The following is a 141279-nucleotide window of genomic DNA, read 5'->3' on the forward strand; positions in this document are numbered from 1 at the left end:
CTTCAGAAATATGAACATATAAAAATTAAAAAAAGTGAAGCCTTATAGTAATTATTTATGTGATTGACTGTTTCTACCCATTTTAGGCTGAAGTGCTTACTTCGGTGGGGACCAGTAACGGTTAACTTGCGTCGAATTATTGCCATCAAACGCGACAATTTTTGGGGCCTAAAGGATCACGTGCTAGACGAGTTCAGTAAGCTGGCTCCACTTCCGTTTTTTTCCTGCATCTTGATCAGGAGTAGACTGTCAAGATCTGGAGTAGACGGTCTGCAATTGGTATAAACAACTACCAGTGGCCCAGACTAGACAGCGTTTGACGTAAATTCACCACTGATCATTGATCTCAAGTTTCAGTTTATTTTTTTTTCAAAATGTAGATTTCTTTGACTTTCCTTTTTTTTAAAAAAAAAAAAATGGAGGGGCTCAAATCAACTAGTGTCAATTACGTCTAAATTCTCAACGTTTTGTGCAATACTTTTTTTCCCCCCTTTGAGGAGGGTTTTTGTGCAATACCTGGTGTAGTGGTAACATGTTCTGATCCGTCTTTAGTGACTTAATCTACCTACGCAGCTCGCAAATCATGTGGTACACAGTTGTAAGTCTGTTTGGATTGCTATTTTTTGTCAAAAAAATTGCGTCATTTTTCGTAATCATATTTTTTTATTATATTTTTCTCTCACGTACATCAAATAGTTACAATAATTTTTTTATGAAAAATGACGAAAAATGCAATCCAAACGGCCAGTACGAGCCCGATGCAAAGAATTATACTATTATTCTTCTTCGTTTCTATTTTTATGTAGAAATCAATAGCTGTCCCTACAATTTAGATGTTTGAAAGGCACGTAAAGGTCTATTCATACTTAATAGAGAATTTTTGAAAGCTGCTCAAAGGTTTTGCTTACTATCACCTAACACCTTTTCGATTTCAGAGCTCTCTCTTGCCTCTCGTGTCACTTTTAGTGAGACGAGATGTTTTATAATTAAATGCAGTGAATTGATAATATTAACCCTGGTCAAAAGCTCTAATTGATTAACTAAAAATACATCCCAAACAAAAATTTTATGGGGGAAAAAATGAATAATGAATAACTCCATTTGGAAAAAAATTGCATTTTGAATAGCTAAAATAAAACTTGTCTACATTCCACTCTCCAAATTTAGATTGTCGCCTTCTTGTTGCAACCATAATAAACGATTCTTTATAGTGAATGATTTGTTGCATTATAAAAGTATCCTCCAAGGTTAGAACGTGCAATGTTTACAAGAATATCTTCTTCCAATTTTATTTTAACTTTTCTCTTTTGCTATTGAATTTGTGTTTTTTTATTATTGTCTTGCTGCTTTTATGTGGTTCAAAATTGGAATACTAATCGTTGCAGCAATAATTATAGAACTATTGAACTGCTGCAATTTTGATTTTAAATTGGGCTTATACCCTTTCTTGTTTCAGCTTATGCCTTTGATCTTATTTTGGTTTTCATTATTGGTATGATACTTGCGTCAAGGACAACATAAGTGTGTTACTAAAACTAAAATATTATCTCTCCTCCATCATGCATTTTTAATGCTAATTTAACCCAAAGGAAGGGTAAGAGACCATTTTTAAAACTAAAGGGAGGCTAGGTGGTATTAAACCAAACCTTAGGGGAAATTATCCCTATTTGATATCACGCTACTAATTCTTTTTAATTTTGGACTACTAATAAAATATAGGAAGTTGTCTCAACTCAGAATCTATTTTACGTTAATATTAAAAGCATTGGTAGAATTTAGTAATGACAAGTACTTTTAATTTTAAAGCTCGCACTAGTATATTTTAAAATGGCAAATTACCTCAAATTTCCATATTAGTAACTTCCCTTTATATTTTATTTGGTGTCATATTGACTTTCGTTACATGTCAAATCTAAAATAAATAAATGAGTAAATCTTATATACACTTGCAGTGCATACACTATCACCGTTTGATTTGTGATATGTGTGTAAGATGTGAATTTCAAATTCAAATTTTGTATAGTTGTCACTCATCAAACGTTGACAGTGTAGGAAAGATTAATTCTAAATGAGTAAATCTTAATACGCTTAGAGTTTAAAAAGGATCTCCATGAATATCTTATAAAGTATGGGTTAATGAAATTATAATATATTGGCACTGAAAGACTAAGCTTAATTTTAAAAATGTTTACAAGTTATTACAGGTTCAAAATGGTAGAGAGAAATTTGAAAAATGAAAAAAAGTGAAAAATTGAGATATTGAAAAACAAACTATACAATCCCGAGACAATCCAAAAAGATATCGGGTTCAACACAATCATCTACAATGATGCTGTGGTTGGATAGAGTATTATTTGAAATAATCACTCTAATATATTTTTATAATATAATATATATATAATAAAAAATAAATTATAAAAATATGTTTATGACACAAAGAAAACATCACGCGAGATAATTCAGCCATTCAAACACACAAAGGTGAGAACAAATGTACTATCAAAATGTTTCATCTTTTTCTTTGTTATCGTTTGGAAAGAAAAAAAAATGTTTCATCTTTTCCGCATCTGGCACATGATGTGACGAGCCATTTGGTGACAAATTCCTTTGTAATTGGTCCAAACTACCCTTCAATATACTGATACGGTACTCCTTTTTTTTTTTTCCCCCTCAAAAAATACAGTCGACAAATGATACACCGGGAGGCAGGGCAGCTTCATCAACATAAGTAGATAACGTCCCAAGTGAATTCAGCCAAAAGTTTCGTCGTCCTCTCACGTGCCCGGCATGTGGATTGGAAGCATCATGTTGTTCGCGCATCGCGCGTTAGCTCCCCATCTGGCCTCACCTACCAGTGTCCCATGTGCCGGTACTTCTTTCTTTCTATTCTTCTGCTGCATTTGCTCTCTTTCCGCTACCTTTTCTCTCTCCATTTTTTTTTGGGCAATGTTGCTCTGTCGCTTACCCAGATGTAGCCTCCACTTCCATCTTGTCTATTTACTTTAGGGTTTACATACACAGAGCAGCAAATACCTCTCCGCCGCTTTCCTCACCAAAAAATTATACTACCAAAATCTTCAGTAGCGGTGAGCTTCCTTGCTCTTAGCTTCCTTTTTTTTTTTTGGTCAATTTGCAGCTTCCTTATTTTTTACAGTTTGCAGCTTTCTCTATATTCTTTTTTTGGGCAATGTTGCTCTGTCGCTTAGCTAGATGCTCTAAACCCTGGTACAAAAGCTTGTTGAGGTATCTGGTGATGCATTGTCTTCTTACAACGCAAGGAGTATTGAGCCTTTGTCTCTCGCGCGCTCTGGTTGCAGCGGTCCAAATCATGTGCCGTCCGTTTGGTTCTCCTCCCCCTTCAGTGTAAGTTTTTTTTTCCCCCTTTGTAATGCAGCTCCCGTTTTCCTCTTTTCTTCTGAGTTGAGTCTGTTTTGCTGTCCAGAGAGGTGCAATCTTGGTCTTTTCCTCTGTACGTTTTAGGCTAGAGTTGATATGTTTCGTCCTTTATTTCGCTTGGCCAAACTAGGACCTTTCTTGCCTTCTCTAGATCATCTGTTTTGCTCTCCGGAGAGGTGCAATCTTGCTCTTTTCCTCTGTACGTTTTCTAAGTTGTCATGTTTCTTTATATTTCTTTTCTTTCTACTTCTACCGTATGTTGTTCTCCGATCTCTTCCCCTTCTTCTTGCCTCTAGGGTGTTTCTTAAATTTCCGCCACCGCCCCTCTCTCTCTTCCCTTTCTCCCTCGCCTCTCTCTCTTCCTTTCCCTCGTTCCTTCTTCAGTCCACCACTGCTGCTATTGGTTAAGACGGAACAACTTGCTCTGGTAATTCCATAATTTTTCTTTCCTTTTTTTTGAACTATTTTATCTTAGATGCTCTGAATGGATTCCAATTCTCCTCTAGACCAGAAAGATTGAAGAGGTTTGTCTTTGTTTTCTTTTTATTATCCAGCCATATTTCTTTCTTTTCTTCCATTCTTCTCATTTAGTTTTTTTTCACAGGGAGCTGCCCTTTTTTTTTTCCCTTTTTTTAATCATTCTTTGGAATACTTGGTAGCATATTATTTGCGGAATCTTCTTCATCTGTTATGATGTTAAAGTTTTCTTCATCTGTCCTTCTATTAGTAAATAAAGCATATTTTCTTCATCAATTTGATCCTATGTTGTTTTAAATCCTATAAGCAGATATAATGATCTCACTTTGTTTTGTGTTTCATTTTGAAGGGAATCGAAATGCTTTCACTTGGCTCATTCAAGACTGAAGCTATTCTTTTGGTAAGTGAAGGAAGCTTAGTAACTTAAATAAACTTATTTGTATAAATGCAATAAGATAAATTGAAAGGTGACGACTAAGACTGTGTATGCCAAAAAATTTATTATTGTGTATCAATGTTTTGTCAATATGCTTTGATAGATACAAATGGACACACATGTATTTATGCATTTTTATCAGTATTCCCGCTCTAATTGATGCATCTTCTAGATTGCACTATCCTACCATTTGTTTACTATGATGTAATATACATGTTTTAAATTTGCAGGCTAGACTTTTTGTATATGACATTTTCTGGGTCTTTTTTACCCAAGTAATGATTAGTGTTGTTAAATCTTTTGATGCTCCTATCGAGGTAAGTGTGTCATATTGCGTTCTGTATATCTTTAACAGAAATTCTTGTACTTGGATTCTGTCTATCATAGTTTGCAACTAAGTGTAATAATATATACTTTCTACAGTTTTTGTTCCCAACGGCTGACTCTGCAGGTCTGTTTTCAATGCTAGCTCTTGGGTATACAGTAATTCTTGGTATGGCTTTTATTCTAATTGCTCTAATAGTTGTTGTCAGTTTGTCATCCTCATTTTGGCTGCTATGTTGAGAGTCCATGGCTAAGTTTTTGAATTTGATGTTCAATTGTTTTTCTTCCTCGGCTGCTTATAAGGGAACACATGTATCCGGTGATGAGATTCATCATTTTTAATCCAACCCTCTCTACAGCATTGCATTTTTTACTATTTGGAATAATTGTGTAGCTTTTCGTTTTCATCTCTAAGCTTCTTATTTGGTTGGTGATCCCTTGTGATGTGTGCATGGTTCTAAATTGTATGAAGAAATACTCGGAAGCGTGCTAAGTAAAATCTGCATCTGTAATTTATATATCTCAGGGATTTTTGTGGCATTGGCATCGCACTTTAAAGTTTCTTAGGGTGAGCAGAACCAATATTTCAAGAGTGCTTTTGTAGGATACTCTGTTGGTTTGATCCTGACAATAATTATCATGAACTGGTTTCAAGCTGCACAGGTAGGTGTTTTATGCATGTCCTTACCTTTGAAAGTAGATAGATACATTTGAGAAGTGTAAATTTGTTCCAGTGAGGGTCCATACTTCTCATTTTGTTGATCATTTTTAATGGTTATTTATTTAGGGCTGCACTCTTGTATATTGTACTGGCTGTCATTGAATTTTTGGCTGTGCACGTCTTTTGGAAAGGAGAAGTGAAACCAGTAAGTCTTTTGTGATCATGAATTTATTTTATAATTGTTGTTAAATGCTGAACTTCTGTCTTTCCTGGTGTATTATAGTGAAATGACTTTATGCATGTCTTTGGGAGATACTTTTAAATGGCCGGATAGCTGCCTGGCTCATAGCCATTTGATTTTAAACTTTTGCAACTAAGACAATGAAAATAAAACTAGAGATAGCAACCAGCAATACAAAATCAACGAAGGTATTATTGTTTAATATTTTGGATTATGAATTTTTTTCATAAGTTCTTTTCTGAAGGTTCGAGTTTTGCTTGCATATTTCTTATGTATGATTGAATGACATTCTGTAGATGGAAAGGGCTACCAATAGAATGTTTACTTTTTGGACTGAAATTTTTTATGAATTCTTCCCTGAAGGTGCGAGTTTTGCTTGGCATGTGCATGAGTAAACCACATTCTATAGATGGACTGGGTTACCGATTGAACCTTTTAATTATGACAACCTTAAACAAGAAGAAAATTATATTTAGAAGTTTTTAAGTTCCATAATCTGTCATGCTACATTTTAGTTCAATCACGTTACTGGTTCTGAGTACCTTGATCTTGTACATAAGTTTAATTTTATTGCTTACATGATAAATTGTCATAAAAGTGAAGTATGGAGTAGCCCAACAGTATGCAAATTTTAGTTTGATCATCAAGCACTGGTTCTAAATACCTTCAGCTTTAATTTTGCACTTTTATTCTAGAACTAAAAGTAGTTTTTTTTTAAATTTTGCACTTTAATCCTTCTGCTTTGGTTGCTTTTTTTCTGTAATTAGTGCGTTTTGGTAAGCTTGAGGAACCGATCCTTCTGCCTAATCTTGATATTTACCCTTTTACCTCTTTTCCAACATTTGGTTGATGGCCATGCCTCTATAATTGAGTCATTGGTTTCCTTTTTTTGTCCTTTTTTTTTTATAGAGTAGTCATTTTGTCTCTGAACTGATATTGTGACAAACTAACTCGTCTTTTGGTTGACTGATTTGTAATAGATATGATAGGAGTTGTTTTATATATTTTACCAGTGAGAAAGGCGCTTTTAGATGGTGTTTCTGTTGTTGCTAGAGATGACGTTGTTAATCAAAGGTGATTCCCGGTGCTTGGATCTTGCCGTGTTGCTTTTGTTGGCTCCTACATTTTTTGAGATTGCTGACTCCTTGTTGTTTATGTTTGTTGCTATAGTAAGAAGCCTGTGCTTCTGACATTGTTCCGTGATTTTTGAGACTGAAGTGGGATGGACCAAAGTAGATGCTAGGGGGTCTATTGAGTCCAATCCAGTTATTATTCGTATTAGACTCAGAGTGAATCCCTGATAATTGTGAGATCTGTTTCTATGTATATTCATGGTTCCTTGGTTAATTTGTGTTAGGCTATTGTGTTAGTGGTCACTATGCTATCATTTTTTTCTTGGTACTTTTCCCTTCTGGGCTTTAAATCACGGATTGTTTGCTAAGTCATAGCAAGCTAGAATGTTATATTGATCTTTTGAAAGGTGACATTTTTTGTAGGCATTCTGATGGAAGGTGAACCTCATTTCCTTTTTCAACTGATATCTTTGAATTTTTTTTCCCTCGTCCCAGGAAAAATGTTTTTTTTTTTGGGTAGAAGGAGGTGCCAACATGTTCTTGCTTAATATTGCATTAAGTGGTGCGATCCATGTTTGAATTTGCGTATGCCAAATTGTGAATTCAATGGTTTGTTGATAAGCACTAATTCATTATCTCCAAGGAAAAAACGTCAAGAATATGGATAGAATTTGAAACTTTTATTCAGACAATGCTTAAGAATGCGCAGTCTAAAAATATAGACATGGCCTAGGATTGCTTCGAGGCCCCTGAGCTTCCCCATTATGTTTTTGTTTTCTTTCTTTATTTGCTAATCAATTTAATAAAGCCAATTTCACCAATTAAACAATTTAAGACAGGTTCAACTAGCTACCCTAACAATCAAAAGAATAATTTTCTCTAGGAAAAAATAGAAATGACCTTAAAATTAGCTAAGCAGCAAAGGCTGCATGTTACATGTCTTCCAAAAGACATCCGGTAAAATTTATTGTCCAAAAAACATAAAGTAATCAGTAATCATTCATCCAATCACTCCAAAAATTTGGTATTCTCCAACTTCTAGCTACTTTACAGTCATGCTCAAATTTGTAGCACTCCAACACCTTTATTGTAAAGACCAAAATACTGAAAATAGAAGGAAATTGAAAAAAAAAAAAAAGAAAAAGGACAGAAGGGCTGGTTGTCAAATACATGCAAAATAAATATGGTCATAAATATATAGGCATGTTGTTCATATATTATTTCCAGCTATTAATCTTGAGCTGTAAATGAATAGGCATTTTTCCCAATTATTAATCATGAACTGGGCATATAAGCTTTTATTTCTACCGCGCGGGGCGCGGTTTATACCTCCTAGTACTAATCAAGATGCGATGTCAAAATGACCCCACAAACAGGAAGGTACGTATGCTATAATTCAGATGAAATTATAGGATATGGTGATCCTCTCAAATTGTGAATGGGCAAAGGTAGCATATGCTCTGGAATACCTCGCAATTATTCCGGATTGCCGCCAGAACCCCCCACCCCGAAAGAGAATATCCATCGGAAAGAATCCCCCGGTCCCCATGGAGGCCCCCCATACTCTCTCTCCATCTCTACTACGCTTCACACACTACACGCACTATTAATCATGCTCAAAACCAATCCTACACACCAACCCCCAAAAATTCTTTCTTCCTTCCAAGTCATCACCAGCACAATACATTACGCTATTACAGCCCGCCCCCCCCTCTTTTTGCCGTATATTTATTTATATTCTTATTCTTCTAATCAAAATCATGTCCCCTTCTTCTCTCTCTATAAGTTCCCCTCTCTCTCCTCGTCGCTTCTCAACTCCTGCTTCCTCCTCTTCTTCTACTTTGTCATCGTCCTACTTGTTTTCTTCCTGCTCTTTACCTTCTACCTCAGCATCAACGTACCCACCTAAAAATTTTGTTAAAGTTTCTTGCTTTTCTACCTCAAGAGCACAACCCGTTGTGCTACTTTGCATAAAGACGCAATCTTTGCAGTGTACTACTAAAGCCCACAAGAAAGGCGCAGCTGCTGCAAGGCTAAAAAGGGCTAGGCAGAGGAAGCCCTTTTTTGCAGCTAACAGCAACATGACCATTACAGAGTACATGGAGGAAGAGGAGGAGAGTCCCCCTCCCTTGCTCGAATCTGAGATGAATTCAAGGCCCAGGCGAATTGCGCTTTTTATTGAGCCCTCTCCCTTTTCGTGAGTCTCTTGCAATTCTTGGAGCATCAATTTCTTTCACATTAGGGAAATGTTGCTGTGTTGTTCTTTGTTGACTTTGAGTTGTGCTAGTAGTATCAACTAAAGATTCCTTTAAACAAAATTTTTTTTTGATAGTACGTTGACTTCGATTGCGAGATTAAGGTATGCAGCTGCTAGTGCTTCATTTGATGCTTTTGCGGAGAATGGTGTTTAGTTTGGCCATATGGAGAGAGTGTCTAAATGCCGGTTGTTATGACGTATTTAATTCGACTTTTCACAAGGCTATGGCAAATTTCTATGGCTTTATTAAGTTCCATGTCTGTGGAGTGATCTAGGTCGTACGTATACTTATGCATAGTTGTTTAGGAGCTGAAGCTTGATTGATGAAAATGAAGAAGGAATCAGACACAAATGAGCTGCTCACTCCGTTTTGTCGTTTATGGCATATGGCATGCTACTCATTTACTGCCAGCTATTACTAATATGGACTCGTTCTAGATTCTTGATCCGTTCAATAATGTCATGACTAGTTGATGACTTGATGGCTTAGGTTAACTGCCATAATTTTGGGTTATTTCTTGTACCTCATTGTTATCTAGGACTATTGATTTTAGCATTTCTGTGCTGACATTGCATTTCACTTGCTTTGGGAGCTGCCTTGAGAAAACTTCTATGCATATCAATTGGTTCATACTGCAATGTGCTAGACACTAATTGTTCCATTAATTGTGCAAATTAGGCATAACAATTTGTCCTTGACATACAGCCATCCTACTCGGCATTTCCTAGTTATTTGGCTGTTCTGCCTTGAATCCTTTTTTGGAAGCTAACTCATATGTGAATTCCATTCGATGCATTCATTACCAAAATACTGCCTTCACCTTAAGTTTTAATTTATTTTTCCTTCTACATGTGCTGAGAGCATATTGAACATACAGTTCTTGATGTGCTATGGGGAACTAGCCTGCTTCACTATTTTGGAACTCCCTATATCTCCCACATTCTTCCAATGTTTCTTGCTGATCAAGAAGTTTCAGCTCCTGATAGTTGAACGCTTGCTAGATTCATTAAAATCTCATAGTTACAATCAACTTAAGATGAAAAAAGGGATCAGTATTGTTTCATAATGACTAAAAGTCACTCCACAGACTTGACTGCTTGAAGATGTGAATTGCAGTTTATGCTAATTATTATACAAATATGGGTAATAATGCACATTCTCATGGAGTCTGATTGAGTTCTTGGCATGACAATGATCATCTTAAGTTTGGTAAAATTCCTTTGAAGTTTTTATTCTGCTCTGTTAGTGCACGAAGCATATCACAAAGTTAGACTCCACACTGTGTATGTGTCCATCTATGCATAAAAGTTGTTAGTATACTGCTAATGGATGGGGCTTCTGTATCTCTAGCTTTTTAGCTTATGAAGCTATGAAATGACAATCTTCTTGTTGTTGTATATGCAGTTATGTTTCTGGCTATAAAAACCGGTTCCAGAATTTCATCAAATATCTACGAGAATTGGGAGATGAGGTATGTTCTTAACATTTTTCTGATGCTTGGTATTTCTGTGCAACTTTGCCTTTTCATATATAGAAGCCCGCATATGATCTCAGAGCAGGCCGTATAACTTGACCAGTCAAGCTCAGTTGGAGTAGGACCTAGGTGTCAGCTGTTAAATTAATTGCTCATATAATCTGGGTATAATACTCACTAGAAATGGGGTTCCTCTAATCCATAACTCTGCCGTAATTCCCATTTGGCTCTTTGCACACAACATTATGTATAAAATAGAGATATTGGCAAAGTTTCTGTAGAAGTTTTGATGTGCAGAGTTCATAATGTACTGAAATGACTCAACACATGATGCAGGTGATGGTTGTGACAACGCATGAAGGAGTACCCCAGGAATTTTATGGAGCAAAATTGATTGGATCAAGGAGGTAGTCATTACTAGTTTCACGTGTTTTGGTTTTAGTGAGTGATGCAATTATATCGATATTGAAGCACTTCGCTTTACTAGTAGTTCAATGGCTTTTCTTCCCTAGAAATTGTCATTTGTTGATGGTGATTAATTCTTTTTTCAGCTTTCCATGTCCCTGGTACAAAAAGGTGCCCCTTTCACTTGCTCTGAGCCCTAGAATTATCTCAGAAGTTGCCAGGTTTAAGCCAGACATTATACATGCATCATCTCCTGGTGTCATGGTAATTTTCTTTTTCTTAATTTGCTACGCTGGATATTGCTGCTTGACTTTTGTCCGATATCTACCATCTAGCTTGTTCAGATACCTGACATTTCTTTTCTTATGATAGGTATTTGGTGCTCTTGCTATAGCAAAACTACTATGCGTGCCCATAGTGATGTCTTACCACACTCATGTTCCGGTGTAAGTTGCATCTGGGTCATTTTTATAAATTTGATTGCCAGAGTAGGTGTTGGGCTGAGATGGGAATAACATTGATAAGTTATAGCATTACAGGCATACATGCACACGTACACGGGTAGAGAGCAAAACTTTCTTTTTCTTTTCTTTTTTTTTTTTTTGTTGGGAGAAGGGGGCTGGGGCGCGGGGAGAATCTACAACAAATTGCAGGTTCTTTTTTGTCAATCTACTGCGCTTCCAAGTTTGGTGCGTTGGGCTGAATAAAATGTTGTTTGCAGGTACATACCAAGATACACCTTTAGTTGGCTGGTAAAACCTATGTGGTTGATAATAAGTATGTCGCCTTTCTTTCTTGCTATATTTAATGAATTATACACTTTTAATAATTGTAAAATCTGAACATCTCCTCTACAATTCTGTTCCTTGATTCAGAATTTCTTCATAGAGCTGCTGATCTTACTTTGGTACCATCTGCTGCAATTGGAAAGGATCTTGAAGCTGCTCAGGTGACAGCAGGTAAAGTTTCACATGTTCAGATTGGCTGATGGTTCTTTATGCAGATATGTTCACCCTATTCCATTTTCTCCTGAAACATTATTTACTTTGTATTTTGTTATGAATATTGATACTACTACCACTCTACTTAACTGGAGTGCCCAGTTGCTAATACGAGTATAAAGGCTCATCCTCTTCTTTATTTACTATATTTCAAATGGAAATTCACGTATTTTCTAATTTTCAGCAAATAGAATTCGTCTGTGGACTAAGGGTGTGGATTCGGAGAGCTTTCATCCCCGGTACCATTCTGATGAGATGCGATTAAAACTAAGGTAAACTTAGTTTGATGGTAATGACTAGTGGTGATTTTCAACTTAGTATTAATTACTATATTTTCATGAATCAGTGGTGGAGAACCTCAGAAACCATTGATAATTCATGTTGGCCGACTTGGATATGAGAAGAGCTTGGATTTCCTAAAAAGGTACTCCACTTGTACTCCATGAAGCTTCAGGTGATTGCGTCTTCTGGGAAAGATGATGACTTTCCCTCTTTTTCTTCCCCCCACCCCTCCCCAAACAAAGGAAGTGATCTGTCTTGGTACCCTTTGATACCTTGGGCAGGGAAAGTAACTCAATATGTATATCTTTAGTGACTGCCCAAAATTGTAAAGGGGAAGACTAAACTAAACAAGGCCCTGAAAAATTGCTTGGTTGCATAACAAAAATGGGGCTCATCATTTTCTTTTGTTTTTTCTGATTGTTAACTTTTCCTTGCATCTTCCAAGTTCACCTACTATATCCTGGTTTCGTGCATCGTGCTTTGTGCATCTGTATCATGCACCAAGATCAAAAAGTTCGAGATTACTGAGTACCTATTCACTCTTTTGTAATTATTAGCTTTTTCAAAACCTAGATTATGTGCTCAAATTTTGGCATTTGAAATAAACACGTTGGAAACAGGATCATGGACAAGCTTCCAGAAGCACGAATAGCTTTTATTGGAGACGGGCCATACAGGTGAGTTACTATGATCTTTGGTGGCTGCTTGATCTCCCAAAAATGTTATGGGTGCATCTTCCGTGAACAAAATGTTGTTGTCACATTTGACTCAAGAGTCAATAAGTGATGTCTGCTGCTTGTCTGCCAGAACATATGGGATCTGATTATAGGCAGATAATTGCTATATCTTTGTCCTATGTCCCACTTTACCTTGTGGAAATTTGTAGGTCTTGGTGGTTCAGGAGATAGAAGGACTCCGATTGGGAGCCATTGCAGTAATGTTTGTTAAAAAGTTCACGTTTGATATGTCACACTTGTAAATTCTGAAATTTCTGTTTGAAATGTTGCTTGTAAATATCGAGACATGCTTAATTCTTTAACCTGCCCACTACATAAAAATAAAGAGTTAATAAATGGCTGTCTTAACAGTTCTTGCTCTTGTGCTCGCCATACATATATATGAACACTTAAAACTTTATACTGAACTTTATATGAACACCTGAAGTATGGAAGTTAGGAATGGTAAAATGCTTTCTTTTCGTTTATTTTCTACCAGAGAGGAGCTAGAGAACATGTTCAGAGGCATGCCTGCTGTATTCATGGGAATGTTGCATGGTGAGGAGCTTTCTCAGGCATATGCTAGCGGAGATGTTTTTATTATGCCTTCAGAATCAGAGACACTTGGGCTTGTTGTTTTGGAGGCAATGTCATCAGGACTTCCTGTGGTGGCTGCTCGTGCGGGAGGAATTCCAGACATAATTCCTGAGGATCAGCAGGGTAAAATTGGGTATCTATTTAATCCTGGAGATGTCGATGATTGTTTGAGCAAGCTGAAGCCCCTGTTACATGATCTCGAATTGAGAGAAACTATTGGAAATGCTGCAAGACTAGAGATGGAGAAGTTTGATTGGAGGGCTGCAACTCGAAAGATACGCAATGAGCAGTACAATGCTGCAATTTGGTTTTGGAGGAAGAAGAGAGCACAGTTACTAAGGCCATTTCAATGGTTATTTAAGCGTATTTTTCAAGCACCAGAGGTTGACTACAGGTGATCCGCATGATTCGTGAAGTTCAGACACAAAGATGTTCTTGAAAAAGGTATTATTTGGTGTAATCGAAAAGACATTGGGGATAAATGCGTGACGACTAATTGCGGCTGTGTATTGAGTTGTACAATATTGGCTGGAAAATTTGGTCAATTCTGCTGTCATTGATTAAATATGATATGATTTTAAGTAGATGTAAGCTCAGTGTGATGAACGTAGGAAGACAGAATTTTTAATGCGTGCTAGCAATTTTAATTTCCTTGGAAGATAATAAGTGTTTAATGTGGGAGCAGCATTTCTCAATTTAGTTTGTGATGAAAAGAAAGGTGAAACAAAAGTATATTGCCCCGTGACTTGTGAGAGATCGTTCAGGCTTATAATAGTCTATCTCATCAGCAGCCTCGTCTTCTGAATCGGGTCCAACCATTACCAGACCGATTAATTTCCAGGTGTCCTCCGTCCATCTTCTTCGCTAATTGTGCTACCTAGTTGATATAAGATGGTGGGCACCCGCCCTTCCAGGTGTCCTCCAATGTCAGCGTGTTTAAGAAATATATATACAGTCATAACATCTAAACTGCGCTAAATTTGGTATTCATAGAGAACAAACCCTAAACAGGAAGATTACCCATGTTTTAGAGTTGATTCTAAAACAATGGAATGTTGACTTGAAATTCTCCGCCAGCCCTCCAGAAAACCGAGAGACTGTGGCAAAGATGAAGGACACTTGAGAGCTTGTAGAGAGAGAGATAATAAATACTGTAGGAAGCAGCATGATGTACCAAGACTCCATAACAAAAATGTACCGAGACCGAACAGGACGAGGATGAGATAAAAGCACAGTCGTAGCAACTTAATCATCAGCAAAATATAGGCTAATAGTATAATTGTATTTACATGGCTAGCTCAATTGCAGATTTCTTTCTTGGCGATCCTTAACTTGTTTGGACCGTGGAGATTTATCACACCCATTTGCAGATGTTATATCTATATTGCAGTGCAGTACGTCTTTTTCAAGATCCTTTCTTCGGTATATATATATATATATATATATATTTTTTTTTTCAAACACAAAAAAAAAAAAAAAAATCTTTTATTTGTTCTCTCCTTCTCGACTGAGGTTTGTTTTTTTTTGTTTTCCTTTTTGGAGAAGGAAATTTGGCTGCAATCCTGCGTCCGTTAAAATTTTGTCCAATAATCATGATGCAGGTGGACCTCTGGAGGAGTACAGTACACTCGAATTGAGTCGGTCAGGATTCAGGATACATATTGCATAAATTCCACATCCTTCTCAAGTGCAGCCATAGTCTCTGGTGCCAAAACAACTTCCAGATCGACGCTCCCATTTCCTTCGCGCCCTGGGAATGCCGAGATCTTGCCGTCAAATTTATTGGCCCTACCGCTTCGCACTGCAATGGGTCGTCCCCACCCAAAGTCATTATCGTACATTGGAAACCTTGGGGAGCTTCCCATGGTGATCATCGCGCCGTCAAAGTTCCCCAGCGGAAACAGCCTTGGATTACTCTCCCATTCCTCGACGCCCCGCCGCACCGTGGCATCGTCGTGCGCCAACACATTCCGATGCAGCCGATCCGCACCCCAGGATAGGTCGTTGCCCAGCAGCTCCTCCACGCAAGCCACGGTTGGGATGCTCTGGATCAAGTTACCAAAGTAGAGCGGGTCCACCCGCGGCTCCAGCCGGTGTCTGCAGTTCACCGCCATCCTGAATGTCGTCCTTCTGTTCCCATCCAAATTCCTCGCACGTGTCACGGATCTCCACAGCTGCGCGCACAGGGACTGAAAAGACGAGATCTCATCGGTCGCGGGCTTCAAAGACTTGCGCGTTACCTTTCCGTTAGTTCTGCCGCCTTTTTCCCCGTCACCCGCCACCCAACTCCCCATTTTGCAAGTCTTGTTGGTTCGCAATTTCAGCTGCAAAACTGCCTCTCTGCTGAAATGGAATATCTTTTCCCGCGAAGGCTCGTCACCGGAAAATGTCGCCGAAGGCCCGCCTGCCGGGAGCTGGAGAACCGCCGGGGAGGTGAACACGGTTTCGCGGCAGAAGTTGGGGGACTTGGAGATCCTTTTGGCCCCCCTACAGGCCTCAGCGAAGGTGTTGAAGAAGTTCCAGAAGGAGGTCCCGTCCACGACGGCGTGGTTCATGGTGCAACCAATGAAAAGGCCGCCGTTGAGCTCGGTGACCTGCACAGCCAGGAGAGGTTTGTGGTGACCGGCGTAGCTGAGAGTGTGGTCGAACTGGAAGAACTTTCGGAAACAAGGCGGGATGTCATGAAGATGAAGTTGATCAGAAGGGACGAGGGTGGGGAGGGAGAGGTGCAAGGCTTTTGCATGGACGAAGTCGACGCCGGCATCGTTGCATAGGATGTGGACGTGACCGTGAGGGTCGGTATGAAGGCGGCCGGCGAGGGGAGGGAAGTGGGAGAGAGCTTTGGAGAGGGAGAGCTTGAGCAGAGAGAGAAGAGAGGCGGCGTCAAGGGGAGGCTGGGATAGTAAAACGCCCTTTTGGATATATTGGCAAGACAGCATGGGAAGGTCAGAGACGGAGAGCTTTAAAGACGGGAATAGGGCTGATTTGGATTCCGGGTAGACTGTGCATTTGGAAACTACATGAACTGCAGTTGTTGGCATCTTATCTCGCCCTTTTTTCCAGTGATTATGTTCTTCCCGGGAATGGAATCCCAAGTAGTAGTGAGCAGCGACTAGCGAGTGAGTGATGAGAATTTTTGAGTAGAAGCGCAGGATGGAACATTTTGGGACTTGAGAGGGGATTATATATAGAGAGAGAGAGAGTTTGTGTACGGGTGCGGAAGGGTTCATGCAATTTGGCAGTTAAGAAGAAGATAGACGGGTTGGTTAGTCGACGCAAGTTGTCTGTACCTATCTTCCTTCACTTTCTTTGTTGGGACATCATCATTTGTGATGGTATTATTTTGTCATCCGATTATTAGCAGAAAAGAAAAAGGAGGACCAAGCTGCGGGCAGGCCACTGTGTGGTGGTTGCGGGGTATTTTCTTTATTTCGCGCTCGCAATTTTGTCATGGGACTCGAGTTTAATGCGCTTTCTTGAATTGCCATGTGACTTGCTCGCCGGTACAAATGTCCGTCTATTTGATGGTAAGGGGATAAAGTAGATCTAGCCGTGTACCTGATGTGTCTGTTCGTAGATGTTTCCGTGTTCCCTGCTGGCAGTTTCAGTTTAATCATTGATCAGCTTCGATAGAATTTCTACTCGCATCCAGTCCCTTCTCCCACCCCTAAAATAGGCTAGTTTAGGTTATAGAAATTCTATCGTGTCGATGGGAAGAAAAAAAAAAAAAAGCCAATTTTTCAAAAAAAAAAAATATTTTCTGTAAACAGATTTTTCAATCACTTTTTTTTTTTATTTTACATATATCAAATTACTACAATATATTTTTTAAAAAATAAAAACTCTAAAAACTAGCGATCCGAACGAGACCTTGATTATCTCTAGCTTGATGAACAACAATATAGCACTCAAGTTCTTTATCCCTTTCTCGATCATCAACAGCATATTTATATGGGTTTTCCAATTTGGTGATGACACTTGTTAGTATGCTTAATTGAAATCTATTTACAATTTATGTTCACACATGGATAATTATTCACTTCTCATTGTATTTATACACTTACTCGATTAATTTTTTTTTTAAATATTAACACTTGAATCATATTTGTTCTTGATGATATGATTAAGAAAAAAACAAATGTTTGTGCTTACATATATGAATGATAATACTGTGTATAAAAATGATGTACTTACTAGTTTGTTGGTATGATTGATAAGACCAATTACATGTGCATTTCAAGAATTAGTTAAATCAACCGGAGAAGGTGTACTCTCTTTATGTTTCGATGTATGTTCATGTTTAGATTAAACTAGCATTGTAACCCGTGCATATATGCACGGATTTACGTCTAATATAATAATAATAGTAAATAAATTATTTATATTAGTTAAATGAAAAAAGGTTTAAAAAAATCAAAAGAATTATATTTTAGTATCTAATTTATATTGTATTTATGTACCTTATTTAAAACCTTAAAGTATATTAAAAAATATAAATAAAGATTACAAAAATACCTAAAGAAATACTAAAAGCACACCCAATACAATATTATTACCCCTATTTTCCACGCTCTCTCTTTTTGCGTCATTTTCTCTCAACATTTTCCTATTCTTCATTATCCGCATCTTCACCTTCATAACCCAAGCTTCCCATATCCATTTAACTTTTCTCCCTTCCACAAACTCTACCTTCTCTTCATCTTACTCTGCTTCTATGCAATTATGCGATTTCTTATTTTATTTCGCAACTTATTTACCTACTATTCTACTACTCTTTTCATCCATTTATAGTTATAGATAGTGAACAAATTTTCAACTTGTTCTTGAACAAATAAGTATGGGTGTGCAATTTTATTACTTTCAAGTGGACAATCCAATTAAACCCATTTTCTCTCAACATTTTCCCCATTTTTTATAGTAGGTAAGTAAGTTGCGAAATTGGATAAGAAATCACATAATTGCATAGAAACAGGGTAAGGTAAAGAAAAGGTAGAGTTTGTGGGAGGGAGAAGAGTTGAATGGACAATCCAATTAAACCCATATTTTTGCGCCATTTTCTCTCAACATTTTCCTATTCTTCATTATCCCTATCTTCACCCTCATAACCTAAGCTTCCTGCGTCCGTTCAACTCTTCTCCCTCCCACAAAATCTATCTTCTCTTCACCTTACCCTGTTTCTATGCGATTATGCGATTTCTTATCCAATTTCGCAACTTATTTACCTACTATTCTACTACTCTTTTAACCCATTTATAGTTATAAATAGTGACCAAAATTTCAACTTGTTCTTCAACAAATGAATACGGGTGTGCAATTTTATTAGTTTCAAGTGGACAATACAATTAAACCGATTAACTAGTAGCTATTAAATGGATAGATTGGGACTACCTATTTAGAACTAATTAAATTAGACATAGATTCAAATTCATTAGTAAGTAAATTTAAATTACTACCAATACAATAATTATATTCTACTTTTTGCAAAGCCATATTTAACGTTCTTTTCCTATTCTTTAAAGTTTTTTTTTTAATTTTTGTTAAATTTCATCATACTTCCTCCATACTTTCCATCAAAGTTTTAATTAACTAATTAAGTGCTAATTGATTTCTTGCTTTCACACCCAAATTATTTTGAAATTCTTGTAAAATATGAAATTTGAAACTCACCACCATTGATTCTTCTGTGTAACTTTTTTTAGTTAAAAATATATTTATTAATATAATGTGTTTTTATTTTTATTGATTACAATCATATCTTATTTTGTTGCTCAAAGAATATGGGAGAAAAAATAAATAAAACTTGCTGCGGATGTAAATGGGTAAAATAACCAAATTCATGTAAAACTATATCTATTTAATTCACATAAATCACTCGTTTTGATAGTTTCATCCCAATTCACAGCTACAGATCCCTTGATTTTACCCTTTTCAACCATATATTCTTATCTTTATACCCCTTTTACTATTTAGGATTCGTTATCTCACTTTTACCCTTCCCAACTCTATATTCCTATATTTCTATTCCTTTTATTATTTAGGATTTGTTGTCTCACTTTTCAAGTGTGCTTCTTTTTTCAAATAAAAAGTTAGAATTATGGTCGTAACGGAAAAATAATTGAGTATAATTTTGGTAAAATACTAGTAATATTTTTTGTGATGACCACCCAAAATAATTGTTTAAACAAATATTTTTAAAATTTTTGATAAAAAGTCCAAAAAAAATATCTAAATACCCCATTATTACTTTAAAATTCATAGAAAAATTTTATTTTATGTGCATTTTTTGATATACGTGTTATATGAAAAATTATCCAAATGAAGTTTTGGGCATGTAAAAAATTATCTAGATAACGTTGTATGTCGGAATGTTTATTTCATTGGTTGGAATAATTGTTTAATAGGATAAGTTATTTGATTTAGTTGCAATAGGTTAAATGGTTAAAAAATGATTATAGTTGGATATATCATTTGAATGCGTAAACAAATCTATGTATATACCTAGAAAGAAAATGATAAAAATGTCACTATGTAAATGATTAAAAAATAGAAATCATCACATTATTTGTCAAATTTGACAAATCAATATTTATTAATCAAGGAGTAAAATGGGATAAAGTGATAAAGTTGCAATGGAGTGAATGATTTTAATATGGGGCTAATCAATTTTTTTAAATTTATTTTCTTTAATTATGACAGGAAAAAAGGGGTTAAAGTCTGAAAACAAACTATAAAAGATTTATTAAGCACTCATTTGACATGGAAAAATTTTAAATTTTAAATTTGAATTGACATAAAATTAACTGTAAATCACTATCATTTTCGCATGCTGAGATCAATTCTCAGGTAAATATTAGCAGGGCTTCTAAATACTTTAGAATTAATTTTTCATCCATTGACGGTGTATACACTGTCAGTGTTAGATGAACGAAAATTATGCAAAATTTAAAATTTAATTTTTGCACATGTATTATGAATCCAATGATAATTATATATACACTTTCAGTGTATATAAGAGTTAACTCGACACTTTATCCACAAAAGTCGGAGCAATACTTTCTAACGAAAGAAGAGAAAACCACAGTTTCTGGTTGAAGGACAAACTGGCCGCTGCATTTGAGATCAACAGTTAACATGTGTTAAGCTAAAACGTTTTGGTGTTCGATGATACGTTGGTGGACGTTCTTGTGCCCGTGAAAAAGGGCAAAAAAAAAAAAAAAAAAAGAAGAAATGTCCCAGAAAGTGGAAACTAGACCGTGTGATTTCTTTCGGCTTTCTACCGCAACGCTGAATATAAGCAAGCGCCTTCAACGCCTGTGTTTTCACTCCTTGGTGTGCCCACGTGTATTCTTGCAATTAATTGTCCATATCCAGAAAAAGTCGCGTCATGGTTTACTATTCTTACAAAAGGGCCTGCTCCAGTGGCTACTCTTATATCAGAATCAGAATCGCTTTTAGGGGAGTTCAACTTTTTATGAAAATATATTAATCATTATCTCTAAATGATATGACATTGATGAATTTACGCATATATTTTTAAATTCAAAATATTTATTTGATAAATATGTATTAAGATTTTAAAAAATTACTTTTTTAAATATTAAATTAGAAAACATAGAGTGTGTTTGGATAGAGTATTATTTGAAATAATTACTATAACACTTTTTGTGATGTGATGTATATGAGATAAAAAAGTAATTAAAAATATAAAAAGGCGGATTGAAAATGTGTTTATGATGCAAACGAATTATTAGTTGAGATAATTTAATAATCCAAATATAGTTACCTTTTTTTTCAAATAATATTTCTCTTGTATCATAAACATATTTTTCAACCCATATATTTATGTTTTCAACTACATTTTCATTTTACATATATCACATTACAAAAAGAGCATGCTAAATTATTTCACATAATATTTCGCTTGTATCATAAATACATTTCTCAACTCATCTTTTTATATTTTTAATTATTTTTTTATTTCATATACATCACATCATAAAAAATATTAAAATAATTATTTTAATTAATATTCTATCCAGACACTCCAGAATTCATTCTTATTTTGAAATATCAATAAAATGAAAGAGAGTGAGGCGCATGTATCCATCCCAGTTGGACCCGGTCAAAAATTTGCAAACAGTGATATTTTGATTTCTGTCTTTAAAAGACAAACCGTATAACCCATATTTTAGATGAACCGTCCATATATACACACATATTTTCATTGCAAACCAGACGAAATTACGAAGAAATAGCTTCTAATTAAACTCTTCGAAAGAAAGTACTAGTGCTAGTCTCACTTCGTGAGCCGCAACTGAAAGAGACGGCACATACATCGACGGAGTTTTATGAAACACGTGAGAGTTTATTTTATTATTATTATTATTTTTACCCGGGAAAGTTAGTTAGTGGAGTGCAAGTCCACGTCAAAGTGAAGTTTCCACAAACACCTGCCGCTCCTTCGAAGAAGGAGAAGATGGGGGGCAGAGACTGCTTAGAGATTAGACACGAGCCAAAAAAGAATCACCGACGGCCGGAACTGGTGATTGATTAGACAAGCAACAAAATCAACCAGACCTGTCAACTAAGATGTCCTGGATCGATTGGGGAGCCAATGTCACCGGTCATCTGCTGAAGATAAACAATTCAATAGGATCACGCACCCGAGCGTCCGCAGTCATTTCCAGAAAATATGAAAACCTTCAGAGCCAATAAATGTAGGATTTTTGTGCCGGCTTCAGTGATCAGCGATGAGATGATGCGGAAGCCAACATTTTGTCCACGTTCATGAACCTGAACAGCCGGAGGATGGTAGGGTTCGGTTCGACGTCATAAATTTGTTTACGTCGCCGGGTGCTGGCCACTCCCAACAATCCACCCCTGAGTCTCCGCCTAATTCGTGCGTGGATGCCCCCCACCTTGTCTACTTGTTATGTATAAAATTTGCCGATCAAGAATTCTGGGAGTCGTAGATTATAGACACTTTGAGGAGTTGTGCTAATTTCAAGGAGACGAGCATTTAAATATCTAGATACTCCAAGTTAATATTCGTTAAGGAAAAAAAAAAAAAAAAAAAAAAGAGAGTTAGAGCTTGTTTTGTTCCTGCAATTAGACCTTAGGAAACTGGAAAGATAAAATGCCAGATTAGTTTTGGACTTCCTCTTATCTTGGCTTACCTTCAAAAGATCTTGCGAGACTGGTCTTGACAACATTTTTCGCATCAATCGTTGGCGGAATAAGAAATTAATGCGTTCAGATATTAATGCCATGACCAGTTTTAATGTTTTTGGTGTTACGTTAGGTATTCGGTAGATGTGTCAAAATTGGTGATTCAGATGGGTCATAACCACCAGATAATAGTAGGTATAATTAGATCATTCAATTTATTTCCATTTAAATAAATAGGTATAAATGAATCCCCATTTATTTAGATGGATATCTGTATATTTAATTATCCATTTATGAGTCACTTAAAATTCTATTTTTTTTTATTTTTTTGCATGTTGTTTGACAAGAAATAATGGTATTTTGTTGTTATTACATTAGTAATAAATTAAAATTTATTTGTTTAACATTCACTAAAAATTGTATTTAAATATATAGTTATTTTTAAATGAGTAGAAATAGATGAATCGAGTCAATCCACTACCCATCAATTAAATGAGTTTAATTGAATATCTATTTAAATCTATTTCAAATTAATGGACGTGCTTGAATATATCAATATAATTAGGTTGTGATTGACACATCTATAGGGGTGGGCACGAGTCGGGTATCCTGCCCGAACGGCAAATGACTGACCCGATCCTAAGATATCGGATCACTATCTTTTTGACCATAATCCGCTCCGATTGTTCTTGGGTACCCGATCTTTGGATACCCGAAAAATAGGGGTGGGCCATAGGATACCCGTCCCTATGACCCGTCCCTATTTAAAGAATGCAAAATTTTATATGGATTCCTTTTCTCTAACATCTGTTGAGAATTTGATTTCTTCTCCTTGAAAAGAATTCCACTTCAATTTTCCAGAAAGCCAACTCAAGCAAATATGGGCATGCTAGTTTAATGAACTACAGGGATTATTCTCAGGTCTTTCAAGTAGATTTTCCATCACAATTAGGAGAACTGGTGCCCTTGCAACCAGAATCAAAAACCACTTCGTAATAACATTGACAGAAAAAGTAGTACCAATAAGCCTATATTGTATTTGGTTCAATTCCTTTGTTACCAGAGTAGTGTACATATAAGAAAGCAGAACTAAACTGAAAAAGCCTAGCTTCAAGATTCGCAAGTGAAATAATCATGTTTGAGTGGTGAAAGAAGGTGGAGGATCCAATAAGTTGATAATGACAAAGCGTCCTGCTGTGTGAATACATACAGAATCACAACAAAATACCTATTCATTATTCACAGTGTTCATGATCTAACATCCTAATACAAACCCAGCCAATCCTCAGTGGTACGTGCTAGTACTTCTGTCACCAGAGGCATCCCATTGAGCAATATTTAGACTGTCAAGCTTCAAAAGTGTCTGATCCAATCTTGAAGAAGTGGCAAAAGTGCACTTATAGGTGGAACCCAGGAACCTTACATGTCTTATATCCTTCCTTCCTTACAGTGGAAGAGATGAATACACTAATAACCACCTGTAACATTTAAAAAATTGCAGTAATCACAGAATGACGAATGAGCAACTCCGTGGGTGAATTTAATAGGGAAAAGTCTTTATTTTTCTGATACTTGCAATGGAGGATATAAAATTCAAAGATCTCTAGTTTCAAGTTTCTATTCATGAAACTACACAGGGATGCCCTTAAGACTTTTATCAAACATATCGCCGGAATGTCACTAGCCAAACAGATCCGGCTGTAGTTTCCCAAAAGACAGATCACCTCTAGGCTCTAAGCCTTTCTAAACCATAGAATCTAAACATAGGCAGCTTAGATCACATTTTAACTCAATCAGAACATGTCAATTCAGGCAAAAATCAGGGGACATACCTTAGCCCAAGATCCTTTAATAATCCTATGGAAGAAAGTTGTCGCAGAGTGTCGGCTGAAGGTTGAAGAGATGGAGAAGGAGAAGGAGAAGGAGAAAGTCAACTGAGGCACGAGGCTGAGGGAGCGTCTGTCGGCTGAACTATTTAGGTTAAAGTTAATAATAACTTAAAATATTATATAATTGCTCCTATATTTTTAATATTTATATATTATACCTCCGAATCTGGTACTTGCGGGTTTTTGTTTTTACGATCCGTATCTGTATCCGAATATTTAGGGTACCCGATCCTATCTGATCCGCTGATAGAAATCGGATTGAATATCCTATTTTTTGGTTCGGGTCGAGTCGATTTTTTGGGTTTTCGGATTTTTTTTGCCCCCCTACACATCTAATATTTGGCACACTTTGGCCGCTCTGATATCTGGCGCCAAATTATGGGCAAAACAAATATTTACTTTCAGTACATATTAGATAAGGCGGCTACTAGTAGTATTTTGATTTTAGTGACATTTTGTTTTCGTGAGATTGAGATTAGGGCAAAAGAGGCGGACGGCTCCATCTCATCAGATTGTTGTTGTATTTTCTTCCATCTAATTATCATTTTTGGCAAGGATACAGGTTCAACCGAATCTGAAAACTATCCCGATCAACTAACCGTCTAGCTTCAGCTGCCGGAGACGTGCATCTGATCAGCAACTTTCGTCCTGCATCTTTATCCAATGCATACGTGGTTGCGTCTGTACTAACAAACCTTCTGCCCGTTTCAGAGTATCTAATCAAAACGACACAAAATAAATTATTTAATCAATTGGCATATAGCGTACTTATTGCTCGCCAAGTTAGAAAGCACATTCTGATAAATTTCTGTTCAAATTATTCTTTAAGCAAAACGACGCAAACATGCATAGTTTCATGGTTGCCAACAGCCTCTTTTAAGTCTTGGGAAGGTGTTCAGCTGTTGTCATTTAATTGTCGCTGCCACCTTTGAGTGGCTTCCTTCGATGGAATTTTCCGTCGATTCCCCCTCCTTTTAGACTAAATTAGAATAGGTTTTACAATTGTTATTGTTGCGATAAAAAAAAAAATAGTTTCATGGTTGGCCAAAAGCAATAGAAACAGAAGCATTCAACTGATTTCATGTCTCAGGAGCTGTATCTGCAACTCTAAGGGTTAGCTTGAATTGCTATTTTCATTAGTTTTTGTTAAAAAAAATGTGTTATAGAGATTTGATACATATGAGAGATAAAAAGATAATTAAAAATTATATTCACGAAAAAAATAATTGTTTTTGGGGTAAAAAATCACAATCCAAACAATTGCAGACGCATCGTTAGGTGAGTTGGGCACGTGCACGAAAGGCGAAATGTGGTCCAGTGTAATTACAAGTGTGGAATTCGAACTTCTAATGTCATATGGACCTGCTACTTTTTTCTTTTCCGTGAAACGATCGCAAGTGTTATCAAATTTGGCCGGACGAAAATCCACCCAAAAGGATGAGATGAGTCAGTGGGTTGCCTGTTCAATCAAACGCTCACGTTCATTAATTTTTGTTTAGTGACCACTGACCAGAAAAAGAAGGCATTAAGTTCATTCACCTTTTAATGTTTTCATTGTTTGATACCAATCGAGACTTAACATCAACTGGGCAACACACGTACAAGGAGTTTGTAGGACTGTTATAAAGATTACTGAATTTTATGGGGTGAAATATTAGTAAAAGTTTGGGGAAAAATTGAAAATAAGATAAATACAGCAAACTGTCATTATGCCATGATTAGAACACGACCACGACCACAACCACAACCACGGCGTCGGCGTCCAGTAGGATTGGAATTGACAATCATTGAAGCCGCAAAATCCGCATTGAACACGTACAGATGTACCGGACCAAAATTGATGAATCCTGAAGGGAGTGGTATCATGTATGTGAGCAGTCAGTCACACATGATTGATAACGGTCCCTACTCTTCACCCATTCCAGTTGCATGCACCAAAGATCGGAGTCAGATTCAACACAGGTCTGCACTTTTACTGTTCTGGCTTTGCATGCCCTAATTCCACGCTGTTTTTTTTTTTTTTTTGGAATATTGAGGTCTGTACTTGTGTATTTTTTTTTCCAAAATCTAAGGAGAGGAGCGGATGAGGAATGGTGGGAGGTAACCGTTGGCCTGTACTGTTTCCAATTTAAGGAGGACTAAAATGCCAGCCAGAAGTAACAGTCTACTACTACAAGGCCATTGTTTCATTGGGGCAAAGCAGCCTGGCTTTTCTCATAGTTTTGCTACTTTGCAATGGCTATGATTGTGAAAAGAAAACAAAAATGAAAATGCAGGGCTGGGGCCTTCAGATTCAATAAAAACAAATCCAACTCGCCAATCGGACAACTTCCGAATCCGGATAACCCAAAAAGTAAACAGTCATCAAGATCCCGTCCTGTTCTAGTTGGCTGCAGACATCGGCAGTTGTCAATGTCACCCCACTCTAAAATGAGCATGGGGGCACCGATTGTTTGGATAAGGCGTCTTTCTCCTGTGCTTTATTCAATTTCTGTGGCTGCAGAAACCGACTCGGTCAATCCAGCTGGCTGCTGTTAGGAGGTCAAACAATTAAAGGGTTGCGGGCAAAATTTGAGCAAGCATGAGAATGAGCAGGGCTGAGTATGATTTTGATACAAATATTGATTGAAGGGGGCATGATCAAATTTTACTAAGAAACTAATTGAAAAGTTATTTTTTTCTATTGGATTTTGAGAATGTTGGAGAGTGGGCGGCCCCCCGGTTAACGGCATTTCTTGATTTGCCGCTCACTGATTAAGGTCATGCTTGGATTGCTTGTTTTCGTCGGAAAATATTGTCGTTTTTCGTGATCACATTTCCCTATCACCTTTTTCCCTCACATATATCAAATCGCTACAGTAAGGCCTTGTTTGGATTGCGGTTTTCCGTCGAAAAATTGTGTTGTTTTCCGTGATCACATTTCCCTATTACCTTTTTCCCTCACATACATCAAATCGCTACAGTAATTTTTTCATGAAAAATGACGGAAAATGCAATCCAAACGGCCTCTAATTTTTCCATGAAAAATGACGGAAAATGCAATCCAAACACAACCTAAAATTTTCTATCTAAATAAAAGAAATCTTCTTTGATGCATCTCAAGGCTATATAGGTAGGCATAAATATTATAAACACACGTACCAAAGCATGACTCTGGTTACCTCCAGAAAAAGACCTTTAATTTGTCCTCCGTTTCAAGCGATAGTAGTGTTTCTTTCTTTATTATTTGAAAAGTTCTTTTACCTCACATACAATGTATCAGGAGTTGCAGACAAAAACGACTAACAGCATAAATTCATCTCTAGTTCTTGACTCCTTTTCCGCCATACTGTATCATTAATTGTCAAGACACTATTCAGTTTATATCATTCTAAAAGTGGAATCAAGGTCCTATGCATAAATGATAAATGTTGTCGTGGTCATAACGGTTATTATTTTTTTTTTTTTGTGGGTTTGTCGGGTCGAATGGGTCGTGCTTTTGTCTTTTCGACCCAACAAAGCAGACAAAGTTTACCAACTTATCAACCTCATTAACTTAATAATGAACTTAATTATGATGCGTGATTTATGACTAAACTGCTTGTTTGACTTGAAATATCATTCTTAATTATTGCTGACACTCGTTCCAAAAACTCGACCACACTTTCACCTTTCGCTTTCTTTCTTTAGGTGAATTTTACTCTTTTTTTTTTTTTTTTTTCTGGTTGATTTTTGTGATGATGCTGGGGAGAGTGGACGGAGGACAAGGGCACTCAGAAATCCGCCAGGATGCTTTGGGCAAGAGAGTTCCCAAGTTAAATTTTGACACAAAAATGGGCCAGCCCTGGTCCAATATTTTGAGCCCATATAACTTGAGCTCTTCAGCAGTACAATCCCTTCAAATCTTCGCCCTTCTCTTGAGGGAAAGTTTAGAACAGATGCGTAAAATCACTTTTCAAAATTTGGATGCATGTCAACTTATACCGATATAAACTACATATGATATGAGATGATAAGCGGTCGTGGCTTCAGCAGATTGCTCGTAAACAAAAGAACGTGCATACTGTATTACTTGACGAGTAAATCTCATACTGACACTGACAGTATATACACTATCACCGCTTGATTCATGATATGTATGTAAAAGTTGAATTTAAAATTCAAATTTTATATAATTATCATTTATCCAATAGCGACGGTTTGCAATAATACGCCTCTGGTTTAGAGGTGAGTTTTTCTTCCTCTAGCCATCCTTAGTTTTTTTTTTTTTTTTTTTTTAAGGGAAAGCCATCATTAGTTCGGTTCGATTCTTTTCAAGTTAAGAGTAAGAATACCCTGTTTAAATGTGGCCGATTAACCCTATTTAATAGTGTAACTCTGTTTCATCTTCTGGTCAATGTCCTATTTTATAGCTTGCTTGGTAATTCTACTGGTCTCAGTCTATATTGATTATACAACACTAAACAATTAGTGATTACGGCAGGTATTGTTTAGTTTGGTGCAGCTGTTGTATTTCTCTGAAATTTTGATTTTTTTAACAACATTTTTCTTTGTTTAATGTTTATAAATTAAGTTATTTTTGTACATTGAATCGGCATGGAGGAATAACGCATATGATCAAAATCCCAATCATACTTGTTTGTGATCCAAAATAACAGTCAAAAATTGTCTTCTTACTGCCTAACCTTCAAAAACAGCCACTTCTTTTTTTTTTTTTTTTTTTTTGTTTATGCTATTACTAAATACTAATTGAGAGTGGCTTAAGGTCAAAAGTGACATTACAGTGAAGCAGAATACCTTCATTCTTTACGAAGCTAATAAATAATCGTTTGAACTCCCAATCTTGCAGTATTATAGCATATACTTTGAAAGGACTTCCTCGTTGGCGCACTTAAAAAATACGTTTAATCTATTTCGTGAATATACACAATTATAATAATTAGTATTCTCTTTGTATTTAAACATATTTTTTTTCAAATTAACTAAACTTTTTTTTCTAAAAAATTGATACTGAAATCCTTCTTACCTGCTCAAAACATCTCCCACTTCGAAGTCTTCTTCGTACCTTTTCCTTAGAATGTGTCAAAATTGTGTCTGTCTGTCCTCGTGCATCTGTGGGCCGAGAAAGAGGCATAATGGAGAAGTCCAAAAAGTGCTCTTTCCCTTGTCTGTAATCCTTATTTGCAATGATGCATGCGATACGTCGTACGTTAGAAGCTCTGCTGATGTATTGTTTTCATGGGATACCATCATTTCGAAGCAAGGTATCAGAATCTTGTTAAAAGAAAAAGAAAGAAGAAAGAAAGAAGGAAATGAGGTAAGGGAATTTGGATCACAGAAATATTTGGGCTGTGAGGCTCAGGATTTGGTCGTAATATGCTTCGCAGTGCGTATATCAATTTATTTAGAATAAAGTGCCAAAGTGCTTTTCCAAAGCAACAAGTTGCTGAAACTGCATCTTTAGTTTAGAGAGGAAAGAGCGGGCAGTTGTGTCCTTTGCTGAAAAGGTTTGTAGGAGCGGTCACATTGTTTGTTGATGCAAGCAGGGCTCAATTCTTCGGCTAGTTTCCTTGGCTTTGGCTAGTGCCTGGAATTGTCAAGTGCAAGTTGCTTTAGGCGGGCACTAGATTTTTGTTTTTTTTGCGACATTACCATCAGAAACAGCGGACTTTAATAGCGAAAAAACCATGCATGCAAACCAATAATTGCTGTAGTAAAGCACAAATCATGAAGCTTTTTGGCGATTGAAAGTTCTTGGAAACCGACTCTCAATTCATAAACTGCATAGCTCAACGTTGTGCAAGGCATGGTAGTGGTGGTTGGCTGGAAGCTAAAAATAAAAGAACATGGGTAGGCTAGGGACTCAAAGGACATCGAACACGTTTCGTTTACTGCCAGATTATCACAAAACGCTTCCTCTTTCCTTCTGATTATTCAGAATAGTATTATTTAGGGTTCGTTTGGTTCCCCATAGAATTGGGGTTTAGAATTGGAATTGGGGTCCCAATTCCAATTCTTCAGTTTGGACACCGGCAATGCCAGAGAATTAGAATTCAATTTGAATTCTACGAGCCATCAATTCCACAAATTCAATTCTTTGGTAAGACCTAAGAATTACAATTCCAATTCCATAATTTCACCTCCTATTCGGGTTAGTACGCGGATCGTAATGGGTAAAAAATTAAAATCGGGTCAACTATGTGAGCAGCCCTCTCTCGCGATCTAATTAGTCACTTTTCCTCAACCGCAAGTGCTTCTTCTGTGCGTCATCCCCTTCACCGCCACCCTAACATTTTGTCTCTTCCACCACCGTCTCCGGCATCGCTCTGCCACGCATCTACCCATCACTTCAGCAATCGCAAGACTGCTCCAAACTGGGTTCTTCAGTCCGGAAGGTAACAACTAAAAGCTCTCCTTTGCCTTCGATTTTTAACTTTGCAGCATTGAATATTGAATTCTGAATTTCTTTGACTCTAACGGCTATGCCCCTTTCGTGCTCTGATGGCCAGTGATTTGATGTCTCTCAGATCGTACCAGTGAATCGGCCCTCTCACCTTACTTCAGTACTTACTACCTGCTTTGGTAATTTGGATGGGGTGGAAGTCCCTGGGATGGCATTTTTGTTTTTGATGGCCTTGCATGATTTCAATGGCTCGAGTCTTGCCTTGATGTTTGCCTCTGCCATTCATAAAGTTTAGTTTATTAGTGCATGGTTTCGGTGGTAAGTTTGCCCTTCGCTAGGTTTTTCATAACTTACTTGGATGCACAGAGTGTAAGAGGAGGAGTAGATTAGTATTTTATCTTACTTGGAAGAAAAAGAAGAAGGAAATTGGTCCAGAAACTGATCAAATCACTTTTATGCTGCCTGCAACAAAAGTATTTTCTAACATTTAGACTAGACTGTTTTATGATTTCATTCTGTAAGGGAGGCCTACCTCATCGAAAATTTTGTTGAAAACTTCTTATGTTACATGGTCACATATATAAACTTAAAAACTTACATCGAACCAAATGCTTTGGGTCCAAAATGGAAGATAGGAAGAAGGTGTGGAAAATACAAAAAATCAGATTCAGTTTACCATGTACTTTTAGGAATTGGCATTAGGTTACTGAAATTTTGTCATTACTCCCTCAACCATTTAAACATTAAAGGAAAGAAATTGGAACCGGAGGCTCCACAATGTTGTCAAATTTGGTGCCCAATTTGACAAAGCCGGTACATCTACATGTTGGTAAACAGAGGAAGGATCATGGATGGTTTGGACTCAGAATTCTATATTGATACTCGTCCAAGCATGAGTGATGCTGAGGACGCATAGATTACTGTTATCGTTTATTGTACATGTTAGATAATGTAGTGAATTTGGAGAACCTTGGCTTCCAGTCAATAGATAAGTCCTGTGTATGTACGTTGTCGCAGTTATTCAACTAGAGTTTGATATATAGATGTATGCTAAAATAGTTTTACCAGCAATTACCAAGGTCTTTTATATTTTAACTGGTGCTTGAGACTTCTTTGAAGTTGTTAATTCACATATGCATGAAGGTCATTAAGTAAAAATTTGATTTTTGCCTGCAGCTTGGATGTTTGGCATGCTTTGAGCACTTAAATCCACTTTCTACTGACTTATCCTTTGTCTTCTGCATTTTGAGTGATTTAGTAATCTCTCTTTCTGTCAATGTTCACTTGAGCTCTTTGATATATATGGTCTCTTTTTGGGGGAAAATGAACGACATCATACTACTGCTTGAATGGATATGGAATTCAAAATACAGGGGTCATTACTGACTTCCAGTTTGATTGGTGACAGAAATTGGAACCGGAGGCTCCACAATGTAGTCTTGTTTCTAGAAAGAAAGCTTTGTCGGGACTTTTCTGTTTCTTTCTTTTGTTGCAGTGTGCTGGATAGATTTCTAAAATTGAATTGGATAGATTTCAATTGTTGAAGGGATTTGACTTACTTATGAATGACAGGACAAAGTATGACACTTTTTCTGGTCTCGGAGATGACTTAAAAAAGGATTGGCTATTGATGCACATTGGTAATTGATTTTTTTTTTGGGTAATCTCCAGTTGAAGTTGTTTTTGTAGAAGAAGTTGAGCTGATTGCTGGAAGCCCAAGTAGAGCAAGTAAAAGTTGTTACTACTCCATCGTGTATCCATGACTTTTTAAATTCTGATGAGTTCTTTTGTCATTTTCTTGTCATTTATTTTTAAGAAAATGAAGAACATATGGAACAAATAGGAAAAGTTCTTGATTGATTTTCGCCATCCTGCTTAGTTGAATTCATAAACTCTGCTAAGAATGTCTGAGATCTTTATTTGTGAGTCAGTCCTGTGCCTTTGGAAGAATAAACCTACTTGTGTGAGACGTAGCTTGCTGTTGAGATGCTGAAATTTGTTTGCATTATCCATGGTATTCACCAATATCTGATGTTCTTCATATCTAGGTACTTAAGGTATTGACTTATGGACCAGCATTCTAAGTGCTGGATGTGTCATACCATGGAGCTTGCTGTAGGGTCTTTAGTTGGGGAGCAGAGCTGTATGCTTTGGGGTCTTCCTTTTTTGTTGCTTCTGGAAAGTAATTGAGATTGTTTCCTTTGTCTGTCAAGTAAACTGAATTTATTTGTTGAGAATGTTAATTAAATTGTTTTACAAACGTACTATTTGAGTTAATTAGTGACTAATTCAATGTCCAATATTCTACCATGTTTTAAGAAATATGCTAGTGTCATTGGGGATTTACTTTTAAGGGGGTGAGGTCCAATTTTGGTTGGATGCCAATATCTATACCATCTGGAAATGTTCACCAAAGAAATTGATATGAGAGTGGGAAAAAATAAATTATTAAAGGCACAAATTGGTTCTTTCTTTTAAATCTTTAGTAAAAATTAGCTAAATGTAAGAAAAAAAGAAATTATTATATAAAAAAGAAAAAAAAAGAAAAATTTTATGTAAGCAAATGTTTCATGAAAACAATTCTAATTCCTAATGAATTCTTCTCTCATACAAACAAAGAATTTGGAATTTCAAATAAATTCCGTATCAATTCTATACATTTCCCAAACGAAAGAATTGAAATGATTTGGAATTTCAATTCATAGAATTCCAATTCTATAGAATTTCAATTCTAATTCAATTCTAATTCTGTAGAACCAAACGTAGCCTTAATCACTTTCTGATGAATTCATAGCTCCAAATTCACTCCCCGAAAGGGGAGTTTCTGGGCCAAATGCACATCAGGACGTCTTGGTAACATAATACTTGCTAACTTTTGCAAAGCAAGAATCTTTAGTTAGCATTTAGATTATCTTTTGAGTGAGAATTTATATATATATATTAATACCATGTAAAAAAAAAAAAAAAGGGAATCATTGCCATGGACGGTGGTGTTGCTATAGAATTGGATTCATGGCCAGAATTATCGTAAACATTTGCCAAAATATATATATAAATATATATAGGGGTATAAAAAGTTGTGTATTGTTCACAGTACACTCATGTGGATTTGCAGTTTCTTATTTTAACAATTGACTTGAGTTGAATCTTCTGCTTGGCTCTTAATCTTTTTTTGCTTTCTTTTTTGAAAAAGAGAGAATCATCGCCAGCAAGACAACACTAAAAATGAGATGAGGATGGAAAGCATTAGATGTTTGTCTTTGTCGGGTCGGTGACCGGGGAAAATGGTCAGATCAGAAGTGTTTCTCAGACTTGATTCTATTCTTATAAGTATGGGCATGGATGCTTAAGTCCGCTCTTGCCTCGTCATAACAACAGCAGGAGAAGCAGTTGGGTTCTCTTCATGGATGGATGGATAGGCACTGAGGCCAGAGATTTGATTAGCGTTCCCCGTTCCCAACCCAACCAGGCCCTTGTACTGTTTCCTAAATAATTGTATGCATTTTATTGATTTCTTCCTGTTTAGACGACAAACGTGGAGTTTGACGCGCAAATGGACCTTTCACTTTCACACATAAGTGGTAAGATAAGACCAAGACCGGCTAGATTTAGTTCATTTTATTGGGGTGCTGATGAATTGTTTGTGGATAACAAATGTTGTTCCACAGACAACTACCAGAAGTTGGCAGAGAAAATCTAGTTTGAGTTCCGAATGTCATCCTAGATTGAAAAATCATATGGTCAAGTTTTAATTGAAGTACTCCAATTCCAACAGCTTCTAAAGCCTTGAATCATGTGGTGGAAGGTTCATCAACTAGATGACATTCGGTCAGGTCAACGTTGTTTGGAATTGGAACGTGTACACCTGCTAATTAAAAAAGCGCAGCACAGCAACGCCCTTTTTTTCCATGCCGCAGTCTTAGCTATGTATGCGAACGTCCGGAGAGGGAGGACGAAGCCAGAAAGTAGGGAGGAACTTCCCTTCAAGCTACGACCCTTTTAAATGACCTAATTAAAAACCCAGTGTGGCCTCTGATTATCTCTGTCTGCTACACAAACTACCGTCCATGCACGCTATTTACATCCTTTTTGACAAACAAAACCTTGTAAAATAGGCTTCCATTCTGCATCGACTCAATGATGTATTGCGGCACTTAGCTTTGGAAAAATGAATTGTCATCTCCAAACTGGAATCCATGCAAAGCAATGCCATGGGTGTTACGATCACTAGGCCTTTGTCCATATGAAATTATCTGATGAGGTGTTGATGTTGTGCTGCTGTTTGAAAGGTGGAATGCCATGGTTGCTCCTTGATTTGGTGGGTTATAGTCGTAAAATGCTTTGGAGATACCATTCATATCGGAATTGGCTGATGGCTGAAGAACTGGGGACGATTCATCTGTCGATGGAGGTCCGTCATCATCAGGGGAGGGAGACTTCTTTTCAGCAAGATTTACGGTTGTGATATCATGAATGCTTGATCTCCTTTTATCTTTTCCCCCAGAAAGCTGCCTGATAAAGTACTTCTGGGCATGACTGGCGACCTGAGTCGGGGTCCTAGTGGTCACGAAGTTGCGAGATATATTTCGCCAGTCACCTTTACCATATTTCTTGAGACCCAAAAGAAATTGCCTGACGGTTCAAAATCAATAGATTAATTCGTGTATTACTATTAGCCAGGAGGAGGGGAAGAAAGAATATCTAAAATCAACAACTTGAGGTTTTGAAAACAATCTTAAACAAAATTTCGGCACGAAGAGACGGACTGGCGGTCATGGTTTTCCAAATCTTGTAGCTAGTTGACTCCTATACTTCGACGAGTTATGTTTGATGATCCGGTTTCAAAATCAAATCCATTTCAATTAAGCGCTACAAAGAAGCTATAAGCCATAGAATCTGGGCATGTTTAAGCTGCAGTTTGAAAATAAAGACTGGGAGACGAGGCTATATGGCGTTGGAGCTAAATCACCTGTGTTCTTCCTCTGTCCAGGGCACACCTTTCTTTCTTTCATGATCAGAAGAGCGATTGGATGAGTTTCGCTTTCCCCCTGGGCCGTAGAATTGCTTCAGGCCGTCATAGTCGTGATCGTTTACCCACTCTAACGTGAAAGAGTCACCTGTGTACCCAGGAATGGGTATTAAACCAGCCTCAATGTCACCAACATCGTCAACCAATTCTCTGTATTGTTTGATCACGTCACTCACGGTCTTACCCGGGATCATAGTGGCCACATTGAACCATCTATCCGGGGTATCCTTGTCAAATAAAGCCAGCGCATTCTCAAACCTCTTGTTCTCTTCTGGTGTCCATTTTGCTCCTTTGCTTTCCTCAAACAACCAACTGGAGTTCCCGAGATAGGGCGAGGGAGAGAGAATTTCCATCCCTCGGTTCATCAGAGCTAAAAAAAAAAAAGAAAAAGATTTTGGCGACAAAAAGGCTGGAAGAGAGAATCGATGGAAAATTTAGCCGAGGAAAGAATTCCTCGGGAGAACCCAGAGAGGAAATGCGGAGGAAGTAGTGGTTTCTGGTTCTAGGGCCAGATGAGCATTTAATCAACAGGCATTATGTGAAAAGAATCTGAATACCTTTTGGACACGGTTATACGAGGTGAGGGAATCTTGAAAAGGGCACTCAATTCTCCAAAGCCCAAGGAGAATTCAATATGCTTTGGAAAAAGTAGGTGTTAGTAGTAAATTGTCAATGGCAAACATCAGGGCACTTTATGAGATCCTAAAGGCAAGAAAGATAGGGCACCCCTCCATAAAACCCCATTTTCAACGTTAGTCCTAAGACTTCCAACACTTGAGAACAGAAAGGGAGAGCGTTTAAGCTCCAAGAACAGAATCAGAGAATAGGCAAAAGAGTAAGCTATCCAAAGAAACCAAAAAGTCGAAAAAACATCCTATGAGTTCATTCATAGAGCTGCAATTTGGATGCTTAGATAAGAAAGGCATAATGGAGGAAAAGAGATGCTAGTTCTATACCTATACTTGAAAAGAAGCAAGGAGATCCCAATTCCCAAAAGACTTGGAGCAGTAAAAAGTGAAAAAGGGTTTCTTCTCCCTTTATATTTTTCTTTCTGGGTAGAAGGTTTCCTTCTCCCTCGAGTTGTATGTCGTAGAAGGACAGGAACCAAGAAAAACTAGCACTCTGCTAGCTAGCTACGAAAGTTCCACAAGGTGCTCAAGGGATGGGAAGTGAAAGCAAAAGCAATTGGGAGGGAAGGGCGAGGGAGCGCAGAGATCCAGCAGCTTGTAATTGTACTTTTTTTTTTTTGACGAAATTCTGCGACCAAAAGTAGTGATCCACAGCTGACAAGTGATACCAGATCACCTATGCTAGTATTAAGGAAATCAGGCGGTGGGAGACGCAGGGAGATGGAGGTCGTCGAGGTGTGATTGGCTGAATTGGTTGGGACTGCTGCCCAACCCAAAAAGAATGCAAAATTGTTCTCATCAACTAAAATCTCAATTTAGAAAAGGTAAGAGAAAGAGAGAGAAGGTGAAGAGGAGCAAAGAAGCAAGCTGGCTAATCAAAAGCCCGAAGAGACAATTCTGTCATTTGCTGAAATGGATGCAGCATAATAGCGAATTTCATTGTGATTGAAAGGCTGAAAAAAAATAGAAGAAAAAATATACTTACTTAATGAGAAAGTTGGAAGTGGCTTGGGAATGGCGGTGGTGTAATTGTAGGTATTCTTATCCCCTTTTTTGTACGGTTGAAGCTCCTGATCTGCCCTATGTTTAGCTTATTCATCTCTTCCTGTGTAGCCATAAGATTAAAAACGATTCAAGGAAAGCTTTGTGAAAATGATCGAGTAAGTGCTGGGCGGTTTCCTTCCAATTTCTTACTACAAAATTGGGGCGTTGCTATTGCCAGAGCACTTCCTGTAATGTCACAGAAAATTTGCTGCTTGGGACGGAATTACCCGCGAGGTCAAAGTTCTATCGAGTGTGTTTGGATCGTAAGTTATTCGCCCAAATATATTTGCTTACATCACTATTATAATAATTAATATATTTTTTTATCTTTTCTATTATTTTTTTATCTCACATACATCACATCACAAAAAGTGTTACAGTAAAAATATCTCAAAAAACTTATAATCCAAACACACTATTGGGTCTCACTCGTACCTTTCATTTCATCGGATTAAACTAGGGATGGTAGCAGGGACGTACACTTATGGCTGATGGTTGGAATAAAGTGCAAAATGCAAGAAAAAATAACGTTAGATCTTTCATATATCAAACGAACGTTACTAAAAAGTCTATTAAAAAAAACAAATACAACACTCAAAAGGAGAGCTATACATGAAATGAGATGAAATATGACTTATCTCAAAGGGAAAAAAATAAAAGAAATGAAATAGGAATGTTAGCTTCTCCCGGGTTTTTTTTTTTTTTTGGAATTACGATGGATCTGTCTCCAAATTATTTGGAGACAGAGGATGATGGGCTCTCCAAATTACGTAAATTCGATATTAGCGTTAGTCAAGAGGATTGGGTATGCATAAATAAGTACGATCGCAAACTCGCCCAAACTTCTAAATGTGCAACGCCCGAAGACAATAAGAATATAGCACAATCAACAAAACAGTCACTATGGTGGGATCCAATGTACTTGCTGCGCGTACCAAATAAAGCTTAGATGATAAAGTAGGAGTAATATATAGATATACTAATTCAACCACGAGATTAGCTCAGTGGCCACCAAGGAAGTAGGGTTCAAATTCCATCTGTAATGAAAAAAATTTAACAATGGTCCGAAAAGCATCTCTTTGGTTTAGTAAAGTCTGTGTGTACCTGCTAAATCCTAATACAAATTTTTCTAGACTCCCTCTCTCCTGTAATTTATGATAGAATAGATTATACAATTGTTATCGTTTTCGAAAAAAATATATATATAAATACACTAATTCAATACTCTAGAATGCAGTGAAACTGTAGCTTTGTATTATTATTGTTCTGCAGTAGTCTCTATGGTCTGCTCATCTGCCATCTTAAATTTTCTAATGACTGATACGTATTTGAAAATGAAATCATGTTACTTTCAATCCAGTTGTTGAAACTTGTTACGCTACTAACCGGTACCACAATTAAAGGAAATTGACAAAACAATAATAATAATAATAACTTAAGCCTTTGTGTTTACTTTTACCAACGCTACTTATTTTTTCAACAATCGAAATTACTGAAACAAATATAACAAAGTTAAATAAACACTCGAAGGTAATTGAAATTCTGATGCAAAATACAATCTAAGGTAAAATCTACTGACTAATGCCATCCAGTCAATTGGGATTTGACCGTCCCTGCACGGTTCATGGTCCAGATTGGACCTCAAAAAAATGTGCGGCTCAGATAACAAGTGGTAACTCGATTTCCGCGCCAAATGTGGGGCCCACCACTATCTGTTGTGAAAATACAACCTGTGGAAAAAAAATTACACGATGAACAAAAGAAGTTACGCGCTGTTGATGAAGAGGAAATTTGTCAGGGACGGTCCCTGCCCCAAGTCCAGTCAATTGATACGAATACTACTCCTGACCTCTAAGCTGGAGCAACTTCTGCAAAAAATCTGAAACATTGACCCAGTGGCGTTGTTTGGGACTGAAAGTGAGGAGCAGCAGCATACTACTATAGTAAGTATAAGAGCTCGGCCAGAATTTCCAAAAACGGAAAGATTCCTACTACTACCGCGTTTCCAAAAAAAAGGCATGTGGTTAGGTGATGAGGTCATGCGGGCCCCCGCTTGGTTCGTACAGCTTGGCGTTTTCATTAATTAATTTATTGCTCACCTCCCACGGCTTCTACCACGCTTATGGCCTACCTACTAAGGAGTGGTTGCCTAGTCTTTAGGGCATTTACAGAGTGTAACCACGTAGTATTTCACTCTTTTTTATTATATTTTTAATTATAATGAATTACATTTTACACATTATAATAGTATGGATTCACAATCAAATTAAATATTTATTTTAATAATGCACAATTCGTATCTTGTAAATAAATAAATAATTTTTTAAAAATAATTTCATTATTTTTTAAAAAATAAATTATTATCTTTCATTAAATTTTTTTACTTTTTGGATTTTTTATTTTCTAAAAAATAATATTATTAATTTCTGAGTTTAAACAATATATCTTTATCTATCTCTCAAAAAATAATATATTGTTATTTTCTAAAAAATAATTATGTAATTATTAAACAACAATGTAATACCTCAAATGTGAGAATATCATAATAATTCATACTTAATTAATAATTCTTTATGTAATTAATTGAACTCCATAACATAATATTACATAATTTCAAAAAATAAAATACAAATAATAACATAATGAATACTAGTTTTCATTGTTATTGCCTCCGAAGTCCGAACCGTTCCCAAATATGCTCGACCTAGTCCGATCGAAGTTGATTTGGGTAATTTGGAAAATTTTGGTGGTTTTTGTGCAGAAGATGAATTTTATATATTTAGAGTATTCAACATATTTCTAAAACTACTAAAATGTTCATCCATAATCACAAAAATATTAAAATTTTAGAAAATTGTGCAAAGAGGTTGAGGAAAATGAGGGAGAGAGTAAGAGAAATAATATAATAAGATAGTAAAATATGAAAAAAAGGAGTGTCTTGTGTGTTTATATAAAAGGAACCAAAAAATGACCATTGAAAAAAAAATTGAATGTTAACTTGCTCTATGAAAATTTAGCTGTTGTTTATATTTAACAAATTTATCCGTTGCAAAAAAATAACTCACTATTTCCTCTTTTTTAATAGCATTTACACCCATCATTTTAATGATGCGTGTAATGCTCGTTCCACAGCAACAATGGATAGCCGTGTAATAAGTCTGTGTTATACTTCCTATAACATGCTACTGGAGTTGCTCTCATAGGAAATGTGAGATGTCACTATACTATTACGTACCGTCACAAAGGTTGAAGAACTTGATGGTATCAATTTCAACTCTCCAATCGAAATCCAACTTTTGATTAGCTTCTCCTTTTTTCGGTTTTTTTTGTGCGGGTGAAAAATGTTCCAAATGCGTGAACGATTTAGAACGGGTCATAATCGAATAATTAGTATAATTGGATCAATTCAATTAAATGGATATAAATGGGCACCCATTTATGCTATTTTAATAAATGGATATGGATATACCCAATTACCTATTTATTCACTTAAAATTCTACTTATTTTTTTATTTTTTAAATATTGTTTGACAAGAAATAATGATATTTTATTGTTATTAGATTGATAAGAAATTCAAATTTATTTGCTTAATACTCAATAAAAATTGAGTTTAAATGTATAGTTATTTGTAAGTAGGTATAAATGGGCGAGTCGAATAAACCCACCACTCATCAATTAAGCCAAAAATATTCGGGAAAGACTTGTACGTTAATATTAAAATGCAGTGAAGTGGTAAATTTAAACTTAGGAAGGTTCAAACCTCTTAATAAAAGTTGCATTTTTCTTGTAAAAAAAAAAAGGTGCTAAATTTAAACTAAGGAAATGCTTAAATGTGAACAATGATAAATACTATGTACGCATGCATTGGAAAAGGTATTCAATATATATTTACATGATGAATATGGGGGGCCGGCTCTCGCACTTCGCAAACATTTTGATGGAATTTGATGCCAAGAGGATTTGCAAGAGAGTGAATTCTACAATGCGTTCTTTCCGCAAATATCCCGTGTTCTCTGTAATTATATTCCGTTCTCTCTCGTGGTCAACTTAGCAAATAGACGCAATTTGTGCCGGAAATCTGCTTGGGCTCTTATGATACACTGAATTAAACCACACCTAAACCCAGACAAGTGTTTTGGACTCCGGACCCCATACATCAAACCACCCTGGGCCAAGGCCTGGAGGCCCTGGACCCAGAACTCCATCTCAAGTCACACAGAAAAAGAAGAGCGTTTTTTTTTTTTTTTTTTTTTTGTTGGCAGAAAGCGAAAAACCGTGGGTTTTCAAGTGAAAGCGTGACTGAAATAAATAGTATATATACCCTTCCAACAAACAAGCGAGGGTTAATTTTACTTTGCATGCTTTAACTACACTCGAATTTTAGTTTAGTTTTCAAACTTTTTTAAAACATGACGATTTAGTTCTTAAAGTATGCGATTTCTCATACTTTATTTCTTAAAATATAAAATCTATTCCACTTTGATTCCTAATGTATAATATTTATTTCACTCTAGTTCTTCAAGTACGTATAAAACTTATCTTACTTAGGTATAAAATTGTCTTTCATCAATAATTTTACTTTAGTGAAATAAAGTTTATATTTTAAGAACTAGAGCGCTGTATATCAAAATTTAGAGATTAGAGTAGAAATCCCAATATATTTGAGGGATACGAAGCCAAATTAATCCAACAAAACAAACAAAAGAAAAAACCTTAAAAGACTTGCGTCTCTAGTTTGATTCTCAATCCCTCTCATTTCTCCTTTCCTTTATATGGTCGGCAGTTCCCATTAGAGAAGGGAGAGAGATATAACCCCATTCAATCAATGTTATGAATCAAGACACGAATATATTTTGCCCCTTTCAATCATTAATATGAATCAAGACAATAATAAATTGGTTGTTGATTGGCTTCTTCTTTTTTTTTTTTTATTATTATTATTAGTAGTATTTCCGGTTAAAGAATAGTTAATGCACCGTGGGAATAATCATTGCTGTGAAAAATAAAATAAAATCATTGCTATGATTTGTATGGATTAAATTTAAAAAGCACTTGGATACAATCCCTTTAGCATAATTACCAAAATCTCTTGAGCAAAAAATTCCTCTACTCAAAAGACATGTACACCCAGGGGATCTCGAAAGAAAATCTGGAATTAATTAACTCATCTTGCGCCGCCTCTTGTGTTCTTCTTATTCATGTTCTGACTTGGTCTTCGCGATGTACTGATATCTCAGCATTTAGGAAGATCACTGGGAGGTGGTAGAAGAGACTCGTTAGTTCCCTTGCCATTGTCAACCAGGAATGCCATTTTCAGCCCCCATGTCGTGTGCACCTCTAGGTGGCAATGCATAAACCAGACGCCTGAGAATACAACACAATTAAACCAATATTTCAATACAAAATAAAACGATGATGTAAATTAAAAAAAAATATATATATATATCTAGAAGACTAATAAATAAATACATAGATGGTGGTTCAACATTACCTGGATTGTCTGCTCGGAATCGAATAGCCACCCATCCACCAGTTGGTACTCCGATGGTGTTCCTCTCGACGGGGTCAACGAGATTAAATTTCTTGGGATCTGTCTTGGGATCGAAATTCCCTAGACCCCTGCCAACAGCAAAAAAGTTGAAGCCGTGGAGATGGATTGGATGGTTCTCAGGGGCAACGATTCCAGTGTCCTGCAAAACCACCTGGACCGTGGCATTGTAAGGCAGTCTGTAAACCTTTGTTCCATTCTTAGTCTGTAGGTTTGCTGGAGGCGTTCCCGTATAATTGAAGGGACTGGGCGGATTCCCTGGAAAGTCGGTGGTAAAGACTCCATTTATATTGAAAAAATGCGCCTGGAGGAGCGCTACGGTTGGCATCACGAAGGTGACGTTGTTTACGCTGGCCACCACCCGGCTACCGTTGGCGGCTTTGCAAGTAGGACACGGGTTAATCCCCAAACTCACCACGAAGAAAAGGGAGTGATCCACGGTCTGCGGAACCTGGGCAGGGTATTTTTCGGAATTAAGGCTTCGGAGGGAATTAGTGAATTTGTTAGCGACCGGGGTAGCATTCAGTGCTGGTGCGGTGGTAAAGGTGGTAGGGGAACTGGAAAGTGTTCCTGAATAATGTAAGGTGGCTGTGGCTGAGGTGTTGTCGACGGCGATGGTAGAGTCCATGAAGGTAGAGGCAGAAACCATGTATTTGCCGGCGGACTGGTCAGCTGTTACGATGACGTTGGTAGTTTGGCCAGGGGCGACTAGGATGGTGTCGGTTTTGAAGGGTTTTACGTAGGTGGCATCGACTTCTACCACTGTCAATGTGTGTCCTGCGATCTTGAAGAAGAGTTCCTCATTGAGTGCAGCATTGATAACTCGGAGCAAGTAGCTCTTCCCTGGTTCCACGCTCAACGTGAACCCACCTTGGTCTGATGAACAGTTTGCGACAGCTCCAGGATGACCGTTGATGGTATGAGCGTCAGAGACATTGGGAGCCATCCCTGATTTTAGTGCCTCGTTGATCACTGCTTCGGTGTCTGATTTCCACCATTCACCTGCAGTAGTTTCGAAGTTTAACTGGTGAGTTCCACCATCCCTGATTTTAGTGCAACCGGACTGCATGCTTAGAATTCAGTGTGCATTACATATACTGAATATAACGTAGGGTACCGTATTAGAGGAGGGTTTTTAGAGTTCTTCTCCTCAGACTGAGGATAGTCAGGGGTGAAGTAAAAACAAAAAAACGAAAAACGAAAAAACGAAAAGAAAAAAAATGGTGATAACTGACATAGCTCTCTCACCTAATACGACAACGTTTTCGTGATGGGGCTTGGGAAATGGATACAACACACCACGCTTAGGCAAAATGACCACAGCACCGTGTACGGTGGCCCTCAGCCATAAGATATGAGCGTGCCAAAGTAGGGTACCCCTTTGGCCTGTGATTGTGAAGTTGTATACGTAGCTTTGCCCTGGCTGGATTGGGCATTGTGTAATGTATGCAGGTCCATCTGCCCATCCTGTCCGAAGCTGCCTGACACCGTGCCTGCCATGTTTTTCCAACAAATATACGACATCCCAAAACATTTACCACTATAATATATACATTACTGATCCAACTAAAACAAGATTCTTGATTTAATTACCAGTGGATTGATACGTTATACTTGACATGGTTGACGACCCTGACGAGAACAGTGTCATCTTCCCGGGCATATAAAGTTGGTCCTGGGAACTTTCCATTCACGGTGACAATGGGCTTACTTGAACACAAGCGGGTGAAGTTCTTCAGCACCACCTGCTCACAGAAGTAATCCCAACCAAATTACAGCAAAGGCCTACGCTGGAGAGACTACTAAATACCCAATTTTCACCACCGTACGCTCTCACTACCAAATACTATCGTTTTTCTGAAAATTCGTTACCAGAAGGGGGAAAAAAAAGGGTCATCATTCCCTCCACCCCGGCGGGATTTATTTCAAAAATTCAAATACAAGTTCGATAACTAATGCTGAAGTACATTTCCCAATTTGATTTCTTCAGTCTAAAATTCATGTCTATAATATGCATTTAAAGAAAAAAAAAACTACATTTTTGCATGGGCATGCAGCAATAAGTATGATCTACATCAAATTGAAGTACTGGTTTAGTGTGTGTGTGTGTGTGGGCATTTTAAAAGAAAAATGTTGTCTTACATCGAATTTGTAGTGGCGAACTCTGCAGTGGACAAGTGCAGGAAATAAGAAAAGTGCCAGGATCAAAATTTGAACCCAGGAGGAGGAGTAGCCACCCATCTACGTCTTCTTTGCTGTCTTGTCTCTGTGTAACTTCAGTGGTTTTTAGCGTCGTTGCGGTTGCGCTCGGGCTGTCAGCCATGACTGGCTAACCAACCTTATATAGGTGATTAAGGGCATTGCCTCATTGCCTGCTGCCCAGTCCTCTATCTTCAGTAGGTGAATGGATGGATCATTCGTGGATCCTTGAAATACAAGCTTTTCTTCAGAAAACTAACGTTTGCCTATCGTTTCTTGCATATTACATAAAGTATTTTTATCTACTGCACCAATTCCATTTCATAAATTAATCGTACTGCCATCCTTTCACCCACCCTTATTCATCTAATGACTTGGACATATGAACCATTCAACTCAATTGCTTTAGCTTGCTCTAAATCTTGTGGATATATTTGTTCCCCTCTCTTTTTATTTTATTTTTTTTGCTTTTCGTGGTTGTTATTTCATGCAAATCACAAATTAAACACACACCATTCTTTTCTTTTCTTTTTTTAACATATAAACTCTTCTACCCTACGATTAGTTCTACTTTGACGAAGCATCCTGAAATTCACTTTTCAAAAGATTTCTATTTTTCTTTTGGGCTCTGGTTTTGTTTTTTTTTTTTGGGGGGGGGGGGGTTGGGGGAGCTAAAACGTCCCTAGTAAACCAGTCACTAATTTTGATTTTTGACTAGTTTAATATGTTTCTTCAAATTGCATTAAGCTAGGGTGACCAGCAAAACAATCCAGAAATCAGCTGGTGATCTGGTCCGAGGGACCATCTCAATTGGTTGGTGAAACATTGCCAAAGTCTAAAAGTGCTTGCTTACGCATTCATGGTAATAGAGATTCAAATGTTAGTCCGCAAATAGTCCCCTTTCATTTCTAGAATCCAATTCGTCACTTCATTCAGGTTGGTTTTAGTCCCCTGTTTTTTTTGCATGACTTCGCAATTACATTTTCAAAAGTGCTCCTACTTCGGCCCTTTTTCAAAACGGTTTCGACACCCAACACCCCGAGACAACCCTATAATAAAAATAGTAAAAAAGAAAAATGGGGACGATTAAATTGAACTACAGAATGTCTCTTCCAGAAGTCCGGAAAATATATAAATTGCCAGTCCGTCCCCTTCACAAAACCAGAATCCCTGCACCATTTCTCTTTTATCTTAATTTTTCCCTCGAACTTTTAGAAAGATTGTGCTTGCCAGCTTGTTAATGCGTGATTGTCTATATGAACTATTTATTTATTTATAGTTTAAGAAGGAAATGAGAAAGACAGATGTGGAAGGGTGAACTCAAGATGATGGAAATTTAACACCTTCATTTAAACGAGATACAAATCCTGCAGATGCTCTGTTGTGAAATTATGTTGATACCATACATTATGTTGCAGATAACCCTAGTTGAAATCATCAGGTGAGAATTCGTTAATGCTTCTATATATCTTGATCGGCTTTAAATATCCCCATCCTCGACGGATGAAACCAGCAATAATGCTTAATGATTAAATTTGGCATCCTATGCTTTGAGGGGGGAAAAATCAATATTAAAAACTAAACTTGTTAATAACGTGCTAGTAATTTTTATTTGGGAATTCCAAGTACGTATGATACGATTATTGACAGCTTGGGAGATGAAAGCAAAAAGGGGGAATGGTAGCATACCCTTCCTAAGCAACACCTAGATTTAGTTGCTACATGGTTGTCAAATTCCTTTCAGGTATACATCAGTCAGTTTCTTGTAGCTCCCACCGCCATGAGGACATCATATGTACATAGTTTGAACGCTAAGGCTAAGCCAACTAGCATCAGATTACTTGGTTAACTCACTCACTCATTGTCTCATCAGCCCATTTTATCTACCTCCTTCCCAGTTGATTGATGGATCCTTGAACACAATGATGATTGGTACTTGTACTAAATCCTAAAATATTTATTTGTGGTTGAGTTTTAGCGTTTGAAACTGATTCTTACTGTTTTGGCATGAGCTGGTGGCGGACTTTATCGTCCCTTCTTAGTGGTGATGCCATCATTACCATGTTTTAGTTTCCACAGTTTAATTAAGGTGGCAGATTGACTCTCTCTTATTGCGGAGATGTGCCGAACAAAGCCACGAACCTAATCAAGGGGACGTCGGATAAACCAGTAAAATGCTAAAAATGCTTGGTTTTTTGTTTCTCACTTCGAAATTATTACTTGATTTTGAGTTGTTTCTTTCTTTTATCCCTTCCCACCCCCATTGAAATTACTCGTTTTTGGTTGTTTCTTTTTTTTTTTTTCAACCCTCCTATCCCTTTTCATCCCCATCTTGAATTGTTTTCTTTTTTTTAGCCCTTCTATCCCTTCTCATATCTTTTCCTGAATTTTATAGCGATGAAAACTCTAAAAATCTCGCTGAGATGACCCAATAATTTGAATTTTGAGCCTTAACTACTCACGGAAAGAATGACATAAACTTTCATCCGAGTCCTATTTTGGATTTCATTATTGCACAAGGCTTGATGATGGTGAAGTTCTATGGGTTCCCCCCTAGATTGAGTGAGACTCTCTTTGGTGTGTCCTGAGTGTAGTTTAGTTTTTTCCCTGTTAAATGCCTATTCTCGAAAAAAAAAATGGCTACAACTACAGAACAAATTAAATACCAGAAAACGTTACAAACCATCTTGAAGTGGAAGAAGGTAATTTATTGGTGAATTTTACCAAAGCTACAAAACACGGTCCGTACTCTCTCTTCTTTTTCTTTTTTTCTTTTTTTCTTTTCTTTTCCCTGTTTTCTGCATAAAATATGAATGTGAGTACGTATTTGATCTCCATTGCCTTGGACGTGATTGTGGCTAAAGACCAGTTTGATAAAATAGCCGTGTTCATGGCACCTCAAGAGGGAGATGGAAACGCCCCTCCTCAATCAATCATGCTGACCTAACCCAATCTCTTGTAAAAAAAAAAAAAAATAGAAATAGACATTGAGTGAGCCGTCAATGATGGTATTAAACAGTGTTTTAAAGCTCAGAGCAGACCGATCGGCTAAATCAAGAACTAGGGGTCTGTTTGGAATCGAGTTTTTTAGGAGTTTGTCTAAAATTTTACTGTAGTGCACTGTAAAAGTTTTTAAAAAAATTTTTTAGAAGTTTTTATAAGGTGAAAAACTTTTTTGTAGGGGAAAAACTTTTTTTTCCTTTTCTTTTCTCTTTCTCTTTCTTTTTCTTTTTCTTTCTTGCTTTTTTCTTTTCTTTCCTCTCTTCCTCTTCTTCCTTCCCCCTCCCCCTTCCCCGTTACCTCCAGCACCTCCAGCACTTCCGCCTGCTCCACCCCCTACTCCGCCACTGGCCCCATCTCCAGCACCTCCGCCAAGGCCTCCTCCAGCCCCTCATCCCACGCCTCCACCTGCTCCACCTACGACACCACCACCAGCCCCTCCTCCTACTCTCTCGCCTGCTGGAGATTTACCGTTTCGATCAATGGCGTCGACAATGCCGGTGAAATCTCAGCCGCTTCACAATTTCTCATTGTCGCACCTGAAATGGAAAGGCAATCACCAACGTCCTCGCTAGGCTTCATCTTCCGGCGCCAGGCTATCTGCCTCCGGCTCGCCTCACCGATCGCCGCCTTTCAGTCATGATTCTCCACCGCAGAGGCAGTCGCTTGACTCTCCCTTGCGCGGCGCAGCCGACTCGGTTGCTGCATCATCTCCGTCTTGTCATGTAGCGATGCGCGGTGGCGAAGACTCAGCGGCGTCTCCGATGCAACATGGAGATGGCGCAGATGAATTAACTGCACCGCTACTGAATCAGTCTCCGATCCGTGGCAATGGAACCGGAAAGCTAGAATCTTGTGTGAAATCCCCCTCCCCGGTACGATCTAGCCTCACTACCAGATCGGCCCGAGGGGAAGGGGCAGGGTGATGGGGGAGGAGTGGGGGAAAGGAATTTTTTTTTTTTAAAAAAAGGGTCATACAAACTGGGTAAAATGAGAGGATGGCAGGGGAAGATGGCGGGGAGAGAGAAAAAGGCAAAAAAAAAAAAGGAAACGGCGGCAGAGGTGGTGGTCGGTTGGGATGGGGGAAGGAAGAAGAAAAAAAGGGAATGGATTTTTTTTTGTGTGTTTTGGGTATTTTGAAGTGTGTGAATAAAAAAATTTTGAGAAGTTTTTTGGGGTCCTGTAGCAAAAGTTGTTAAAAAACTAGTAGCATACAAACTTGTCAAAAACTTGACCTTCCAAACAGGCCCTAGATGAGTATTCGATCCGAGTAAATATAAAAAATCGGGTGGCAGAGATCTGGTCAAAATCGGTCAAGAACCGAGGTTAAACCAATGTTTTGAAAATCAGACCGGATCGGCCGGTTCGACCAGTTGAACAATGAACTAGTCATTGCATCGGTCCAGTTCTCTGTTAGGGTTGACCATGCTAGAAAACTAGTCAAAAATCGGTCGAACCGTGAAAACCGTCGAAACAGAATTGAACCGATTTTTCCGGTTTTCGAGTTTTTTTTTTTTTTTTTTTTTTTACATTTTGCAAAATGTAACTTTCAAGATTCAAACTCATGACCTTCGTAATAGAAGACCAATATAGCAACCGTTGCACTATCACATCTTATTAATTTTTTTATAACTTATTTATATAAAACAAACACTCATATTTCTTATTTCTATTTTTCTTATAAAATCTCATCATCTCATGGTTCTTTCTTTTTAATTTTCAACTCTCTCTCTTTTTCTATCCTCTTTTCTTTTGTCACTCCCTTTTTAATCAAACATCTTTATTTTTAATTTATTGATGTTTTCTTACATCTTTTAATTTTATTTTTGTCTATTAAATTAAAAAAGTTAAAAAAGAATTATTTTTTAAACCAAAATTATTTAATGCCACAATCACTTACTTTTATCTCATTTTTTATTTCTTATCAAGTTTGCATTTCTATTTTCGATTCTTTTGACTTCTTTCGAACTCCAAACTTTCTTTTTTAAATTGCAATCTCTAAATCCCAAAACGCAAATTAAAATTTAAATTCACAATGTCTAAATTCTCATAGACGTGAATTTTGTATAATTTCAAAATATTGTGATATTTTTGGGTTGGATTTAAGATTTTTTGGTAGATATAATTGAAATTGAGATGAAATTTATTTGTTTAAACTTATAATTCAAAAATAAATAATTTATTTTTAAAAATCCAAGTTATTCAAAAATAGTAAATTTTTTATCATGTAAAGTATTAAATTAGTCCATTACATGTCTTATTTTGTGCATATATATATTTATATAAATAATTTTTTTTAAAAATTCATTGAACCAAGGTTGAACCGGTCCGACCGGTTGAATCTCGACCCTTTTACTTCACCGGTTCAATTAACGGTCCGGTTTTTAAAACATTGGGTTAAACTGGAAAACCAAATCTGCCACAAAGCCCGGTTCTATTTTCCTAAGTTTCTAAATTTTTTCTAGGCAAAAAAATAAAAAATTCAGCCTGTCGCTCCCGAAATCTTCAAATGAATCAATAGCAGGAACGAATCTGCAATGGAGAAGTTGCTCCATTCACACTCCTTAAAGAAAACTAAGGAAAAGAAGAAACAGATCTAAAAACCTATACCCAAATCAAAAGGAGAAAGCAGAAAATAAAAAGAACAGAGAGATAGAAGGGAAAGTAAAAGAACAAGAACATTGCAGTTCAAATTTGTTTGATTAGATAAAGACGAGAAAGTCAACCACGGAACTAGATAGGAAGAAAAATTTGACACAAAAAGAAACGGAGGAAAAGACGAAGTTGAAATTGGAAGATGAAACTGATGAAACAGAGTCCAACGGCTGAGAAATAAAGGCCATAAGAGAATGAATTAGAGTTAGACCCCCTAAGGTTTTCAGTATTTTATTTTTCTCCTCGAACATTTTGGATAACTATACAAGTTCCTGTGAAATTTCTTGATTTTCATTTGCAACATTCAAAAAAGGTGCTTTTCAACTTGTTAAATATTTGATTTTAATCCCTTGATGTTTTAAATAATCGTGAATACACTCTCAAACTTCTATGTGCAAATTTGACTTTATATTTTAAAAAATGAGCCTCAATTTGTTCATTCTCTTGACAATATGCATTTGAATCTTAAGAACATTAACCAATAAATTTAAAATTTTGATTTTTGTGTTTTATTTGAAAGTCTTATTAACTAGTTGATGTTATTTATCATTTGTTGAGTTTACAATTAAGTTATTTTTTTTTTTTTTTATGAACTTGATGGGCAAGGATTTTCACCACACTTATAGTCAGTTTTTAATGTTATTTACTTAAATAAAATTAATATATTTATTTATTTAAGATATCATGATTTACGTCATCGGTTCTTATACCGATCCGACCTCAGCCCACTGCTCCCTAATCCACTGAACTTGTCCGAGTCATGGTCCGAATTTCAAAACGGAGGTCTGAATTGAACAGTGTGGGCTACCTGCCCTGCCATGCATGCGCGTACACTCAACTCAAGTTTATCGCTGCTTTATGACTGGTTCACCTTTTCCTAATGGGATTTTGAATAAAAATAATATATAGTACTGTGTGTATTTTCTCTATCACAATTTCCTCGGTCTATCAATTGCTTCATCGCCATTTAACTGCAGTTATATATTTAAAAGCAATGTTGTCAAAAACATACATACATTCAAAAGCTGTCTGCCTAATTCTTTCTTTTCTTTTAAAAAAAAAAAAAAAAACTTTGGATCTCCAAATTGGACGACTCAAAAGCTCCTTTTCTCAAATGACTCGAAAATTCCACGTAATCTTCATGTTTCCCAAACGACTTGACTGCTGCCTCAGCTTAGATTTGCAACACCTGAGCCCCACCACACAACTCCATTAACTTCAATTAAGCAATCACCAGCAGTAAACTTCGGTAATTTTGTCAGCACAATACTGTACTTTTTCTTGGGAGTTTAACGAACTCTTGAGAGACAATAGTTGAACCGTTGTCCTACAAAGTCTCTAAATTCTTTTGTGATGACCAATAAACGAGCCGTTGTTCAAAGGGAGTAGCATCAAATTTGCTTTTTAAACCAATAAAAACAAATCCATACAAGTCAGACAGAGGTCTTGCCGACGAGATAATGCAACTTAATGAGAGGTTCAAAACGCCTCCGCAGCTCTTGCACAATTGCCCTCTCCCTCTCTCTCTCTCTCTTCCGCTGCTCTTACTTGGATGACAGCAAATATGATGTCCCTAAAAGCATTTCAATCCCCTTGTACTCCAAACAAGCACGCTTTACTCCGGGGAAGAGATTACTCCAAGAGGAAGTACACCAACCTCCTCCTATGCAAGGCAAACGAATCAGATTCGGGAATCCCGCCACCTGAAGGAGATAGAAGAAAGCAGGAATTGCTTGCCCGAATAGCAATGTTGCAAGCCCAAAAACTACGTCTTACTGATTACTTAGATGAAAGGTCAGCATATCTGACCCAGTTTGCTGAAGAAGCCAATGCTGAAATTGATCAAATAGGTGAAAATGCTCTCAAAGAACTTGATGAAGCTGGCTCCAGGGTCTGTTTGATCTCTCCTTTATCAAGAACATAATATCTGCTAGGAAATTAACTTATAACCACTTCAACTAATTTTCTTGAGCAGATTATGGAAAACATAGAGAGCCAGATGCAAGCCTTTGAAGAATCGGCAGAATTGAATAAGCAGGAGATTGAAGCAGGTGACAGGAAGTTGGCAGACTTCGAAGGCCAAATTGAGGAGGACAGAAACGAAGGTCTGTTCTTCAAGAACTTGCGCCAGAAAACACCCCCTGGAAAAGAGAGAGCTGAGGAGGAGAGAATGAAGCTTAGAGAGCTTGCCAAGGAAAATGCTGGATCTAAAACTAGGAGGAACATTTACCTTGCACTAATAGGCTTGGTACTTATTGGAATTTGTGATGCGTCGATCACTTCATCATCTGACTGGCGTAAGGTAGCAGTTCTTGGAGCAATCTTGGTGGGCTTGCTTTCTCAACTCCTCTACGAGCAAATGATGTTGTCAGAGACAGAAAAAACAGAACAAAAAAAAAGCAAAGTAGATAAAGACTGATTTTTTTTCTCCCCACACCACTGAGATATTTGATTTCACTATAGCAGTTTAAGAGAAAACAATTTCAGTGTCGCATGAGTTATAACCCCAAATAAGGTCTTACCATTTGGGGCTAATACATCAAGCAAATTTAGTTTTGCATCATTGCTAGGTTCTGGAGATCCCACTACGACCACCAAACCCTTCTTTTTTGATGCTTTCCAATGGAAATTTACCAATGAGAATACAACCAAGACACATGAAGCATATGTGAATTGAAAAAGACTAAAAGCTGAAGCTTCCAGACCTGTAACAAATCACTTAAAATTGCTGCATGTACTACTATCACTTAGGCCAGCTAAACTGTGGTTCAGCAAAGAAGCTGCAAAATTAAGTGCAAATCAGTTTGCTAACAAAACTCCCAGGAAAAATTATCAACCTACTCAAACCTTAAGCCCAATGCTATAAGTAGACATGATTCATCTATTCAATCCATCCGTACCTGAACCAAAAATTCACCACAGTTACCATATAATGGCTTATGCCTTACAAACTCTCAAAGCAACTTTCACGTGGACAAGAAGTCCAGAATTATATGCATTTATGACAGGAATAAGGGTTTGGTGACTTGGATACCAAGATTCTAGGAACTTCGAACGCAAATGTGCCTTCACAGTTGACATGACCAATGCTTTTTGCAACTGACCTGCAAGACCAAAATAATCTTAGGATGCAGAACACGAAAAGCAGTAGATCCTTAATCTTGGGAAACACTATTCAAATATCACTTCTTTGAAGAAAGAAAGTAATGCTCATATAGTCTGTAATATCTGTCATTTCACATCCACGAGGTAACTTGAGAACCTGATAGAGTTGACTTGCAATATGAACTTCAAACTATTGCATACCGATAGCAGGAACTTGTCTTGCTTGAGTGGAGTTCGCATAAATTCGAACACCAACGTTTAACCATATGAGACTCAAGCTGCAATCGAAATGGTGATCTATTAAATCTAATCAATCAATAAAAGAAGCAAAACAAGGAGGCTAAGCCAATAAGAGTTAGTAAGATTTAGAAATCTAACTTTTCAAGATCTAGAACCAAGATTATGTTGAAGCCCGTTCAATAAGAACTGCTCTGACAAGTATGTTCCAAGTGATTATGGTAGGAACAATTTTCTTACTCAAAGCATCATTCAGGAATGACATTGCATACGACATTCTATTGCAAGAACAAAGTCCTTTGAGGGTGATATTATATGAAATGATGTCTGGCTGAAGCCAACCTCTCAAAATGCGAGCCCAGATGACTAATGCATTTTTGCAGTCCCTGGCTTTATAAAAGCCCTCCATTAGAGAATTATGAGTAACAAGGTTTGGCACACAGTTCAACTGACTCATGTTGAGATACAGATGTAAAGCAACGTCAATTTTGCCAGCCAAACAGAGGCCATGAATCATTATATTGTGCATGGTAACATCTGGCGTCAAACCCTTGCTGACAACTTGGCTCCACAAGTTAAGGGCCAAGTTAATCTTATAGCCTTGACAAAGACCTCTCATTAACAAGCTATATGTAATCATATCCGGCTTCCATCCTTTTTCCAGCATTTCCTTCACAAGCTCATATGCTTCAGCAAACCTTTCACCTTTGCACAGTCCATCTATAATCGTGTTATAAGTGACAATATTTGGGGAACAGTTTATACTGTTCATTTTGTGTAAAAGCTTGAGAGCGTCCTTGATCTTAGAAGCTTGGACAAATCCATCAATAAGTGCATTGCACAACTGGGAATTTGGTTTACAGCCGCATTTGATCATCTGAGCAAGCACCCTAACTGCTTTGTCTAGTGTACCTTCTCTGCATAACCCAGAAATCATTGCTGAATATGCAAAAGCATCAAGAACATTTCCTTTATCTTTTGCCTCTTCCAAGACCAACAAAGCCCTGAAAAGGAGTCCATTCTGACAAAACCCATAAACTAAAGTTCCATAAGTTGCAGAATCAGCAGATAGTTCAGTCTCCACCAAGAGCTTCCAAAGTGCACTTGCTTCATCCACCTTTCCATTCTCAAATAAAGTTCTCATAAAAATGTTGAAGCTAACAATATTGCGACAACCCTCCCTTCCCATCAACTCCCACAACTCAAAGCTCCTCCTAATATCCCCAGCCCGGCCATATCCATTAAGCATTGCATTATAAACAACAACGTCAGGAAACACCTTAGTGTCAATCATTTCTGCAAAAACTGACTCTGCCCCATCTATATTCCCTAACTCACACAGCCCATGAATCAACGAGCTACATGTAAACAAATCCATTTTCCGCTCATTTTTCCTCATTCTGCTCCACAACTCCAGAGCCTCAGTAAACCTTCGGCATTTGCACAACCCACTAATCATAACATTATAGCTAATCACACTTGGATAGACACTTGATCCCCTTATCATCCTCTCCCACGTCTCATTAGCTCCCGCTAAATCCCCTTTCTTGAAAAAACCATTAATTAGGATATTGTAACATGTCACGTCCGGAATCACACCCCTCTCAGACATTTCGTCGAGCAGTTTCAAGGCGCTGCGCAAATCCCCAACTTTAGCAAGCCCATCAATCAATGTCCCGTAACCATACACATCAGGCTTGAAACCGTTGTCCCACAACCAATTCAGCAGCTCTTTAGCGTTATCAAATTTCCTCCTCCTACATGAAAGCTTGATCAAAATGTTGTAGGTTTCTAAATTTGGCACCACCACCATTGTCTCAAAGGATCTAAAAAACAACTCCGCTTTGCTCAGTTGATTTGACACCACAAAAGCGTTGAGCAGAGTATTGTACGACCTAATACCGGGTCCGCACCCAAAGATTTCCACCATGTTTTGAAAAGTTTCAACTGCTTTGTCGACGAGTAAGTTCTTGGAATACGTTTTGATCACGGTCAATGCAACGTCCTCAGAGCACTGGCATTTCTGGGTTTGGATCATATCAACGATTTCGCCAATGCGAGGCGGAAGTTTCCCATTCGAGTTGGAAAGGCAGAGGCGGCGAAGGATGTGGTGGAAGACGACGGCGGTGTGGGTATAACCCGGGTGTTGACTAGCAGAGTCGAAAAGAGAGAGCGCTGAGTTGAGATTCTTTTCGGATTTGAGGAGCTTTAAGAGATGTTTGGAAGTGAGGTTTTTGGGCAGTTGAGCCATAGAGAACTGAAGGGTTACCAATAGGAATGCGTGGTCTCATCATAGCATGGTCGTTTCCTTTTTTATGTGCTGTTGAAGATTAGCGCCTGTGCGATATGACGAGGACGGGGTAACTCCAGTGCCGGCTGAGATTCTTCTGACATAAACACATCCCGAGTTCTAAGTCTCCATATCCGTAATCGAGCGCCAGGGGACGATGGGAACGGTTGAGGCTGGCCGCTGTAGCTAATATATACCTATAGTTATCTGTCTAACCGTGATCATATGGTAATATATATATTAGGTGTCATATATTAGGCTGTCATGGCTACTGTTACATTCTTGGCTAAAAAGATAGAACGAAGAAGAAAGAAATGCGATATAACATTTTTACTTTTTCCCTTGCGATTTTTTTATTTTGCCCTTAAAGTTGGGATAATTGCAGAAACCTCCCCTAAGGTTTCTGACATTTGCATTGACCTCCCCTATGGTTTGAAAAATTATACTGACCTCCCCTGAGGTTACTACTCTTTTGCAAATTCAGTCCAAACTATTAAAATATTGTTTTAGGGAGTGAAATTAGAAGTTTTTACCAAATTTGTTCTTTGTATTACATGTCCAATGAATGACAAAATACTACAAATCAATTAACAATTAATAAATTCTAAGGAGTATAGTTTATAGGCAAATACGCATTACCTATTTAAAATACTGGCTCTTTATGTGACAGCCTCACTTTCCCCTAAAGCGAATCAAAGGGGTTAGCAGACTGTCTGCCCAATTCTCGCCAGGACTACGAGACAGTTCAACGCGATCTAAGACGTTCTGGAATATACAAGCGCGCTTAAACAAGTCACAATCACAAAATAAAAAAATGAAAATTGGAGCTGGCCATGAATAGTACCGGCCACGTCAAAATCCGGCCATACATCACGCAAACATACACATTTTGAAATTCAACATTTACATACCAAAATGGCATACCAAATTATCCCACAAGTTTATACATATACGATTGCAAATTACAATTCAACGATGAGTTGAATCAAAATGAGTTTAAGGTTTTGCCCAAAAGGAGCTATTCAAAATATATATATACATAAGCTCAACTCGACAATCCATATTCATCGCCTTTCCAAAAGTATTCAATTTCCTGTAAGGAAAACAAACGGAATAGAGTGAGCTTATGCCCAGTGAGATACTATCACTCAAGCAACCAAGTTCATATAAGCATAAAACTTTTCATTTCAAATCATCAAAAATAAACCAAGAGCACACATTAATAGAGTTGATAAAAGGATACCGGCGGTTCTCAAGAGCCCTTTCATCGCTTGCATTCTTGATCGAATCTCATTGACCCTCCATCAATGTTTAAGAGTAACCAACCGTAGGCTCTACTTTACTTCCATTCCTTCCACCCAACATACCCCTACCGGGCCCGAACTCCAAACAGCATAAATTTGGTAATATTCGAGTATACCGGAATCAAGAGTCTCACTACTACAAGATTCCATATAACAGTCCCCATGGTTCGTCAACTTTCACGACCAACCCCTCGCTGGTTCGATTCAATTGACTACCAATGGGGTTGAGCTCAGTAATAACAGTAATGGCCGTTGGATACTCGTTCAAACGACACCAAATCTAGTGTATCAGGTATCATTTAAATACCACAGTGAAACAGTAAACAGTCGTATATAGTACAAAAAAGGGTGAGAGCGATCAAGTACACCCTCACTTTAATCAGTTTCAATGGCAAATAGGCCCTCAAGGCATCAAGTTCAAGTATAGCAAAGCCACATTGTAAACAAACAAGTGAGTAGTACACTCACCAAGCAAGCAAATGAGATTTCATCAACTTCCGCTCAATGAGCGTCTTGGACCACCGTCACGTCCTAAAACATTCAAATAAGCATAATAAGACTCAATTACAAGTCATAACCAAATCCACATACCACCAAAATAAGGTTCCACTAGAATGTATACGCACTAGAGTAAACCAAGGAAATCCGGAAATGGAATTAAGCTCTAATCCAAAAAACAGTTTTTGACAAAATTTTACGGTTTTGGCACCATTGGCACTACGATTATCGGATGGAGGTACAAGATACACCATTTCGAAGCTAACAAATAGGGCTACAATGTTGCAGAAGGTCACTCAGTCCAGTTCACAGTGCAACTAGGTAAAAAATGCAGGATACTAAACCAGAACCGTAAAAACAGGTGAACAAACCGCATTCTGGTTAACGAACTGTAATTCAGGCTACCTAAGTCCAAATCAAGTGATTCCAAAGCCATCCAAAAGCTAAGACATCAGGCTACATTTCTTCAGAAGACCTCAACAACCAAATCAGAAGTATTCCCAACCAAATTAACCAATTACAGAAGCAATTCTCAAGTTCAGGTAAAAACAGGGGCAGCAGGGGTATTTCAGTTTTTTCACAAGTTACGCTACTTCAATTGGCCTGAAATTTTGCAGGCAACTTTAAAATATCATTCCCTACAACTTTCATGTTTTAAACCAAGACTAATTCGGCCTCTAACTATGATGAACCGTGCCGGGCAGAATGAAGGAAATGAAACCCTAACTTTCCAAATTTCCTTCCAAAACATAAATTTTTCTGCAATTAACCACACTTTCCACCTTCTAGCTTCCTTCAATATCATTTCCAATCATCATACATGTCCACACAAAAATAATCTTTTGAAAACAGAAAAATCACCAATAAATATAAAACTTTACCAAATTCAACCAAAATCAAGATATAATCCACAAAATTACCTCTTAGGCTACCACAGATCATGAATTAAACATCATTAGATGGAGGAGAGGGGTTCCTTCACTACTCACCTTAGTAATACAAGAGAGAGAGCAACCAATCACCTTAGCCTTCCAAACAACTCCAATAAACACCTCACAATCACTAAGTGTAGGGATTTTATGGAACAAATGCAAGATCAAATGGTTGATTTGTTGAATTTGAGCAAGATGAAAGCAAGAATTTGAAGAGTTTTTCCCTTTCTTTTTGTTTGAAGTGGCCGGCCAAGATGAGGAAGAAAATGGTGAATTTTTGGTAATTTTTTTAATTTATTTGGTCAAATGATAAAAGGTGAATAGTAGTCATAAAATACAACAAATCTCTAAGTGACACTTGTCGCTTCATTAAATACATAGCTATCACTTTGTTTCCTCTCATACCAGTATCCAAAACTTAACCTAGTTGGCCGAATTTTTCCGAACTTTCCGCACTTGCGCGCCCCACATCCGGTATACGCTCTTAATTTCTCAAAACCTAACCGATACTAGAAAAATCATCTAAAAACTATGTTTACTCATTAAAATTATCGGGAAAATTTTCCTAATAAAGAAAATACAGAAAACATGCCATTAAGGAAAATAAAACATAGAAAATGAGAAAATTACGGGTTCTCACACTTTACGGGTATTTTACTTTCAAACATTTAATTTATGATAAATATATCAATATTTATAAGTAAAATTTAAAAAGTGTTACAGTAATATTCTTGTAAAAAAGAAATCGGTAGGTTATTTATTTAATATAAATTAAATATTTTTTTAAAAAAATGGCCCATAAAGTATTAATTTTTTATGATTTTCATCCATTACATAAGTAAAGTATTCGCTTTTTATGTGTATTTTATTATGAATCATTTAATTTATGTTAAATACATAAATATTTGTAACTAAAATTGAAAAAATGTTATATTAATATTTTTACGGAAGAGAGATTGGTAGGTTTTGTATTTAACAAAAATTAAATATTTGAAAGTAAATACAAATATGTATTTGAGCGTAAATATTTGTATTAAATTAAATGTTTAAAAGTAAAATACCCGTAAAGAACCGGTACTTTAAATAGTTACCGGTTCTTTATGGGCAAACACGCATTACTCATTTAAATTACATGTCTTTTACGGGTATTTTATTTTCAAACATTTAATTTATGATAAATATATCAATGTTTGTAAGTAAAATTCAAAAAATATTACAGTAATATTTTTGCAAAAAGGAAATCGATAGGTTATTTATTTAATATAAATTAAAAATTTTTTTAAAAAAGAAATGACCCATAAAATATTAATTCTTTATGGCTATCATCCATTACATGAATAAAGTATTGGCTCTTTATGGGCATTTTATCATGAATCATTTAATTTATGTTAAATACATAAATGTTTGTAACTAAAATTGAAAAAAGTGTTATATTAATATTTTTACAGAACAGAGATTGGTAGTTTTTGTATTTAACAAAAATTAAATATTTGAAAGTAAATACAAATCTGTATTTGAGCATAAATATTTGTATTAAATTAAATTTTTAAAAATAAAATATCCATAAAGAGCCGGTACTTTAAATAGGTAATGCGTATTTGCCTATAAACTATACTCCTTAAAGTTTATTAATTGTTAATTGATTTGTAGTACTTTGTCATTCATTGGATATGTAATACAAAGGACAAAATTGGTAAAAACTTATAATTTCACTCTCTAAAACAATATTTTAATCGTTTGGACTAGATTTGCAAAGGATTAGTAACCTTAGGGGAGGTCAGTGTAATTTTTCAAACCACGGGGGAGGTCAGTGCAAATGTCAGAAACCTCAGGGGAGGTTTCTGCAGGACATATGCACTTTTCGGCCCCGCTTGACAAGTGAGTTTTTTGAGTATTTGTCTAAAACTTTACTATAACTTACTGTATAAGTTTTTTTGAAGTGTGTTTTTTTAAATATTTTGATGTGTATAGATTCATCTTGTGATCTTCTCTTGATAATAAAATGAAAAATTGGAATAGGAAGGGGAAAAAGCAAAAGAATTGCACGGTCAAAAAATGGTATTTCAGGGAATGGGTTTGAATATTTTTGTAATCATTTGAGAAAAACACAAATCTCCGTAACCTATGTTTTTTAGTTTCAATCATGGAGATGAAATTCCTTATAAGAAAGAGGAAGAAGTAAACAAAAAAGAAAGAGACAGAGAAAATAAAGGAGAAATGAAGGGAAAAGAAAATAAATATAAAAGAGAGAAAAAAAATTAGAATGATAGAGGAGTAATTTTATCCCATAGGGGATAAAATGAGATAAAAAAAATTAAAGAATAAATTGAAAAATGAAGTTTACTAATTGTAATTAACTATTTTATACATATGATGAGAGGCGTAAAAGGGATCAAGCTAATATGTGTTGGAGTATTTATATATGATTTTCACTTTTTAACTTATCCGATCAAGTATTACCTGGTTGGATGGAATTCGAGCGTCCAACAAAAGGGCCACTAACAAGGAGGACAGTGCCGTAAGAAAAGTCGCAGTTAATCCGCCTGAGGTCCGACCTTTTCTTTTTCTCTTTGGTTTTATTATTCCCGTGCCCACCACACACGCCCACTCGGTGCCTCGCTGCAAATCCAGCGAGGCCACCATTGATATCCCAAACTTGTACACTCCATAGTTTATTTCTTTATATAGATATATATATATATATATATATATCTATATAATGCATAATTAAGATGTACTACTATAAAGCATACAAGTAGATGATTTGTGTAGCTCTAATCAACCAAAACATAACTTCAATTACTGTGTCTGCAGTTGCCCCGTATTCTTTACTAGATCCCATCTTCAATTTTTCTCCCTGCATCATAAATATACCCAAACACCTACACGTTGAAGCATAGATTACGCGGTTATATGCATGTATAAATATAGATTTATTAATTGTTCTTGGTAGCTTCAATTATTAGAAAAATAGGGCTCTTTAGTCTCTGTGTAATTGCATTTGTCGGGTGACCATTGTTTTCCGACGTTAGGGTTAGGGTTTCATTAATCCAACCTGATAGTTTATCCCGTCTCTCTGTGTGTGTGGGGGGCTTTTTTTCTTCTTTTCTTTTTTCTTCTTTTCTTTTTTTCTTTGCTTTATTATTATTATTATTTTTTTCGCTTGGGTTAAATAGCTAAATGCGGTTTTGTTTTAATTGATTTTATAATTTGTTTTTATTGTTTTTTGTGCAGTGGAGAGATTGGGTGCTGTGAATAATACATTGCAACTCCTTAACATCACTTTACTGGGAAAGCCTTTTTTCCTTTTTAACTGGGAAAACATGAGCTTAACTTGAGTCAAATCGAATATTTAATGGGCTGAACTGCATTACATTAATTATGTATTTTCTGGGATATGTTTCCTTCCTAGGTTGATGAGATCTGTTGTATACGAGGTGAACCCAAAACACTGCTGGGCTATGACAATGCTGGGTATATTTTTTTCTATAATTTCAGGGTTGGATTCAGGAGATAGTATATAAGTCCGACAACGTCTTGGTCGACGAGACTAAGATGACTGGAAAATTGTCGGCCAGGAGGGGGGGAAGAAACAGCAACAGTGAAGATTCTTTACGGGAAGCTGGCAAGGTTATGAAAGAAAGCTCAGTTTTCGGACAATACTCGGATGCAGAATTGGTAGCTCAGCTGAAAGGACTGGCTCTGGATCCTTGTAATTCAGAATATTCACAGAGCAAAATTCGACCCTTGTGGACTCAGACTATTAGAGTGCGCAAGGCTATGGCTATGGCTGATACGGAATTTCCTCGGGTGAGATTTGAACTCTGCTACTTTTGCAAGAATATTTCCTTGATACCTTTTTGTTTATGCGGTTTTGTACAATTGGAAAGTTGGTTGACAACTTTTTTCTTCACATAACTGTTCCTCCGAAATCTTTTTTCATAACCGTGTCTCTAACCCAAACGATGATGGTTTGCCAATGGCGAAGGGGCCACAGGGGAACCTAATTCTGTAAAGAGAAAGACGAGCCGTCATTTTATAAGATGACTTTGGCACTTCTAACTGGACCCTTCATCCACTCTTATTATTCCTTTTGGTCTCTCGTGTCGTTAACGATCTTTAGCCCATTCTTCTAAGTTTCTCATAGTCTAACTCTTTTGTTAAGGAACAAAGTACTGTAAATGCTTTTATCATATTGCTACCAGTATAGTTACTTGTGTTAATTCCTCTCTATACTCTCTTGTTGCTGTAACTGATTGAGTGTCGAAGGATTTGTTGCACATGGAGCCATCAGCAAAAGTTATTTTTGCCTGTGCCTACGAGGATTGATATCAGAAAATGCTCAAGTTATAGCCTGAAAAATGAATCTTTTGGCACGGTTTCATTAATAAAATTTAGGTGCAATTTTCTATTCATGCAAGCAACAATATATTGGTTTAGTAATAAACTATATATTGAACAGGGTTTTTTGTGTTATTCAAGAACAAAATAAAATTTCTCTTAAAAAGTGTCAGGTTAATTCTTTTTGTCCCTCCCTTATGAAGAATATCTGTTTGAATAGAGGTGGAAAGTGAAGTAAAAGAAAATGAAAATTGTTTTCCAGTTTACGCTTGGTTGTCAAGAAAAAGTTTGACGGAAGATGGGAAGTTAGTGACAGTTATTGGCAGTTATTATAATTTTTGTATCTAACCAACCTTTTTACTTCAAAATCCTACAAATTTTGCAGGACACAAAATGTAGGAAAGTGAAGGAAAATGAAAGAAAATTTTTCAACTTTCATGTTAACCAAACATGCATGAAGGAAGTAGCTAACTTTTCCACACTTTTCCTTGCAAACAAACACAATGTTTATGGTTTCTTGAAGGTGCTTTTCTATTTCTATTGGTTTCTCCAATTTAAGATAGTCAGGTTTTAACCTTTTTTTCTTTTTCGCTGATTGACTTCACATGTTTTTGTTTGCATAAAGGCAAAAGTTTTCCGATACCTGGTCCAAACAATAGAAATATACTTTGTAGAGTCTTCAATAGTTTTTAGAATCATTAGTTCTGTCTTAAGGTGTTTACATTTTGTTTCACGATTTTATTTCACAAAATCTTGGGGGTGTCTTACTGCCATTATAAGCTGCTTTGTTAATGCAACTTCACATGAAATTCTCTATCCATATTTACAGTACAGGATGCTATTGGTAAGTGTTATGCAATCGCTGCAAGACTTTTTAGTTGTTGGGAGAATGTGGTTTGAAGAAAACTTTTGCATTAGTGTGTTGATTATAAACTAATGCCTTTTCACGTGTCAGAAATTTGGTTTTAATTTGGATTTCTGTGAATTTTATTACTACAATATGCCCAGTGACCTTTTTTTTTTTGGTGTTGGTGTGTGTGTGTGTGGGGGGGGGGAGTGGGGCTGTGGTTGGTGTGTGATGGTACTTTTTATATGAGATAACCTTCATCCCTTAATACAGCAGAGATTGCTGTAAGATGGTCACACTTACTGACAAAGCATTGTGTTTTTTTCCCAAATTTGGGAATTTGTAGAGTCTGCCCTTGTCATTTTGGCATAGGCCTTAGGTAATACCTGCATTCATGACTGTAATGCCGACTTGGCTTTTTTTAACATCTATTTTAGATTTTGCTCAAAATTATATTGGTTTACCCCTTCATCTTCTGACTTGTGAGACGGAGAATGCCCCAATTTACACTGCTGTGGTCTCACTGCACTGTATAAAGGATTCATATATTGAGATGGCTATGAAATATGTAGCTGCCACACAACCTTTGAAGTCTAGCTATTAAACGCCTTCACTGAAAGTGCAAAGCTGGCCTAGGTTCCTGCTATTATAACAGGAATCCCCTTCAATCTATCTAGTAGAGCTTCTAAAGTAGAAGGATTTGCTATTTTAAGGCATCCTTTTTAAATTTATTTCATGAGCTATTGGACACAAGTCAAATTTCCAAGTTGTTTCTTGCATTGATCCTTAAAATGGATCAGTTACTGTTGTAATTTAAGTTTTGCTTTTTGGCTCCCCCCCGGGGGCCGCCCAGCGGGGTTAGGGGTGCAGGAGGAGATTATTAATATTTTATATATGAGATGATACTTATGATTTATGAGATAATGTCTTTTTAACTTTCTTTTCTGCCTTAAAGCATGGACTAATTTTAATGATTTTTACTTTGTACATGTAGCTTGTTCAAGAGTTCCAATAAGCTACCTATTCTGAAATTTGCCAAGGATGATAAACTTTTAAATAGCAACATGAATGTATTTCCCATTCCCAAAGCAGTAGAAAACTTTATCCAGGCATAAATTCTATGACATTCCATTTTATAATTTGCTTGTGCATGATTAAGATCCTTCACAAGTGAAGTTTCTTCTTTCATAATTTTCAGTACATATTCCTCTCTTTTAGGGTAGTTTCTTTATTTGATTTCACTGATGGAATTTAGCACCTATCTACTCATTTGCAGAGAAAGCGGAAACTGCAGCAGTTGTTAAAAGCTCTTCCTGGTTATGGTTCAGAGTTATCTAACCAACAATGTTGGACAAAACTGAGCAGAGGGCGGGTCTTGCATGCATCTTCCGCTTCATGCTTCTTGAGTTCAGTTGAATCTGCTGAAAGTTTTGACCCAAAAGTTCTCTTGGAGTCAAATAGTTCAAACAGTTTATTGACCTTTGAGGATGATTTTCTGGAGAAGCAGATATATTCAGAATCTTCCTTAATGTGTGAACCTATAAACTGCAGTCCCTTTTGGAAGGATGTGTTTTCTTTAGTCGATTCTGATGAATCAGTGAATTGTTCAAACCCAGCAAGTCCTGGAAACCTGACATTCCTTGAAGTTCCTCCTCTGAATATGGATGACATTGGTCAGCGCTCAAAATTAGGCGCTTTTGATGATCGCAATCAAAAACATCTTCAGCCAACTCGCAGCAATCAAAAACATCTTCAGCCAACTCGGCGATCAATTAGGTTGTTGAACTTCATTGGCGACAATCTTCAAAAAATGGTTGTCCCTGTTGGGCCTCGATTCCAGGCTGAGGTTCCAGATTGGACTGGCCCTTGCTGTGATGAAGATTGTGATTCTGATAGCTCAAGGTGGTTGGGTACCCGAATTTGGCCAATTGAAGGCAGAGAAATGAAAATCACTACTCGAGTTGCTGGTAAAGGGAGGCCTGAATCTTGCTCTTGTTTGTCCCCTGCTTCGGTCGAGTGTGTTCGACGGCATATTCTCGAGGAAAGGCTACTCCTGCTATGTGATGCTGGTTCTGCATTTTTCAGCTGGAAGCTTGACGAGGCGGGGGAAGCAGTTTCAAAATCATGGACATCAGAGGAACAGCGTGATTTTGAATTACTTGCTAAAACAAAATTAAACTCAACTGGAAAGGACTTCTTGAAGCATGCTTTGAATTGCTTTCCCTCGAAATCACGAAAAGCAATTATTAGTTATTATTTGAACGTTTTCATTCCTCGACGGATGAGCCTGCAGACGAGGTCGGCTTTCAGCCAAGTCGACACTGACGAGGATGAGGTGGAAGACTCTAATTACCTGGGATTTCAGCGAAAATCTGAAGGCAACGCTCCGATCGGCGGTTGCAAAAACGTGAGAGCTCGATTCCTGCGTCACCCTTCGTAGCCACTCCACTCTTAGCCTTCTGAAGTTACTAAAGAGTGGACGTGTGTGTGTGTATTCATGGAGCAGTTGGCTGCGCAACCTGATGTTGCAACTTTTTGGGCTCCCTGTATATCCGGGCGGCGATCAGTAGAATTTTCCATGGGTTTGACAGATATCAGTACCTAAACTCCCCAATTTAATTTCCATACATAGGCCAACTTGACTAGTTTCTAGTTTTGGCATAGACATGATTCTTTAGTTGTTTTTCCGCAGGTTCGATTGTCACGAGTGCAGTAGTAGTTGATCGTGAAAATAATTATCTGTATGTCCTTGAATCAAAGATGAGATCAACTAATTCCCTCGACCGTCAACTAATGGATGAGTTTTTTAAAGTTTGTATAACCAACTAGTCCTTCAATGATCATAATAAATCATAACCGGGAGTTTAGATGAGCCCCCGGAATCGGTTAAATGGCTATCGAGAGCCCCATGAAACCGAAACTGGAATCCTTACCATGACCTGTGAAAACCTCCATACTTGTCGAAACCCAAACAGCGCTGCCCTCTCATGTCCGACTTTACTGCTATTGATTGGTCCTTGTTGGGCATGTGTATAGAAAATTTTATTGTTTATCCGTCTTATCCACAATAAGCACGATATCAAAAGGAATCTAACTAGCTTTTTACCAGACATCCGTCTATAAGGGGGGGAATTTTGCTCCACAATAAGCAAGACAGAAAGGAATCTAATGAGCACCTTTGCTCAATCTTTTCCTCTCTCTATCCTGCTTGAAAGGTTTAGAGTTTTTACAAAACGAAAATTAGGCAAAATAGTCTAATAATAAACGGTATGAATTACTCTATTTAAGCATTAGACTCGTTTTGTTACTGGTCTTGCGTGTGCCCTGTTGCAAGTTCCAACTTTTGTCAGAGCTCTAGTAATCAAGCGGGGCATCCAAAAGGATTTTAAAATTTTTGTGTAAACTATTTATCGATCGAGACTACAAGCCCTGCACTTATGGTTAAAAACATACGTAGCGTGTGTTATTGCACTGTTTCTGATCAAGATTGACATTTCTTTCCAAGGACTGAAACCCCCTTCCGCACAGGCACAGCTAGGAACGTATAAGCGTTGACGTTTGTAAATTCAAAAGAAAAGGGAAAAAAAGGGTCATCGACTTAACTCGGGAGAAAGAGGGGTAGAAGAGAGAGGCCGAAAGGAGGAGAAAGGGTGGTGGGGGGATGGGTTGGGGCTGTGGTTTGATTGATTAGAAGAAAAATGATGAAGATAAAAAGAACAGAACAGAAGAGTCTTTCGTTGAACGTTGGTTTGGGGATGGGTCGAGGTCATGGTACAAAATAAGAAGGAAAAAGAAAATGAAAATGGCTGTGAGCTATATATGATATGGTTGTGTAATTCACAAAAGAGTGTGAGCCTGAGACGATCACAAAATGCAGTACCAGGAACAACAGCATGGGTCATCCTGAATTTGCAACAATAGCAGTTGAAAAGGAAAGATCTCTCGAACCAAGAAGAAGAAGCCAACAGGCCGGCCGAAGGAGAGTGTGTGAAATCAAGTGTTGGGAACAGAACATTAAAATGGCGAATGATTTATTTATTTAGTTGCTGGCCCGCGTCCGGAAAAAATACGTTGCCATCAAATTCAATGCGGAAAGGACCTGAGAGTGAAAAAAAGAGAGCAGTAGCCACCAGACCGAAGAAGACAGCGGCAGAAGGAGAGGAACTAGACATTCCATCGGATAACGAGCCTCTCTCTTTTTCTTTTTCTTTTTCTTATCTCGTTTCTTTTGCGACTTTTCTTTCTTTTCCTCCCATCTCTCTCTCTCTCGCTCTCTCTCCTCTTTTCCTTTTCTTTAGCAGAAGTATGCCTTATGCAGCACACCCCCCACCGCCATCACGGATCATGTTGGGATGTTTTCAATTGCCACTTTTTTTGACTTTTAATGGCGAGTTTACACTCTGATCGCGAGAGCTTTTCTCGACAGAAGAACATGATGATGATCTCAATCGTAAGACGATACTCTTTGCTCATTACTTTTGCTCCCTCTGATTTTGCGCTAAGCAGGAACAAAATTCTCGGTTGATTTTAGGCAAAGTGATAATTGCTGGCTTTGATTTTTGTTCCTCCTTTTTTTCATTGATCTGATCTTATTTTTGACTAGCCCCCCCCCCCCCCCCATTTTTTTTTTAAATCTTCTTTTCGGTCAAAAGCTTGTAGCTTTCCCTTACAATTGGTGGGATGGATGGACTCCACCGTGGTCTTTCTATTCCGGGAAAGGCCTATCAAAGACAACTTTTACCAGTACAGAACTATTACTTGCTACTTTTTTTTTTACCACATTTATTCTATTCTATTCAATACTACGAGAGGAGGGACTTGAAGAGACCCGGAGAAAAATTGAGGGACTGAATTACTTACCGGACAAGTGTACAGCGCACTCGTCCGGTGGAAGTGACCTGCCACATTTAGTAGCAAATGGTAGTACTTAAATGTAATGCAAGAACCAGCTAAATCCTTGCTCTGAGAGAGGGAGAAAATGGGCCATAAAAGTGTTACAGATGTATACCGGACGAGTGCGCTGTACACTCGTCCGGTGGAAGTGATCTGCCACATTTAGTGGCAAATGGTAGTACTTAAATGTAATGCAAGAACCAGCTAAATCCTTGCTCTGAGAGAGGGAGAAAATGGGGCCATAAAAGTGTTACAGATGTATAAGGCATTTCCCGTTAATGTAGATGGAGAATGATAATACTCAAAACATCCCTCTTAGTGCCTACTATTTTGATTAACATAACATTTTCATCTGAAAGGTGTCTGTGAAGCTAAAATATCATCATGTATTCATGTCCCATTTTAGACACATCTTCACTTTTTGTTAACCTTTCTATGGGAGGAATTTTTATGCATGGGGCGTGTTACTATACAAATATTATTATTATTCGAGATGATATTTGTTTTTTTCAATATTTTTTTGATAATTTTAATCATCTTTTTAAGCTCAACTCACATGTATCACATCATAGAATATATATTATACAGTACTATAATAATTATTTCAAATAATACTCTATCCTGTCCAAATAATGCTCGCACCTTTATAGCACTTTATGATCAACTTACCTTCAAAGGATACCTTGATTAAAAATTAATGGTGAGGTATAATCTCAAAGGGAAGTGCGATATTCACACCCCTATTTTAACTTGCTACACTCTAATCCACTCACTCCATGGCACGATAGCAAGGAGTGACAAAAAGTAATTTGAGAGTACAAATATATCACTTCCCATCTCAAGAAAGAATTATAAAGAGACTAGCACACCCTCGGCATACGCATGAAGCCCAAAGAAAAAAAAAAAAAATCCGGGAAACAGTTGCTCGTGAAATTACAGTCCTGGAATTGTAGCATCCCCTCATCACAATAGAGCCGTAAGGCACAAACAAATTTATCAAACAGCTTTGCCTTTCTGAAATTTTCACCAAACATGGAAACGAGTTTTTATGCATAGCATCAAAAGTCCTTTACCGTACAACTCTCCAACTCCAAAATTCTCGTATGGAACTCCACTATTAGTGCGATTAAGGAATGCCTTTGCTAAGGAGATCAAAGTACGCAGAGAATTAAGGTGGATATTTACATCCCAAAGAACCCCAAAAAAAAAAAAAAAATAAAATAAAAAAGAAAGAGGAATCAGCGCTAAAATACTTGTATATCACATTTTTCAACAAATCCTCCAATATATCCCCTCATCAACTTGTAATTGCAACTAAAACGCATATACCCCAAAAATAATTAGACAAACATGTCAAAGGATAACAGAAATCAAGCGAAGAAGAGATGCCTTGTGGACCTCCTCTCCCTCTGATCCGCCTACATGCCTGATTCAACCAAGTAGTAGTCTCTTTTCAACCAGCTTTGCCTCCCGAGTTCCTCATATGCTCTGTTTCTAAAGCATAAATGCAGCTTTAGCACTAGCCATTCACCACACCTTCACCTTGACACCCTCTTACCAGGGAAGACTGGAGTGACGATCTTCAGCCTTTAAGCATGCCCAACTTCATGTTGCTATCAAGAAGAATGCACCGACTTCCCTTAAACGCAGGACAAGGTTAAACCAGCCTTCCTGTAACGTATTGGGAAAAATCAAACACGTTTATATGTACGTTGAGAGAGAGAGTGAGTGTGTGTGTGAGAATTAATCACGGCATAAAATAAAGTCCAAAACACACATTCATCATGATCCACGTCCATTGACAAGAAGTTAACTGCCTTGACACGATACATAAAAAGAATTTATATTTTGGGTTGATGTCCACTATTTATTGTTTTGAATGGAGTAAGAAACAAATCTAATTTGCCTTAGAAACCAATTGCAATGATGAAACACGCAACAGACACTTCTAAGATCCACATACTACAGAAACACAGCATAAGGATTTAGATTAAATTAATTAACCTTGTCCAAGTTGCATGGACCCAGAAACCGGCTTCAGTAGTTTGCCAAAACAAGTAGAGTACAGGATATTGAAGTGCAAATTATTCAAGGACCTTTTAGAAAAGTTATTCCCAAAACGAGCTGTTCCTCAAGCTCACTCTAGATTTGGAGACCCGTCTATGCAAAAGACCTTCACTTACGTGAAGGGCCGAGTTTGTCTCTCAAGTGGTTATTGAAGGTTGAACTTGGACCGGTGTTCTTGGTCTTTATTCACAAGTTCCCTTTATGTTTTCCTTGACCAGTTCTTGTTTATCAATTGATGCCTTCAGCACATTAACATCACCCAACTTGGAATACGCACATTGATTCAGTGTGTCTTCTTGGTAATATGCAAAGCACAGAGATTTAAATTAAGCAAAGAACAACTTGGAAATTAGAAAATGGACCACCGTGAGCTATGAAAATTCTCTGCTGATCACCATATTTTTACGAATTCCACATCAACACGGGATGACTGATATAATTTGTTCCAATATTGTGACGCTACAGCACCCTATAAGTGGTTTAAAATTCACACAGAATGATTACTTCCTAACAAAAAAATGCCCGATCAGACTGGGGTTGACCAATCAGCAACCGTACAGATAACAGTGAAAGGTGACCGCTTGGGACCAGAACAAGCATGACGAAGTATGGACGTTAAGGGTAACATTCATGATAAGGAATTTCTAAAGACAGTATCAGGATAGAATGCTCACTGGTAAAGTATTCTGGACGCCAGATTGTTAGATTTAGCATGACCAAGATAATTTATAATGCAGTAATAAAGCCAAAAATGATGGACAACATAAGTAGAGATCAGACGACAAAACAAGAACAAGGAACCAAAGAAACAACTTCAGGACCTTAGTCTCAGTATAGCCGAAGTACACTTCTTGCAATTGTATGAGAGCCATTTTGCCTGTTCTTTGCCGGAGCACCTCTGCGGCTGCTGCTTCTCAGGGGCGTCAAGTAAAAGCGCAGGAGGCCATGATCCACATTGTTCGGCGAATATCTGGCACTCCTATTCCTCTCCAAGATGAAGTCGTCTCTCCTCTTCTTGCCATTTCCATTCATCTCCATCCCCAATCTCCTCACACTTCCAAATGATCCCCCAATATAACTAGAATTCCTCCAGCTCACACTACTGTTACTCCGAAACACCTTTCTATTGATCCCATCTTTCACTTCACCATTACCCTCCCGCCTTAACTCCTGCCAAGACTCTGAATATGACCTTTCCACCCCATTTGCTTTACTATCCCTGTCATCATCCTCATCCTTGTTTCCACCATTTCTCCGGTGTATAAAACCCCATATTTTCCAACTCCATCTCCTTGATTTCTTTGGCCCCTTCCCTTCTCCATTCCCAACCACCGAAGCATTATCTCTTAGACTACGTAATTCAAAAGTCTCAGAGTAGTCATCCCTCAAAGAACTTGAGTTTGCATCCTTGGAATCCCTTTCGGCAACTATAACCTTTGTCCCATTCATATAGTCCAGATTAGCAGGCAATACCCTAGCATTAGAAGCCCCCTTCATCTCATCGATCTCCGCCACCACATCAGCCGCAGTCTTCCTAATAGAACTAGACCTATCCAGGCTCTTCCTCCTCCTGGAAGAAGAATCCGAATAATACTCCCTAGTCTGAGCAGACCCTCCCGGCACAGCCTCATCGTCATTAACGGGGCAATTCATCCCAAGGACATTGGGCTCCTCCACCGGAATCTGAGAATCAGACCTCGAAACGTGAACAGCTGGGGCATCTTCCACGACGGACAGCATGGGTGGCATCCTCGGAAAACTCCTCCCAATCAAGTACCCGTCCCAAGAAGCCCGAGGCTCGTCGAACGAGTACCTGGGATCATCAAAGCTAATCCTCCCGGCGTCAAGAGAGAACCGAGGATCAGTATCACAAGAACGCCGCCCAAACCCATAATCCGCAATCTCGGACTGAGTCTCTCTGTACTGCCTGGAAATGGGCTTCTCCACAGGCAATGTAGCCGATAACTCGCCGTTGCTTCGCTTCTTCATCTTCTGCTTGCGCCTCCAGTTATGCCATTTCTTACTGAAAACTGAGGCAGCTGACCAGAAACTCCCCGCAATTTCTCTCACTCCGCCTCCTCCAGAAGGCTTCTTCGCCTGAGAATCGAGATCTATATGATCTTTCATGGGCTTTATGGTACTAAAATCCACCACCTCTTCGTCTTCTTCTTCCACGATCTCCAAATTGATGTCTCCTCTTTCTTCCACAACAGGAGCTTCCTGAATTGCAGCTACAGGGGTGATTTCATCAGACCCGATGTTGTTGTTATTGTTGTTGTTGTTGTTGTTGCTGCTGCTGCTGCTATCGTAACTGCATTCACTTTCTTCGTTTTGAGGCTCCTCTTCTCCTTCTCCTTCTTCTTTGGACTCAAAAACGGGCTTGTTCACAAAATCATCATGGGTATCTTTGGTGAGGATGGAATGTTGAGGATTTAAAGAAGAGGAAGAGGTAGAGGGTTTGGCGGAGGTGGTGACTTTAGACTCGTCGTCGAGAGTGAAAAGGGTCCAAAGCGTGTTGCGGACACGAACATCGCAGGACTTGCGTTGAGGCTCGAAAGCGCCGGAGAAGTTCAAGCCTAGGCCCTCGTGCTTGGAGGCGGAGAAGGACTTGGTGCGGCGGAGCTCCGGGAAAAATGAGGCTGGTTTGGAGGGTTTAGGAGGGGGCTGTGGCGGGGGGTTAGTAGTGGTGGTGGTAAAGGAGGTGGAGGGCTTGGAGGAAGAGGAGGAGAAGAGGGATTTAAGGGCGGCGGCAGCGGAGGAAGAGGAGGTGGAAGGGCGGCGAGAAGAGGAAGAAGGATTGGAAGAGGATTGGTCGAGAGTGGTGAGGCGCTCGCAGAGGCAGGAGGGGCAGAAACCGGTAAATTGTTCCTGAGGGTGGCGGTCACAGCTGAAGGAGGAACGCGGAGGCTGCGGCGGGGGAGGAGGCGGAGGTGCTGGGTCAGCAGCAGTGGGATTCATAACCGGTGGTGGTAGTGCAAAATGCCGCCCAGTCTAGCGCTGCTCATACTACTATCTGTAACTGCTTACATTCACATAAATTCGCTACATCTAACTCTGGAATTTAAGAGAATGTTTTTGGTCAGGATTCCTGCGTGTATTTGTGAGTGTGAATGTGATTGTGTGTTTTTCCCTTCCTTCTTTTCTTCCTTTTTTTTTTTTTTTTTCTTTTCTAACGGCCAGTAGAGTAGAGCGAGGGAACGAGGAGTGTAGAGAGGAGACGGAGAGAATTGAAGGGGGAGAGGTCAAAGGCCCAAAAACAAAACAAAACCCCCCCAAGGGAAAGGGAAAGGGAAAGAGAAAGAGAAAGAGAAAGGGAAAGGGAAAGGGAAAGGAGGACGACAGGACAGGACAGGACTCGACACTCGAGACTCTCTAATTAAATTAGGCTTCAACAGAAGAGAAGAGAGAGGACGAAATTAAAGAGGAAGAAGAATCAAAGGGAAAATCTCACTCACTAATTAGCAGGCTGCTTTTCTTCACCCTTCTCTCTCTCTAACAAATTCTACTTTTCCCTTAGGATGCTTTTTCTTCGCTACGGACACTCCTCCAGCCGTGAATAGACTTTCTTATCCCTTTTGCTGCATTCAATGTGCATTCCACCACTGTTCCTCTTTCACTCGCATTTCATTTGAGCAGCAGGCACAAGTGTCAATGCCTGCGGCCCGCTCGGGAGGCTTCTTTTCTTGGACACAGGACCGTATTAATTACTTCCCCATTCCACCGCCCACCAAAATAGCACTACGTACAATCCATTTATTTATCCAAAGACAGAGAGAGATTTGTAGTGCTAGTACATTTTGATAGTCCATTTATTTTGTAATAATTATTCCCTCAGTCCTGTTTTTCCTTTTCATTTGTCTCAGATTGTAATTCATTTTAAAAATTAAAGATTTTTAAAAATATTTTTATTTAATATAAGTTATTATTAATATAAACTATCTTATTTAATATAAATTATTATTAAATATAACATATCCCAATTAATATAAAACGATGATTGATTCTTTCTTGATCATCAATTCAAATTCTCATAAATCATTAATTCAAGTTTCCATGAATGATTAATACTCCCTCCGTCCCATTTTGTTAGTCTTGATTTTTTTTTCACACAGATTAAGAAAGTGTAATTAATTTGATTGGAAACATAAATTTAGATTAATAATTTCCTAAAATACCCTTATGCTAATCACGAAGAGTGCCAATTAATATCAGTTACAGCTAATGGGTTAGTATTGGAAAACCTCAATGTATTCAATGTAGTGGGTTAGTATTTAATAACAATGTATTAATAACAAGATATTTAATAAGGGTATTTTAGACAATTTGAAAGATTACTACATTTCTTAATGGGAAAGTGAACTACAATTAGGGACAGACGAACAAGGAAAACAAGACTATCAAAGTGGGACGGAGGGAGTATAAAGTTGTACTCTATTTAATATAAGGACGTTTTAGAAAAATAACAATCTAAATTTATTTTCTCAATAAAGTTGACTACTTTTTCTTAAATTATGTAAAAAAAAAAAAACAATGACCATCAAAATAGGGGAGAGAAAGAGTAAATAACAAGCGACTAATAATACTTCATTAACAAGTATTTAACTATCGAGTTTTGACTCCGTGACCACCTATAGGTTAGGAGGGTTTGAACCCCTACTATAATGAAAAAATTCAAAACAAATTCTTTTAATCTAGTCGAATTCATAAACCTGCTAGCCCTTTATACGTTCTCTTTAAACTCCTCCCTCTTAAAATATGATGAATTAGGTTATACAAATATTATTATTGTAAAAATATATATAATAATAATTACCGGTATTTAATTAGCACTCGTCAATGAATGAATTTGCCCAATTGGACTGAAAATTTTGGAATCAATACTTTTTATATAAGTAAGCCAAGCAAAAATTTAGCCTAAATATGATACCCGATTTAATTAAGAGCCAAGCTCGAGCTTCATTACATTTAGCTCGATTAAAGCCAACTTGTGAAATTAAGTTATATAATTACATATATCATGTATACACGAATAATAATGTGTTTAATTTAATAATAATAATGTTATAATTTTTTCACAACAAAATATAAATATTAAACACATAGTTATTATATATTGATAAATTTGGACCAAGCTCAAATTAAGCTCAAAGTCCCAATGTATATGTGAGCGGAGCACGAGTTTTGTAATTTGAGCTCGAGACCTTGTTTGGATTGTAGCTTTTTAAAGAAAAACTTTTTTTTACCTTTTTTCGTGAATACATTTTTATATTATATGCATCAAATCAATATAATCTACTTTTTGTTAAAATGTCAAAAAATAACAACCCAAACATTTGGTCAATCTAAGTTATATCTAACTTAAAACACATTCTTATTGCCATGTAGATATTTCCTCAAACTCACTTGTCAACCAAAATAATGCACACATAAAATCCCTCTTAATGCGTCTTTCATGGGCACCAGTCAACCAAACCCATAAAGATAAAGCATTCACGTAATGACTTTGTTATTCGTGCGATAATAAAGCATTTATATTTCGTTTTTGCGGAACTAATCTTTTGCCTTAAACTGAAAGTTCTTCAATCTTTACTGCTTAAAATGTATTAACTTCATTATATTGGTATACTTTTTAAAGAATGGTGCTCTTTTCAGCAATTGCTTAATGTAATTCAAAACGGTTGGAAATGGAGAAACGAAGTTGACTTTCACAACCAATACGCAAACTGTAACGCCATAATTTGGTTTAACTGAGCGAGTGTGTTTATATAATCATGATTTGGCAAAAAAATTATTTGCTCATATCACAAACATAATTTTTACTTTTATTTTTTTAATCATCATTTTATTTCACATATATTAAATCATAAAAAGTACTACAATAATTATTTCATATAATCTCCTATCCAAACACACTAGTGTTAACTACTCCTGTTTGGATTTTTATTTTAGCAGTTTTTGTAAAAAAAATACTATAATAATTTGATACATGTAAGTAAAAATAATTTAAAAATATCTTCATAAAAAAAAGTTAAATTTTTTCTGAAAAGACCATGCAAATATCATTCTCTCTAAATCCATAAAAATATACTTCCATTTGGATTAGCTGTTTTTTGAGGTGTTTTTGAAAAAATTTTACTGTAGTAGAGTTTTTTAGAGTATATGTTGAGATATTTTTAAAAAATATTTTAGAATATTTAAAAGTAGTAGAGTTTTTAAAATATATTTTAAAAAAATTTAGACTATTTTTAGGATATCTTTTATAGTACTTTTAAAAATTTTAATATATTTAAAAAACTCCTAGATCCAAAGTGTGTGGAGTAGACTGTTTCCACCAAGCGTGACAATTGATTTTGCTTTTCTTTTTTCTCTTGGCGGGTACTCAAGGGTCTTTTGGCAGTAGTAGTACCACTTTGGCGGAGCGCTCAAATCAAAAGCAAACAACCTCTTTCACTTTAGTTCTGAAATCCGAGGTAGCAAATGTTTTTTTTTTTTGGGGTCCATCTTTTGTTTTTTGGGGGGTGCTTTCGATTTTCAAAGATTCCTGTCGAGGGAAAAAGCAAAAGTAAATCACGCCATCACTAAGACTGGGGAGATGGACGTCACCCTCCCTGCTTTCTCTTTCCGTTTGTGTTTAGAGATGTCTCCTCTCCTCTGTTGTTTCTGTCACTCTCTCTCCCTCACAAATCACAATAATCTCATTTCGCTTTCTTCGCTTTTTATCTTTTTTATTTTTTTTGCCTTTTTTATTTTTTGGGTTTTTCTGGAGGCGTCTGCTTTCCTTTTTGTTTTTCAGGTTTCTTTTTTCGTCTCTTATGTTATTTTTCACCCAAAATTTTGAGTTCCATCATTTGTGGGGTTTTCATACGGATTTACCATCATTTTGTGGGTACCGATATTCCACCACCTGCCTCTTTTCAGTTTTCACACAGTAGTGCCTCCCTGCGGGAACACGCTTCCATTCTCACAGCTTGGCTTGGTTCGATTAGGCAATGACAAATTGGAATTTAGGATTCTTCGGCTCAGCTCGGCTAATGTTTCCATTTTTAGGATATCCTCCGGGCTCCGACCGACCAAAAAAAAAAGACAAAATATATGTCCTCATGGTGCACCTAGCGTGCGGGGGTGGGGCATGGGCACTGGATCACAGTCCAACGACTTAACTCCTCGTGGTTTTTACTAGGGATGTAATCGAGTAGCTCGGTCAACGGCTTGGTTTGAACTCAGGTTGATCAAGCTCGAGCCAAGTCTCGAGCTACTCGATTTTCATTCGAGTCGAGTTTCGAGCCAACATCTTGATGCTCGAAACTTGTCAAGTCGGGGGTATTTAAATAATATAAATGTATTATAATTATAAAATGATCATTATGAGTATAAATTTTATGAAATTTACAATAAACTCTTCTTTATAATAAAATTTCATAATGGCAATAAAGTAATAACATAATTATAAAAAGTAATAACTCATTTTTTGGTCGAGTCGAGTCAAAAAACTTGATTAGACTCGACTTGATAAGACTTGACTAAAGATCGAACCTTATCGAGTCGAGTCTCGAGTTTAAAACGAGTTCTTCGAGTCAAGTTTCGAGTATCGATTTTTTGTACTCGAGCTCGAGCTCGAACCTAGGCATATATGAGTCGACTCGAGTTTGAGTATCTTGACTTGGCTCGATTACAACCATAGTTTTTACTACTAGGAAAATTTTTATCCTAGTGGTATGATATCTAAAGGAAAAGCGATGGATAAAATTATGTCAATATGGGGCTCAAAAATTCTAGATAAATATTTTCTAAAGCTTTTGTAAATATATATATATATATATATATATATATATTACAGCAATTTGATCTGATGTATATAAAATAAGAAAAATAATTAAAAATTGTGATCATTAAAAATGTAATACAATTTTTATTTGAAAAGCTTCAATCCAAACAAGGTCACTTTTTGATGGTAATTGATGAAAAGATTAAAATTTCAAGTTGTCTAACTTCTTGGTAGAATGTCTCTTCTCCGCTTAGAATACCATATACATTATGATTTCGAACATAATCCCATCATCACACACCACCATATCATGGCGATGGCCGATTAACGGCTCTCAAACTTAGGGAATAGAAACGAAATGCTCCCCACCCTCGCCCTCGATTGCTGTTCCAAGTACAGGTAACTGGGGTGCAAGCTTCCAGCTCTGTCCGCGGAAAGCAGGAGATTTGATGAGCTGATCCATCACCGCAAACGGTTAGAACAAACCGCTTTTTTGTACTCGAATGAATTATTGGATGGGCTCAAGTAAAAGTCGGGGTAAAATGCTCTTCCTATCCATCAAGTTGTTGGCGAAAGTTTGGGTGAAAAACAAACAAAAGGAAGCCAAAAGCTTCGAGAAAACATGATGGTTCAAAGTTCAAAAATTATAAGTAAAGAGTAAAAAAACAAGGGAAAAGGAATAATGAAAAGAAGTGGGAGGGGTTGGTCCAAACTGTGTCTCCTGGGGAGTCGCTAAGAAAAGGATATGACCATGGTCCCGAGTCCTGCCAATCCCAACACTACATCCCCCTCCTGCATGCATGCCTCAAATCGGCCTCATGAGCAAGAAAGTAAAGCGACAATTTAATGGATCAAACACCACAGGTCACGTATTTTACCTCCCTGTACATTTTCTGAGCTATTCCATGCCCTCATATAAGCCCCTGGAGTTTGTCCACCGCTCCAGCCAGTAGTTTGGATTGGAGGTGGCGTCTTCCTCTTTTAGTTCCGGTGTGATCCTTTTGGGTTCTTTTCCTTCCTCCATAGTAGAGGTGTTAAAATGGGTGACTTGAGCGGGTTTGGATTGGATAAAATGGATAATGAGCATAAGTGAATCAACTATTTATACTCATTTAATTAGATGAGTATAAATGGGTAAGTCAAAAAATGAATTGGGTAACCCAATTATCCATTTATAATCCATTTATTTTAAATTTTTGTAAATTCATTTAAATTCATTTTTGTAAACTAAGTTATTAATTTATACCATTCTTTGCACTCATCATTAGTTTTAAATATTTACTTATAATGCTCAATAAACCTAATTATCAAATTTTTTTCCATCTGTACTCTTTGTCGCAAAATTACATACTATTTAATAATTAAACAATAAGAATATAAAAATTTGAACTAAGTACTATAAAAGTTAATATAAAAATTTAATCCAAAAGTTTTGAACCTCTAGTATTTCTTCGTGTGTAAATTTGAAATTTCATTTTGGAAAAGTATGAAAAAAAAAACTAAAACTTGTCATAAATTGGTAATGCTGAATAATGAGTAAGTTAACAAACTAAAAGAAAATAAAATGATAAGATAAAATCAACAAATAGTAATAATAATAATGATGATGATGATGAAACAAAAGTAGTTAACATTATGACAAAATAAAAATTTAAAAAAAAAATGGGAGGGGGGAAGAGAGGAGGTTTGGAGGGAAGACAATTTTAAATGGGTTAATTGGGTTTGATGGGTTACCCAATGATATCTATTTAATAAATATGTATTATTGAGTAATCCATTTATACTCATATGCAAAAATTTAAGATACCCATACCCATCTATTCATTGACAGGTATGGATAAATTTAGTTAAATGGATTTATTTGACAGCTATACTCTATAGTGGAGGAGTATTTAAAAAAAAAAAAAAAAAAAAAAAAACCCCTACTGCATTCCCCTGCATATAAGCCAACATGAAAGTGATAATATCGAAAAGGAGAATACACAGTTATATATATATATATACTTGTATGTCCATTTATATTAAAAATAATTGGGAAAAAAAGTTTTGAAAGTACTACTCTTTGACACTTTTTTGTACTAATACAGAAGTAACACCTGGGCTCCCAACCTCTTTAATTTACCGTAGGCTCGTGGCGGTGGCTAGTCATTTAATTGGTATTTAGCAGAAGAAAAATTGTCAAATTGGTCCATCATATTTTTAGAAATTTTTTCCCGTTCCTCACATTTAAAATCAGCAAAAATTATTTCTCATATATAAAAATTTTGCGCATTTAGTCCGAAAACTCATATAAAAATGCACGCCTATTTTATGTACCCATAATTTTAAGAGCAAAATGGAAACAAAATTCATTTCCTTTCATCAATTTTTTTTTTTTAAAAAAGGACCTTCCATTTCCCTCAATTTTTTTCCACCAAACCCTATTTCTAATTCCCAACCATTGAACCCCAATTTACCAACAACAAAACTTTAAGCAAGTTGTAGTCTTACCCTGATATTACATAGCACACGCAACAATCACAGCATTACGTTATTTAGATAAAAATTTATCGTGTGTGATGATTCATTGGTACTTCTCGATCATTGTTACCCTTTTTCAATTTGATCCCTGTGACATTTTCATCATAACCTTTTATGAAGGTGCATTTGCCAAAGTTTTGTTATTGGGATTTGGGGTTTGGTTATTTTTAATTAGAAATAGGCTTATCGAGATTGAAAATGGAGAGAGTGGTTGGATTATTTTTTTTTTTGGGTGAAAATTTTTTGGCAGAAAACTTAAAGAAAAAAAAAAAAGCTTTGGGATCAAACGGTCAAAATTTTATATATGAAAGACTATTTTGATTGATTTTAAATATGAGCAGCTAAAAAAAGTTTTTTTCCGAGAATGTGAGAGACCGTTCGTATTGGTAATTTTCGCTTCCCGGTTCCCGTACCCAAATCCAAATCTCATCTCCATGGCTTCTTCAATACCGCGTCATGGGCTTCTTGAAAGGCGGAGGCGGATGGCAGTCCGTACTAAATACTGCTCCTGCTGCATGGTGATTACTAACTACCATAATATAGTAACTACTACTACTACATGAGTTGAGTGCCACTCGTGTCTGCTGCGTATGGTTTACGTTATCTTTCTCAGGTCAGGGGAAAAGGCCAGGGTACACCCACTCCACTCCCCCGCCCGCCTGAGACCTGCACTTTACCTACGTTGCCATGTGTGCGTGCGGGTGTCCAGTACTGTCTCGTCCTGTCATGAATGTGTTCGTCCATGGAGGAATAGGAATCGACTTTAGACTGCGTAGCCTCTCTAGCGTCTTAGATTCTTTGTATTTGTATATATATATATATATATATATATATATATATGTATGTATATAACTCACCACACCAGGTTATATGCTATGTAAAATTAATAATCTCTACTGACCAGACCGGAAACGTATATCATTCATGACATGAGATCATTATCAACAATAATGACTTATCAATAAAAAAAATCTGCCTTGAGCATACGGAAAAAATGAGGGTTGGAACTTGATCAGTGCGGGATGAATTAATGAAATGATGGGCCTTGCCCTGAGCACACAGTGGGAGGAAAGGTGATGCGAGCCTGGAACTGGAAGGAGAGTTTTCAGATTTGAGACGAGACCCACCCGCCGCTGATTCACGAGATAGATAACCTCGCCGGCTTCTTCCGGTCCTCCTCGCTGCTCGGTCCTCTCAGATTATGTCGGGGCCCACATTCTTTCGGTTAAAAATCACGCGGGCCCATTAACTCTCATTTATTCACATGGCATGCGACAATAGAGAGAGAGAGGGAGAGAAAAAGAGGGAAAACAGCCATAGCTGCGGGATGCTGCGTGGTGGTGTGTTGGTGGGGGCACCAGGGTGGAAATTATCATTCAATGACATGTACTACACCTAATGACCAAAACTACCACTGTAGTAATGCTTGTCGCACATGATTAATTACATGGGTGGCTTTTGGATAAGACATTATTATTATTTGAAATGATTAACGTAGCATTTTTTTTTATCTTGTGAGTGACGAAGCATATGAAGTAAAAGAATGATTGAAAAAAATAAAAATATGCTTTAAAAAATATGTTTGTAATGCACATAAGCAAATTTTTTTTTTGCCAAAAAAAAAATACAATTCAAACACGCTCAAATGGCTAAATTTTTTTAATTAATATTTCGTTTGCATCATAAACATATTTTTCAAATCAATTATTTTATATTTTTAATTATTATTTTATCTCACATACATCACATCATAAAAAGTATTACAGTAATTATTTCAAATAATACGCGTTACTTAGGCTCTAGATTCGCGTCTGAACCTACGCGGCTGTGTGTTTCCGCTGTCTTTCCTCATTTGAAATTTTATTAAAAAAATGTATATTCACACGCACCCCCTCCCCCCCCCCAGGCATACATCTAATCAGAGGACACATCTTCTACAATTTTATTAGCATAGAAATTTCACTTGAAAATATATATATTTTTGAAAAAAAATTACAGTGCAATGTAGTATGTATCTGAGGACGGGACAATGAGGCGTAAAAGTGATCCCCTGTCTTCAATCCTCCCCTTTTCCTTCGCATATCCTTATTCATGGGCATGGCGTCGCCAATATAAACAAAGCATCCACATTTGTCTCTCTCTATCTCTTATGCTCTCCATGGGGCATTTGAAGTGGGATTTTGTCTTTCCATGTTTGCTTGTTTGTTGTGTTAGCCATTTTTCTTTTTGACAAAAAAAGTTTTTTTGTTAACCAATTCAATCCCACCTCCATGTTGCACGTCATGTCATCATCTTGCCTAGATGGACTGGGGGTGTCAAAGGTTCTTTTTCTCATCTCAATTCGCAAAGCGCTTACATCACACAATTGATGACCGATGTAATGTGTTTGGATTGTCTTTTATTTCATTTTATTTACGTCTTATTTACATACACTGATTTGCTTCCATTATTAATATATTTTTTAATTAATTTTTTATCTCACATACATCATATCAAAAAGTGCTACAGTATTTTTTCACAAAATTATCTCAAATAATTTACAATCCAAACACACTAATTTTCAATAATTATTACTTCTATCGTTGTACGTAGGCTCTGTTTGAATTAGCAGATTTTTGGGGTGCTTTTAAAAAGTTTATTATAACAGAGTTTTTAGAGTATATTTTGGAATAATTTTAGAATATATTTTGAAATATTTAAGAGTAGTAGAGTTTTTAGAATATATTTTGGGATGTTTTTTTAAATATTAAAAAATTAAGACTACTTTTTATAAATTTTTATAGTATTAGAAAAAACTAATTTTTGAAAAACTCGATGAGCCAAACAGAGCCTTAATATTTATATTTGTTATTTTGGCATCTACACTTACTATTTTAGTGTGCATAATATGCGGTGCCAACAAAATTGGAAATGGCAGATATTCGAATCTATCATAAGAAAACAAGGGTAAGGGGATGAACAGACGGGGGCGGACATAGGAAGGATAATTTTAGTTGTCAAATTAGAATTATATTACTTTGATTCCTCCTAAGCATAATTATCAGTGGTTCTTTATGTTGTTTTGTATAATTTCTTTTTTTTTTTTTTCTCTTTTTGATAAAGTGTCCTATACCAAATTAACAAGTAGTATCCCTACAAAAGTTTCTATTAGTATCTACTTTACCATACAATCAGCACTACTTTTGAATAACAATTATGAAAACATTAAGTTGTCTTTTAATCAAATTTCTTGTAACAAATCAACTATTAATTGATTTAATCATTATAACTTTAAAAAGCAACTAAGGTAACACGGTATATGTTACATAATTTTAAATGATTATGTATATATATGATACAAATGAAAAAATTTTAACCATTATTTTGAATGCCTCATATTGTTAGTAAAATAGAATGGTGCGGTTTAATTTCACCATTTTTTTGTATATATTTTTCTTTACTTTAAAATTTTTCTTATCCGCAATTTTAATCTATTGAATTTTTATTTTACATTTAATATGCTTTTATTTGTTATAGAACTTTTTTTTTCCTATTACATCTTTGATGATACTTCCTCCTAAACTAGAATTTTGGGTCTAAGCAGAACTCGTACTATCAAAATTCTCAAAACAAAATTAATATGTTTGTGACATAAGCAAATTAATATGTTTCAAAGAAAAACTTTTGTAGGTTAAGTTTCAAAAGGGATCTTTCTGTGCTCATTGGAGCGTAGCGCATTGGCATTAGACATGGTATCACTCAAACAGTCTCAGGTCCGTTGCACCGTTTTTAGGGAGTGGTTTGGCAATAGGCATTCGGGGCCTAAGTGTTAAATTTTGAAAATTTGTAGCTAATTTGAAAAAATATTTAAATGTAAGAGGTGTTATAATTGTAGTTGCACGTATTTACACAGCAACGCAAGTATAATTTGAATGCCTATTAAAAAATAAAAATAAAAAGGCTTAAATTCTTTGAATTCAGACAAGAACTTGGAAAGAATCATTGGAAGGTAAAATAAGAGTTTATGGTTTATGATTACTCTTTACATATATACTTCTTCGAATTTTTGATTAATCATCGATCAAATCAGTAAAAAGCATCATTTTTCCACGTTTGCAATGGTATGGTATAAGAAGCATAGGAAAAGGGGGAAGAAAAAAAAAAAAGAAAAAGAAGGAACAATAGACGTCTAGTTTTGGCATAAACGAAAAGATAAAACGTCCCTGGATTTGAGTAAATTATCCGATGGCCACTAAACTTTTGCGATCTCGGAGTTTTGATCATTGAACTATTAAAAGTCTGATTTTGATCACTGAAATGTTTAAAATTAAGACTCGAGGTCTAGTTTTGGCATAAACGAAAAGATAAAACGTCCCCGGATTTTGCAATTGAAAGTTAAGCTTCTGATGTCTTTAACTTAAACCAAACTTTAAGGCCCTATAATTGATTGCGAATTGCCTTAGAATCAATTAAGGGATCAACCGCACGCACGCGTGAAGGAAAGATTCCACAAATTACGCTGCTGCCCAATAATGTCGTCTTATTATGACTTGCTAAATAATCATGAGCCATAATTACATACGGGAAATATTCCTAGTTTACAAGGTCCTCAGGGTACACAAGAAGCCCAATTTTAAAGCTTTCTTATTTGTCAAATTCAGGATTAGAATCTTACGCCTTACAGGTGCAAGGGTGAAAAAAAAAAAAAGAAGGGAAGCACAGTTTTAGTCTTACCATGCAGCTCCTGGTAGTTACTCCAATGCGTGAAAACCATCGCTTTCTTTTTTGACTTGAATATGAAAGTCAGCCAGGAACAAACAATGATATGTCTTTTGTTCGGACCCAAAATTGTATAATTTATTTACTACAAATTTGATTGTATTTGCAGTTTCCTAGTGCAAGTTTATTCACGTTAAAAAAAAAGAATGAAAAAACCAACCCCCAAAAAAAAAAAGAAAAAAGAAAAAACGAGTGACAACCAGAACAAAATGGTCTGTAGACAGCAGCGTCCCAACAATAAGCAAGCGACAGCTTTTTCTCGATGTCCTGGCGATCGATCTCCTTGTACAAAAGAAGACTCGAAAAAGAAAAGATGATAATAGATGGCAAAAAGGAGCAGCCAAATGGAATTTGGTATAAAGCGCAGCGCCGCGCCTGTTTGTTGAATTATTCTGCAGGCCTGCAACCCAAGTAAGTCAGGCCAAGGTCGACGCAGGATTCATGAATCATTGATGCTAAAGAGTTCTTTTAAGGTAATCATGCACCGTGTTAATTGTACATGGCGGACGACAAATTTTTTATTTATGTTGACAACGATGCTGCTGCTAGCCCTCTGTCATATGAATGAAACTGCTCTGCTGTATTATATATATCCCTCATGATACATAGCTTCTCACATAAATAACCTGTTCCTTATCTACACAGTTAATGATACGCGTCTTTGAGGGAATCCCAAGAAAGGATTTAAGGTTTGGCATGTTACTAAAGCCAGACAAAAGGCACAAAAAGAAACACACAAATGGGTAAATTCCTAGGCATACCTTCTTAGGGATTTCATGATATTCCCTAGCTAGCGGATCATAATACTATAAATTTTTGGAGTGTAAACATGATTCACTGACATGCTTTTGATTTTAAAAAAAAAAAGGGCTTTTACTGCAGTCATAAATGTATCACCTAGCGCATCTAAATCATCAGCCTGAGTTTATAGTGTTTTCAGAAAGTGGAGAGAGCAGGAGAAGCAGAGGGGGCCATTTGCTTTCCTTTTTCCTTTTTCTTTTTCAAGCTAAAGTGAGACCAATGGGTTGTAAAGGATGTGTGTGAGACAAAAGCAAGCAAGTCTTTACTTGCACTCGAGAGATTCAACACCTGACCTTCAATTTTCTATCCAGATGGAGCCCAATTCAGTGAAATTGATCGCTGGAAAATCATGGCAAGCCATCTCAATGATCGAAACACAAACACAGCTCCCCCTCCCCCTCAGGTGCACGGCTGTGGACAAATCGCATTCAAACGTGGGTTCGTTATACCCTCGGGCTCCCAAAAGCCCACATATATCATATGGCTGAGATGATCATTCATGGAAAGATGACTGAGATAGATGATCGTTCATGACCAGTAGTTGCTTTCTCCCAATTGATGAATAGACGTAACACTCGAGCATCAATTCAAACCGAAGAAGCGTCTGACCACGAATTCAAAATAAACACTCAGCTCCAAATTCTCTTCAAAGCTGAAAGATCATTACGAACGATATGCAACTTTGCTTGAACCGACCTACTAAAACAATAATGTCATCTTCAGTCCAGATTATGGGGATATACTAGTTGTAAAAAATGTACTATCTTGAATTGAGACAACGGCTGAACCTATTACAATTTACATGGGGATGGCGCTGGCAGGTTGCCCCCAACCTTGCAACTGCGTTAACTTTTCCTGATATTTGCTGCAGCTTATTAGTTGCCTCCGCATGTAAATGATATTTAGGCCCCGGTGAAAATGAAATCTCTTCCGTGGATCTCAAGTTTGCTAAAAGTGAGAAACTACCTCCAGTAGTGCATAATCTAGATGACTTAATGCATCCTTTACCTCCCACGACTAGTTTCTCAGGCCTGTCAAAATTGTATTACCTAGCACGTTACTTCGCTTCCCTTAATCTTCTTTCGTTGATTTTACAGCTCGAGATACTTCAACCGAATTCAACATGGAATCATTGCAGGTTGGCCATTGCCCATTTAATTTAGCATCCTCACCCTGAAAAAGGACAGGGTAACTCCTTGGCGTTTCGCTGCTGAACTCTCTCAATCAGATGTGTCTTGCAATTTCAATTCATCTCCGAAGTCCACCAACAACCGCAAATAACACACACTACCTAAGGAAAATCACAGCCCAATCCAAAAGACATGCTGACTTTCAGGCTACACTGAGAACCTTAAGCAGTACACACAATTCGTCTCCGAAGTCCGTCCGCGCAAGAAACCCGTCCCAAGTGACCTTTCCTTGCTGATGAGTGATGACCCCCCCCCCCCCTTCTGAAAACAGCACAACTACGATAAAATTGTGAGTACCTAAAAGGGGCCAGAGGAAAGTAACTAATTTCTTGATGCCACATTAACTTAATCCAAGAATAGTAAATTAAACTTATACTCCACTGGAAGAGATGCCAAATTTTGGTTAGGAATGAACACGAAGGAGAGGTGGAAATGTACAACAATTAAAAAAAGAAAATAAGAGAATTCAAGAGGTGAGAACCAAATGGCATCACAGTATTTGAAGCCCATGCTTTAACACCTAGGCCCAATTATGCTGCTCTTTCTAGTCTAAGCCCAATAAGTTTTTGAAGCCGTTTGACTTACTACCATATCATTGGATTCAGTCTAACACAAGACAAGAAAGCAATTCACTCGTTGCTCTCTTGTTACGTCTAATGTGGGCATTCGAAGTTCTTTTATCTACCAAAACACTGTCAGATATTAGATAAGTATGTCGTAGACGTAAGTCAAAGTGATGTAGCAACCCCCAATCCATGGTCATGGTGGGGACTTGGATGACCACGTCAGTGCCCTTCCCCGTCTTTCTTTTCTTTTCTTTTCTTTTCTGGTTCCTTGTAAATTTTGCTGATATCGTGTGCATTTTCCTGAAATAAATATCGAAAGTGACAGTAGCTATCCTTGTGTATTTGTCGGCCCAGATCCCATGTCATATCTGTGTACTTCCTCTATCTCTTCCCCACCTGACCTGGTCGGTCACCCAGCCCACCAAAACCGACCACCGCTAATAAGCGTTGAAGCCCATTTAGTGATATTATTAATATTAAGCAATAAGCAACAAACCCTCACCAAACCTGATTCTCCACATGCCACGTCATCACGATATCCTTGTCCACCTCGACTTCGTGCAAGTCGCGCGGTGCAATGAATGGTTTGGATCAGGCCGCGTCACTTCACTCCGACTTGGCTAGTTAAATTTGAAATTTAAAAAGTTAAAATATAAAAAGAGCGATTCAGGTCATTTACCAAACATTCCTAAGCGTGCATTCAATGTTACGTGCTACATCAGCAGTATTAATAAGTGAAATTACATAATTTTGCATTTGATAAGAAAAATGAACAGATATAATGGATAGAGAATCCGTATGCCAAAACCAACCACCGCAAATAAGCGTTGAAGCCCATTTAGTGATATTATTGTTATGCAATAAACCCCTCACCAAACTTGATTATCCGGATGCCATGTCACCACGACATCCTTGTCCTCCTCGACTAGAGCGAGTTGCACGATGCAATGAATGGTTTGGATCAGGCCACGTCACTTTTCCATCGACTTGGATCATTAAATTTAAAATTAAATAATAAAATGAGCTATTCAGATTGGATTGAATTTATGTAGCCAAATTCGGACCATTAAGAGCTGGTGACGTTGGTTAATTTGCGTTGAAGTTTCTCGAAAATACGCACGCATACAAGATCTAAAATAAAAATTTATACAGTAAAACCTCTATACATTAATAATGTTGGGATCATATAAAATTTTATTAATTTAAAGAGGTATGAATTAATAATTTATTAATTTATTGAATGTACTTACAATTAAAAGAGACACTCATTTAATCAACTAAAGCTTTATTTTTATTTATAAAAATATGAATTATTCTATTAATAAAAAGAGGTTAATAGTTTGAGGGATATGGAACAGTCCATATCCACTTGATTTTCAAGTATAATTTAGGTTGTGTTTGGATTGCATTTTCCGTTATTTTTCATGAAAAAATTACTGTAACGATTTGACATATGTGAGGAAAAATGGTGATAAAGAGATGTGATCACGAAAAACGACAATATTTTCCGACGGAAACAAGCAATCCAAGCATGGCCTTAATTTTATTACTTTGCAAGTACAATTAGTGCACGGAGAATCCGCGATTGAGAGGGTGGTTGAATGAAATAACGGGATTAGGCGGGCGAGCATAGGGCTGGTAACGCTTCACGCGGGCTAAAGGCGCTAAACTACTCTCCTCTCTCCCTGATTCTTTGCTTCCAAAAAAAAAAAAAAAACTGCCGTCCCTGATCCGAAGCCAAATTCTAAGCTTAATTCGTTTCCTGGGTGGTTGAAACTTGATACTTGACAGCTACCCGCCCACTTGAGTTGGTGAGGACCAAACACCCAAGGACTGGCGATGGACGAGTATTTAGCACAAATGATCCGTTTGGACACGATGTTGCCACAGCCAACCACTCAATTGCTATCAAGAGAGTTTTAAAACGTTTGTTTGGATTGTAAGTTATTTGGGATATTTTTACTGTAACACTTTTTATGATGTGATGTATGTGAGATAAAAAAGTAATTGGGAAGATAAAAAGGTGCGTTGGAAATTGTAATGATGATGTAAGCAGATATAATTTGACAAATAATCTCAATCCAAACAAACCCTGATCTACCTAAAGCTCTATCTAAATGCAAGTTGAGGAGTTAAATTTCTTAATTTGCATTTTACTATTCAAATTTTTTCCAAAATTTCTTCTATTATTTAAATTTTTCTGAAATTATTTTTGCCAGCGGGTGCATAAACATCAGTCTGGATCAGCGGTGGCTTACCGGATTTCCTTTAACAAAAAAAGAAAGAAAGAAAGAAAGACACGATGTTGCCACATCAGACGACCCAATGTTTGGAAGGCAAACTGACGAGCAACAATGTGAAGATACCAAAGGATAAAATACAGTAAATTCACCCAAGTTTTTTCCTCTTCCTGCTCTCTTTTCTTTTCTTTTCTTTTTTCTTTAGTTCAATTGAAACACAGGCTTCTCTTATGTTTCATTTGATGCGCTTCATTTTGTTAGTTTTCAGCTAGCTAATTAATTGAGAGAAGCTGATCCATGCTGCTAAAATTTTACTTGAAGCTAACGTGCTGCTTACTTAAAATTTACCCTCCCCATTGGTCAATCACATTGTCATTAAAGATCTAGCCAATTAAAGAAAGAGCACGCACATCCGCTATTACAGGAGCTCTTTGCTCAACCCTCGACGAGTGGCCGCGGAAGCATAAACTTTTCTTTTATATATGTATCAAAAAATGGATTTTTCTAGATGTTTAGTAAAATAGTTGCCAAAAAAAAAAAAAAAAGTTTACCGCTTAAAGGTCAACTGCAACAGCAAAGACCTATTAAAAAAAAAAAAAATGAGGGAGACAAACGGTGCAATTGAAAGAATAAGCGGGCATTTAGCTGGGACTGGGATAACAAAAGGGTTAAATACCAAAAACCCCCCCATGTGGTTTGCCTAATGTTCACTTTACCTCCCTATGGTTTGGAAACCTACAATTTAACTCCCTGTCGTTTCAACTAAAGTAAAGTCTAACGGAAAACATCTAAACTAACGTCTGAAAGAAAAATATCAAAATTGTCCCTCTATAAGGGTTTTGGGTTAAGTACCAAAAACCCCCACGTGGTTTGTCAAATATACACTTTACCTCCCTATGGTTTGAAAACATACAATTTAACTCCCTGTCATTTCACCTAAAGTGAAAATCTAACAGAAATTTCGTTAAATACACTTTAGTTGAAACGACAGGAAGTCAAATTGTAGGTTTTCAAATCATAGGGAAGTAAAGTGAACATTAGGCAAACCACAGGGGAGTTTTTGGTATTTAACCCATAGCAAAATGAAGGTTCAGGGGGATTTTACCATATTTACACACACACACACACACAGAAACTCATTTTAGCCTGTTATGTACCTGTTTCGCTAATTTAAGAGAGCCCTCCGTCGCAACATGCGGTTGGTTGCCGCATCCCTGTTGCCGGCGCCCGGCAGTAAATAAAGAAGATAGGGACGTCCTTTTTGTTTTGTTTTTTTTGTTTTTGTTTTTCAACAGTTAGGGACATCTATACGGGAAAAGGATCAAAGTCATTTCCGCTGCTATGTAATTGCATCAAACAATCTTAAAAGAAATAATACTGGTTTAAATTACTCGTAATCTTATTAAAAGAAATTCACGCTAGTAAAATAATTTTTTCCCTTTTCATATTAATTTTTTTTAATTATCATCATTTTATCTATATCACCCTGCTCTATTTTAATCTAAGGAAGAAGTTTAATTGAATTTATAAGAATAGATGGAAAACTGAATTATTATTGGAGCAGCAGACGAATACACTATTTATCTGTATAAATTTTTTTAAAAAATTATATATTATGATAATTGATGGGAAATAAAACTTGAACTCTTCTTATATTAATATATTAATGACGCGGAGGAAATTGGACATTTTCCACGCCAGGTTCTGTGTTCTCACCATCTCACCAACCGCGAAACCATCTTCGTCCTGCCTTTGTTCATCCCTTATATGCTAGCATGATTCACATCATATACGACTCCGAAGACCATTTGGAGGCCGCCTATCTACTTACCACTCTTTCGCGTTTCTCTCAGCCCACCAACCCGTTTTCATTTTGCGAAGTAATTTACGTAAATTCATAAATGGTCTGCTTAAATGAATGCATAACATTCAGCCCCCCTCATCTCACGGAGCGTAGCAATTAGGAGGGGTGCCGTAGAATTATCCCATACCTAAGCTAGAAGTAGTCATTATTATTAGCCATAACTCTAGCGCAGAGATTTCTCACACACACACACACACTCTGTCTCTCTCTCTCGCATAAACACAGGCTAATGGCATCCGTTAAACCTACTAAATCTTGTCTGCAGCATTACTCCAATCCAAAGTTCTCTGCGTCAGCCCATTCTCATTCCGGCTTCATCAATTACAGCAAAATCCCATTGCGATTCCAAAGAAATCCAAAATGGAGAAAACTCTCGTTAGAGGACGGAAGAGAAGAGCAAGAGTTTAGAAGAAGAGGAATCAGAGGCACCTGTTCTTTGGAAATCAACAGTAGTATTAGCATCAGCCATATACACAACAACACTAAGAAGCAGAGGGGAGGAGGATGCGGTGGGGTGGTGAGGTGTACGGCAGAGGGGATAGAGAGGGGACTGCTGGTGGGAGGAGGAGGAGGAGGAGGAGGGAGAAGTCAAGAAGTTGAGGGGGGACTGATGGTGGCAGAGAGGTTCAAGGTGGTGGCTTTGGTGGCTTCCATCATGTGCCTATGCAACGCTGATAGAGTTGTCATGTCGGTTGCCATTGTCCCATTAGCCGCGCAACACGGCTGGAGCAGCTCTTTCTTGGGCATTGTCCAGGTAAGCCCTTCATCTCCATTCGTCTTTTCTTTTTTTTTTTTTAAAAAAAATAATTATATTATATTGCATTCACCGGCATCTTGTTTTCTATAGCTCAAATATCTTCTTCAATTTTTTTTTTGTCAATAATCGAGTTAAATTCTGCCGGTCCAATTGTTATCCCCTTGAAATTTAGTACTGCTCCAGAAGTAGCAGAGACAAACCTGAGAGAACGAGAGATGTGAGGAAATGCTACTTACCCAACGCGGCGGCAGTGGTGGTTGGGGAAATAGCAAGTTTCTTGGTTGTTAGGAGTTAGGACTCGAGAGGTTAAAAGGGCGGAAAAAAGTTTTTTTTTTTTTTTTAAAAAAAAAAAAGAGAAGAAGAAAAGGGTTTGCCGTCTTTTGAAGCCGCCAGCAAACCCTAATTGTGGGTCCTACTCTTTAAAGTTTTGTGTCAGAGTCGGAGATGAAGATCGGGAAAGGAAGGACACATACTGACTGTACGACGATGGTGATGGTGATGATCCGACGATTAACGTTTTCTATTACTAGCAATTTGGTCACTGTGGGCCAGCCATTCTAAGAATGGTTCTCTCTACTCTCTTCCCTTCCCTCTTCGGGAGGATGACTGCAACTGCCCCAGTTGAATGGCCGGACCAATTTTTATTTTTATTTTTAAAAAGAAAAAATAAAAAATGATTGCGTATCTGATTTTGGGCGGGCCCTTGGAGAGGGTTGGTGGATCGGGTAAAGCGTATTTGGGAGTTGGGACACGTGATATGACATGTCATATATGTCCGTCTTGGTAGGTTGGTTCATTACTACTTCGGGTTTCAATTGTCGGTAAGTAAAATTTGAGAAGTGGCCGGTTGTGCATATGTTTTGTGTGTGTGTGTGTGTGTTTTTTTTTCCAACTCATTTTTCAGTTTAACTCACACTAACAAAATTTAACAAGCAATTGACTTTTCATCGGAAATTAATCAGCAGTCTTCAACGTTCCAAAGTGGGAATACTCACCCAAATAAATTCGCATGCCGTTTCAAACTTTTCCTTCGGGTCTATTGGTTGTGCTACGTACAAACGAAAGATCGGGGGCCAGATGACTCATCTTTTTGATAAGTTAGGCTGTAGGTTGCTTGTACCTGCTGGCTTAGATTCTTGATGGGGAGCCAATACCAGTTACAAAGATGAGCTAGGCTTCCACTCGCAGCATATGTGTAAGAGCCAATTTTTCTGATGGATAGATGACAATTAATGATATGTAATGCTATGGTCCTCCTTTCATTCTATTGGGGGCTGGATGGCTACTTTCTCTTTCTTTCTTGTGGCCTATGTTTCATTTTCTTTCATTGCTTTTCCACTTTTTCTTTGGAAGAAAAAATTAGCAGCAAGGTAAATGAGTTAAACCAAAAAAAAAAAAAAAGATGTACGAGTTATTTTTTGAGCTTCCTGAAGAAGTAAATAGCGCCGTCTGACCTAAAGGAAGTAAAAATGTGGAAGCTCAGTGATATAGGATTTCTGGTGTTTATTTAACAACTCCCTTGGGTTGTTTGATCAAAACTCTTAGCCAGGGCATTTTTGTGTGTTCTTTAATGCAATTAGAGAGTTTGTTTCCCGGAAGCTTTCCAGTCTGTGTAAAGCCACCTTCCCCGGTGTCTCTGTGGATCTTAATCTTCTGAAGAGAGATTGGGCATGTGATACACCAGAAAGGTGCAGGGCTAGTGTTGTTTACCCCCCAGCTTCATGTGTTTGGATTAAAGATTATTTCACTTTATTTACACCTCATTTACACGTACTGATTTGATTGCATCATTAACACATTTTTTAACCACTTTTTTTATCTCATATATACATCATATCAAAAAAAAATGTTACAGTAAAAATATCTCAAATAATTTACAATCTAAACACACCATCATTAACACATTTTTCAATCACCTTTTTTATATTCACAAGGTGATGGGAAAAAAAAATTGTGACACTTGCACTTGGTCATTGAAGGGAGCCCTTGTATGAGGAGCTAAGGCCGCAAAACTGTGATGAATTAACTGACATGATTATCCTGTGTCCAAGGATCTGTCCAGGAGAGCATTGTGCTTTCGATGTCTGTTTTAGGAGAAACTCTGATGTTTGGTAAAAAGTTTTGTCCTGTTTGTTTTACATTTATATATGCGCATACTGATATTTATTGTTTGGATTGAATGGCCTAGGAGGCCTTTGACTAGTGGCTAAGAATTAGAGGTCCTAAATTCAATTCCCCTCTTCTCCCTCCCCGCATCATAAATCCCAACCTTCCCCTGCTAAAAGGGAATTTGAAAACAATGTTTGGACTGAATATAAAATTTTTTTACATGCACGAGGAATACCACTTTCTGTCCGTTTAGATTAGCTATTTTTTAGGGTGTTTTTGAAAAATTTTATTGTAGCAGAGTTTTTAGTTTTGGGATATTTTTAGAAAATATTTTGGAATATTTAAGAGTAATAGAGTTTTTAAAATATATTTTGGGATATTTTTTGAATATTAAAAAAATTTTAGACTACTTTTTAGAGTACTTTTTAAAATTTTTTATAGTATTTGAAAAACTAGTGGATCCAAACAATGATAGTCTATTCATCTCTGTTGGAAAGCCTCCTGTACAAATTGCAATATAAATTCCTGTTTGAGATGCATTTACGAGTAAATGAGATATCTAAAAGGATGCTGCCATTTGAGTTTTGTGGCCCTATGGCTGAAGTTTGCTAGTGGAAATTCTGAGGCACTAGACCTAGATTGTCTCATTTATTCTTGCTTAGAAAAATGATGTGGGCTTGTATATATATATTTTTAATATATTTCCACTTATAATTCCTTAATCTCAATACATCGCTGCTCAGATAGTGGGAAGTATTTAGTATGTGGATCCACACCATAGGAGTCTATCGATATAGTGGAGGTGGATTTTCAACGTGGGTAAACTGTCTTGATAACACGCTTGTTATAACTTGGCTGCAGTCTTCATTTCTCTGGGGATACATATTTTCATCAGTTATAGGCGGAGCCTTGGTGGACAAGTATGGAGGAAAGAGAGTGATTGCTTGGGGTGGAGCCCTGTGGTCGTTGGCCACTCTCCTCACACCATGGGCTGCAAATCACTCCACAGCAAGCCTCTTGGCTGTACGTGCTTTCTTTGGACTTGCTGAAGGAGTAGCTCTACCCTCAATGAACACTCTTTTATCAAGGTAATGCTAATTTTCCCTTTGGTATCTGATATACAAGGTTAATTTCGGGAAGAAAATGCTGTGGTTCTTTCTATAGTTCTTGAATATCCAGCAACTGCAATGAGTTCAACCACACATGATTTTGCAAATGTGGGATTTTATTAGACATTCTGTATTTAAAATGTGTATTCTAAGGAGCATTTTGCTGTTTGCTTGGTAAGCTTTTTAGGAGAATAAAGCTGAAATTTCTTATAGCCAATAATCCCTATTAGATTCTCTACTTCTAATCTAGCAGCTTTTAATTATGACATGTAAACCACCAGCATGCTATCTGATTTTTTTTTAATCTGTTATCTTTTGTACAGGTGGTTTCCAAGCCATGAGAGAGCTACTGCTGTTGGTATATCTATGGGAGGATTTCATCTAGGAAATGTTGTAGGCTTAGTACTAACTCCTCTAGTGATGTCATCCATTGGGATTTCTGGTCCGTTCATCCTCTTCTCATCTCTTGGACTACTCTGGCTGACTACATGGGTATATCGTGTTACAAATGACCCACAAGATAGCAGCACTATCAGAAAATCAGAATTGCGTTTGATACAAGCCGGAAAATCTGATTCTTCGGCAACTAAGGGCAAGCTTCCACCTCTAGGCCTCTTATTGTCAAAACTGCCCGCATGGGCTATTATTCTGGCTAACGTTACTAACAACTGGGTAAGCACCCATTACTTTCGTATGCATTCTTTTTATTTCTCTTGGAATTTTGGATCTGCACTCTGTTATGATTGTTTGGACTTGAGGTATGAATCTGAAGAATTCTATAAAATGCAGGGATACTTTGTTCTGCTCTCATGGATGCCTGTGTATTTCAAAACTGTGAGTTCCAAAACTTAGGTTTCTCCTTGTAAGATTTTTCCTTGCCCTCTGATTCAGTGTACCTTCTTTATTTTTCTTTCTGGGTATGATATTCTGATATCTTGATGAGGGAGCAAAAGAAAACTAATCTCACCAAGCATTTCAAGGTGTTGAAAGGATTCTTTAGTATGAGATGGTTACCATTCTCACTTACTTTCCATGCTTTTTCTTTGTCTCTTCGGGCCGAACTGCATTTAGTCTCTACTTTGATTTGCAGCCTAACCATGTTAAAGCTGTCTGTAGATTGTCCCTGCTGTGTTAACATAGCTAATTATTGTGCTGAAGGTTTTTGGTGTGAACTTGAAGCAAGCAGCTTGGTTTAGTGCAGTCCCCTGGGGAACAATGGCGATTTCAGGCTACATTGCTGGGGCAATTTCAGATTACTTGATCAAAGCAGGATATTCATTGACATTAGTCCGAAAAATCATGCAGGTAGCTTTATTTTCTTTGAAGATGATCTAGATTTTTATCAGTGCCCAGATTGAAACTTAAATACTTCTAAGACTTGAGTGAACTCAGAAATAAGAGGACTTGGGGAATGAATAGACGCCCTATACTTGATTATAAGTCAGCTTCTCTTGTTGAGCGATTGCAGGCAAAAAAAAAAAAAAACGAATGATTGGGTTTTAGTGAATGTTTAAGGTCTACTGAAATTTGTTGGATGGCATCCAATGTTAACTTTCTCATTTTTTTTTGGAAAATTCTTGTTATTGTATGTTTTATAGATGTTATCTCCAACAACATTTTTCTTTGCACTGTCAGTCCATTGGTTTCATTGGGCCTGGAGTATCATTGCTCTGTTTGAACTTTGCCAAGACACCGGAGGTTGCAGCCGTATTCATTACAGTAGCGCTGAGCCTGAGCTCTTTTAGTCAAGCTGGCTTTTTGCTGAATATGCAGGTAAACTTGAATATGCATTGTTTGTCAGACTGAAGAATTGGAAAGTTCAACAGTTGCACTTTAGCGTCAGTTTCTCAGCATTTAAACTGGCTTTTGTGGTTGTTTTTCTAGGATATCGCCCCTCAATATGCGGGATTTCTTCACGGTATGTCTATGAAACCACTCCATTGATGCCTTGTTCTGATACATTACCTCTGACACCACTCCGTTCATGCCTTATTCTGATTCACTTTGTAGATCGATAATTTGCTCCTTTCTTGATGAAAATTAACAGGGATATCAAATTCTGCTGGAACTCTGGCTGCAATAATCAGTACAATTGGAACAGGATTCTTCGTGCAGTGGCTGGGATCTTTCCAAGCATTTCTAACTGTCACTGCGTGTCTGTACTTTGTTACCACCATATTTTGGAATCTTTATGCTACTGGCGAGAAAGTCTTCTAGGCGAAGCAGCTCCAGTATTCATACTCCATTATTCATAGACTTGCCAAAATGGTCTGGCGAGCAAAGCATCAAAACAGATGTAAAGATTTTTCCCCAGACTTTGTGCTCGAAAATCATTTTGCTACACAGAAGAATTCTATTCTATTGCCTCAATGGCAATTATTGTAAGGTCATACCACATTAAGTCTTGGAAGAATGCTGATAATTTATTTTATTAATTTTCTTTTTTTTCAGATTTTGGTAGGTGAGTTGAAAGGGCCTAGGTTGTTTCTAGTGACGTTGTATTATATGTTAGAGAAACTGGACTGCCACCTTGTCAATAGTAAATTAATGAAGATGTTTATTCACCCATTTTCCCTTAATTGTTGCCCTCTGATTCCTTTTTTTTTTTTTGGTTGAATCAATATTACTAGATTATTATAGACATTGTGGTAAAAAATTTATGGCTCCTTTCTTGCTGCATTCATCTAACTGGCAAGAATACACTAAGTTTAGCTACCTGACAGAGTTGGCCAGTAGGTCGGGTGCTCGCCTCTAACAAGATATAGCTGACTCAACCCTAAAATATCGGATCAGCCATTTTGCGATCCTAACCTGCTCCTAATGTTTTCGGGTATCCGTTATTCGGGTACCCGAAAAAAATGGGTGGGTCATAGGGTACCCGCCCTTTAAAAAAAAAAACTATTTTCCAATAAAACAAATATTTTTCATTTAATATCAACATGTTTTCCAATAAAAAAAAGTATGCTTTCCAATTAACATTGGTAAATATATTATAATCAAAATCCATGCATCACCATTCTCACACATTTCATCCAATAATCAAATTGATTTCATAAATTTAGTACATATTAGTATTATAATATCTAATAGATAAGACGAAATATAATAATTTTGAGTACATCACCGTTCTCACGCATTTCATCCTTCTATAACATAACAAACACAAGGATAATAAGTATGTGGCAACTTTTCCAACTTTTCCAAGTATAACAAACACAAGGATAAAACGAAATTTTATGATAATTTTGAGTACATCACCATTCTTATGCATTTCATCCTTTTACAACATAACAAACACAAGAATAATAAGTATATGACAACTTTTTCAACTTCGTTAAGGATATTATGGTATAAGATTGAATCCAAAATGAGTCGATTGTGGAACCAAGTCTGAAAAAGAATTGAACAGAGCTAATAATTTTTGAAGAAAGTATAACCATAGTAATCTTGAAAAATTTTCTCCAACTTTCTTACATCTTTGGAATAGACCTTGTTGCATTAAAGGTGATGAAAAAGAAAAATAAATTTCTTGCACTAAAATAAAGGAAACAAATTTAAGAGGCACAATTGCAATAAAATAAATAAATAAATGAAAGACACAAATGTTTTAATTATTTAGCTAACACAAAATTGGTGCTCCAAACACAAATTTTTGATTGAATTAATCAAAATTTTGCAGAAAAGATCGATGGAAGTAGAATAAAAATGAAAAAGGATGAAAGGGATGAACAATTTTTATGATAGAGTTTCACAAATTTTTCTTTGTTTTATTCATTTGATTCAGGTTTTACCAAGAATATTCACTTTTTTTAGACAAGATGAGGAGAGGCGGATCATATGAGATTAAAATATGAGGTTGTGAACCACTTTACTTACACTTAGGATTAAAAATTATAAAATTATATAATGAACCCTTATTTTTTTAATATTTATATTATATACCCTGCGGGTCGGGTACCCGCGGATTTTTATTTTGTTGATCCGTATCCGTATCCCTTTTTGCGGGTACTCGACCCGCATCTGCCACGCCAAGAAAAATCGGATTGAATATCCTATTTTTCGAATCGGATCGAATCGGATTGGTCGGATTTCGAATCGGATCGAATTTTTTGCCCACCTCTACTTGCACCCCAGTTACCTGTACTTGGTGGTGCACTATGCTGGTGCATGAAATTTGTAGTAAGTTCTCATATTTGTATTTGGCTGCTAAGATGGTCTTTGGGAGCCAAGCTCCAGAAAAATGGGCATTAAGTGAAGTATCGTTCGTGAAAGCCAGCTTATGAATTAATAGTAGGGTTAATAACACTTTGCCCCTATGAAAGTTGGGGTAACAATACCTTTCCCCACTCAATGAAAATAATAGGCACTTTTTCCACTTGAGATATTTTGTGTGGTATTTGTGGCAAGCATTCCGTCTGCAAAATATAGAAAAATGGACTGCTTAATATGTTGACAAATTTACCCTTATGCTATTGATAAATAACAAAAATTTATAAAGTTAATTTTATATAATACTAATTATATATACTATTACAGTTGGATGTATGACATAAACAAAATTTGAATTTCAAATTTAAATTGAGATAAGTTATCATGCATCTAATAGTGGTAGTGCATACACTGTCAATATATAAAAAAATAATTCAGATTTATAAATGACATTTTATTGAGAAAATGGAATGCTTAAATACATTTTTCTCTTGCGTTATTGACAAATAACATACTCTTATATTGTTGAAAAATAACGAAAATTTATAAATGATATTTATTGAGGAATGTCAGTCATATATAGCACCAAAGGTTTTCTTCAAAAACAACATACATTTTGGGGTGTTCAAACTTCGAAAAGTCAACCGATCCAATTTAGAATCTTAGATCGGATACCAGTCAAATGAAAATCGATAAAGTCAACTGATATCTAAATTTAAACCTACTAATATATTTCATGGACTAATCCATTGTATAAATGATGTTAAAAGTTATAACTCATGTTTCCATAGGATCAATTTGACTAAAAATAAAATTACAAGATAAAGGTAGAATTGTCAATAGATTTAAGTAGTTTTTTTTTTTAACATTTTCAAATGGAATACTTGAAACAAATACCATGAAATATTCTCAAGTGGGTAAAATGCCTATTATTTTCATTTAGGGGGCAAAGTGTTATTACCCCTAACTTTTAGGGGGCAAAGTGATATTAACCCTTAATAGTATTATATAATCTAGGGATAATTTCAAGGAGGTTTCTAACAATTAAAGACATCTTTCCTAAAGTTTGAAAAAATTACACTTATCTCCATTGTTGTTATGAAAAGACCATGATAGCCTTTATAAACTTTACAAATTTTAATAGAAAATGAGTTAAGAGAGAAAAATAATTTTTTTTGTAATAGTTCTGTTGCGCTTGGATTTTATCTCAATAACGGGTGGTGAGATAAAATCCAAACCCAATAACTTCTTTATCCTAAAACTCTAACATCATTTAATCTAATACATTATACTTCATTCCCAATTTCTCTAACCAGTTTTATTAATCAATTCACAAAAAGTGGACCAACCGATTAGGGAGGCATTTGTTGAATAAGTATTTAAAAAAACTACTTAACAAGAAAAAAAGGTCCAAAGTACCAAAAAACAATACTTTCAAAACAGGTTTAAATTTTCCTGGAAAAAACTGAACTTTTTAGCATTTAAGGATTCGACAATTTCCGCAGGACCAAGAGATGGTGCTGAATTAGGAGTGTGCAAAATCGAAAATTTTCCATTTGCCGATTGAATTCGAATTGAACTCGGAATTTTCGAAATTAGTAATTCGAAATTCAGCATTGAAATTGGAATTTTCGATTTCGAATTAAACGAATTTGGTTTGAATTCGATAATGGAGTTTTTGAAATCAGAAATTGAAATTGAAATCGAAATTTCCAATTTCAATTTCGTTTTATAATATATATATTAATATACATTTATTTATATATATAATAATATTTTTATTTCAATTTCATTTTATAAATATATATCATAATTATAATAATATTTTTAATATAAAATTTATATTATATAATAATACATCTAACAAAAAAGAAAAAAAGGTTTTTGAATTCGGTGAATTCCAAATTTACCGAATTCCAAATTGAATTCGAAATCGAAATCGGAACTAGTAAATTCGAAATCGAAATCGATCGATAATTCCTATTCCAAAATTCTGAAAAATTTTGAATTCAAACTTTCAAATTACCGAATTCGAATTCACCCGTACACCGTACGTAAGATAGGAGAGAAACTAATGAATCAAAATCGAAAGTGCATATTTAGTCATATTGAAAGGAAAGTTTGTCAACCATGCAGAATTTCGCCGCAGGGTGATCCCATCTCAAGGATTTTCTTGATTACTGGTAATGTCCAATAATGTTGACGGAGGGGTTTGCTGGCCGACAGCACATATCCTATAGTTTTTCACACCGGAGAAAGTTCTGAGAAATACTCCGCGGTAAAAGTGGAATTAGAAGGGGAAAAAGAAAAAACCTACAAGAGATCAAAACGTCCCAGGAGGTAACAAGAGAAAAGTCAAACAGATAGGGTGAAGTGGACAAATACAGGACAAATAAGATAAACGATGTGCATATAAAACAGGAGCGAGCTGGTTGGAGAGTGGAGAGCAAAGAGTGACCAAAGGCCCAGGGGCCAATCACTTGGAATTTCTGCTGCGTCGGAGTGTGCGTGCAATCACACGTCTTTGAAGGAGTGATATAAACAATGTTGATCCCTGTTGCGGATGGGATCGGGATGAGACTTCAACCTTCCTTTGTTCTCTTCATAGATTATTGCCACTAAATTCTTTGAGACGAAATTGAGAGAGCTACCATCCACCCTTAAAGCCCCTAACCTCACCCACCTTTCCTTTCCCATTTATATGTTGAGTAGCTTAATTTCTCCAACATCCCAAACAAACAGTCGAACTACTTGTAATCAGTGGGTGGAAGGATTCCCTCTCTAGCATCATCTTGCCAAATTCTATTCTACAAAATATCGGTCAAACCCTATTTGCTCTTCGTCCGTATCGATCCAAAATATCATCCTGCATCCCAGCCCCTAACCCAATTTTAGCTGAATATCAAATCAACCTTTTTGGGCATTTCGGCAACTCCCAAAACTTCGTTGATCTTTCACACTGGAATTGAATCAAGCTTCCAGCTGAGATTGGAATTTCCATTGCAAAACAGTTTTATCGAGGTATACTGCAGTAAAAGATACTATCTGATTTGGGTCTGTTGTGGGCTTCTTTCCATCTCTTCCATCGGAAAGATCGATCCTTTTCCCCCGCAGTTTTGATCCGGGCTGATCTCTGACTGCCTTCGAGGTATGAATTTCCGAAGCATGGAGGAGTTTTGGCTGTTTTACATGAATCAACACTCGAAACCAGCCACCAGGCGTTGGCATTTCGTGGGCACACTTTGTAGCATTATTTGCTTGATATATTCAATGCTTTTCAACTGGTGGTTTGTGATCCTTGTGCCCGTGTTGGGATATGGCTTGGCATGGTATAGCCATTTCTTTGTGGAAGGAAATGTTCCTGCAACATTTGGGCATCCCTTTTGGTCCCTTTTATGTGATTTCAAGATGTTTGGATTGATGCTCACTGGTCAAATGGATAGAGAAATCAAGAGGCTGGGTAAGAGGCCAGTTCTGCAAGCTTACTAATCCATTCCGATTTTCTATTTTACTCTTTTCTTCCGGTATGGTTCACAAACCGCTTGTAATTCCCTTTCTCGCGTTCAATCTAATCTTAATTTAGTTCATTCAGCTGCCGACTTACAACTGAAATACTTCTGTGTTCGCTAATTTACTGCAATCAATCTTCCGCCCTTTTGCAAATTGATGAATGTTTTGTGCAAACTCAATACTACGTTTTCACATTTGCGGAGGGGGGTCATAAGCGTCTCTCAAATTGCATACACGTTTTAAGGTGTTCAGCTTAGTAGCAGCGAGGAATGATTATGAATCACTCGTCCTTGAAGGCACTAAATATCCCTCGCAAACTGGACAACTGGGGTTCGACCTTTACATCTTCAAGTGTATTTCCGTGGTGTCTTTTACTTTTCTATTCAACGGAGAGACGGCAAATGTACTCTCTCTTCAGAACAAAAACGAAAATATCCAGCGCGCCTTACATTTCGCCATTTCTTGCAAATGTACCGCTAAGTTCAACAATTAGCAAGGGAACGAGACTATCCTAGCCCGCGTCTCAGCCAGTCTGCGGGTATCCGTATATCCAAAGAAATGGAAAGCACCAAGTCCAAGCTGAGACATACATGATGTGAATGAACATTCAATTTCCCAGTAATTCTTGTTCCTAAGTAAGTATCAAAAGGGGAATTACATTTCGGCATGAAGCTCCAAAGCCTTTATCCTGCTTTTCTACAGTGAGATGTATTTCAGGCTTGGTTCAGGTGACCTCCCTAACATACTAATATGGTCTCGGCTCCATGATATTACATCTGTGGCGAACTTTGGATAAATATCACATTTCAAGAGTCTTGTGTCCGGCTGTATTAGCAAAATTGTCTATCATCCAATATCAAAAGTAGCTTAACATCACAAGTCGGTGTTCCGTGAAAATGATGGCAGTGGCATTCCCTCCTGTGGACGGAGAATGACAATGACACCAAACATCCCAAGCATTGGAAGGACTAGAAGCCATTTCAACAACTTGTAATAGTGCATATGGAATGTCAGGGCGAAGTCATCAGAAAAATAGAGCCCATTCTTGTCAACCATTTCCACCACAACCATCCCAGAGGTCCTCACCCCTACAGTTGGAAGCTTTATCCTATGAACTCCAGCACGATCAAAGACGTGGTTTTGCTTAATCGTCCTTTCCCCTTGGTAATTACCAGGAACCAACAAGCTTACCTGTTCAGATGTGTGTGAGACAAAGACAGTACATAATGGATAATAATGCAAAGTAAATGTCATGGACCTTTTATGTTAGATGCTTTAGAATATGAATGCAAAGTAAATTTCGTGAACCTTTTGTGTTAGATGCTTTAGAATATGAGATGGAAGAAGCCACTCACCGTAACATTGTAAGGACCTTGATATCCAGATGGAATCCTGTACCCATCCACAATCTCCATCTCGACCCAGAAACTCTTGCCTTCTTCATCTCGGAAAGCCCTCGATGATGGAGTAACGTGGATTCCCTCGCGATTGGGACGGTATGCAACATTGTTCCTCCCCTGATTATGTGATCTCCAAGCCTAGGAATGCACAAGAGCAACTCAGATCAATTAAGTGCAAGGACAGATGGCAAGAAGCTAGCAACAAAATATTTCAAATGTATCCAACCTTGAGAGGATGATGGGGAGCAGGAGTTGAGAAGCAGAAGACATTTCCATTCATTGTTGTGACTATAAGATCCAAATCATCTCCACCATCCACATTATCAGCCAAGACCATGCTATATCTGTTCCCCAAAATGGACCAAAAAGAACCAGAAAATGCAAAAGTTTAGTAAATTACGAAGAAAGAAGTTTGAAGGCCTCAAGGAATGTGGTTGTCTTACGAAGTTTCACCAATATCCACCACATCCGCACATGATGTCGGTCCATCAATAAGATACATATATCCATCAAATGAAGTTGTAACAATAGTAAGCCCCTTCTTCTTTTCCCCTCTTTTGCTCAAGTCAACCAGAAGTACCTGATTCATCACTCTACCATGAGTTCTATATGGATATGGCCTTACAAAAGATCCATCCTTGCCACTCAGCACATATATATTCCCAGATAAAGTCGGAACAACAACATCTGTATGGCCATCCCCATCCACATCACCCACACTCGCTCCCTGATTGAAAGGCAATCTTTCAGCATGTCATTGAACTATTAAAATATATTTGAATCTCATTAAGCTGAAGACATTGCAAAACAAACTGAACCTTACCTGTGGAACAAGGCTCTTAAGATGTTGTTCCCATATTTCTTTTCCCTGTGGAGTCCATGCAGCCACATTCCCATGTGTATCAGTAGTAACAATTTCAATCTTTCCATCATCATTAATATCAGCAGCAATGACTGCTCCTTGTATTTCAGCCATTTCCAGAGGAAACTTCACCCTCATTTTGCCTGAGTACAAACTAATCAATTACAAAGCAACACAACAAGAATAATAACAAATGGTTTTCTCTTCTCTCTCATTCCCCCTCTGATATGCGATCCAAGCATATACCAAAAAACATTTACAAGAATAAAGAATAAGACAAATGATCATCAAACATGTAGACAGCATGTCCCCCCATCAAAACACACACACACACACACACTATCTCTCTCTCTCTCTCTCTCTCTCTAGGACATTTTTAGCAGCCCTAATTCTCTCTCATATTAGACTACCGGAGCCAAAGCATCTAATTCATTTTCTTCGGGTAACCAACTGGAGAGCAAGCATAAAACATGTCGAATTTTGCCAAAAAGTCATGTTTGCTGGATAACAATGATGACAAAAAGAAGACACGAAAGAGGAATAAATACCCACAGAGCTTCTTTCCTTTTCTGATGTTGGGATCAAAGAACAAGGTAAAGGACACAGGCCAGGAGGGAGAAAGAAGAATTTATGAGTGAAAAAGAAGAAAGTTTTAGGGCATAAGGAGGAAACTGTATCAAGAGCCACTCAGAAGTTCCATATTTGTTTATATTTAACTTTGTGTATACAGAAGTCAATCACAATATCTTTATCTTTCAGGAGGTTCCATTAGCTTCTTTCAGTCAACAAGTGTTGGATAGACAATAACCAATGACACACAAAACCAATTTATGTACATGAAATCAACGAGAAACCCAACCATCAATGACTAAAATGGAAAAAGCAATTAAGCAAGGGACGTGCATGACAGATATACAACTGTTAAACAGCTATAGGTTTTAAGAGAAAAAGAATCCAAGAACATTACCCTTGTGATCAAATACATACAACAATCCATAAGAAGTTCCAACAAGAATGTCCAAATTCCCATCACCATCCAAATCAACTACAGTTGGAGAAGAATATATATAGGCACGAAACTTTCCATTCTCTGTACTTAGGTCCAGTTGTGTACTCCATTTGACCTGCTTTGTGTCTAGATTGAAAACAACAATACCACCAGCAACATATTTACCAATGTCAATGCCACCAAGGTCCTTTGAATGCTCTGGGTTGTCATAATACCTGACATCTTAAAAACATCAGCTGAAACTCATGTAGCCAATATCCACGTTTTCCAAGTCAAAAATAAAGCAACGTGCAAAGGGCTAGTCATGAGCAAACACATGTAGAAAATTTCCTAGAAATTGAAGAGAAAGAGAGCAAGATGCCTGGAACAAGTTTGCTTAGACAGAGAAAGAAACAGAGGTGCCACTACATCATGCATGATATAAAGCACATTCCAATGTTCTAAATTTCCTAGAAGGCTAGATGTAGTAAAAGTATGACATCTAAGCGATAAAATTCTTAGCAAATTGAGCAATAAAATACACTTACAGCAAACGTTTGAAAGTTAAATTTGACAAGAAAATGAATATAGCAGTATACTATTGAAAATTTAACTAGCTGGAGGGACTTTAATGAAAAAATATACACACACATATGCACACAAACATACATGGTGTTATACGTACAGAAACTTACTCACGGTCAAAGAAGTAGGAAACTGCAACAACCATCTCTGAGGTCCCATCATTATCAATATCTGCAATAACCTGATTGGCAAGAGCAAAGTTCAATTTCAGACTAAAATCTGCCTCATCATATGGGAAGAAGCTTTGGTTCTACCAGACTTACAGGAGTGCACAAAACATGTGCATCAATATGCACATAATTTTCTAACATTTCATGCTGAGCTTCAGTCCACTCCTCTTCTCCCCACAGATTTCCATCAACATAATCATCATAATCATAATTATATTCATCAGCCAGCTCATCGCTATCTCGGAACAATTCAAATGATGAATCGGCTTCTGCCTCCAAACCTCCATTATTTTCCACTGTAGCCTCGTGGACTCCCTCATTGGTTTTTGCTTCAGATCCAGAGACACTCTCCCCGGAGCCTTTTGAGACATTATCTTCCAGTAGCCTTCTGCTAGTCTTTGAAGCATTTTCACCGTCGCTAACTTTCTTGAATCCAGAACCCAATGAAGTCTCAATCGAATTATTTAGCATTTGAACATGTGGATCTGTTTGGCTATCATTGCTTTGCTTTTGATTTGGTGTATCAGATAAGTTTATTTTATCAAGTTGAACTTCTGCGACTGTAGATTTTGTAGAGTTTAATTCTTCAATGTGAGCTTCTGATGTAGTAGGGTTTGAAGTGTTTGCCCTGACTGAACTTCCATTATGCTCTACAAGGATATATGGAATTTAGTATGAACTTTGTGGTTCAAAGAAGAATAAAAGTCAAAACACTTTAGGCAGGGGAACCAATCAGAATTACCCAAAACATGGTCAGCCATGTACTGATATCAGGGAAAAAAGAAAAAAAACCAAATGTCAACAATTTCAAAAGATGAACATGACTGTTCAAACATCTAATGTTAAGAGTTGTGAGAAGATGTGTGGAGGAAATAGAATGAGGCAAAAGAATAAGCACATGCAGGTTAATGAATAGGAAGATGATAATGCATTTACAAGCATTCTAACCCACATATTGGCATCCATCAGCTGGTAAGCATAATAGAGATTATCCCAAAGAATTGGTAGCGCATACAAGAAGTCTGCCAATCAGACCTCCTTTTGAATCATCCAAGGGAACAAAAAGGTCCCATGCAGAAGAAAAAGGTGAATAAAAAAATCATAAAAAAAAGCACCACCATCACAAGCATTACAAACTACTTTCAGAAAAGAAAGTGATGTACGAGTTATTGATTCCATAAGCGCCTCCTGGATCAATAGGTCATCATGAACATTTGGATGAGAACGGTCCACTGGGTCTTCATGCAAACCCACATACCAATCCTTTTTAACTTTCAATCTAGGAATCTCTAGCTTGTCTGACATCATGTAGCCAGAAACCCTGTTTTATTTTCCACATTAAAGCAGTAAGCCCAAGGCACTTCATTTATAGGTGCAATAAAAGAACCATGACAGATAACAGATTTACCTGAAAAAGAGCACCTCACCATTGTAGGTGGCCAACCCTATTTCTCTCACACCATCCTTATCAATATCATATAAAAAAGGACTGGAATGAACAGTTGACTGGTGGAAAGCAGGCCATCCTGGAGAATTAGTCTGAGCAAGTTATTAAATTCAACACAGAAACATTCTGGCCAATATAGCAACACAACCAACTAAATTTCAAAAGCACAAATAAAAGTGTACCTGGCATTTTATCTCCATCAGAACCTTCTAGGACTTCTAAGAAGTGAACAAATGAAGGAACAACAACATCAAGCTTTCCATCACTGGAACATAAAAATAGAAATCAAACTCAGCATTCAAAATAAACAGGTTCTGCTCGCTTACAAATATCATGGATTCCCACAAACTTTCTTCAAATCTTATTCATAATGGCATAGACTAATCAGAAGTCCCTTTTTCCAACAGATTCAGTTTCCCTACTCAATATTCATAATACATCTTTTTACTTTCTTGTCATTGACTCATGATATCTTCTTATGAGTAGATGATAGCCCGTCAATAGCCAACCTCCCAATTAGCTTCTTAAAGTTGTGCTTTTGAAGATGGCAAAATAAGAAAAATATGGACACATAGCAAGCACTTTACTGAAAACAAATTTTATTGAAGCTAAAATCAAATTCCTTTTGGAGACAACAAGCTGCTTCCATTCTTTTACCTGTTGATATCAGCAATCAATGGTGTGGCATATATACTGGAGCTGACTTCCGTTTGCCATCTTAGCTCCAAATGCTGAGGGCACTGCGTATTCAACAGCTCACTCTCATCCCTAAACATGACCAGACCATGAAATGGAAACTATTTAAGCTGCCAAAGTTCTCAAAAACCAGGTTTTTACAACGTCATTTCCCCACCATACAGCAACATATCTTCCATCAACAAATTCAATGAAAAACCATCCTGTGAACTTTAATATCCAAATTCAACAATCCGGAGCACACATACTGTCTGTTTCCCCAGATAAACATCACAATGTAACTAGTATCCAAGAAAGTGCCAGGCAAATCGAGCAAATGACAAGAAGCACCCGACGATGAATTATCGGAGTCCACACAAGTCTTAAAAAAAAAAGGTGAATAGAGTAAAAGAGGTGGACTTACAAATTGGGATAAGCAACGGCATCGTCAGTAGCCTCTCGCTCTCGAAACTTGTTCTTCTTTGTTTCTTCCGATCGCAGACCAGCAAAATAGCAATTAAAGAGCACAAGGTAACATAAAAATAATAAAACCCTAATCTTCATGTCAGAATCGCTTCGTTAAGTTGAAACTCTTCGATTTTAAAACAATTCACAGATACATTGACTTATAACACGGCCTTCAATCTCCAAGAAAAGAAACAAAGATATATGTTACCAAGCATCAAAACCATAAACGATGTGGTCGAAACCTAAAGCGATCAATCGCTTGATTTTTAAATAAGTGGCTTCAATAATTCGGGGGCAGTGCGATCGGGCGGAGTGTCAGGCAAGATAGAGCGATGCCGATTTGGACTTACATTACACGAGTCCAACGTTGACTGGCTTCTTCTCCGGTCACTTTTCACTCAGAGCTTCAGCTCCCTGATAATTCTAGAATATATTATTCATATTTCGGAATTTTGGGCCATTTGACTCGTACGGTAGCGCGGAGTTTTTACTTGGGCTTTTTCAGGCCCAAATTTTGGCCGAATCCTTTCAGTTTTAGCTTTTCATTGTGCGTTTATTTAGGGGTAAAATACACTAAACCCCCTTGTGGTTTAGGTTATTGTCATAAAACCTCCTCATACATTGAACCTCCTTACACTATGGACTAATCTGGAATTTGGATGAAAAACATCCAAATTAATGGAGAGTGAGTCACACTCGCCTAATACGTGAGTAAAATTGATCACGTTGATTTTTCTGTGTAAAAACTGATTTCTTCTTCCAATTATACACTCCTTCTTTTGCTTTTTTTTTTTTTTCACTTTCTTTTGCTTTCCTTCCTCCTCTCGCAATCAAAATAGAGACAGTAGATGCACCAAAACATCAACTCCCCTCACAACCACGATCACTGCGACCACTCTTTCTTCTTCTTATATTTATCTTTTGTTGCAGCACCAGAGGATTCTTAAGAATGTTCATGTCAAACTTTGGCTTCTTTTCCAATAGAACTCTCCTTACAGCAACACCTTTAATCTCTTAAGTAATTGCCCTTAACCCATTCTTTGGTAACCAGATTTGATGCCATCACCATTGCCATCGTGGTCACCAACTAATACGTAAGGCGGGCAGAAATCCAAATGGATTTGAGATATGAATCAAGGTAGCCTCACAAATTTTCCTTTAATCCATGCAAATATCTGACTTTTTGTGTGTAATTGGTGTCATATAACCATTTTACTAGTCCAAAGGATTGTTTTTATATAGTAATTTGTTGGTTTTGCTTTATTTTAGGGCTGAAATTTATAGTTTTGCCTATCATTGTTCATGCCTATGTTTGTTATTCTTTGCTTGTTTTTGGTCAAATTTGATATCATAATCATGATATACGCTGAAATTGGATTTGAGGGTGTAATTTTTGTTAAATTCCACACTGGTGGTAGCTACTGGCAGCTTTGCTCCTACTGTCGCTGCCGCAAGATCTGTAAATGATAATAAGAGGCCGGGAAGAAGAGAAACTTTGAAAATTTTCACCTTGACTCATAAAGTCTGTTTGTAAACCCACAAAGACGATGATGGATGTGGAGGTAGCGGTAGAAAAATAATGAAAGCTACTTTATCGCCGGAGAAGATGAAGAATGTTTTGAAATTTTAGTTTGGCCCCTTAATTTTTTCCTTAGACAATTCAAGATTCATGAATTTAGATGAAATTTGAGACCCAATGGTGCTGAAGATGATGATAAAGGTAATGACCACAACAGTCATAGTGACGGCGACAATTGCAATGATGGCAAGGTGACAATTGCTAGATTGAAGAAAGGAAGAAAAGGAGAAAAAAATGGTAGGGAAAGGAAAACAGAAAAAGGAAAAAAAAAAGATAAAAAAGAAAGGAGATGGGTTCTGAAATCTGAACATTGTCCAGTTGGAGAAGACAACAAACTTTTAGAATTTGTTGAATTAACCCCTGAATTTTACTTTTTTTTAAAATGAAGCAAGAAAGGTTTTAAAATCTTAAGTAAAACTCGAACTAACTTTTGGTATAATTTGAAAACAAGGTTAATATAGGAATTTTATATTATTCCGTCAAATTGGATGATTTCCGTTTGTTGGCCAAATTAGTCCAAATCATGAGGTGATTCTTTGAGAGTTTTTAAACAATGAGAAGGGTTTATGACAATAACCCAAACCACAAAGGAGTTTAGTGTATTCTACCCTTTATTTAGAAAAATTTTCATGCACTTCCCTCCTCCTCCTTACCCTGTATAACTTTTGGCTCCCCATTCCCCACACATGCAATATGAGAAATCAATTGTTCTAAAAAAAACACATGAAATGCTTTGGGCCCCCGGATCACGAGAAGAGACGTGATTTATCTTTTAATCATCCAAGACAACATATGAGTAACGAAAACTGAAAATTCACCCCCCGGTTGCATAGGAATGCACCACATGATTTTAAGGGCAGTTGCCCCATGCCATAATTGTACGTGTTTTTGTTCATTAATATCAGTGACAAATATCTTTCCTGAAAAACAAAAAATTTCTGAACATTCACCCTTAGGAAACTTTAAAAAAAAAAAACATTTTTTTTCTTAAGTCCAAAACCCTTTCTTACTGAAGGGCAGAGAAGGAAGGGATATCCAGGCTCCAAGTAGTCATTTTTTAGCTCAGAATCATCCTATAAGCAGATTCACAAAGCCAATCAGATGGCCAGGACCCTTGCTTAGATTAAGAGTGACGACATGACGAATTAGCAAAGTGAAGTCCAGGATCGGTTCAACGATCACATACCAAATTGAAAAGAACCAAGTAAATACTTACTAATAAAGGCCTGGACCTACACCCAGATGTTATACACATGCATGCATCCAGCTGCCATCAAATGCAGTTCCACGAGAAGACGGCTCACAGTGGCTCAGAAATCTACTCCTCAATTATAGTAATTAATATTGAACAATATTCACAAGACAGCGATGTTCGAAAACTGCAATACTAAAGCTGAAAAGGGCTACTTCTGGAGAGATTATAATTATAAAGACTACACAAAGAAAACCTATAATGATGACTAATATACATGGCATCCTACCGCCTAATTCCTTCCGGCCAGAAAACTTTCAGAAACAAGAACCAGCTGTCCGAAGCTGACGGCCATAATATGTAGCATGTAGCAACTGGATCCAAATAACCAGTGATGCACAGTATGAGGTTCTTCCAGTCAAAGATCTCAATATCCCTTTTGGCTAGTATACTCCTATGATAACTTGGGCAACTCAAGAGGCAGAGAGATCATTTTGCAGGCAAGGAAGAAAAGAAAATTCAAGGCTCAGATTTGTCCTATGACTAACTTCCTCAGGTAATGTACTCCACTAACTCAATAACAGCAACATCCATCACCTACGCCGCACAGAATTCGAGTGGTAGTGAGGCTTGCTGTCTCTCTGGATCCGATCAGCATACATTGGCAACTGAATGGTCTCATGAATCTCATCCAATAAGATCTCCTCAGTGATATTATCCCTTATACTTCTCATAACCTGTTGTTAATGCACATATTCCATTATTTACTTTAACCAAAATATGTAGCTAAAAGGGCATGACACTCTTCAGAAACCAAATTACAACCCTCCAAAAGTGTTGATAGTGAGCAAGGAAAATACCTTCTTATAGGTGTTGAAGTCGTTTGGAGTTCCTTTATCAGTCCTGATCCGCATACATACCCACACCTTTTCTTCAGCTTTCCAAGAGCACTCAATAATCTTCCCCGAGAATGATAACGGCTCAGAGCCATCTGTTATTCCAGAAACAATGAACAAAGGATACTGCAGGACTAGTAGTAGTTCAATAAATAAAGTTACATCACAATACTAGCAGATGCCATACAACCCAAAAAAAAAAAATACTGTCTGGATAGTTATCATCCACCCCACAAAAATCTGCTAAATCCTAACATTTTACTAGCACATCAAGCTCAGCTATTGTAACATCCAAAGCTCGGTTAATCTCAGCTTGTTCATGACACCCTATATCACCACAAACGAGAAAACTGGGGGTGGAAGTGGGGAGGGAAATGCAGCACATACGAAAACACATTCACATACATAATGGGGCGGACAGAAGAAAGATCATGAAAAAAATTAGCAAACACAGACCATCAAATACAACCACATTCCCTTCCATCAGCTTTTTCTTCCCTTTTTCATGAAGATAAAGAAGCTGGCGATTATCAACCACCTGTTCAGATCGATACCGGTCAGTAATATAATCAGCGTATTGAATCCAAATGCACTTCTACAAATAAGATCAAAGCAAATAAAAAATATCATAGATATTCAAACAAACTCAATTCATTTAAGGGCAAGTACAAATTAACTACAGATCAGAAATAAAGAAAATACTACCTCAAAAAGGAAATCCACCGAATTCATACTTGCATATTTCCATTTCAAGAGTCCCTCGTGTGTGCGAGGAACATAAGGGTCATCCCAACCCTGGCATAAAGAAAAGAATAAATCAATTGCCAAAAAAATTTTAACAAGCTAAGATTTGTAATAACATCCAGAAAAAGGTAAATGTGAAAGTAAAAGCCGAATGAATATGTAGCTTAGAATCAATAAGTAACCAAATTGCACAAATAAATTCTCAAAGCATGTCAATCACTTAATATCATAAGCTTCCTACCCTGGTGCAATGTTCATTATCAGGCATGCAAAACTAAAACACCTTCATCACCAAAAGGGAGAAAACGAGTGAATTTTTTCGAGTATAGGTGAGTCAGCAAACAACTTTATGAAGGTTTAAACATATATAAATCAATCAAATCAGATTTCATCAAAGGGGATATATAATACCATATGAGAGCCTATATTTGAGCACCTGAAAGATAAGACCATCAGCTGCATGAGAAAGCCTGGGGATGAATTCCTTCAGAAGTTTAGTTACAGTAGAAAGCAGCCAAAAATCCTTTCTCCTCACCTAATTAAGTTTGGTCAATCAGCCATCAGTTCCAAGAAGGAAAACAAAGTGTTGGGAATTCATACACAAGTAATTGAGCTGTAAAGAAGACATACCCTGAATGGTTCAAGTTCATATCTATAATAGGGGTTCCTACTCTGATAAATGTGCTGACGCTCATAGTTCCTCGGTTCAATTATTTCTTTCTCAAGCATTTTCCAACGCTCATAAAAGGGTCGCTGCAATCAATTGAAGGACCAGATGTCGACATTAAAGCACCCAAGCAGAGTCAGAATCCAAAATAACGAGAAAAGAAGGTCATGACACATTAAAATCACTAATCCTAAATAAAACCACATCCACTTCAACTAAAAGAAAACTAACATAACTACTTAATTCAACTGTAGAACCACTCATTCATGTTTCTTATATTGTATTATATTTCCTTTTCTTTAAAAAAAAAAAAAAAAAAAAAAAAGCCTTCTTAAATTAAGTATCATTACTCAAAAACAGAAGATGAAAGGAATAAGAAAAGGGAAAACCAAACAGTGTCGTATATACTTCTAAAAAGATCTTGCACTTTATTTATCTGCCCTGGAAATTTGCTTATGCATGAACATCAATGTAAGACAAGTATAAACCAAATTGATATAATGAGTAGAATACAAGCTTCATCAGCAGATACGATAAAAAATTAAAACTTAGCAACCTAAGTAGCAGAAGAAATTTTGTTCATCATGAAATGATATTGAGGGCATACAGCAACGTAGTTCATCAGACTAAATAGATAAGGTATTAGTTCATAATTAAGTATTAAAAACAACAATGTCGCTTTATAACAGATAGCAGAGTGCTAAAGAAGTTGCAAAAATGTTCTAACATGCAACGTTTTCCACCAGTCAAATAAATTTTAAGCATACATCCACTCAACCGTATACCAATTGCAGGAATGTCAACACAAATACACCTAATTCAATAGCTTTTAATACAAAGTAAACAATAAGCACAAGTTTCAGCAAGGATTTTGGGCCCATTGGCAAGTTCTTTTAAATATTATACCTCTATAAGAGAAACTGAATTAATTGCCATCATATCATATATCAGGTATCGTCTTTCCTGCTTCTGAGAATCCGGCATTGTATCAATTATCATTTCCCCATCAAGTAACGTGAAGTGGTGGGTCTTCTCAGCTATACCCTGGTAAAAACATGATATTAAAGTTAGATATACCAGAAACCTATTGTAACGTAATTCAAAGCAGATAGTATAAGCAAATTTGACTAATCGAAATTTATACTTCATTTGTATGTCTGCAAGGAAATCTCATCTGGACCCTCCGGAACTGAAAGTGCCTATCAATTAAGTAGCACCCATCCATTGTAATCAGCATCATATATCGAGTCCCATCAGCTTTCCATGTAGCATAATAGTAACGTTGCCTAAGCAGTTTTACATTCTCACTGCACGTCCAAAGGCAGTAAGATTACTGTTACAGGAGCACAATTCAGTGAAACTGCAGAATACATTGGGAAAGGATGTAGTCCCTGTTGCTAAAGTAATCCGCATGTTCATAAAACTTTCAAATCATTTCCATCGCTTATAAATCATCAATTATCCAAAAAAAAAACAACCGCTAAGCATCATACAGGTAATGTGGTTGACAAGCATCATACGGGTAATGTGGTTGATAAAACATTCAGAAAACCTGTAAAAACTGGCAATACAGTGCACCAAATAGAAAAGGTAGATTAATCATTTGTACTACATTTTTCAGTCCTTCCTCATCTTTGGTGCTGTTGAATGCTGCATTTGATACTTGCCAACTTTAAATTTACTTTTATTTTCGAAAGGCTGGATATAAGGAACTTGGACTAAATTTATTGCTCTTACAAGGGGTTGCTTTAAGGAACATGGAGTGACTTTGATTTACAAATCCCAACAAGACATGCTGGGTGAAATTCAGAAAGTGGTTGATTTTCTGTCATCTCTCTCTAAAATCAATCATCTGAATAAGACATCTTTAGGAAACCATGCCACGTTTTCCAAAATATCAAAAAAACTTATTTGAACTTCATCCACCCAAGTTCAAACCTACAACATAAATGCCATTAAATTATTCAAAATTGACAAATCATAAACAGTAATTAAGGTCACTCAATTTCCATAAATGAGAAAGAATTCGAATCGGACCTGTTGAGAGAAACTGGATGTGACCCTGGAAACTGTGACAACCCTTTTACCTGCACATTGGGAAGATAAAAGGTTCAATTATAAGATGAGCAATCTGCAGAATGTGACGCGACAGCAGAGTATAAAACTGATTGCTAGTCAAAAAGTCACAAAAAAATCTAATAAATGCCAAATAAAAATTAAAAAAAAAAGCCAGTAGTACAGGAAATTATTGTCTAAATGCATTATCAAAATGGACCAAACCATGGAATTCCTTCTACTGCATCACATACAAAGAGACAGAAGGTGGCATGCAAATATCAAAAAAATCAGATGAGACAGAAAGTCAGAGGTTGCTGGATTACAAGTTTTAGCTAAATGTACAAGTGTACACAGAAAAATTTCTCCACCAATTAAGGATCCAACAGATTTAATTTACAAGATTTCTTTCCATTAAAAAGAACATACAATGCATTCAAAAGACATACAATACAGATAATTGATCCATACCCCTACTGATAACTTAAGTGACTGGTAAACGAACTGCCTCAGTGCTTCTTGCTGTTCGGAGGGGATAGCATCTCCTAAAATGTCATCATTTGTCATCACTACATCTGTTTCCTGAGTAGCCTGAGAAATTCAAAACCAATATTCATGCTCCAGCAAAAAATAGTAGTAAGCGGAACCAATGCTAAAGTTTCAGCAGCTTAATGGTAAGCTTTACAGACCATTCAAAGTAGATTAGGCACATGCATAAAAGCAGTAAACTACGAATAAGCCAAGAGCAGTACTCATGAGCATCACTACAGATTTTGCTACTGCTGAGAATTAGCAGCCCTTCATACCAAACAAGTAAATAAAACAAGGCAGGAGCAAGGGAAAGACGTACAATAGGCAGAGCAGCAGAAGTTCCATCATCATCATCATCTGGCATGGCATCACCATTTAGATCAAATTCAGTGGATTTTTTCCATTCTGGAGTTCCGGGGCAGACGACCATATCGGGTTTCTTTTCATGATAAAAGGTGTACAATGCATCAATATAATCAGGCTTGTATATTCCTGGTGGGCGCGAATCAGCAAATATTTTGACTGCCTGCATCCAGGTGAAGCCAAATATTTCTGAAAAATGTACTAATTAACTGAGGATGGAAAACAAGTTGAGAGAGATGACCAACCTGAGTGACGGATATAGGCAAAGTACGCATGAGATAGTGAATGATCATATACCCAGTTCGATTATGTCCATGAGTGCAATGCACCAAAATATATTTCTTTGAGTGCTTCTGGCGAGCAAGGAATTGTGAGACCTAATAAATACAGTTAAGCACACCATTGTTGTAATGAACAGTCAGAAAGTTGCTCACAATAGTATATCATAAATCCGCAAGATATCATTCACAACCAAGCTCGTAACTCCTAAGAAGAAAGTATAATGACCAAATGCAGCTACTCATCCGTAACACTGGGAATTAAAAATAAATGCACCATGCCTTCTGTCATGCGTCACGGAACATAAACCAGGAATCTCTTGCTCCTAACTTAACTTTCTGAGTCGCGCTACCTTTCATTTTTCCATCTCTATATCCAACCCAAATTTGACACATTGGCACCAAATATAAGAAAAACCTACCTCATAAACAAATTGATTAACGGCCTCATTTTCAGGTACAGAATCGCGCCCCTTGCAAGAAATCTAAATCAAAAACAACATTTGAAAGCTAAGGTCTTATCCCAATAGAAAAACTGCAAAAAGAGCAATTGAATTACTAGAAAAACGATCCCCACCTTAACATGTTTTATACCATCTTTCTTCAAATCTTGCAATGGATAGTACCGATATGTATTTGTCAAATCAATCACCAAGCCAAGCTGAAAACATTCAGTAAAAGTTCAAATGGTGCAATTATGCTAGCAATCAGAATCATAAGTTCAACATGGAGTTTAACTGATCATGAAGTGCAAACACTCATATTAGATAAAAGCTAGGCATTCCTCTATCTTCAGCAACTGATATTAATGGCATGCTATTCTTTAAATGTAAACATGCTGTTTCTTATGACTCATCTAACCATTAAATAAAGAGTGTTGGAGATTTACAGGAAATAGAATATTTTGCAGTAACAATTACATATTCTATGTAAAAATTTTAAGATATTCTAAAGAAAACATGACAGCTCCTAAAACCAACAAGAATGTAATGGAAGAGATTTAACTCCAATGCTTCTACCTTTCTGCCTAACACTCTTTGCTGATGTAGCACTTGTCTGAATGAGTATCTTTTGCCAGGAATAATAGCATCATTGAAGGATTCACCCAATGGAACTTTAGAAGGAATTATGCAACCTATCTCTTGACCAAAAGCTGGACAGTCCAGCCAACCTACAATGTCACGAGCCAAAGTGAATAGCATCAAGATGCATCACATTGACCAAACGGATCAAAGGATTTAGAAACAATATTGTCTGTCAGAACTTAAAATATGAAAAGGAAATCTGCAGAAAAAGAATTTCTTTACAGTCCATCCAGCATAAGATTAAAACTACATACTCCTCCATAGAATTTAAAAACTTAGTTTCTTGAAACAAAAATGGATAATAAAATAGTTTAGCAGCCAAATTCCTTTCCATTTCTTTCAGATGAAAAAGAAGCAATCAAATTTCTCTCCATGCCATACTTTCAAATGTTTCAGCAACAGGTAAAAGGTGTCAGCAAACACACAACGTAGAAAGAAACAGATGAAATTTTAGGACCACGGACTGCAGTAAGAAAGATGCCTTCGTGGATACCTGGTGGAAGCTTATTGTGAGTTTTCTGTCTTTTCGTTTGAAACATATCATCCTGACTATATGGTTGTTGTACATATTGGGGTCGATCATCCATCCGTTGACTTCTCATCTTTTGAATCCTTTGCTCACGTTCCTAGTGCCACAAAATACAAACAAAGTAATTATATCAAGCCTTTTAATTGACCGTGCATATTAGGTAAACAAATTCATAACTGCTTGTACACCATAAGATTCAGCTGACCCCTACCCAAAACCCAAAAATCCCTTTCTGAGCCATGCGAAAGAGCACATTTTATCTTTTGATGTACAGTCCTTGCCATGAAAACCTTGTTGAAAGAGGTGGAAAGCATGGGGAGTCGGAAAAGGACATTAAATACTCTCCCATCGAGTACCCAATCAAAACTTAAAAGCCTAGAGTCACCATACCAATCCAACCAAAAAAAAGGCAGTAAAGAGGCTGTTCTGAGAAGAATATTCTGTCAAGAAAATATAAGTCTGGCGACAAACAAATACTTTTTCAGGTACTTGGAGAAATAGATAGCAAAATAGGTACCCGGCGAGAAATCTCAACAGCACTCTCTGCAAATTCAGCACTATCATTGTGATGAACATGTTCTTCTGGTGCACTGTCTTCTCCTAAGTGCGGCTCAAAAATCTCATCATCCTCTTCTGGCTGTGGAGAGGCATTTAAGTCCATTCTAGCAATCACTCAAGGTGAACAAAGAAACATTGGTGAAGAATCCTAGCGACTTTTTTTGCCTAAACAGGATAATCACAAATATGAGCATGTGAATAATACTCCAGACCATAAATTAAACAGAAGCCTCATCAAAAGTTTAAAATCCAAAAGGCAGCAGTAAGATCTAATCCAGAGGGCAAGGCAGCAAAGTAAATACAAAAATAACACATTACTGTATGGTTAAAAGGTGCCTCAAGTACAATATAAAATGATTAATTCTTGCATGAGAACCTCAAGGTCCAAAACTAAAAGCATGCTAGTAATTTCTTCCACAGTCTCTGTGTGTGTGTGTGTGTGTGTAAAAGAGAGAGAGATTAGCTTCATAATAGAGTAATAAGGAACGCAAATAAAGTCTTAACCTGTAAACCAATCAAATTAAACTCCAGATATTTTCATTCATGTAAGTGTATTAACTCTTCAAGTTGAAGCTTTTAAACAAGCAAGCAACAAGCATAGAATATTTGGTATTGCTATTTATTATAATACAGAAGTAAGATGGGGAGGAATGGCAGGGCCTACTCATTGTCTTTTGCTTTTTTTGGTTGGAGGGGTATCACAGCTTACAAGATCAAAATCTGGGTAATTCTTCGTAAAAATTGATTGTGCTCTTTATGCAAATGCTATTCATGAATTTGTCAAGGTGCATGGAAAAGGGAGCAGGACACTCAAAATTTAATGTCATGGCAAGTCTTTTTAATGCAAAAAGAAAGATTTTCAGAAGACCAGTTTGGGTAATTTCTTCAGAAGCATGAAAACAGAAAATTATCTATTCTCAAAAAAATAAACATACCTCTTGACTGACCCCAGCAACAAAAGGTTAAATAATGTGTATATGATCCCCTTTTATTCCAACATGGATTTTAAATGAGAGGCTCCGAATAACTATAGGAACACATATAATTAAAAAGGCCACTTCCACAATGCCTCTTAAGTGCTAAATGGAAAATTTTAAATAGCTTCAAATGGCAGCACCAACTACTCGGAACAATTTTCGAAAACTATGCAATATAACACGAGAAGGTACATGCTTTCACACAACTTTCTTAAACAATGAGAACAAACCCAAGCAAAGTACAAACAGACGCGTGCAGGGACATCTTAGACATGACCATTAACAGCGCTGCAGTTGTCAATACAAAACAAGGAAACCCGCCACGAATGCCCAATCATGCAGAAAAACATCTTGCCACCCTCGACCGAAACAAAATGGAGAAACAAACAACTGACAATGTACCACAATCACACAATAACAGGCGTGCATAATTGAAAATAAGTCGTCCAATCCGCAACAAGCACAACATCATACAAAAAATAAATAGTCCAATCCACAACAAGCACAGCTCATACAAATATTCGATCTTTATGAGCCATCATAAACTTATCAAACAGAATTCAAAATCCCCGGAACCTGATCAACATGACACAAAATGCAACTATACTTTTCAAACTCAGTAAGTTTTTCTCCCACCAAAAAACTCTTTTGTGGAAATAATGAACATTAAATTGAAGAAATTTTTATTCCCCAACCCGACCACACACCCCCCCCCTCCACAAAAAAAAGGGGGGGGGGGGGGGGGAAGTTCCACTGACAGAACCAGCTAAATCATGGTAACATGAACACCAAATTTAGCCCAATAACCACAAAAAGAAGTCCATCCATTTTCCTACCCATTCCGTTAAAATGAACGTACAGAAAAGAAAAAATTAAAATCCTAGTTCGGCAATTACGTAACCCAAAAGCAGTGAATTAACCAGGAACTAAGTTTGAAAGGGTTTTGGCGCAGAAGAAAACGCGATGAAGGCAAATTTATCGGAATGAGTTGAATCCTCGTCGAGAAAAAATTGCACGAAATAGCAACAAATAATTCTGTTTGAACTGAAAAACCCCATAATTAGGTAAACGTATGATTGCCGAGAGTAGAAAAGCAACTAGTAAACCCTAGAGAGAAAGAGAGAGAGAGAGAGAGAAGAACTAACAAGAAAACCAGAGAGAGAAAGCCAAAGAGGGATCGCACACCGATTCATTTTCTCAATGAATCCATGACGCCGGACAAAAATAAAAATTTGGTAGGGAGAATGGGGAAATTTGTTTTGGGGGAAAAGGAAATTTAGAATAAACTCATGACTCGTGAGTACCCGCGAGTGTTACATAATACACATACACATCTACGTAATTTTAGTGGAGAAAATTTTTTTTTTTAAATGGAAAGTAAAATTAAAACGGAGAAAGGGGGGGCGCGGGCGCGGGCGCGGGCGTGGGCGTACCTTGACAGGGCCTGTGGAGGGCGGTGCAGACTTCAGAGTTCAGAGAGAGAAAGACAAAGAGGGAGAAGCGTGGTGATGTGAGATTGGTGCGAGCTAGAGTCGAGCGGGGGAAGGAAGAGCGGGGCAATATGGTCAAAGGGCCGATTATATAACGGGGCGTGACGTGACTGGGGAAGAAAGGTTGAGTTGCGTCACTTCTCACTTCATGCGGTTCGACACGTTACCGTCACCGTTAACGGGTGGAAGCTCACTCTTCTTCTTCGATTTTCTTCTTTTTATTTTTAATTTTTTTTTTGGCAGTTTGTCATTTATGATTTGTTACGTCATATATAGTACTATTCTATATGATTATCTTTTACCGGTAATTTCTTTCTTCTGGCTCTATTGGTTCGGCAGTTCCAGAGTAACTGCTGCTTCCACTCCACTAGGCAGTTGCAGGCAGTCCTGTGCTGTACCATATTAGAGAAAATTATGCATGTGTGATGTGTCCCGCAGGTTTGGGAATTCATCGGTACCATATTGGCTTCCAAAGCTTCCAACGTTTGACCACATGTGTATTTGGATCATGGCCGGAACCCAACCACCGAATCTAAGAGCCTGGAATCTATTTAACGGTCCAAGGTTGTCGCAAGATAATTCACTCTTTTTTTCTCCTCGCCTAACTCTAACGAGTATTAATAAATACCCATCCACCCAATAATTCGTCGATCTAATTCGATTCGAAAAATGGAATACTCGATCCGCATTATTTGACCAGATCAAAAGATGATTGAGTACCCATTTATATATAAGGCTAGTTGGGATCACAAAATTAAAAATCCGCGAATATTCGACTCATCACCATATATATTATTTATTTTTTTATTTTCATACATATACTGTAAAATAATATTTTTAATATTAATTAAATAATTTCATCGAACAAATTGCACTGCAAATATGATAGACTATTTTTTGTTTACGAGATCCATTTGTGTAAGTCATGATCTTATATTTTTTAGGAAAGATTTTAATTGTTGTGGAAAATTATATATATATATATATTTTTAAAAAGGTAGTACTTATTTCAAATTTTCATTAATTTTGAATTCTTTTAAATGTTTTCCCTTTTATTGTATTCTCTTTGTATATTTGTTTCTTGGCATGAGACTTTTTCTAAGAAAAATCTTTGTTGAGTACTCTTAAATATGTAAAATATAAAATTAAATTAGTATAAATTATTTTTAAAAATTTAAATGATGATGGAGCAGGGGGTGAGCACTCGTGGACTTGACCTTCCCTTAAGTGGGTATCAAAAAAATGGCTGACCGGCAAGGTATGAGCCAAGTCAATCAAATGGTGTATGAGACAGAGTATTTGATATGTGCCCACCTCTACCGCCCATAACATCGCCTACAATTACTGTATTTCGTACTCGTTCATATTTTTTTCGTGACCATATTTTAGTGGACACTCCTGATTATGATCCCTCCTATCATACCACCAGTTCATATCTTTTCACGACCATATTTTAGTGGACGATTTTGAATTCAAAACCTCCTGATTACAATCCCTCCTATCATACCACCAGATTCAACCCTCCTTTTTACATGACCTTAAAATTTACATCTCAATTTTACAAAGGTTTGTTTATTTTTATTATTTTTTTCATTTACCATTTTTCTTTTTTTTTTTCTTTTCTTTATCATTTTGCTTCAATCTCATGGCTGATTTATCTTATGCAAATAAATTTGGATTCAAATTAGTAACTAGATAATGTACAGTTGGAACCCTCGCTCAATAGATTTACTTTATGTTAACACGCTAAGTATAATGTCTTGCCTACCTAGCTGCATGCTGTATGCAGGAGAATGTTTTGGTCTGGGCGAATGTTTTCATCTAAAATGACTAATTGCTTGCCTCGTTTGGAAATTAGAATCATCAACTTGGAAATTTAAACTAAATGTTGCTTTTACCAATTGTAATTCCATTGTTGATGAATCCTCTCGCCATCTGATACTTATAGTTCAATGTCACTTTATTAATTTACCTCGAAGCTTTTATTATTGTACATTTGGAAATAAATTATAAAAAAGTACACGTCTTCACTTTCTAGTCTCTATATCTCGATTCATTTAGATAGTTAAATTTTATCATGCATACACCTTATTTTTTATTACTTTTGTCAATGTTGACTAAATTTCAAGCTTAAGTAGAGATTTCTAGTTATTTAGACTAACTTTATTTCCGAGAGACTTCCTTGGTTTCAAGGGACAAATCCACTGATATTTTCATGAATAGTTTTTAATTTTGCGCGTAGATTTGGAATCTCAATCAAAGACTATGAGAATATGTCACGGTAAATCATAAGAAAATGGAACAAAAGTGAAGTTACACTAGAAATAAACGGGACAATGTGATTTAAAAGTAAAAGTAGAAGACAGAAAATAAAAAATGGATCAAACTCACAACACTGAGGAAAATTCAACTATAGTTGACGCGACATAATGTGATTAGTTTTGTGTCTAATGATGCGGCGTTCCATTGAATGACATAGGAGATGCTTATTAATAAAATGCTCAAACTTTGTAACTTTTGTATGTTGCATGAAATGCAAGCGCGTAAAAGTTTAACTAGTGTAAAAGAATCTCTGCACAATAGGGTACAAACTGTGAAGGAATGTTTAAGTGCAAGAGGGATTGACTCTCCCTCTTCCCTCTTTCATGTCCTTCATAACTTCAACTGTTAGATCCAGAATTTGAACCTTAAACCTAACATGATGTATTCTCCTTATCTTGTTTTGAAAGAAGTATGAAAGAGCAAAGGGACTCTCGGGGAGAGGTCCAAGTAGAAGCCTTCTTTACTCTCTCGGGGAGGGAGGTAACGTATTGAAGTGTTTGAATGCATGATACATGTAACAAGAGTGAAGTATTATACTCATCAATTTTACAGTAATTTAAGGAAGAAGCTCTTCACCCCCGAGGGGGAAAACGCAGCTAAGGGGGTAACGTTCATTTCTTGACATTATGTATATTAAGCATTAGTTTGGTAGAAATTGCATTCCATACATTGAACCTATTCAATCAGTTAATCAGTGACCAATCAATCAATGTGTGAGATATGATTAGGTACATAGATAACCTAACCTTCTTATGCTTACTCACAGGCCCAAAAAAAAAAACGAAGAATTAATTAACAAAGACTATTCCAACATTTGTCCAAATTAATAAGAGTATTTTCTCCATTTCTTGAAAACTATTAATTCATTTTTTTTTTTAATAAGGATGACCGGTCACTCCACAGTCGGACATGTGAGTTTTAAAATTAAAAACAAAATAATTGATAGAGTGACGAGATAGATAGAATTTAACAGAAAGGAAAAGAAATTTTCAAGAGACACCAAAAGACATAGCAATAGGATAAAAGTAGTAACAGCAAATGTAGGAATTGGAAAAGGTAAATGGGATTCAAAGTCAGATAGGTAAGTTTATATGTTGTGGGGAAAAAAAATTGTAGAATAGTTCTCTTAACTTAATCTAATAGTACATGATTAAATGATTATTGATTAAGGTTGACTACCAGTTATTCCAACCAACTCTACACATACGTGAATAAGTCCAAATAATTGCGATTTTTTAAAATTAAAACCCATACGCTAACCAAAAATTTCAAATATTTTTGAGTAACCAACTACCAGTTTTTCAGTTTTTTTTTTTTTTTTGGGTGTGTGTGGAACACCACTAGTCGGTACAAAAAACAGAAAATAAAAGATTCCAAGAAGGAAAAAAAGGGGTCGGTGACTCAGTTCCTTCCAGATTTTGGATTTCGAGTCGCCTTTTATCTCGGTTTTTATCACCCGCTCGTTAGTCATTGATTGGCTCTTTAAAACCCTAATTGAGTTCTCAAACCTAAACTCAAAATCCTCGTAAATTCCAGGTTATTTTACAGGCCGATCTCAAACGGGCAATCTAAAGTACGTAGTTCAAACTAATTTTGTTCATAGCTGTGTTGTTACGGTATTCTAGCGACCGAAATACATTCACGATGATTGTGATTGTGGTAGCTAATATTTTAATTTGTCTCAAAATTCCCTTTTGTTGTCAAGTTGTTATGGTTTGATCAAAACTGGCCGCGTCTGAGAACTCATGTCAAAAGATATGCAATGGAAAATCTGGGGTATTCCATAATGATCTTTGAATCTTATTTTGAAGATTTCCCCAACTGCGAATAATTCTGTTTATCTTTTTTTATTCTTTTCTTCATGTTCCTGGTCCGATTTCCTGTTATTATAAGGTCTTGCTCCTATTAGTTTTGCTATCGAGGTAACATCTTATGTTGCTGTGAGTATTGGACGAACGAGAAATTCTTCTGCTACGGTATGCGTATTGCCATGGTATGCTATTAGTAATTTTAGGAGAAGGAAAGAGAATAGAACTTGGCTATCGGCATTCATATACATGCATACATGCTCGCGCGCGCATATATATATATATATACACACACACACACATGGTACATATCTCTTCATTTTTCAGATGCCAGAATGGCAGTATGCCATTGAAGAACGGATCAAGGATCCAACTTGGAACTACCCCAAGTTACCAATTACAGAGTACTGTAGAGCAAAGATTAGATTTCCAAGCATGACTAATTAGAGAATACATGCTTGTCAAGTGTATAAACCATGTTTTCTAACATGTAGACATTCTAGCATCCACGATTGCATGGTATGCTAGCATATGATGATATTATTTTTACAATCAAACTGACAAATCATGATTGTCAACTATGTATGCACCGAAAAATTCGCTCTCATTAATTTATTTTGCTTGTCAGGATAGTACCTGCCTTAATTTAGTATACTGCAATGCGGGAGGGAGATTGCTGAAGTTGTGGATGGTTTTGTGGATGAAGAAATGGAGGCCTTACAGAATGACAAGGTTAGAAACAGAAAGAACATATCGAGGAAAGACGGAGAAGGAAGAGGGGCAATGGAGAGTACTTCTTTCAAAGATCTTCACGAAAGTATCGGATTTGGCATTCTCGTTAAAGTTCCACCTAGTTATGTTTACAAGAACGGAAGGCTTGTTTGCCGAGCATGGAGAGATCTTATCTCCAGAGATGATTTCATTGTCCAGAATTTTATGGAAACCAAAGCGGAATTACTAGTGGGAGGGCCAACCTCCAGAAGAAATGGATTTTTCGAAGTAAAGCTGATGGAAGTAGAAGGGGCACTGCAGCCTGATTGTAAGCTACGAGATTGTGGACCGTGTCGAATGGGTCGTGCCAGGTCCAGCTGCTATGGCTTGCTGCTACTGAATCACCCAAAGGACGAAGGGTTGCTGCAAGCGATGAATTTAATAACCACGGTTGGTTTAACACTTCCAAAGTGCCCTTCGGGCTGTCGGCACAAAGCTTGTGGATCAGCACTTGGTTTTGACCCCAATAAGAAGGAATACAAAGTGATTCACATGTACGCTGATTCTTTCGGCTTTGAAATCTTTAACTTGGCCGGTCCTCCAGATGCGGCATGCATGGAGAATAATTCCCGGGCCTTGGGAAGGATTGCAGGAGAGGCCTTATGACTTTGAACTGTTTTCCTGGAGTGACCCCATGTCCGTGAATGGAAGAGTTTTGCATTGGCATGTTGCTTCAAACGAGTACATCATCTCAATGGATGTGAGCGAAGAGATTTCAACCAAAACATATCTTCCCAATATCAGCGAGGAGATAGAGAGTGACAAGTACGCCTTGGCGGAATTGGGCGGGTATCTTTCTTTTGTGTATGCCTTGTCCGATATCCAAGTTGATATCTGGATTCTGGATGACTGCTTTAGAGGACAGATTTGGTCAAAGAATCATAGCATTCAACTGGATTTGATAAAGTACGTGACGCCAGAGAACTCTTTGCTACCCGCTAACCACGCCAATGCTTTGCCAAATCTTAGCAAACTCGTTGCTGTTGCTGGTGGAGGTTATGACATATTGATCCTGAAGCATGAAAACTCTTGCTTGTACATATATGACATGAAACACAGAGTGATGAAGAAATTTAAGATGAATATGAAGAATCCCATGTGCTTCATACCTCACAGAAGCAGCCTTCTGCACTGGCGGACTTCCTGAGACTCGGGTTCTAGTTTCTTGGCTGATTGAAGTCATTTCATTGCTGTGTTCCTCTATTTTTTAGCAGTAGCGTTTGTTTATTTTGGAGCAATTCCATTCTTTTCTTCCTAAAATACGATGAACTACTACTATGATACCATAATGAAAACAACAAAAAGTCAAAGCCTGGAAGCTCAAACCATACGCATCTTTGTCAGTGACATCAGTCTACCGAGTCCCGACTTGCTTGCACTCAAAACTAGGCCAAACGAATTCGTTCAAGGCGCAGGGACCGCCCTTGGCTTTCCTGTGACGCGGGGCTCACCATCCCCCTGTCAATCAGTCTTTGGCTTGCTAATAAAGAGAGATCCGCTTGCACTCGTCAATTAGCAGTACTAGTGTTTCCATTTTTTTTACGAGTAAAGCAATAAAGCGTTTAATCAATGGCTATGGCTTTGATAAAGGGCAACGTATTTGACATTCACACATTTTGGGGCTTTGTATAATAGTTTTGCAAACTTTGGGAGCAAACGTATACATACACCAACATCCGTAGCTCTGTACCTATAAATCTACTCTTTCTCTTATGTACTGTCAGGGCTGCGCCACCCGCCATTGGTCGCTCCGCCTCTGCGCGCAACGGCTGTTAATAAAGAAATCTACATGATTAGCTGGTTCCTGATATGCGTAATCATTGAGTTTCCGTAGGGGGACTCTTTATCTATTGCGTGTTGGGTTAGTCGCTCCTTTTTTATTTTGTATTTTTGCTCTATTTCACCTTTCATTAATCACAGTGCATCAACAAGAAGGGAGGTTGCGCGATCCGTCCAAGGGACAAAGGCATCTCAACTACAACCCGCCTTCAATCAAGAACTCCATAAAGATGTCGTTGTCGGACCAGCATGTGTTCAATTACAGCCTCATCTTCTTCCTCGTCATCACACCACCTACCATCATCGCCCTCCGCTACCTCACCGCCCCCTACGGCAAGCACCAGCGCCCTGGTTGGGGCCCCACCATTCCGGCCCCTCTAGCCTGGTTCCTCATGGAGAGCCCCACCCTCTGGCTCACCCTCCTCCTCTTCCCTTTTGGCAAGAACCACTCCAACCCGACTGCCCAAATCCTCATTCTCCCTTATCTCATCCACTACTTCCACCGCACCGTCATCTACCCCTTGACGCTCTTCCTCAAGACCACCCGTAGCCATCGCGGGAAAAACAATCTTGATTCTCGGGCTGGCCAGAAAGCCACCGCATTTCCCGTCAGCGTCGCCGCGATGGCGTTTGCTTTCAATCTTCTGAATGCTTATTTGCAGACAAGGTGGGTATCTCATTACGCCGACTACGAGGGGGACGGACGGTTCTGGTGGCGGTTCGCCAGCGGCCTGGTGGTTTTCGTGGTGGGTATGGCGGTGAACTTGAGATCGGATTATGCGTTATTGGGCCTCAAGGGCCGAGGCGGAGGCGGATATAAGATACCCAGAGGAGGGTGTTTCGAGCTAGTGAGCTGCCCAAATTATTTTGGGGAGATATTGGAGTGGTTAGGCTGGGCTTTGATGACTTGGTCCTGGGCGGGTTTCGTGTTTCTGTTGTATACTTGTGCGAACTTGGTGCCCAGGGCTGCTTCAAATCACAAGTGGTACCTGGACAAGTTTGGGGAAGATTATCCTAAACACAGAAAAGCTGTTATTCCCTTCGTGTTTTGATGTACAGCGTCTTCCCAGCCGAATTTGACCTTTGTAATACGATCAGAACTGCAAGATCCAGATCCAGATTTGTTCGCATTAACCTTTCAAGCAATGGGGTTTTGGTACTCTAGCTTCCAATTTCTTCTAATCCTTGATTCGCCTTTTTCTTTTCCAGCGTTAACCAGTTGCTTCTTGATGTTCTGGAATAAAAATCACAATTCCATTGGCCATGGGAAATTCTTGAATACAAAACTACCTACACAAGTAAAGAACCAAAATGATGGAACAGAAACGATAAGGATTTTTTCTTTCCCTTTTTTTTTTTGTCCACAAAACATTTAAGAGTATGATCACGAGAGAATACGAAATGCCTTGAAAATTTATTTGCCAAATAGATTTTAGTCTCAATGAAGAAGTTCATGGTTACAATACTCCCTCGGGGTCCTATTAGGGCTTTTTCAAGATGTACTCGGTTTGCCCCATACTTTCAGGGTAACGTAAACCATGCTACTAGCTTTTGGATAAATTTAACGCATGCTTCTCCGTAAATAGTTTTATACAATGACTCGCGTTCAACTACAAAACAGATTACACCTACCAAAAACTTTTGAGATCACGAAGTTTAAATTATAATCCACGATGGTATACTAAAGCAAACTGGAAACGCTGTCAGCAGAATGCCGTATCGTCAGAACAGGCAAAGATTCACAGGTTCCTTTTGTAGAAGATGACTCCAACAAATAGCTGTAGAAAGTTTCGTCTCCAAATTGTTGCTATAGTTTCAACAGATTCATCCACTGTCACGATTGGTTGCATGGCTAGTTACTAGCAATCTTCACCTGCGACTGAAAATGATTCAGCATTACAAATCATGGAGGATAATCAAATCTCAGCCAAGGATGAAAAGCTACATGAACTCAAAAATCAGAAAAAAAGTAAGAGATCTGCTCAGAGTCACCTCAACTTTTGGTCCATCATCATACTTCAAATTGTCATCCACAATGTTCTCTTTTAGCAAACTTCCATTTGTCCCTTTAGAAGATTCAATGTCTTCAGAAATCTCTGCCTTCAGCTTCTCATGCTTCTCTCGTAGTTCCGAGAAGCTCATAGCATCAACCAGGCTCTTCTTTATTTGCTGCCACAATGCCTGAAACTTTGCCTTTGATTCTGCATCTGCCGTCTTTCCAGCCTTTGCCACCTCTCTTTTTAAAAACTCAATCTTGTCTTTCAAATCAGTTGACCTCACAACATCTTCCATTATACCAGTAATTTCCCTGTTAAACTTGTCTACTTTTTCCTGTGCTTCTACAGACGAGGGTGGTGGATAAACATACAGATTCAACGACTTGAGAATACCAGTAAACTCCGACTCTATTTCATCCTTCAGCAGCAAACTTTTCTCCTTCACCTCCTCTGAAATTCCTGAGTTCTCAATTTCAGCCCTTAATGCCTCAATCTTTTGCCTTATCTCAGGCTGCTCAGTAAGCTCCTTGAATCTCTTATTGATCTCCTGCTTCAGTTCACCAACCTTGTTGCTCTCCCCAGAAAGATTCTGTGCATTGGATAATTCCTGCAACATGTCAAGTTTGTATTTCAGGCTTGCATAGTTAGGAGCACTAGAAAGCTTTTGGTTGAATTCAGTTCTAAGCTTATCAATCTTCTCCTTCAAAGCGGTGTTCATGGGCTGATCATTTGAATTCTTTGCTTTTGCAAACTCTTCTCGCAGCACCACAATTTTGTCCCCAAAACCCAGAGCTTTAGCAGCTTCAGAAAATTCTAATTCAACCTCTCTTTTCAGTTTCTCTATCATCTCTTTAAGACCTGATCCTGGCTTCTCTGTTGATGTTTCTCTGGCTTTCAGTATCTGTTGTTTTAGCTTTTCGACCTCCTCCTTCAATTCGAGACCTGAAGTCTTGCCAGGCTGAATAATGGGAGTATCTTTCTTTTTCATGTTAACCTTCTTCTGTGGATCTACTGGAATTCCCTCTTGGAATCCACCAATCTTTCGGAACTTCAGGTACCTATGCTTCAATAATTCTTCCTGGTCCATCTTTACCAGTTCCTATAAAACCAGATGTATGCATAGAGTGAATGATCAAAAGCAATTCGAGAGTGGAAAAAAATTTCAAAAAAATCAAGACAAATTACTCACATCCATGGCATCAAGAATTGCAGTTTTAATCTGTTGTGAGGTCCAGTGCGAATCTGCATGTGCACCACCAAGAGGCTCCTGCAAAAAGCCACAAGTTTTGTTAGGCACCACAGAGAATGAATGCAATATAAACCTGAATGAAGAGAAGCACCCTTTGTTAAAGAAATCATTCAGTCACTAATCTATTGCCAACTTAGTGTGATTTATCAAGCATGCAGGTATCCTAAGAGAAGTGAATTACATGATAGGTAATTTAGATAGATGTCACTTGACATACTATGGATTTTGCTGCTGGAATCGAACTATTTGTATGAATATAGACAAGACTAGAGATTAACAGCATCATTCAATATTTAATACTATCATCCAAATGATTATGACTGTACTACAGTAGTCAAGCATACCATAAGCAGAGAAAAAAATGGTTTGGACAACAGATTTCAATGAACACAGAAGAAAAAGTTCACATAAAGGACATAAATATCATGAGAATATTACGGGAATGACACCGTCAGCAATCTGCAGCTTGCACAGCTCTGCAGCAGTAATCTTAAGTTTCTCAGCAGCCTGCAAAATAGGTTATTATATAAGAACCCATCACGTCATTTCAAGATCCATCATATGTTATGCAGTGAATCATAAGATAACCTTTGGAGAGGCTTTTGCAGTCTTCCATAAGATTGCTGCGCAAGCTTCTGGGCTGTATAATGGAAATAGGTTAAAGAAGATTCAAATCAGCACAAAATGAGCATAGTACAAAACAACAATACGAAGTTGATTAGGAAATACAAGCAACTACAAAGGTTTGTCTTCCATATAAAATAAATTCCAAAAAGGGAAGGGGAACTTTGGTACTAAATGCCCAAACCGAAGTTGCTTCTCTCATGTCTTGGATTCAGAGACAAGACTGCCCAAGTTACAAATAGCATGCATGTGGGACCACCACCAGGTTTAAGTTGTGTAGCATTACATAGCCTAAGCGCAATTTAGTGATAAGTACTGATACACACTGTCCACTGGATGATAGTTATTTTAATATATCTGCCAGAGGAAATACAAGAAGAGAAGAAAACAAAAGGCTTTAATTCTTTCCTACTCTAGTCTTTAGCAATATTTCTGATAATGGGAACATTTACACAGAGTGCATGGTTATTTTGCAAACCATGTAAAGGATATGAAACTAAAGGATTCTGGATACAAGAAATTAAATCAAGGAAAACTTTGGAAGTATGCACAGAAATGATTTGATCTACTCGGTCAAACTACAGGAGACCAGATGATTCAAAAAGAGCAACAACATTCTTAAGGGGTTGCTGATTTTATCAAGTAGCGATAATAACTGAACTAGAACTAGTCCAGAAACAAACAGAATAAACGAAGGTATCATTCTTTAGGATGCCACATATTAGCTCAAAATAGGAGACTTTTATAGCCCATATATCAAAGGAAATTTAATCTCCATGGCACTTATCGATGCAGAGATTTTTCTACAAACCCGATGAACCAATAACCAAATTACGTATAGCACACCCACACTAAAAACTACACCATGCACCAAAAATTAGCGGATCTAACACCTTTCAAGGTCACAAGTACATAATACCAACATTTTCTACATGTAAGAAGAACATAATAAAGCACCTGGCAACATAGAAGACAGCATTTTCTAGCATTAGAAGTTTGTTGGCACAACCAATTGCGAGAGCACCACCAGAACCACCTTCTCCTATAACAATAGAGATAATTGGTACTTTCAATCCAAACATAGTTCTCAGGTTGTGAGCTATGGCTTCCCCCTGTATAGAGCCAAAAAAGGAAAAAAATAAGTTGAAGACTTTCAGCTTGGCAGAAAAACTCTGTATCATATTGTCAGTGAAGATGTACTTGGCCTAGTTCCTCAGATTTAAGGTCAGCATAAGCTCCTGGAGTGTCAATAAAAGTAACAATTGGAAATCCATGGTGATCTGCATAATACATCATGCGCATAGCCTTCCTGTAACTGTAAAAGAGAGAGAGAGAGAGAGAGAGAGAGATGGTTGTTTAGACTTTAGAACCCTATCTATGGTGCAATTAAATTGCACAACTGCCATGATATGTAAGCTTCAGATGCTTCATTTTGAAAACCAAGGACCTAATCATATACAGTGTACAACTTGATTATGTTTAGATAATAGTAGATAGAAACAACGCTTGTAAGAAAAATAAGAGATCACTCAAAAATTTGTACGGATGGATATACTCTAGGATGAACTTATCCTAAATCATTAGTTGATTACCCATGGGGAGTAGGCATTCCAAAATTTCGCTGAATGTTCTCCTTTGTGTTCCTACCCTTCTGATGGCCCATGAACATGTAACATCTACCATTTATTGTTCCCAGACCAGTCACAACAGCAGGATCATCATACCCAGCACGGTCACCATGAAGCTCTACAAACTGAACATTTTGGACATTAAGATGATCAGAAAGACTTTTGGCCATTAAGATGACCAGAAAGAGATAACTAGAAACTCATTTGAAAGGAAAGTAAAAATGTTGAAAGGATTCAGTAAGCTTGCAGACCTTCTCTGTAATATTAAAAACATGATCAAGGAATGTCGGTCTATTAGGATGCCGTGCAATGTTCACACGTTGTATGGGAGTCAGATGTGTGTACAGATCTTTTAAAGCCTGAAAAGATCATGTAGCAAGTAAGATACACATTGAAGTATTAGCTGAAAGTTGCAAAACTTCAACTTGAACTAAACTATGGACATGTATGAATCAAAATATTAAACAGCAAACCAGATAAAGTATGATCTACATCATTCTTTCACAAAAATCCAGAATAGGGAAGCTAATCAGTTTGGAAGGAACAACTAGTACCATATGCCCTGCAGCATCTAAAAGGAAAAAACCATAGAACATCAGGCACTTGCTTATAGTAGTCGCAAACAAAGGTATTCTTTGTCTTTCTATGAATCTGATTGATAAATCAACAGATCAACAACTTCCAAATGTTTTGCATGACAATGGTCCTGGAAGTCATATCTATTCTTCTCAAGCTATCACACATGAACCAGAACAAAAGCAATGCACAACAATCGATAATTCAAATGTATTGATGGATGATTCAAATCAGATGATTATCCCCAACCCCAGCAGCACAGCCAGAGAGATGGGAAGATAAATCCCTTATGGCTCTCCTCGGCAAATAATATCCCCAACAAGTTATAAAAGAACAAGTGAGCATTTGGAAATAAGCCAGCATGGAGAGGTCCTAGAGAGAGATCTAACTCTATCTACATACAATAATCCACAAGTAAACCTAAATAGAGTAAAAGATTGGAGACATAGCACGGCAAGAAACAATATGCTGATAATGTGAAATGCCAAAATTGATAATGGTGTGAACCTGAATGATTCTTTTCATAAAAACAGCATTAACGTGAACCATACCAAAGTTGCATTTCAATATCATACATTATCACATCCAAACTGAATCACATACTACGGTACACATTAACAGTCAAACCTGTTGATATTTGTTCTCCAGGGAGATAATCTGATCACTGAAGTCCAGACCAGTTTCATTTGCCATCCTTTGTACCTACAACCGCACAAAACATTTTTCTCTGAAGCTACCTACTGAAAATTCCAACTCCAATAAAAGATACTAATTCAGTCAATAGAAGGTTATTACGTCAATAATTTTCTTTTGCAGGTCCATAAGAGGTTTCTCAAAATCCAGTGTAACTGGCTTGGGTTTCTCTTTTAGAGGCTTGAAGGGAGAGAGATGACTAAGGACTCCACCCCTAACATTGGGGTCAGGGTCTTCTGGCCATGGATACTCATGCTTCTTAACCTTCCTGAGCTTGGCTGAGACAGCAAAATCCGTCCTTTTTGATCCAATATGCGCCCTCCCGAGCACTCTCAGAGGAACACCAGAAACACCATTACTTGAGCTCCGCAAAAGGTCGGAAGCAGAAGGTTTGGATGACAGTTTCCCACTAAATGTGACTGGAGGTTGAGGCGTTGCAGCCATTCTGGAAAGACCGCCGTTTTTTATTACCAGGCCCTAAAGGTATGCCACCCAAATAAGGGAAACGTCAGAATGATTGATCATATGATATTAGAGCAAGAATTTTGTGAGAGCAGCATGGAGTGTCTTTCCTCCTCAACTTTTCCTGGGGAGGAGAAGCGGGAATGGGTATCAAAGAAGTCCCTCCTCATCGGAAACAGAGAGAGATCTCTTTTTTTATTTTTTTTGTCCCGGGGGCTATAAACAAGATAGGGAGTTTTGGTCAAGTTTTTAGATAATAGTAAGCATTGTCCAGTTTTATCCTTCCTGCAAAGATTTACTAAGAAAAATTCAAAAAGTTGAATTGTTTACTGTTAGGCAGCGATAGATTTTCTAGACAAAATAGAGTCAGTGGACTTGTGATGGGGACATATCAAAAATAGAAAAACACGCCATTAGCTAAATGATGATCCAACAGAAATTAACAATAATTAGTTGTTAACATTCAATGATTCATAACAAGATGAGATGATTTTGTGAGAAGGTGAAAATCAGCTGAAAAATCAAATCGCAAAAAAGAGATGTAAGCGCCACGTATTTCTGTCAGCAAGTGGAGTTCTAGAAACAAGAGATGTAATCAACTAGACCAATTGGCAAAGGAATTGACACAGAATTCCTCATTTATTCACCACGCGTGGTTCATTAATCTATCAATACAAATTAAACGGAAAAAAAACAAAACGGCACAAATTAACATTGCAATTTGCATGCATACATTAATCAAGCTAAGAATGATAAGGGAGCAAACCTAGAAAGGATTCAAAAGAGCGGACGAAACCAAAGCGTGAAGAAGAACGCAGAAAAAAAGAGGGTGGAAGGTCCAGATTCGGCAGACAGAGGTGGGGGAGAGGGATCTGAGTTGTACTACTACTAGTAGACCCACCACGACGATCGGCTAAATGAAGGACTTTGTTATTACCGACGGTGTTGCTGCACTTCTCCTCCTCCTCCTCTTCCTCTTCCTCTTCCTCTTCCAGTCCTACTACTATATTGCTTGTAGATTTAAAAAGGACAACAGAGAGAGAGAGAGAGAGAGACAGCGCAAAGAAGCATTGGAGAGATCGTCACCTGGGACTGGGGAGCTTGTTTGGGTTTATTATTCAGTACACCACTCGCACACACTCACACACTTTCTCTATCGCTCCTTTTCTAGAGCATATGTTTCTTTTTCTTCTTTTATTTCTGTGGAGGGGAGTAATAATAATAATAATATATTTTGTGAATTGTCGATGGTTCTTATGCAAAAATATTTTAAGAGTGCGTGTTGTGCGTGAGAGAGAAAGATAGTGGGCTGGGATTGTAGTACCGTACTGTAAATAGTAGAAGTAGAAAGTGCTGGTAGAGACGGTAGTGGATTGGAAACAAACCTAGCAGCAGGGGGCTGTGCTTAAATGAGCCAGCATTTTTCGGTTTGGCCGTTAAGACTTGAGAGGGTAGGGAGCGTGGGAGCGAGACGAGTCCCCATGCCAGCTTTGATCGAGTCATATGGTGTATGAGTTTGAGACGACGGCGTTTGCTAGCTGCCTGTGACGGCTGACCTGAACCCTTCCTATCCCAACGAACACCGTACACGACCACGACCAGTCCGATTTGAGTGTCACGTGATGTTAGGAGCATAGGCCACGTGTGATGGGTCGATGCCCCCTAGGTTTCTTGCCTTTGGCCTCCTCTCCCAACTCCCACGCCTGCCCCAGTTATCCATATTTATTTTATATATCAAAATGCTTTTCTTTATTGCTTAGATATTTATGCTTTTTTATCTCGCCTATTTTTGTATTTATAAAATATACTAGTATTGGTTTCCAATTGCTCCCTTTGAGTTGAATTTTTCGTTTTGGAATTGAGTACAATCGTATTCCTCGCTTAATTATTGGTATTCCACGCCATCTAATATTTCACCTATAAAAATAAATTTATATAAATGCTGCTTCGGGTTAGTTAGAATTATTCGAACTAACTTGGGTGATCGCAGTGGTCAAATTTAGGGTCAAATGCGTTAGCTTTGGGTTCGGTAGTTTCATAGGCGATATTTATACTAGTTTACGTGCTTCTTTTTGTGTAATTCGATCATCTGATCAACTACCGGAAATGATAAGGGTGGCGATCGGACCCAAGTATAGCAGAAAATTTGCTGACCCGAACCGAAAAATTTCGGGTTACCTGGTCGATCCGAAATGATCCAAAATTTAATTTTAATGTATTAATTTATCACTATAATTTCTAATAAAATTAATTTCTCACGAAACTAATTACATAATCAAGTAATAAAAATTTAAATAAACAATCCCAAATCAAATCTAAAATAAATTAAACACCGTAAAAGTGTTTTATCCCAAATCAAATATAAATTAAATTAAATCAGTATTAAGTAAAAAATAATATAATATATTATTTGTCCAAATATAATAATTTCATCTTCACACAAGTTAAATAAATTCATTTAGGATTAAGTAATTAATGCCTTTGAAAAAAAAGAATAACTTAGTTTAGTTAGATAAAATAATTTTTTTATTTATTAAATTATTTTTAATTCGTAAACGAATCAATGGATCATATTGAGTCACCCACGGGTTGACCTGAAATCGATTTTTTTTTTTTCGGGTTCATCGGGGGTTCAATTCTATTCTGACCCAAACTCATTAATTTCGTGTTAGATTCGTGTCGTGTCGGAAATTGACACCCCCTAGGAAATGACATAGTAAATCGCAATGCCTCTTTGATTTAATAAATCGACCCTGTTTAAATACTTTTTCTTTTTTGTTCCAACAAGAATGAGAGGTAGTAATTATATTTCATGCTTTCAGTTCTTTTTTTTTTTTTGTTTGCACGCAACATTATTAACTGTTCATTCTACTATTTGAAAATGATACTCCAGTAGCTAGGCTACATTTCTGTTATTTTTTAACTTTATATGTTCTTAATTTATTTAAATTTTAAAAAATACACATTAAGAGATTTCTATGAATATTTATTGGGTACTTAAATCCATGAAGGCACGTGGTTGGATTATCCATGA

At 37.2% G+C, this 141279-nt stretch overlaps 14 protein-coding genes, 3 long non-coding RNA genes and 1 pseudogene across 48 annotated transcripts; 9 read left to right on the forward strand and 9 right to left on the reverse strand.

Moving 5' to 3' along the window:
* The first annotated feature begins 8252 nt into the window (after positions 1-8252).
* Positions 8253-13925, forward strand: LOC113693943 (sulfoquinovosyl transferase SQD2). Of its 2 annotated transcripts, XM_027212733.2 has the most exons (11): positions 8255-8805; positions 10271-10337; positions 10677-10747; positions 10892-11009; positions 11118-11191; positions 11467-11522; positions 11621-11704; positions 11931-12018; positions 12093-12170; positions 12649-12705; positions 13244-13925. In XM_027212733.2, the coding sequence occupies exons 1-11, from the start codon at positions 8369-8371 to the stop codon at positions 13737-13739; spliced, it is 1626 nt and encodes a 541-aa protein (XP_027068534.1). In that variant the 5' UTR covers positions 8255-8368; the 3' UTR covers positions 13740-13925. The 2 variants fall into 2 exon arrangements, with proteins under 2 accessions (XP_071907981.1, XP_027068534.1); XM_072051880.1 differs by lacking the exon at positions 12649-12705 and having other exon boundaries at positions 8253-8805.
* Positions 13926-14810: 885 nt separating this feature from the next.
* Positions 14811-16674, reverse strand: LOC113693944 (uncharacterized acetyltransferase At3g50280-like). Its single transcript, XM_027212734.2, has one exon. It carries the CDS (start codon positions 16569-16571, stop codon positions 14991-14993), a length of 1581 nt encoding a protein of 526 aa, XP_027068535.1. The 5' UTR covers positions 16572-16674; the 3' UTR covers positions 14811-14990.
* Positions 16675-23523: 6849 nt separating this feature from the next.
* LOC140007943 (uncharacterized) lies at positions 23524-24470 on the reverse strand. Its single transcript, XR_011815377.1, has 2 exons — positions 24342-24470; positions 23524-23987 (listed from the first exon to the last, which is right to left on the reverse strand). It is a non-coding gene; the product is annotated as an uncharacterized lncRNA (long non-coding RNA).
* Positions 24471-30314: 5844 nt separating this feature from the next.
* LOC140008231 (uncharacterized) lies at positions 30315-32640 on the forward strand. 2 transcript variants are annotated; one of them, XR_011815628.1, is made up of 2 exons: positions 30315-30772; positions 30887-32640. It is a non-coding gene; the product is annotated as an uncharacterized lncRNA (long non-coding RNA). The 2 variants fall into 2 exon arrangements; XR_011815629.1 differs by having other exon boundaries at positions 30905-32640.
* A 1722-nt stretch (positions 32641-34362) lies between these two features.
* On the reverse strand, positions 34363-37505 carry LOC113692157 (transcription factor DIVARICATA-like). Its single transcript, XM_027210523.2, has 2 exons — positions 35750-37505; positions 34363-35412 (listed from the first exon to the last, which is right to left on the reverse strand). Exons 1-2 carry the CDS (start codon positions 36172-36174, stop codon positions 34935-34937), a joined length of 903 nt encoding a protein of 300 aa, XP_027066324.1. The 5' UTR covers positions 36175-37505; the 3' UTR covers positions 34363-34934.
* A 4981-nt stretch (positions 37506-42486) lies between these two features.
* LOC113694231 (laccase-4-like) lies at positions 42487-45348 on the reverse strand. The gene is made up of 5 exons (XM_027213116.2): positions 45174-45348; positions 44625-44776; positions 44280-44524; positions 42975-44033; positions 42487-42847 (listed from the first exon to the last, which is right to left on the reverse strand). The coding sequence occupies exons 1-5, from the start codon at positions 45270-45272 to the stop codon at positions 42717-42719; spliced, it is 1686 nt and encodes a 561-aa protein (XP_027068917.2). The 5' UTR covers positions 45273-45348; the 3' UTR covers positions 42487-42716.
* Positions 45349-51845: 6497 nt separating this feature from the next.
* LOC113693525 (uncharacterized) lies at positions 51846-56790 on the reverse strand. Of its 27 annotated transcripts, none has more exons than XM_072051896.1 (6): positions 54369-56790; positions 54192-54268; positions 53920-53989; positions 53591-53665; positions 53116-53500; positions 51846-53041 (listed from the first exon to the last, which is right to left on the reverse strand). In XM_072051896.1, exon 1 carries the CDS (start codon positions 56476-56478, stop codon positions 54391-54393), a length of 2088 nt encoding a protein of 695 aa, XP_071907997.1. In that variant the 5' UTR covers positions 56479-56790; the 3' UTR covers positions 51846-53041; positions 53116-53500; positions 53591-53665; positions 53920-53989; positions 54192-54268; positions 54369-54390. The 27 variants fall into 27 exon arrangements, with proteins under 27 accessions (XP_071907997.1, XP_071907996.1, XP_071907995.1 ...); XM_072051895.1 differs by having other exon boundaries at positions 53591-53785; XM_072051894.1 differs by having other exon boundaries at positions 54148-54268.
* On the forward strand, positions 52438-53448 carry LOC113693527 (uncharacterized). Its single transcript, XM_027212066.2, has 2 exons — positions 52438-52776; positions 52861-53448. The coding sequence occupies exons 1-2, from the start codon at positions 52438-52440 to the stop codon at positions 53302-53304; spliced, it is 783 nt and encodes a 260-aa protein (XP_027067867.1). The 3' UTR covers positions 53305-53448.
* A 4920-nt stretch (positions 56791-61710) lies between the features above and the next one.
* On the forward strand, positions 61711-67229 carry LOC113692092 (uncharacterized). Its single transcript, XM_027210446.2, has 3 exons — positions 61711-61799; positions 62750-63061; positions 65716-67229. The coding sequence occupies exons 2-3, from the start codon at positions 62807-62809 to the stop codon at positions 66877-66879; spliced, it is 1419 nt and encodes a 472-aa protein (XP_027066247.2). The 5' UTR covers positions 61711-61799; positions 62750-62806; the 3' UTR covers positions 66880-67229.
* A 3341-nt stretch (positions 67230-70570) lies between these two features.
* LOC113693612 (protein OCTOPUS) lies at positions 70571-74932 on the reverse strand. The gene is made up of 2 exons (XM_027212167.2): positions 72221-74932; positions 70571-71003 (listed from the first exon to the last, which is right to left on the reverse strand). Exon 1 carries the CDS (start codon positions 74355-74357, stop codon positions 72228-72230), a length of 2130 nt encoding a protein of 709 aa, XP_027067968.1. The 5' UTR covers positions 74358-74932; the 3' UTR covers positions 70571-71003; positions 72221-72227.
* Positions 74933-92921: 17989 nt separating this feature from the next.
* Positions 92922-99657, forward strand: LOC113694034 (probable anion transporter 3, chloroplastic). 2 transcript variants are annotated; one of them, XM_027212885.2, is made up of 9 exons: positions 92922-93119; positions 93369-93857; positions 96831-97057; positions 97402-97750; positions 97868-97912; positions 98237-98383; positions 98714-98851; positions 98963-98996; positions 99126-99657. In XM_027212885.2, exons 1-9 carry the CDS (start codon positions 93015-93017, stop codon positions 99293-99295), a joined length of 1704 nt encoding a protein of 567 aa, XP_027068686.1. In that variant the 5' UTR covers positions 92922-93014; the 3' UTR covers positions 99296-99657. The 2 variants fall into 2 exon arrangements, with proteins under 2 accessions (XP_027068686.1, XP_071908010.1); XM_072051909.1 differs by lacking the exon at positions 97868-97912.
* A 4088-nt stretch (positions 99658-103745) lies between these two features.
* LOC113693912 (uncharacterized) lies at positions 103746-104878 on the forward strand. Its single transcript, XM_027212686.2, has one exon. The coding sequence runs from the start codon at positions 104438-104440 to the stop codon at positions 104774-104776; it is 339 nt and encodes a 112-aa protein (XP_027068487.1). The 5' UTR covers positions 103746-104437; the 3' UTR covers positions 104777-104878.
* Positions 104879-105388: 510 nt separating this feature from the next.
* On the reverse strand, positions 105389-111827 carry LOC113693911 (protein DEFECTIVE IN EXINE FORMATION 1). Its single transcript, XM_027212685.2, has 13 exons — positions 111349-111827; positions 110907-111017; positions 110432-110514; positions 110211-110328; positions 109966-110123; positions 108896-109452; positions 108743-108813; positions 108027-108283; positions 107021-107202; positions 106641-106924; positions 106424-106541; positions 106153-106335; positions 105389-105988 (listed from the first exon to the last, which is right to left on the reverse strand). Exons 1-13 carry the CDS (start codon positions 111486-111488, stop codon positions 105671-105673), a joined length of 2580 nt encoding a protein of 859 aa, XP_027068486.1. The 5' UTR covers positions 111489-111827; the 3' UTR covers positions 105389-105670.
* Positions 111828-112405: 578 nt separating this feature from the next.
* On the forward strand, positions 112406-113016 carry LOC140008234 (uncharacterized). Its single transcript, XR_011815630.1, has 2 exons — positions 112406-112530; positions 112811-113016. It is a non-coding gene; the product is annotated as an uncharacterized lncRNA (long non-coding RNA).
* A 1261-nt stretch (positions 113017-114277) lies between these two features.
* On the reverse strand, positions 114278-124414 carry LOC113692816 (uncharacterized). Of its 2 annotated transcripts, none has more exons than XM_027211388.2 (18): positions 124280-124414; positions 121829-122034; positions 121276-121408; positions 120717-120868; positions 120275-120358; positions 120120-120182; positions 119665-119796; positions 119376-119582; positions 118997-119116; positions 118508-118557; positions 117615-117777; positions 117377-117514; positions 116434-116556; positions 116240-116338; positions 115765-115854; positions 115516-115597; positions 115024-115154; positions 114278-114900 (listed from the first exon to the last, which is right to left on the reverse strand). In XM_027211388.2, exons 2-18 carry the CDS (start codon positions 121970-121972, stop codon positions 114757-114759), a joined length of 2055 nt encoding a protein of 684 aa, XP_027067189.1. In that variant the 5' UTR covers positions 121973-122034; positions 124280-124414; the 3' UTR covers positions 114278-114756. The 2 variants fall into 2 exon arrangements, with proteins under 2 accessions (XP_027067189.1, XP_027067190.1); XM_027211389.2 differs by lacking the exon at positions 124280-124414 and adding an exon at positions 123992-124130.
* Positions 124415-128091: 3677 nt separating this feature from the next.
* LOC113691929 (F-box protein At5g49610-like) lies at positions 128092-130584 on the forward strand (annotated as a pseudogene).
* A 528-nt stretch (positions 130585-131112) lies between these two features.
* Positions 131113-132175, forward strand: LOC113691928 (steroid 5-alpha-reductase DET2-like). Its single transcript, XM_027210254.2, has one exon. The coding sequence runs from the start codon at positions 131247-131249 to the stop codon at positions 132066-132068; it is 822 nt and encodes a 273-aa protein (XP_027066055.1). The 5' UTR covers positions 131113-131246; the 3' UTR covers positions 132069-132175.
* Positions 132176-132411: 236 nt separating this feature from the next.
* Positions 132412-139414, reverse strand: LOC113691440 (acetyl-coenzyme A carboxylase carboxyl transferase subunit alpha, chloroplastic-like). 2 transcript variants are annotated; one of them, XM_027209574.2, is made up of 12 exons: positions 139012-139414; positions 137886-138260; positions 137718-137792; positions 136766-136873; positions 136479-136639; positions 136087-136201; positions 135844-135998; positions 134851-134902; positions 134701-134769; positions 134203-134280; positions 133009-134112; positions 132412-132889 (listed from the first exon to the last, which is right to left on the reverse strand). In XM_027209574.2, exons 2-12 carry the CDS (start codon positions 138225-138227, stop codon positions 132869-132871), a joined length of 2280 nt encoding a protein of 759 aa, XP_027065375.1. In that variant the 5' UTR covers positions 138228-138260; positions 139012-139414; the 3' UTR covers positions 132412-132868. The 2 variants fall into 2 exon arrangements, with proteins under 2 accessions (XP_027065375.1, XP_027065374.1); XM_027209573.2 differs by having other exon boundaries at positions 132412-132895.
* Between the last annotated feature and the right edge of the window lie 1865 nt (positions 139415-141279).

This window comes from Coffea arabica, chromosome 6c (genome assembly GCF_036785885.1).
Source record: "Coffea arabica cultivar ET-39 chromosome 6c, Coffea Arabica ET-39 HiFi, whole genome shotgun sequence".
Classification (NCBI taxonomy): domain Eukaryota; kingdom Viridiplantae; phylum Streptophyta; class Magnoliopsida; order Gentianales; family Rubiaceae; genus Coffea; species Coffea arabica.

Coding starts and splice junctions, on each gene's coding strand:
- LOC113693943 (XM_027212733.2), top strand. CDS start 8,369: ATGTCCCCTTCTTCTCTCTCTATAAGTTCCCCTCTCTCTCCTCGTCGC. Junction 11,523..11,620: donor ACCTATGTGGTTGATAATAA/GTATGTCGCCTT, acceptor TCCTTGATTCAG/AATTTCTTCATAGAGCTGCT. Junction 12,171..12,648: donor AGCTTGGATTTCCTAAAAAG/GTACTCCACTTG, acceptor CGTTGGAAACAG/GATCATGGACAAGCTTCCAG.
- LOC113693944 (XM_027212734.2), bottom strand. CDS start 16,571: ATGAACCCTTCCGCACCCGTACACAAACTCTCTCTCTCTCTATATATA.
- LOC113692157 (XM_027210523.2), bottom strand. CDS start 36,174: ATGAACCGAGGGATGGAAATTCTCTCTCCCTCGCCCTATCTCGGGAAC. Junction 35,413..35,749: donor TGGACAGAGGAAGAACACAG/GTGATTTAGCTC, acceptor TTGAACCGTCAG/GCAATTTCTTTTGGGTCTCA.
- LOC113694231 (XM_027213116.2), bottom strand. CDS start 45,272: ATGGGTGGCTACTCCTCCTCCTGGGTTCAAATTTTGATCCTGGCACTT. Junction 44,777..45,173: donor TTCGCCACTACAAATTCGAT/GTAAGACAACAT, acceptor TTCTGTGAGCAG/GTGGTGCTGAAGAACTTCAC. Junction 44,034..44,279: donor CGAAAACGTTGTCGTATTAG/GTGAGAGAGCTA, acceptor AAACTACTGCAG/GTGAATGGTGGAAATCAGAC.
- LOC113693527 (XM_027212066.2), top strand. CDS start 52,438: ATGACAGCAAATATGATGTCCCTAAAAGCATTTCAATCCCCTTGTACT. Junction 52,777..52,860: donor TTGATGAAGCTGGCTCCAGG/GTCTGTTTGATC, acceptor TTTCTTGAGCAG/ATTATGGAAAACATAGAGAG.
- LOC113693525 (XM_072051902.1), bottom strand. CDS start 56,478: ATGGCTCAACTGCCCAAAAACCTCACTTCCAAACATCTCTTAAAGCTC.
- LOC113692092 (XM_027210446.2), top strand. CDS start 62,807: ATGACTGGAAAATTGTCGGCCAGGAGGGGGGGAAGAAACAGCAACAGT. Junction 63,062..65,715: donor CTGATACGGAATTTCCTCGG/GTGAGATTTGAA, acceptor ACTCATTTGCAG/AGAAAGCGGAAACTGCAGCA.
- LOC113693612 (XM_027212167.2), bottom strand. CDS start 74,357: ATGAATCCCACTGCTGCTGACCCAGCACCTCCGCCTCCTCCCCCGCCG.
- LOC113694034 (XM_027212885.2), top strand. CDS start 93,015: ATGATTCACATCATATACGACTCCGAAGACCATTTGGAGGCCGCCTAT. Junction 93,120..93,368: donor ACCCGTTTTCATTTTGCGAA/GTAATTTACGTA, acceptor TCTTGTCTGCAG/CATTACTCCAATCCAAAGTT. Junction 98,997..99,125: donor ATATGCGGGATTTCTTCACG/GTATGTCTATGA, acceptor GAAAATTAACAG/GGATATCAAATTCTGCTGGA.
- LOC113693912 (XM_027212686.2), top strand. CDS start 104,438: ATGAATTTCCGAAGCATGGAGGAGTTTTGGCTGTTTTACATGAATCAA.
- LOC113693911 (XM_027212685.2), bottom strand. CDS start 111,488: ATGAAGATTAGGGTTTTATTATTTTTATGTTACCTTGTGCTCTTTAAT. Junction 107,203..108,026: donor GTATGTATTTGATCACAAGG/GTAATGTTCTTG, acceptor GTTTGTACTCAG/GCAAAATGAGGGTGAAGTTT. Junction 106,542..106,640: donor GTGGATATTGGTGAAACTTC/GTAAGACAACCA, acceptor TTTGGGGAACAG/ATATAGCATGGTCTTGGCTG.
- LOC113692816 (XM_027211388.2), bottom strand. CDS start 121,972: ATGGACTTAAATGCCTCTCCACAGCCAGAAGAGGATGATGAGATTTTT. Junction 120,359..120,716: donor AAAGAGTGTTAGGCAGAAAG/GTAGAAGCATTG, acceptor GAATGTTTTCAG/CTTGGCTTGGTGATTGATTT. Junction 118,558..118,996: donor CACTTAAGTTATCAGTAGGG/GTATGGATCAAT, acceptor CCCAATGTGCAG/GTAAAAGGGTTGTCACAGTT.
- LOC113691928 (XM_027210254.2), top strand. CDS start 131,247: ATGTCGTTGTCGGACCAGCATGTGTTCAATTACAGCCTCATCTTCTTC.
- LOC113691440 (XM_027209573.2), bottom strand. CDS start 138,227: ATGGCTGCAACGCCTCAACCTCCAGTCACATTTAGTGGGAAACTGTCA. Junction 134,281..134,700: donor TTGCTGACGGTGTCATTCCC/GTAATATTCTCA, acceptor GGCTTTTTGCAG/GAGCCTCTTGGTGGTGCACA. Junction 132,896..133,008: donor ATGATGGACCAAAAGTTGAG/GTGACTCTGAGC, acceptor AATCATTTTCAG/TCGCAGGTGAAGATTGCTAG.